This window comes from Pyrus communis, chromosome 14 (assembly GCF_963583255.1).
Source record: "Pyrus communis chromosome 14, drPyrComm1.1, whole genome shotgun sequence".
NCBI lineage: Eukaryota > Viridiplantae > Streptophyta > Magnoliopsida > Rosales > Rosaceae > Pyrus > Pyrus communis.
The window spans coordinates 24,108,000-24,220,100 of record NC_084816.1 but is presented as its reverse complement, the minus strand read 5'-3'; the positions used below and the strand labels follow the sequence as shown (position 1 = coordinate 24,220,100).

Genomic DNA, 112,101 nt, shown 5'->3' with positions numbered 1-112,101 from the left:
CCTTGCCCCTTTATGCCTTGGGCAATACACATGCTACAATGCCCGGAACCGCTAGTAATTATCGTTCAGCCATACAACAATGAATTTGTTCTCGGGCCTTGTCACACTATGGCCATGCTCGAAGTCAGAAGATAAGACACAACATTAAGTTGTCGGGTGGTGCTATCTACACACCAATTTTTACTTTCTACATACCCTTTCAATTTCCAAAATTAACAAAGGTGTGCGAGCAATAAAAAAGAGTGTGAATAACATTGCCTAAGTTGTAAGTCATTGAATCTCTCCAAGCACGGGATGGGGATCATTTTCCCTCCCTTTTTTCCTCCCTTCCCTTCCCTCCTCTCCTCTCTCCTCCTCTTACAAATTGTTTTTCTTGTTTCTCTCTCTATTTTTTTTTCTCTCTCTACAAAAATAAAATCTTGAGCATTTAAACAGGAGCAGCAGGAAAGGAAAGGAAGAAAAAAAAAAGAGAGTGGAGAGAATCTTTGTTCCCACGCGCGGCTACCTCCGCCTTTTGCTTTCCTTCCCCTCCTTCCTTACTGTAAAGTTTACCCGAACATATTTCAAGCCATGTCATAATTAACATTAGAGTAATACTGTAAAACCCAGGTTATAGAACTTGAGCTGGTTTACCACTTTAAGCAAAAGTAGCAAATAATGATGGGTCATATCACCTTCTATGTTGGTTTCTTTTCAAATTTGTTTCATTGTATTGAAGAGAATCCAACACTGAAGGTAACTTGATTCTTTCTGACACATTATCCTAAACATCTGTGCGTTCTTACTTTAACTTAGATTAAAATGATTATTAACCCGAGCTACATTATGATCCACCCACCCACATGTTGGATCCCTACATTGCAATGCTTTGCTTTCGCATGTGTTTAAAATAAAGAACTGAGATTCTCTTCAAATTACTGTGTTTGGAACCGGTAGACTCATAAATCGGACCATTCGTGTAAAGCTTTACGACCTCATTTATCTGTCCCACTGTCCTACTTCACACAAATCATGGGCCCATATCTCTTTCTTCCCTCCTTGATCAAAATTTTTTAATCCGTTGGCTTGGAACTTGGAGATCCAGAGAGGATCTCGATTCCAAAATAAGCTTGCTTAGATTTTGTTTATAATTCTTTTTTACTGTAAATAATTACTGCCACACACTTCTACTCATCACCTGCACTAATGAATACTGATTCAAACTCCTTTTCACCCTCGTGGGTAACCACAGAAGGACTCAGACATCCTTTTACCAATGCTGTCCTTGCTTTATTTTATTTTTCCAAATTTTTTTTTTCCCATCTGATTTAAAATATATTTCTTTGAATTACATGGTTCACAAATTTCGAAAAATAGACTAAAAAAAATGAATGAGTCCTAACGCAATAGCTTATTACCAAATGATGAAATTTGATTTGATGAGGCAGCTCTGTAGACTGCAGTGTGACACTGTCCAGCTTCAGAATTCTGCAAAAGTATAATTTTTTGAGTAAATATATATTTTTTAATATATTCATATATATATATATATATTTTTTTTTTTTTGTAATTGAGTAAGAGTAGTGATAACGTTTGTAATAAAACAAAACGTTGTGACTTACGAGCTTAATGAAGTTTGGGTTTAATTTTGATAAATAGTTTCTGTTACCCTTCATTATATATAAAATTTTCACTCCAGTGAAGGAAAATCCTTCATTTTATCATTTTACCATTTTACCTACAAGTGGCATTTTGATAAAGTTTTGGCTTTCATCGACGATATATTTCTAAATGTATGCAAGAATTTCGCCGGTCGTATGCAAGAATCTCACTATTCCTTTCACTTGGTCACCCATAACTTGATACATTGTTTGTGCCCAATAAGAAAAACAAATTAAAGCAAGAACTTGGCTGGAATCAATAAGTGCACCCAGCAGAGCAGGGCACTCCAGTTTCTTCTCTTTGCCCTGCCAGCTTACTCTGTAACAGTGTTGAAGCAACATATGGATTGGACCACCTGCCAACTGTTCACAAAGAAAAAGAAGTTAACCTACTCGATTATTTTTTTTACACGAGTATGTTGTTATCGTAGCGTTTCATATTAATAAAATAAAAATATGTGTAAATTTTTATTCTGTAATGAGGAGTTTTTGACATGAAATACTACAGCAAGAGTGTACCTGTGCCGTAAGTTTGCACATTGCCCCAATATTAAAATGTTGTTCATCACCAACCGATCCTCCAGCAAACAAAAAAGAAAAAGAATTGATGAGGTTATCATTGCCACCTGATCGACTCAATCCCACGCCATCATGAGTCCAACATTGTCACACTGAGAGCACTGAGTACCACAAATGTACAACCAAATTTAATACAAGCATGTGTTGCCGAGGTAATTATGTTAAAACGAGTCATTAAGAGTAGATATTGTAGGAATCCTTAGAGATATTGTAGGAGTTCTTTATTAGGAAAGAATTAGGGTTATTGTGTTATAGCTTTCCTTGTAAAACATGACTATGATGTTGCCAATTTGGGATTTTTCATCATGTCTCCTCATGTGGGATCCAATTAGTCGGTAACATGTGAATGATCCACATATCGGCAACGATGTGGAGCCAGGGCCAAATGACCCAACATCATTGTGCGGGGTCAAGGGGACCCACACATCACGTGACAGTACAGTATGGGTGCACTCCCTTGCTCTAATACCATGTCGAATTATCAGAGAGACGGGTGAAAGGCCACTTCCAACAACACCGATATTGTCTCCAACTTAGTAATTACCACCTGCACAATCCGTCAGGTGTGGGGTTTTATCACAAAAGGCATCGGTATTAGTTGGGGTGGGGCTAATCAAATACAGGGCTGGCAAATCAAGTGACAGGTACAAAGCAAGGTTAGTGACGAAGGGTTATACTCAAACGTATAGTGTGGATTACCAAGAAACCTTTTCACCAGTAGCTAGGATGAATACGGTATGTATTTTAATCTCTGTAGCTGCAAACATGGATTGGCCATTAAAACAATTTGATGTGAAGAATGCTTTCCTTCATGATGGAATCTAGAATAAGTATATATGGTTTTTCCTCCCGGATATGATGCGAATAGGAAGACTGGGGTGTGTAGATTGCATAAGTCTTTATATGGGCTTAAGCAATCACCTCGTGTGTGGTTCGACAGTTTCACTCAGGCAATAAAGAAAAATGGGTATCATCAGAGTCATTCAGACCATACATTATTTATGAAGCGTAGACTAAACAGAGTAACTACACTATTTATCTATGTAGATGACATGATTATTACAGGGGATGACTTAGATGAGATAATTAGATTGCGGGAGAATCTTGCATCAGAGTTTGAGATGAAAAACTTGGGAGATTTGAAGTACTTACTTGGAGTTGAGGTTGCCCACTCTTCCAAATGTATTTTCTTATCTCAACGGGAATATTTATTGGATTTGTTAAAAGAGACTGGTATGTTAGGGTGTAAACCTGTGAACACCCCCAATTGCTTGATATGATTTCTATCACCTGAAAAAGTAGGGATAAAAACACTTCAAAATACTTGCAATAGTACAAAGTTACGGTAGTAGAGTAGCTCAAGTAAGGTCGTTCTCCATAAGGATTGATTGAATAATTTGTACTTAAACTTATTCTTAATTAACTATTCAAACACAAAGTTTCAAAAAGGTTGATTTTATAACCTAGAATATTAAAAACGAATTTTAAATTAAAACAATTATAGAAACCAATTTGAAAGGGAACAATCTTAGAAAATAATGATAAAAGGACACTGGGGTTCCACCGTCACCTTAACAATCCTATGTAGTTTTACCAATTACTTATGAATTACACATGCAACTTTGAAAGTTAGGTTTTCCTAATGCATATTCTACTTGTGGCATTCAAGTTATAACGTCTATCAAACGTGCAATCCGTCTATGGCATTTAGATCAAATATAAACATGCATGACTCATTACACTTTGTAAAAATCTATTGAAAAACCATGCAACCTCTAAGACGTGGCATTCGCCATGGGTGAAATTACAACTATCAATCACAAAAGAAGCAATATTCAATTCTCCGGTGGTATTCCGACCGAATTACATCGATTATTTATCTAAACATCCTAATGGTCACAAATCATTAAGACACAAAGACAGTTTAAACACAGTGATTAATAATTCAAATTAAAGTAATAATTCAAAGTATGCATGTATAATATCATAAGCAATTAAATAAATACTACATATTCATACTAAGGCTTAAGGCATCACCCTATAAAACGAAAATTAGTCACGAATAACCATTAAACAAAAGGAATTTTATTGAAATAGAAAAATGATAGAAAACACCTTGAAATACAAATCGTCAAAGCCTAGCTAAGTTCTCCAAATTGATGTGTTTTTCACCCTAATGGCTAAATAACCTTATTTATACCACTAGAAAATAAAATCCTTCCTAGAAAAGGTCTTCTAAAAACTAGAAAACATAATAGAATAAGATAACTAGGAAACAAAAGGTTTCCTATTTAACTGAAATTCTGACTTCTCAAAAAATCAGACTTTTGACTGACCAAATCAACTCCGATTTGGTCCCAAAAGTCTCTTTTGAAAGCTTAAGTCGTCCAATCTTCCTTAAAATATGCCCATCTTGACCTCCAAAATACTCAAAACATCCAAAAACGTCAATCTGGGAAAGCTGCGTGTTGGGCCTTCTTTTCTTCGCCATGGTCAAACGGTTTGATAGAAAAATATGGAATTTTGACAAAATCATCACGAAGATCCTCCAATTGGAATCACTCCAAAATTCATCCATTTGATCATTTTTTGCTCAAGAGGAAGTTTAATGTCCTAAATTGAAAATGCATAATAAAGTATCAAAATTCTATCAAAATAACCAATAAACTATAACTAAGATTAGGGTAAAATATATGGTATAATATGACCTCATCACACCCCTATTGTAGAAAAACATCATCTGGGTGTTTATCTGTGTTCTAATATGAATAGGTCACTGGCGTATGCTTTAGGGCAAACTGTTAGCATTTCGAAGCTTGTGTGAGAGCCGATTAAGAGGCTATACTAGATGTATTGCCTCCATTTCTTAGACTTGACTAACCTATGTGCAAACTGACATTCATGCAATTTTTCTCTTATCTCGCAAGATTGATTAATTGTTGAGAGTATGAATCCTATATCGAGAAAGAATGGACATTGCATGTGCTTATAAGTAATTAGGCTACTCCCCATATTGCCAATTGGTTTTATGGTGGAACCAAATTTCTTTTTGGAATTAGAGCAGGTTGTCCCTCGTGTAAAGCCCAACGGCTACACGTGCTCCGCGTCACCCAATTTGTGTTTCCACGTCCTAGGTTTGAAAATTCGTCACATGTGAGGGGATGTGTTAAGAGTATGAATCCTGCATCCGGCAAAGAAGGGACCTTGCATGTACTTATAAGTAATTGAGCTACTTCTTATATTGCCAATTGATTTACGGTGGAATCCCAACTTTCTTCACTAATCTATGTGCAAGTGCCGTTCACACAACCTTTCCCCTCATCTTCTCTTAAGATTTTCACTAACTGCTGCTCCTTGCTACACCTTGGGTATAGGTCACCCCAATCCATACCTGAATTGGTAAGTTTGATGTACAATGTTTCAGTATCACATAATAATTTCTTGTAATTGAACCGTACAAGACCTCCAGATGTCGAAATCGTAGTGGCTGAAAGTATGTAACACGGGTATACATCCCTTATGGAATATATGATGGAAATGCATGTTTGGTTCTAGAAGACTATGGAATATAGTTTAAGTGGATGCATTGTGGTTCTAATTATATCAGGTAAACCCACTCATCCTTTAAATTTCTACTTTAATTAGCTTTACACATAATTAGCGACTTAATTTAAGCAAAAGTTTCAAGCGAGTAGCTTTCACTAGCCATGATTACAACCCCCAAAAGCACTGCAGCCCTCGCAGAAATCCTGCAAAATTCCTCACAAACATTAACCATGTAAAAGCAACTCACTCGCTCACTCCCTCACACTACCTTTCACCGAAAAGTGCTTTTGCAGCTGCAATTCCTTGACTTTTAGATTAAAAACCTCATCATAGACATCATTAAAGTAATTAAATTGTTTCAAAGTCCCCTCTGTTCTTGCACGGTTTCATGTGACTTTCTCCTCACTTTAGCAGCATTTTTCTTTTTCTCTCTTTCCTCAAACCATTTCTCAGACAAATGTTGCAATGTGCAACTGGAAACTGAGAAATCTGAGATGGGGTTTTAGTGGAAAGTGCTTATGTTGCTGAAAGTTTGAGGCTTTTGAACTTTTTGTAGTGGGATTTGGAGGTGCAGTATTTTGAGTGGGAATTTATGAACATAAGGTGTTTGAAAAATTGAGAAATCTGAGACGGGTTTTTAGTAAAAGTGCTTATATTGTTGAAAGTTTGAGGCTTTTGAAAATTTTGTAGTGGGATTGGAGCTGCAGGATTTTGATCATAAGGTGTTTTGAGGAAAGATGGGGGCCGTCACCATTGGTGAACTGAAGCCTAGCATTTCCGGGAAGCGGTCGTTTCGTCCGAGTTCTAGCATAAGGCATGCCACTGAATGGTAATGTTCCCCCTCATCTTCTGTTTTCTTTATATTCGGGCGATATCTAATCTTATGTAAAATAGTAAAATGCGAGAGCGGAAAATGAACTTGGGCACACATTGCAATAGCTAACTTTATTACACCCAGTTCTACGTTCCTCCATCTCTTTTATTGATTACCTACATTTAATTTTAGCCTTATTTTCTCTAGTTTTGAGTCACATGGTAGTCTCTACTTACTAGTAACTCTATGTTGCATGGTAATACAACCCGAAACATGAAAGGACACAAAAATAGAGTTCATTTTTTTTCATCTTTTTTGGGATTTGAGTGTCAAAACAGAGCCTAGGTTTTTCAAACAGTCTATGAGCTTCTGAGCGCCCCCCTTCTGAAATTAAGATAATAACATTTCATGGTCACACAATAAATCCTGTGAGCTTCTTCCCGACAGTACGGAATCGAAACAACAATAGCACGAGGACCACCTGGCTGATTGCTGTCCTCCAGATGCAGCCATATTTCACTGTCAACATTCTTGAAATGCCAACTGCCAACCCAAGTTAATGTTTTGAGGGTCAATTATTTGTGTGTATTTACCCTCTGTAGGCCCTGAACACATGTACGGACCAGTTGTACAAAATTACAAATTGTTCCTTGTTTGTGACAGACCCTTCCTTGTTTTTGTTTGTGACAGACCCTTCCTTGTTTGTGACAGACCCTTCCCCTGACTGTTACACCATTATATGGTATTATTAGTCCACTCAACAAGCTTAGCTAATCAGCTTTCTTATCCTTTACCATAATCTAACATTACTCTTCGTGTGCAAACTCCAATCCGCCACTCATTTCGCAATTATTGAGCCATCCGCTTGTAGCGAACCATTAATATCTAGGGAGAATCACACTGTCCATATGTTTCGATTGAACTTGAACGTGTGTGTTGTGTACTTCCATGGAAAACAAATAGAAGAAGTTCCTGCAGGGTTTTTGATATGTTGGTACCTATGAGAATGTATGCATTTGGTTCTTGATTGTAGCCTAGATACTGATTTTCTTGCCTTGCTTAGTTTCCATTTTTCAATGAATTTATTCTTTTACGCAGGCCAATATCTGATGTTTCTAGCGATCTTACTGTGGAAATAGGAGCATCAAGCTTTGCACTTCACAAGGTGAGTGAAACCGGTTCAGAACTAGTCTATTGTTCAATTTGTTGCGGTTACAAGATAGTTATTCATTAGCTTGCGATAAAATAACTTTCTGTCACGATTAAACGAAGACTTGTCGAAATAATGATGTCACGATGACTTTGTTGCAGTTCCCCCTAGTCTCTAAGAGTGGAAGGATTCGGAAATTGTTGCTTGAAGCAAAAGATGCAAAAGTTTCGCGCATAATTCTCAATTCTGTTCCGGGTGGACCAGAGGGATTTGAGCTAGCTGCAAAGTTCTGTTACGGAGTTCATGTTGAAATTACAGAGACCAATGTTGCCATGCTTCGTTGCGTAGCGCACTTCCTGGAAATGACGGAAGAGTATGCTGAGAAAAATATGGAAACGAGAACCGAAGCTTGTCTGAAGGAGACGGTGCTTCCAAACATATCAAAGTCGATATCAGTTCTTCATCGCTGTGAAACCCTCTTGCCTGCAGCAGAAGAAACCAACCTTGTAAGCAGGCTTATCAACGCAATTGCAAACAATGCATGCAAAGAGCAGCTCACCTCTGGCTTATTGAAACTTGACCACAACTTCACTGCAAAAGGAGCTCCAAATGTGGAACCTGAAACGCCCGCAGACTGGTGGGGAAAAGCGCTCACAGTTCTTAGCCTCGACTTCTTCCAACGCGTTCTATCCGCGGTGAAAACCAAGGGTCTTAAACAGGATATGATCAGCAAAATTTTAATTAACTATGCTCATAATTCTCTTCAAGTACTTGTCGTCCGAGATAACCAATTGGTGAAAGGAAGCCTCTTGGATTTAGAATTGCAAAAGAAACAAAGGATCATTGTTGAAGCTATAGTTAGTTTGCTTCCAACACAATCAAGGAAGAGTCCAGTTCCAATGGCGTTTCTTTCGAGCTTGTTGAAAACTGCGATTGCAGCATCGGCGTCTACTTCTTGCAGATCCGATTTAGAAAGGCGGATTGGTCTGCAGCTGGATCAGGCAATTCTCGAAGACATCCTGATTCCGGCAAATTCACATGGAAACAACCACAGCACAATCTATGATACAGATGCTGTATTGAGGATCTTTTCGATATTTTTGAACTTGGATGAAGATGATGATGATGAAGATAATCACTTGAGGGACGAAAGCGAAATGGTTTATGATTTCGACAGCCCTGGATCTCCTAAACAAAGTTCAATCCTGAAGGTATCAAAGTTGCTAGACAATTATCTTGCAGAAGTAGCACTCGACTCGAACTTGATGCCGTCAAAGTTCATAGCACTAGCAGAGCTACTTCCGGACCATGCTCGAATATTAAGTGATGGACTCTACCGAGCTGTGGATATCTTCCTCAAAGTGAGTAATATATATCTCGCTCTCGCTTCTCTCTGTCACTGTGTGCAAGTCCTAAGCAAATCTGAACTTTTTCTTACAATGACAGAAGATTTCGCACTCTTGTTTTCTTCTTCTGTAATCCTCCTTTTGTTTTTGTTCCTCAATGCTCTTAATACTTAGTCAATCCAATGGCAAGGAGAGATGCGTGCAGGGGACAAAAAGGGAGAGCGGAAATCATTTCCCTTTAAATTTTGTGAATGCACTTTTCTTTTCAAGATGTTGATCAATACCAATCTGCATTGTGTTTCTGTCTATAGGTGCATCCTAACCTCAAGGACTCTGAACGCTACCGCCTCTGCAAAACCATCGACTGCCAGAAACTATCCCAAGAAGCCTGCAGTCACGCAGCGCAGAACGAAAGGCTACCAGTACAGATGGCAGTTCAAGTGCTCTACTTTGAGCAAATCAGGCTCAGAAATGCAATGAACGGTGGCCACAACCAGTTCTTCTTCGGGGCAATAAACGGTACACAATTCCCTCAGCGATCAGGCAGTGGTGCAGGCAGTGGAGCCATTTCGCCAAGGGACAACTACGCGTCAGTCAGAAGAGAGAACCGAGAGCTGAAGCTTGAAGTTGCGAGAATGAGAATGAGGCTGACAGACTTGGAAAAAGATCATGTTTCTATGAAACAAGAGCTTGTGAAGTCACATCCTGCAAACAAGCTGTTCAAATCATTCACCAAAAAGTTGGGGAAGCTCAATGCATTGTTCAAGATCAATAGTATCAAGCCTTTAGGGGGGAAGGCGCATTCGGAGTCAAGATTTCCGTTCCAGAAGCGAAGGCGCCATTCGGTTTCATGACAAACCAGGAGTGTGAATATGTACACAAGTGTTACGAGAGTGTATAGTATATATAATTGTTGTATTAGTATCATTATAAGTTAGTGTGGTGCCTTTTTCTAAATTCTAATCTAAGTTTGATAGTTTTTTGAGTGTACTTTGAGATTCTATTTGTTATATGTATGTATAACTTGTATTCATGAAATCACAGCTCCCTTGAACGTTTGGTGAAATCTTTTCCGTTCATGTTATAATATGTGAATTAGTAACATCACGTGATTATGTGACAGCTATACCTAAAAACTTTCTACGTTTGAGACAAACGATAAAATTATGTCATGTTCGATGTCAAAGATCTAAATGCGGTAGGCACACACCAAACCAAAATTTGGCCTTAACTAGTGAGTTTGGTTTGGGGAGGGGGGGGGGTGGTATTTCTAAAGGATTTCGTTTCAACTAGATTAAGAGCAATGAGCTCAATAACGAATGAAACTTGTTTTTTACCAAGATCCATCACGATATGTGTCAACGTGATCGCCATAAAAACAACATGTGCCAATGTTATCAGTATATTTTTAACAACCTCAATGTGATGTATATGACATTCTGTAGAGAATTTTAATTGGGGCTTAGTGGCTTACTCATCAACTCAAACGTAACACTTATGCTTAAAGACTTATTTATAAATGAAATACTGATCGGGATACTAACCAATCGACTCTGTGGCCCAATGGATAAGGCGCTGGTCTACGAAACCAGAGATTCTGGGTTCGATCCCCAGCAGAGTCGATTCTTTTATTTTTCAATTTCCCTTTTTTTTGTCATTAGTTGCCGCTTCGCGCCTTTTCAAGGGAAGCTTGAAAACGACGACGTTTCAGCATCTCGAGCAGAAGATCTCTCTGCGTGCAACCGTTTTAGAACAAAAGAGAGACGGCGGCCGATCATCGATCGAGAGATATGAGCAGGTCGTTGTTGCCCCTCTCCAGAATCTTCAGGTACCTCCTCGTAAAACCCTAATTGAAAATTTAAAATATTTTTTTTTTTCATTTGTTTCTTCGTTTCAGTTTTAGGGTTTTCAAATGATTCCGTGAAGATTGCTGATAATTAGTAATTGATGATTTGGGTTTTCTGTAGTTCGATTTGTGTGTTATTAGCCCTAATTTTTCTTAAAAGTTTAAAGCTTTGAGTTTAAACTTGTCTGTTTGCTTTCGGTTCATCTATTTCCCAAATTGATTAAATTGATTTAGGGCACATGGGTATTGGCATTAGCCATAGTTGTTTGGTAAAATTAATTTACTTTCTGCTGTAAAATTCTCAGTGAGAGTTGCAAGCTGGGATCTTTATATGAATGATAAAAGAAAGAAATTTGCAGTATTTGAAATGGTAGCATGTTTTGTAGGGTGGGTGAACTGATTAATCAAAGATTAACCCGCTGGCCCGCCCCTGATCATGCCGTGTTCCCAAGTTGAAATTGCTTGCTGCCCTGTGGAAAGGAGGCCATTTCCCCCTTTTGTCTCCCTTTGAAAGCACATGGGGGAATTTGAAGGGTTTCGTTAAAACCTCCAGGATTGTTTTTAATTGTAGGTTTTTTGTATGTTGGGGTCATGAATTAAACGAAAACTGTGTTCTATGCCATTTGTAATAGTAGGGGCTGAATTTTATGTGTCTCTCTGATGCCCTGTGTATCGAATTCTTGCTATTAACTAGTTCTGATGGCCCTAAAAGTTATGTATCTGAGAGAAGGGAGTGATGTTTCTGCTGAATGTCAGTTGTGTGCTTGATGTCTTTCTTTCTATATTTATTATATTTTGCAAGTTTTTTCTTAGTATATTATGTTAATTTTCATTTGCATTTAATCGGGATTATATCATGTTTTGTGTTGCATAGGAAGCTAGAGCGAGAGATGGAAACTGTGGTGAAAGTACTGCAGCCTGGACCTTTAGGAATCATAGAGCATAAATTCTCTGCTGAAGAGATACGCAAGGCAAATGCTACAGTTCAGAGGGCGGTGGAAAACTGGAGACGGAATGCAATCCTAGAGCAGATGAGTCCATTCTTAAAAGTTTATATTCAGAAGTGAAGGATCTGCTCAAACCATTTTCCATGGGTAATCGAACAATCAAACTTTTTTTAATACATAAACTTCTCTCTTCCTCAACAGAGCTTTTTACCAAATTTGAAGAAAGGCTCTCTTAGTTTCTTCACCCTCTCACTCTTTGTGAGAAGTGAGAACAAATGAGCAGCGCATGTATTTCTTTCCTAGTTTTGTTTGTTATGTTATTTCATGAAGATAGAAATGCTTTATTTGGTTTAGTTTAAATAATTACCCGTTAGTGAAGTATCCGTATATCCCATCTTTCACAGATGTAAAATTATGGATTCACTGCGTAATGTTGACATTGATAAGGTAATAAGAGTCTGCATTTGTATATGTCGGTTGTAGTTATGATCCATTTAAAGTTCATTGTATTTTTTCTTACTGTCTTCATGGTATTTTACGGAAATCAATTTCTATCCATATATTGTGAACAAGAAGGAAATTGAGAGATGTGCTACAGCTTGTGGGCGAATGTCAACTTTAGTGGATGGTTTTTTCAGAACCAGAATAAAGTAAAGCAAAATGCAAGACCTATTCGTGGCATCCTAACCACGAATTAGAGAACTTAAGGTCCCATTTTCTTGTTCAATGGATCTCCTTTGAGCATGAGGTAAGTTCAGCATCAGTAAGTTTTCATATTTTTGTGGTCGTAAATCTCGGTTGACGCTATATGCTGAGCAGTTGTAGAACTATCGCAGTTAAGTATATGAGTGCTCTCTGCTTTTATTAAACATGCATACAATATAGTTAAGGGAGATTACAGGAACTAAAAACATACAAGTTCATCCTCTTCGACAAGAGGAAATCAAGGGTAGTACTAGTACAAGATAAAGAAGGTGAAAAAAGCTTAGCTTTATAGAGTATATATCGACCTCGTACTGACTCCCGTTCATGATACCAACCGAAACAAGAAATGCTACGAGGGAATAGAAGAAATGTTATTTGAGCTTTGTTAAGTAGTGTAGGTCTGGATTTTATAGTATAATATATGTTGTAAATATATGAGGATGTCATTCAGGTTCTATTCCAAACCCAAATAGCATTGGACCTTATGAGCATTGGGACAAGCTGGTTTCTGACTTGGAGGCTCATGACCTTGTCAGCTCCGCCGACAAACTGTTGCCCTATGAAAACGGCTGGCACACTTGGTTCGCACCTCAGCTCCTGAACTAGTGTCCTTTCAATAGCCTGCCCATTTGTCATTTCATCTAGCTCATACACAGTTGGGTTTGCCCCGTAGCTCGATATGAGTGTCTTGATGGTGTGGCTCATGCAACAAGTGCTCTTGCTGAAGATCACCACCGGCTTTTCGGCCACCATGCTTGTTATCGTGTCCATTGCGAGTCAGAGCCCGAAACAAACGATTAAAAGAGTAGGGAAATGTGGGGGTTGTGAAGACTGAAGTGAACTAGTAGAGCTTGCTAGCTTCTTGCTGTGAGGAACTTAAAACACTCGAGTGGTCTATTTTATAGTGCATTGCATTGCTTTGCACATGGGGCAGATAGAATAATTAGTTGATAAAGACCCCCTTTTGCCTTTCTTCAAGCCCAGTGTTGTCCTTTGGAAATGTCCTTGTGGAATAACAACTTGCAAAAGAAGTGTACGACAGAGGCATATTCATGGCCTAATCATCAGTGTAACGTAAAGACAATTTGGTAGTGTTTTTGAAATGGCTAAAAGCATTTTAGATAGCGAAAAATATTTTTGGCCGCTTTTTGCAAAGAAAATTATGAGTGCTACGAACAAACTCAGAATTAGCTAGGCCGCAGATTCTTCTAGAAATAGTTACTGTATTGTATCCTTGTAAATTGAACTGAATACATGTATTGTATCTTTATACATTGAACTGTATTAATCTACCTACTTAAATTAGGTCTCTTGTATTGTAACCTTTGATATCAATCAAAAGCATTCAGTCGATTATCTCAAGTCTTATTATTTCTTTACAGTTGCACTTGTTTTCATTTGGAAAGAAGAGTGGGTGGTATTTTTGTCTCAAAGACACTGAGACTCGGTTGAAACAATTTATTGTAGGCATTTCTAAAAAAATTTGTAGAAAAATAGTTAAAATTATCTTTAGTAGCAATCTACAAGGGCTTAATGTGCTTTCTAACAGCCAAAAGTGATTCTCGCTACGTTTGCAGATTAATTTAGAAGTTATTCTAGGTCATAGAAGCATTTTTTATAGATTCTTTGTCAATAGCTATTTCGTAAGTATTTTCAAGTGTTTTTTTATCGAGAAAGCACATGAATTTCTCAAACAGATTTGTTATAAAAACGCTTCTAACAAAAACACTACTAACATAAACACTTATAAGCATAAGCGATTTTTGAAGAAGACATCCCCAAGGGCTCTACTATGATTGAATAAAGATAGGGTTTCATTGGAGGATGTCACTGTAGATCCAAAGGGCATTGGCATATTCACACTCACCAGTAGGTGAATATAGTGGAATTTATGGTAATAAAGCTTTTGGACATGTATTGAAAGAGTAGTGTTATTTACACACTTTTTTTTTTACTTTTTACACTCTTATTAATTTTTCTTCATTGATCTTCTTCAAATCATTCGATCTAACAACCGAAAAAAAACGATTTGTGAGAAGTAAAAATAAATGTGTAGATAGCACAACCCATATCGAAATAAAGGACACCATCTTTCTACTCTATCTGTTTTGGAGCATCTGCCATATATTCTGCTGAGGTGGAGACAGCTGAAGTGGGTTTATCCGAAGGGGCAAAAGATTCCCATCCATTTCAGTTGAAGCACCAAAAGCGATTTTGTGAGGGACAAAATATGCTTAATATAAAGGCTAATCTTCCTTTTTAATAAATCCACGTGATTACCGTACAAGAAGGAGAAGATACCATAACATGTGTTTTTTTTTTTTTAAAAATTAATTTAAGAGCTTTCTCAAAAAAAAAAAAAAAAAAAAAAAAAAAAAAAGTCCGATGTAAAACATGAGCTATATATATTTAGGAATCCAATATTATGTTTATGCTTGCTATTTTCTTGACAACCAATATGTTTACAAAGAAAACTCATCGCTATAATGGATAATTAGATGTTCAGAAAGATAAAAAGTTTAAACGATACGCTGCAATGGGAGAATATTGGAACCTCATAGCTCATTTTGCTATTTATGCACACACATTTTGACAACTAAATGACCAAATATGGTTGTTGTTAGTGTAGCTATTGCCAAAAGCGTGATAAAAAGTCAAAAAACGTGCCTAAAAGTAATAAATTGTAACAATACTATAACACTTTGCGACTGTTGTCACGCTTTTAGCAATAGTTACTCCAGCAACAACCACACTTTCTCCGTAGTTATTGTCCATTTTTCTTGTAGTGAGCATTGTTGTCAAACAAGGATCTTTAACCCCAATAATCAAATTCGAGTCATGATCTCGTCGATAAAGAATCATAACTTAAGGATGTAATATAAGCTACCCGTTAAGAATTTTGTAACGTACCTTTTGCAGAGTAGTCCAATCAAAAGAAACTAAATCAAGATTTGAATAAAGAACTTTCACGTGGGTAGGTAGCAAACACTAACGTCAAAAAAAGAAACAAAACCTTCACGTACGATCGGTTCTTATTGCAAATGCCACTTATTAGTAAGTACAAATATATATATATATATATATATATATATAAGCCAGTCGCATTCGTAGGTATATATAGCTTTTCCGGATGATCATAGAACTGATTTTGTCTGATTTTTATTCTGAGATTAGGGTTTCAAGAGCATAATGTTCATGCAACTGATCAGCAGGCCATCCGGATAATATTTTTTAAAAAGTTAGATTTCTCTGGAGCTACGATATACATTTTATTAACAAAATCAGGATGATATTGATAATATATGAACCTGATACCTGAGTTTATTAATTTAAAGTGACTATAAGTAATCAAATCATATATATTCTCACTTTAAATCTCGTAAATATCCTTTTGATTTCATCCTTGAATATTGTAATTTTTTTCGATAAAATTAAATCTAATGACAACTTTTGTATACACTTATAGGTTTATGTTGCATGCCCATCGATCTACATTGATTTATAACTTATTAGAAAAAGTTCCCGCAAATTTTCTTAAATTTTTAGAAAGCTTTTGCATGCAAGATGTTGAAGCATATGAATCACATTAGAAATCTAATGAAGCTCAGTAATGATTTCGTAACCAATTGGATTGCATATAATTAAGTTAAAACAACACAAATGTTGATCAATGGTGGGCTGCATTTTTGCTCACGACTCTCAAGTGGTGGTATTACTCACCATCATATTAATCACCGTTAGATGAGTTTAAGTTTTGAGATTTGAGATTTGTGTCTATATCCACTGCACAGATTTCGAAATTTAAACTAATCTAATAGTGATAAATAAGGTGGTGAACAAAAATATTCCCTTAATAGTGGACAACTACGTAGGCCAATTCCGATTTTTTTTTTCTTTTGTTGCACAAACTATATTATCTACATTAAGAGGGTAGGAAAGTTGGTTAAGCCTCACAATGGGTTAACAATAATGTGATTCAAATTCGTTTTTGGCGAAAATCAAAATTAAGATCTCTCACTTACAAATGAAGATAAATACTATTATACGATAGTACTAAGTGGCAAACCAATTCAAAAATTTGACAGAGGAAAATAACTATATAAGCACCTAGCTCAATAGTTTGCATTAATTTTTCAAATTCATGATACGTGGTTTTGTTATTTCAATAGTCTGCATGCATAAGAATAATTGGTGGGACGTCACTTTTGATTTTTACTTTTTTCTGGATAAGTGGGGAATGTATTTTTGTGGATAACATATGCGTAACAAGAATATATAAAAGATCTTTGCAATGCAAGGACGGTCCGTGGCATCACAAAACGTTATTATCGAGTTTGCTTGTTTTGGTTTAAAAATATCTACCAGATAGAAATCTGCGTACGTTAGTTTGCAGCACAGCTAAAACCCTAGACAAAATGAAGTTTATCGACGTCAGAAAATTCCCAATATGGTATTTTTTGTACGTGTAAAGCTCTGATAAGTTGTTCTTTTATTCTTTTCCTTGTCATCACGTGGTTTCCTATTCCATGTTTTCTTGTCATTTTTGCAGGACATATGTGAGCATCCAGCTGGGACCTCTCATGCAACACGTGATTATTCATCGTATGATGTCATTGGATCATCAACTCCGCGGGAGAGATTTGCATGGAATGGATACACTGGTGCCGTAGTGCTTCGAGTAAAAAGCCAATGTTAGAGCATCCCCAATGAGGGGTTCTATATGGCCCTACGGGGTTGGAAAAGTGATGGATATAGTCCATTTTAGAGCTTCGAGGAATCTTTGGGGCTCTATAAAAGAATCTCTCACAATGAGGGGCTATATACCTTTAGGGCTCTATATAGGGCTATATATTTATATATGTAGTAATTTGATTACACATTAAATTTATTTTAGTCTTAATTTTTCTTAAATTGATTTTTAGACATGTTATCTTAATTTTTTTTAATGAAGTTTTGAACCTAAAAAAAATCCAATTCTGACAAAGTTAGATTTCATCACTTATGTATCATCGGATTAGGTTGTTTTATCTCAATCTCATCCGTTAGTTTATTCTATGAAATCAGATAAGATAAGATTTCACTTCATGACAACCACTGCATTAAATTATCTTATCTCAATCTCATCCGTTGGTTTATATGATTGGCACATTCGTCGAAATCATATAAGATAAGATTTCATATTCCACTAATCGTTAGATCAGATTTCGCATCTCAAGCTAACTCGTTGGATCGTCATCTCGAATCTCATTCACTTTTTATAAATGATATCACACTAATATCATAATACATAAGCTTCCAATCCCTTTACTCTCAAAAACCTTCCAACTGCCAAATTATAATGGCCCAACCATGGAATGATAACTCCTCGTCAGATGAGGATAATGCTACTTTTGCAATGGTAGGGGCTATGTATCAACACTTCCAGAGACGTTTAGAGGCTGCGCAAGTGCAAAATGAGCCGAAACACGGTGACACCTTGTCACGCCGACAAAGAGTTAATCGAGATCGGGAACAGAGTCATGTTCAACTTATGCATGATTACTTCTCTAACCCTCCATTGTATCCACCACACTTCTTCTGAGCCAGGTTCCACATTAGGCGTGAGTTGTTTGACAAGATCATGGAGGGAGTCGTCAATTTCAACAATTATTTCACTTAAAGATGTGACGCAATCGGAAAGCGTGGATTCTCATCATATGTCAAGATAACAGCAGCATTCCGAATGCTTGCATACGAAGCAGTGGCCGACTCAATTGACGAATATTTAAGGGTATGAGAGACAACAACTTTAGAGTCTTGCAAGAAGTTCTGTCATGCCATCAACGCCGTCTATGGACCAGAATATCTTTGTAAACTGACGAAGGGTGACTTGCTGGTATTCTTGGGAGCCTAGATTGCATGCACTGGTATCGAAACAATTGTCCTCGAATCGATTGCATCATATGATACATGGATCTGGCATGCATTCTTTGGACCCCTAGGTTGGTGTAACGATATGTTTATGAAAGACTTGCTCCACTTGTTCGATATTCCCTTAATGGTATCGAACACAAACAAGGATATTATCTTGTAGTTGGTATATATCCAAAATTGGCGACTATTGTCCAAACAACAACAGATCATCAAACAAGGGATAAAAAATTATTCTGGAGTATGCATAAGGCATATCGAAAGGATGTCGAAAGAGCTTTCGGTATACTACAAGTAAGGTTTGGAGTTGTTAAGAACCTAAGCCGACAATGGTATCAAGAAGATATTGCTAGAGATGTAGCCTTTTTGAGTTGAATTAAAAATAACAACAAAAAAAAAAAGGTTTGGGCTACCTTTTTGATATGGGTCCCATTAATTTTTTAGGCTAGATATAGCTTAATATTTTGCTATCCAAGAAATGAAGTTGCTAGCCCTTGTTGTGGATGTAGTCCTATTTTCTGGCCCATTGGGGATGAAATTTCTCACTAGGGCTTCAAATATGGTAGTCTCATGGAGGATAGAGCCCCCATTGGGGATGCTCTTATGGAAGAAAAACATATACATAGCCAGTGGCGGATGCAGGATTCCAACCTCGGGCGGTCCTAGTATAAAAGATTTAAAGATTCTGTAGACAAAAATAGTGTGTAACGGTTAAAAAAATTTCTCTATTTTTTAAATGAACACTTCGTTGAGCACTTTGTGTGTATATGGGCAGCCTTGTTTTATCTTGTAAAGATTAAAAGCCTTACTACAGTATTTAGTGTCAATTTTCTTGAGAACTAGTAAATTGAAAAGTTTTTTATTTTTTTATTTTTTTTAATTTTTTTTTAATTTTTTAAGAATACTAGTAAATTAAAAGGTTTTATTTCTTATAAGATATTAATAATTATGAGGTGAAGGCTATTAATTTAAAAGGTTACAATTATGTTTAGCTTTCAATATATTGCAGGTGGATCCACAGAGAGACCTGGGAGGTCCCAGAACCCTTCGGCGACCCTAAATCACTGCTAGAAATTTTTCGGGGACCCCTCGTGCAGCGCAAGTTGCAGGTACGGCATCTTCTTGTTGAAGAAGATGACCGGAGAAGAAAGAAAATAATTGGCCCAAAACGACAGTGTTTTGCCCAATTGTTTTAAATTGTTTTTTAAATCCACCCAAAGTGTTTGTCCATTATTTTAAATCCCACCCCGAACCCACATCATTCACCACTGTCCCACCCTTCCCCCGTTTCCCGCTTTTCTGCTTCCCCCAATGCCCAACTTTAACATATTCATCTAATTTCCAATCCCCAACTCCTCAAATTTCAAAACCCTAAAATTCTAAATCTCACACTTAATCCCATATTATAATTTTATTACTCTAATATCATACATCCCCAAATCTCTAGGCCACCATATTTGGTTCACAATTCAAGTAAGTTTTTTGGTATTCTAATCTAATCTCAATTAAATTATATTAGATATTGATGAAGATTTTTAGTCTATTATTGATATGATTGTTGATATGTTTTATGTTTATACTCATTTGATCATTAGAATTTAGATGGAATTTTTGTTTATTGGGTAATTGGTATATGTTTTGTATTTTTTGTTAAATGTGTTGTTTAGAAATAAGAAATATGGAATTTTTGTTTATTGGTTAATTGGTATATGTTTTGTATTTTTTGTTAAATATGTAGTTTAGAAATAAGAAATATGGCAAAAAAGTTCAAGCCAAAGCCAATAGGACCATCTATTTGTTCAGGTAGTTCAAGCTCAAGACAAAAGGACCATATTTTCAATGTTATTTTTGTCTATAAATTTTTTGACCTTTATTAATAGGACCCCCGAGTTTAAAATCCTGGATTCGCCACTGATTGTAAGGATATAAAAAAGGGCCAAACGGCAAAATGAGATAAAAAAATATTTAGAGAGAAGATAGTGGGTTCAACTAGAAAAGGAGATAAGAAGGGGGGTAAAAAATAAAAAAAATAAAAAAAAATAAAAAATAAAAAAAAGGAAGAAGCAAAACGGCACCGTTTCCATAAAAGACAGACATACGGACAATCGATCTTCTTCATTCACTTTACCCAGCCGGTTCTACAACTACATATTCAAACTATGGTGAAGAAAACCCAGTTCAGCTGTGGATCTTATATCTACTGGGATACTAATTTTTATTTTTCACAATGATTTATACCACCCAGTCCTTCATAGAGCTCCATCTAAAGTTTAGGGTGGTCCTCCATGGTACTTCACAAGCGTTTCTCCCGATCTTCGGAGGGTCCTAGGACCACCCCAGTCCCTATATAGATCCATCCCTATACATAGCATCGCATTATTGCTTTGAAACGCTACAATATGTTGTTGTGCACTCATTCGACCATTCCATCAAATCCTTCTCAAGCTCTTCTAAATAATGAGATTGTCATAATTATAGGGGCATTTCAAATAAATACGAAATACACATGACATACAGTTTAACTTTCTCCAATGATAATACGTGAGTGACAATGTTTATAATACTGCCACAATAACATCTTCATTGTATAAAACCCTTCTATTATAGCTAATATACAAATTTTATCACATGGTACATGCAAGTAGGTTAAAATCTTCAGAGCTCAACAGAATCTAATTTCTCAAACGTACCAGCAAGTTGGACCATATAACTCTCTCACTGCCATTATTTATCACGTTATTATATGTGCAGTTTTGTCTTGAGACCAAAGGGCCGGTGGCTCACTGGTAAAGGAAACGTAAGAAGAGTTGTAATCCAAATCATCAATTAACAAGTGTACCCAGATTTTCCCCTTAATTAGCTAGATTTATATTTGATAAGAAGGTTTCAGTACGTAATCTATAGTTCAGAAAACAAAATCCAAGGGCCTCTTAATTAATGTATCCTTCTCGAACTTAATTAAGGTTGAGATAAAAAGTGGGTGGGTTGCTTGTAATGTTGTAAGTGGTTTGCTCTGGTAGATAGGGAGTTATTCTTCAACCCAATGCATTCTGTATCAAATACAATACATAAGTAATCTCCAACAAAAATGAAAATTAGGGAAAGAAAGAGCTAGAAGTATATGCAATTACAGTATTCATAAACGTCGTGACAGAAGTTCTCAATTTGGTACTCATATACCTAGATCAAAGTACAAAAAGATCGAAGCGGCCCCTTCGTAGGGCCGGTGGTTTAGAATTTAGGGTTCAGTACGTATCTGAATACTAAATCTACACACACACACACACTACTTTTCGTTCCAAATCCAAATAGCTTTGGCTCTCATGAGGAGAGGGACAAGCTTATTCTGTACATGGAGACCCATGACTGTATTATTACCGCCGACGAACTGCTGCCCTATGAACACAGCAGGTACACTTGGCCGACAACCGAGCTGCAGCAGTGCTCTTTCGATCTGCTGCCCGTTCGGCATTTGATCCAGCTCGTAAATTGTAGGGTTTGCTCCAAAACCACGTAGGAATGACTTCGTAGAGTGACTCATGCAACAAGAACTCTTGCTGAAGATCACCAATGGCTTCTCATCCACCAATCTCGCTACTGTGTCCATTGCTAGATATTAATTGCTTAGTGTATGTGTTAAAATTGTAGAAATTTTTTGTTGATGAGTAACTTGAGGTGCATTATAGGTCTATTTATACTGGTTACTTATTCAATGTGCATGGTAGGATTTGCAATATTTTAGTTTGATCCACAGAATAAAAGCTTAAAGTTAGCAAGGGATGGTAGGATAAATTGATATTGTAATCTGATTCCCAAATTACCCTTATGCATGCATGGTCAGTTACTTGACGGTAACCCTAGCTAGGATCACTGGTTCTGTGTAGGACATGATTGACCAATGGGAGCGTGAATTCCAGGTCGAAAAAAAATTAAGGGACACTATGTATGCTTTATAACGAAGTTGAGTTACTCTTTATGTTGTTGATTAATTTTATTGCATAACCCCAACTGCTTTTATTTGGCATGCTTACATATATGAATGATATTGGTATATATCTGTTCATGCATGTGCCAGACTAGCATTCTGGATAAGGACGTTGAGGCGAAACTTGTAATTTCAAATTTTAGTATACATATGTGTTCTTGTATGTATCGCGATATGAAGGATATGGAACAAACAAGTGGCATAACATATATATTGCATGAAAATTGTGGCAGCGTTAAATTTCTGAGTTACCCTTATCATACAAGAAAACAATATATATAGACATGAATTATCATCTTTTGCATGTACTTATTACTAAATTAATAATAAAGGATCTTTTGATATAGACGCCTCAATTTTGAATTTTTTAGATCAAACATTTATGTCTTTTAGTGATTTGATTAAACTTTTTTTTGTCATAATTTTGGTGCTATATGCACAATGTATTGTAACAAATTTGCTATAATATAGCCTTTTGATTACACTCTCCTTTGTTAGAGATAATTGTCAAAAAAAAAAAAAAAGGTTAAATTCAAAATTATTTTCACAATAATGCTACAATTTAGCAATAATTATCTACGATTTAAGATATTTTCTTTCCAAAATAGTTTAAAATATTTTTAAATCCCCCAAAATCAAACGTAAGTTTTTCTTTTAGTACGTCAAGAGAAAATAGGATTGTGAATAGTATAAACGTACCAATACACAATGTGTACAAAATAAAACGTACCAAAATAAAAATAATGTACCAATATTAACAATATGTATCAAATCAAACGTAACAAAATTGCAAATAAACGTACCAATTAATGATTTTGTAAGTTCAAACGTACCCACAGATAATATATACGTAATGTATTGTATCTAATAATAATTCGTCAACAACTATACTTAAAAAAAGAGCAAAAAAAAAATTGAAAAAAATTACAAGGAGCTTTTATATTGATTACCAACTATTTGAAAAAGAAAAAAGCCATTTGGAAAAAGAAATAATATTAAATGTTTGCATAAAAAAAATGTGATCAAAAAAACATATTTGGAAGAAGAGAAAATATAGTTTAATTAATAATAGCTCCACTAAGTAAGTTAAAATGCATCAATCAGATAAAATGATAAATTCAAAAATTATTTTAATTTTAAAAAATAGAGGTGACTATTGGTCAAAGTACTTTAATCAAATTTTAAAAAGGCACACATGTTTAATCTAAATGATACAGAAAAACTCTAGGGGATTCTAATTTTCCCTAATAATTAAGTGAGCAGATTTGACAATCCGCTCTATCTTTTGCACTCAAATTTAAATCTCTGTATAATTTTAATGAATTTAGTGTAAATATTCACGTATCAACAATTAATAATTAAGTGAATGAAAATCATAAGATTAGGGTATTTTGGTATTTATCCGTTATTGCCTATAGCTGATCTTATTCGGAAGAATCTAGGTAAGTGGAGAAATAAGTTGGGTTTATCTAATGAGTAGGATAACAAGATTCGCGTCCCATTCAACTGATGAAGAGAACCGAAAAGCTTGTACATAAAGTCAATAGAAGGAAAATTTTGGATATATGAGATTTTGATTAAAGATGATCAACTAGCAGGGTTGGATCTGAGATTTTAGAAATCCTGTGCGAAACATAAATTGAAACTTCAGAATTATCTCGCTTGAAAGTACCAAAAGAAGTAATTCGTCATAAATAAATGTGAAAAAAAAAAAATATATATATATATATATATATATATATATATATATATATATATAAAATTCACTCAAAATCGATCGTGAAAAGTAGGATTATCACTTGCTGTGACACCACCCGCACTCCCTCAGAACCAGCCCTGTCAACTCGTTAGTTAGTCTGCCCCATGGGGCCTTCGCAGCATGAAAATATAAGGAAGAAAGGAAGAGAAAGAAGAATTAATTGCAAACCAATAAATAAATCTTATTTCATTTCATATCCAACTTGCTAGCCTATCAAAGATTTAAATGGTTTATTTCTTTTGGAAATTGGCTGAATAATGAAAATACAAATTTTAATTGCTATTTTTTTTTTTTTTTTTTTTTTTGAGATTTTGTTAGTATGTTATTAATATTTAATCAATAATGTCATTAAGTTGTTGTTATTTGATTTTATCAATTTAACAATTAAAATTTTTAAAATCCTTATTTCTGTCAATTTCTTTTACTCTTTACAACAAAAACATGTATTTAATAGAATTCAAGTTTGTCAAATCCATGTATTTGAGATTTTTTTTCTCCCTTACCTACCTTAAAGCTGACTTAGATGCTCATGTTGGATCCAATGCAGAAGAACTTGGTATGGATTTTGATCTCGATCAGGTCAATTGTGCAACATTCGCTTAATCAACTCACAGTAGTTCTATTGATGTCAGTGTTGGACCGAGAACGACTGCTGAACCAAGTTAATCGCCAAAATCTACCCCTCCAAATGGAATATTGGTAGGAATGCTCGTTCAAATGGAATCTCATGCCGATTATGTAAATGTGATTTCAATCTCCTTGGGACCGTTTGATTAGCACGCATGAGTTTCCAAATGAGATTGCTTTCTCAAAAGCTCTCTCACTATATGTGGATTATTTTTGCAAGTAGTTGCACCGATTTGGTACGGTTGACAAAACCCTAAAAAGGATTTGGTGTATATTCCCCACATCACGAAAATGATCTCAGCTCATACTGTCATCAAATGTGGAAATGTAAGTGGGCAGACAATATTCTTTAGCCCTTGGTTAAGTCATGATATAAACATAGATATTTCGAGTTTTTATACAATAAAAGGAGTGAATGCATTGCATGGGGATGTCTATAATTTAACAAGAGTAATGCTAGGCAAATTAATTTTTTAGACCAAAATTGCAAACTATATAACGTATTACCAATATGAAATAAATACATTAATCAACTTAAGTAATAATTCAATCGTTAATAACCATGTCCTAAAATTTATAAAATTTAATTTAAAAAGTTAATCTTCCCATTACTCATTTAATAAATGCGGGCGCCGGTGGTATAGCATCCCCGAAGGATTAAAGAAATATTAAAGAGTGCTACTTGTTTACAGTAGTATTCTGCCTTTGCAAATTGTAACTCGATCTACTTTCTTTAAAGAGGATATTTACTAATCCAAAAAGGAATGATCTTTCCATATAAGGCTTCTCGCATCAAGGTTTGGACTTTTAAGGAGTTTTTTTTTTTTTTTTTTCTTTCTCTTTTTGGAGGGGGGTGTTGGGGGTAGTGGTGTTGGGGTGTTTTAACTTTGCATATACTATATCTAGATAGGGAGATAATTTCTTTGACATTATTTTTCTCGTTCTGCACATTTTTATTCATTTATGTCTATTAAATTTTTTATTTATTTAAAGGTTAGAAATAAAGAAAACATGCATGGAAGGGAAAATAATGTGTGAAAATTATTTCCTAAGAAATATTGTGTGTTTTCTTCTTTCCCTATTAGCTTATAATAGGAGGAAGGAGATTTTGAGCTTGATGTGGCTGTACTTGCAAGCAAATTTATTGGTATAAAGAAACAAATGTTGGAATTGCTTCTTAAGAGATAAAAGGGTTTTATGACGAAAGATTACACTTCCAACTACTTTGGACAAAAAAACTTAAAAACATAAATGGATCGTAGAATTGCTTTCTGGAGAAGCACTTGCTATGTGTTCATTCAAGATGCACTTTCAAGAGCTTTCTAGAAAGCACTTAGATTTTTTAATGAAGAGTTCTACATACAGTAGGTTATTACTTAATAGAGGTGTACTTAAAAAATTTACTTCTTAACTTAGTTATACTTAATGAAAGTTCTATGAATACAAAGTGCTACATTTATAGCAGAGCATTTTAATTTTCAAGAGGTAACAATAGGACAAAAGAAACACCTAGTCTCAAATAGCAAGTGCATGTATATAGTGGCTTGGAAGATAGGTAAATGAGTCACGTTAAAGGTCTTTGTTGACAATTCATTTTGATTCCTTTATGAGTGGTTTTAGGAGATTAGGGTCCCCCCTTATATTCTCCCTCCATTTGCGAAGATCGGTTGTCGACGTCTCTGTAGGGATATCCAGATCGTAAGACATTACTACCTTCGCGTTACTGGAGTATAGTTTCGTCATTTCCAGAGAGTGGGCGAACAACCACCCTTTCCCCTTTGCACAATATTCGTGATGTAGCTCCCAAATCAAAGTGTGAATGTAGAATAGGGATGGGTAAAGGTAATGGCGGGTGGGTAACCGTGGTTATTTACCCATAACCGTTTATGTTCATACCTGCACAACTGTTTACTCGTTGGGTAATTACATAAACGGTTATATTCATACCCATATTTGTTTATAAACGGTTAACCATACACATAACCGTGTATCCATTTAACCATAACTGTTTTCCCATTTAACCATAACCATTTACCAGTTTTTTAACCCGTTTATCCTTTTTTAGCCATGTACCCCTTTTTCACATGTCTACATGTTTTTTTTTGTTTTTAACAACTTGAAAATTACAACAGAAAATTTTGTCATAATTTTCGTTTTCTGACAATTAAATACCGTTATAGGTACATTTTAGCATGCATTTCCCTATTTTAATCATTTAAGTCCTCATACAATTCCAATAATTGAAATAATAGTTTACGAACAATATTTTTTTTACTACACCCAAGCAAGTCTTTAATTATAATCCATACGACTACAAAGTAAAGCTTCTAAAAATAAAAAGTCGTCATTATCTTGAATACTAGATGATTCCAAGCTCCAAAATATTCCAAAACTAAACACTTTCAAACACTAATGTTTTAGCACGTTCAATCACAAAGTCTCATCGAATCGTTGTCACCAAAAGAGGCCTACAAAAGAAACGTATAAATTGAATTAGTATCCCATTTAGGAACACCGACACCAATTAGCATGAATCCAATAGAGGTAAGTGGTCGCAGAAGATTTACATTGTACACTTAGTTATCGAAAAAAATAAAAAATAAAAAAAAATAAAAAAAAAAAGGCAAACAAAAGTGACCCTTAGTCCTTCTCCTCTCTAATATATATATCTTAGCACCTGCAAAGGGAAGGTCTTGATCGTCAACGTCGCATCGCAGTGGTACACAATATCTTTCTTGATCGGCAACGTTGCATCGCAATGGTACGCAATATCTTCTATTTTCTTTCTAAGATCTTAGCACCTACAAAGGAAAGGTCTTGATGATTGTCAATGTCGCATCGTAATGGTACACAATATCTTCTATTTTCTTTCCGAGTGTACAATATATATATTAAATGGGTAAATAGATACCCGTCATAACCACGGATAATACCCATAACCGATGGATACTCGTCATAACCGTGGGTAATACCCATAACCGCCCATTTAAATTTCACGGATAAACGGTTATACCCATAACCGTTTGTTCGTCTAAACGGTTACCCATAACCGTAACCGTGAACTTTAAATGAACGGGTAACCACGATTATCCAAACCCATGGATATTTTGCTCATCCCATTATAGAAACACCTAGTCTCAAATAGCAAGTGCATGTATATAGTGGCTTGGAAGATAGGTAAAGGAGTCATGTTAAAGGTCTTTGTTGACAATTAATTTTGATTTATTACTAACGTGGAGGCAAGTTTATTAAAACGAGACCTAAATAATAACGTTAATTTTTTTTTTTAAGGAAAATTGTAATTTTATTAAAATGTAGAGTTTATTTCTATTTACGATTGGCTCAAGCTTACATGAAGGCTATTTCTACATAATAGAGGTAAGTGGTCGCAGAATCCAATAGACTTGACACTTTAGGAAGGCTATTTCTATATAATGAAGGCTATTTCTATATAATAGAGGTAAACTTGACACTTTAGGAACACCGACACCAATTAGCATGAATCCAATAGAGGTAAGTGGTCGCAGAAGATTTACATTGTACACTCAATTATCAGAAAAGAAAAAAAAAGAAAAAAAAAAAAGGGGCAAACAAAAGCGGTCCTTAGTCCTTCTCCTCTCTAATATATATATCTTAGCACCTGCGAAGGGAAGGTCTTGATCGTCAACGTCGCATCGCAATGGTGCACAATATCTTCTATTTTCTTCCTGAGATCTTAGCACCTACAAAGGAAAGGTCCTGATGATTGTCAATGTCGCATCACAATGGTACACAATATCTTCTATTTTCTTTCCGAGTGTACAATATATATATATATATATATATATATATATATATATATATATATATATATTAAATGGGTAAATAGATACCCGTTATAACCACGGATAATACTCATAACCGATGGATACTTGTTATAACCTTGGGTAATACCCATAACCACCCATTTAAATTTCACGGATAAACGGTTACACCCATAACCGTTTGTTCGTCTAAACAGTTACCTATAACCATAATCATGAACTTTAAATAGACGGGTAACCACGGTTACTCAAACCCATGAGTATTTTGCCCATCCCATTGTAGAAACACCTAGTCTCAAATAGCAAGTGCATGTATATGGTGGCTTGGAAGATACGCAAATGAGTCATGTTAAAGGTCTTTGTTGACAATTAATTTTGATTTATTACTAACGTGGAGGCAAGTTTATTAAATCGAGACCTAAATAATAACGTTATTTTTTTTATTTTTTTTTAAGGAAAATTGTAACTTTATTAAAATGTGGAGTTTATTTCAATGTACGAGAGTTTATTTCTATTTACGATTGGCTCAAGCTTACATGAAGGCTATTTCTATGTAGAGTATCACTAGAGATGATTTCCTGTGGTTATAATAAAAAGTGCTTACAAAAGAGGTCTTTCAATCTTTTCCACGTACTGAAGAGAAGAAGCGACTGAATGTTAATAGCGCACAAACAAAACTATTCAATAATAAATCTAGATCAGGACATCCCAATCGATCTCACGAACAAAACTAACTGGACAAGAAGGAGCAAAACGTGCTTTTTCACACCACAAATTACAAACCAGATCAGCAAGCCAAGGGTGTGTGTCCGGGTTCTCGGCTATTTGATCATATTCGAACCACGGAATTATAGTGCTCACCAAGCCCAAATGCATGCTTATGGTATGACAACATAATACTCGAATCGGAAGAACCTGTACCGCTATCGGATTTGTACTCCTTCCCCATCTCCACATCAGGGAAGGATCCTGAGTATATCTTGATAGGCTTTTTAAGGCAGTGCGTTAAAGCACCGAGCTCTAGCTGTCCTCCCCATGCTGCAGTTGACTCCACTTCTTTACAGTAGTTCTCAAACCTCTCTGCAAGTGACTCGTCAGAATCTCCATCTGCTGGATTCTCCGACAAGAAAAAAGGGAGAAAATCAGATGCATGCTTCCTCATATAAGCAGCTACCATTTCTCGAAGCTGTTGGTACGTGTAAGGTGATGAACCTCCGGAAAGGTGGGTCAGCTGATCCTGGATAGCTCGGTAGAGGCAATGGCCATCAGGCTTTATTTCATTAATGGTCAAGCCAAAGGGTTCGAGCTTTTTCTCTAGTTTTTCACCCTCAATCATTCGATCACTTACTAAGTTGCTCTGCTCTTCTTGAATTCTTTGCTCCCTGGCTGCATCTTGCTGAGCCCTCTTCTCTCGCCTCTTCGAACTCTTGCTGGGTTTTGCCTGCTCAGGTTCACTGGTGACAGAAACACCAGCTATGGCCTTCACTAAAGTGTCAAGTTTACTTTTCTCATTCCCATTACTAGCACTATAGCCTAACAAAACAAGTTCTGCAGCATGTTTTTCTTTAAGATTAGCAGAAAGCCGAGTAATCTCTTCCTCCACCTGCTTTTTCTTAGCTTTTTGTTCAGCCTTGCTCCCTTTGGCAGCTGCCTTTTTCATTTCAGTTTCCTTGTCCTGAAGTTTTGATATCTCTTTCCTGTATAAACAAACATGTCGTCAACGGGGGAATGACATGAATGATTTATGGGAAAGTTAACAAAGTAGGCTAACAGTTTTAAGGCACCAGCCTCAATGAAACTACAACAAATCCACATTCTTATTCTCAACCACTTCTGGGAGAGCATGAAAACGCTTTATGCATGTCATGATCGAAACAAATACCACCGCACCAATTCAAATATCTTGAAGACAAGTGTGCATATTAGACGACCACAAGTGTGTTTGATTACAAATGTACCGTATAGGTTTAAGAACTAATCTCACTTGCTTTACCAATGGAACCGCCAGCCAAATACAACATCATAAGAAAATCTAAAACAGAAGAACCGATAACGCAGACTTGATGAGAAAATCACCTGTGCCTAGAAAGCATTTCGTCACGAGTTTCCTGTGTATTCTCAGAAGCTTTGTCTGACATTGTATCAGATACTTCTTGTGCATCCTCCATTGAAACAACCCTGAAATCAACTTCAACAAATTATAAAATCATCCATCACGAAAATCGCAATGTTTGAATCTTTACCAAATCCCAGCCTGACCCAACATCTAAAATCAAAGCAGAAACTAAGAAATAATTCAATACAACACCAAATCAAATCACAAAAAATAACACCAAATTATACAAGGATCTTCATTAAAGTCCAATGAATAATTTTACCGTAAACAAAAGTACAACATAATAATCCCAATTGAGATAATCCAATATTAAGATTTGAAATTCAGCATTCTTTGAAGAAAAAAAAACCCAACATTCAGACTCTGTTTTTTGTTTCAGATAATTTGAATCAACAGTTTGGATGCTTGAATATTATGCTAGGACTATGAACTTCAAATTCCCAATTTAATTCAGCTGATGGGTAGAACGAAATCAACCTGCCTGAGAGTCCTCCTTTGCCGTCGACGGCGATCGCAAGCTAAGCCCTCTGAAGCTTGTCACGGCAAAAGCCCTAACCCTTCATTTCACTCTACTATCCGCAAAAGCCCTAATTGAGGAGAGCCACGGATAATTGGGGATTGCTTATTCAAAGAGAATAAGCTCTCTACAAGCTATTGGGCCTAATACACCTCTCCATATACGAGCAAATGGGCTTTACTACTTGCTTTTATAAATTTTGAATCCGATCACCGGCCCAACCCAACCAACCTAAATCCAAAACCTTCCAGCATGGGAGGATCCGTACTTAAACAAGTCCCCGTGTTCCTCGAATGGATCTATTAGTTGTTGAGAGGGTTGCTCAAAAACAGTATATAATGTGTACCCAATAAAACTTACAAGTAAACAAGATAAAAAGATGGCAACCAAGGTTGTTGTTTCCATTATTATTCTTGGGTTCAATAGATAGATCACGTTATTCGTCCGACTATACTTAAAAATAGTAATATTCATATTTTATCAAACAGTTGGTGGGTATAATCGTCTGCAGAGCCATGTTGCATGGTTGTTGATAGATGCAGACAACTCTTGAGCGACATACATCAAGAAAGTATGTCCATATATGTCGACATCAACGCAGACAAAGGCACTACCGAGATTTTTTCATACACCTTATGTGCACGAATCGATTACTACCTTAGACGACCAACAAGTCGTCTAAGGCACTCCTCAATAATTTTTCAGACCAAACTGACCACGCTAGCCCTTAATGAATCCTTCACTAGGGACCAGTCGGACATTCGCGTGTTCACCACGAACTCAAGAATTTCTCCACCAACGTCAGCCCCATCGAATCCTAAATTTAAAGGAGATAGATTCTTTGCCCTTCCACTTCCCGTGCCCTCCTGTTTGTGTGGTTACGGTTAAGTCATGTCAATATTCATATTAATATTCATTTTTGTCTTATTATCTCTATAAAAAAAAATATTGATATGGCTTAACCGTGACTATACAAAATAGGAGGATATGAAAAATGGGAGCGCAGAGAATATTCTTTTAAATTTAAATGCCTTTGTCAGTGGTGCCATCATGCATGTTGATCGATGAGGACAATGCTGAATTGCTAATGTCATGCATCATGAAGCATGACCATGCATGTGGTTTTTTTTTTTTATCTTTATTCTTGGATGCATATGGAGGAGATACGTGTCATATTCGCAGATTTTAATATCAGGGTTCTTTCCAACGCAGAACAATCATGAAGATGCATCTATTCCCAACGTAATATGTTAGAAATTGAGATTCTCTATAGAACTTTGTATTTGAAATCCATGGATTCAAAAATTTAGATGTGACTTCTATTAATTCATTCTACTGATTTACTTTACACAAAATCAAAATTTTAAATTGTCCAAATCTTTCTTTTTTAAACGGTGCAAATTTCCTAATCAATCAACTTCAAATACGGAAATCTGGCGAGGATCTCAACTCATATTTCAACCCTCAAATGAAAGATTTTTTCAATTGGCATTGGAATGAGACTTGCAGTGCTAAGGCAGTTGACTTACTAACACGTAACAGAGGAATAATATCTGTCAAAACAAAATCGAGGTTTAGAGTTCAGTTTCACTTCTTTTTAGGAACTGTTATTAGCATTTTAAAATTTTTATTTTACATTTCTCACAAGTATATATATATATTTAATTATAGAAAGTTTGGAATATCAAATGAGATTTTTAGAATATTAATAACAATTTTCTTTTTTTATTATTTTATTATTGAACGTGATAAATACATGCGTACATGCATTATTGAATATAAACGAATAAAACTTGAAGATTAACAAATAGGGAAATGCTTGCATATCAGTACAACAAGTATAAATCCTAAACCTAAATCATAATTTTTGAAGGTCGGTCATGTAAGTTAGTCTCTCAGTCGACAACTCCCTAGCCCTAAATATTCCTTGAATTTCATGAAGGGACCATTCGAACAAAGTGGAATTCTATTGGATAAACTCTTTTATTCCACATCAGCCACGTACATGGACACTACGATAATCACAAAAGAACCGAAACTGATGCATGCATGCAATCGAGCGATATGGGAAAGGGGGTGAAGGAGTTGGATATTCATTTTTATCAATGTGAAATTTATTTTCAACACGCTTTTTTACATATTCTGTAACTATAAAGAAGTTAGATATCTACTATAAAACCAATTGACAATATAAAAAGTAACCAAACTTATAAGCATATGCAAGATCATCTCATATATGTGAGATTCATTTTCAACATAGTCGAACACATTACTTTGGTAATTATTGATTAACAAAAAAATTTAAGTTAATCACTGTAGTTAGAATTCTCTTATATCCATCAGTATCGTTTTACCTCTCTATATATTCTACAGGAAGAAAATCAAGAATTGGATTTCTTAAAATCAAGAGTTGGGTTCCTTTGCCAATAAAGATTAAAAATAGTAAATTTCATTTTTGTTTACTATGATAGTGATGTTATTGTTATGCATGCCATATTGGCATATTGCTACGTTGGTTGAAGAATTTAGCAGCATATACAGTGTCAAGGTGTCCAGGAAAATATATCAAATATGTAAAATTATCTAGTTATATATGGCCCAAATTCCTATCTAGTGATCTCTGACTTTGCAAAATAATTGCAAAAAAGATGGGTTCCCTACTTGTTGAATATGTTGTGTTTAATATTGGAATAGGATCCTATGCGGATTTTATTTGTGGTGATTCGAAAGATCAATCAATTATATCTGTTTATTGTACATTATGCGGTTAAAATTTATTTTAAATTTTTTATTTAAAATTGAATATAAATATTACATAACAAAAACTGACCGTACGATATACAATAAACGGATCCGAACATGATTGATTGATTCTGTACAAAAAGGATCAGAGAGGATCCTCGTCTGTGTTCAATGCTGAATTGCTAATGTCATGCATCATGAATCATGATCATGCATGTGGCTTTTTTTATATTTTATCTTTATTCTTGTATGCATATGGAGGAGATACGTGTCATATTCGCAGACTTTAATATCAGAGTTCTTTCGAATGCAGAACAAGCATGGGGATGCATCGATTCCCAACGTAATATTTGAGAAATTGAAATCCTCTTTAAATCTTTGTGTTTGAAGTTGATGGATTCAAAAATTTGGACGTGATTTTTATTAGCTTATTCTACTCGCTTACTTCATACAAAAATTAATTCTTGAAAACTGTCCAAATTTCTTTTTTTTGAATGTTCATATTTTCAAATCCGTCGTCTTCAAACACAGAGATCTGGTGAGGATCTCAACTCATATTTCAACCCTCAAATGAAAGATTTTTTCTGTTGGCATTAGGATGAGACTGCAGTGCTAGGGCAGTTGACTTAATAACACATAACAGAGGAGTAATAATCTATCAAAACAAAATCGAGGTTCGGAGTTTAGTTTTACTTTTTTTTTTTTAGGAAACTATAATCAGCACTTCAAAATTTTCATTCTACACTTCTCATAAGTGTATTTTTCCTTTTAATTATAGAAAGTTTGGAGTGCCAAATGAGATTTTTGAAATGCTAATAACAATTTTTTTTTAATATTATTTGTATTATTGGACGTGATAAATGACATGTGTACATACATTATTGAATATAAACGGATAAAAATTGAACATTATCAAATAGGGAAATGCTTGCATATCACTACAACAGTTATAAATCCTAAACATAAATCATAATTTTTGAAAGTCGGTCATGTAAGTTAGTTACTCAGTCGACAACTCCCCAGCCCTAAATATTCCTTGAATTTCATGAAGGGACCATTCGAACAAAGTGGAATTCTATTGGATAAACTCCTTTCTTCCACATCAGCCATGTACATGGACACTACCATAATCACAAAAGAACCGAAACAGATGCATGCATGCAGTCGAGCGATATGGGAAAGGGGGTGAAGGAGTTGGATATTCATTCTTATTAATGTGAGACTTTGTAATTACGAAGAAGTTAGGTATCCACCATAAAATCAATTGACAATATGGAAAGTAGCCTAACTTATAAGCACATGTAAGGTCATCTCATTTATGTGAGAGTTATTTTCAACATAGTCGAACACATTACTTTGGTAATTACTGATTAGCAAAAAAAAATTAAGTTAATCATTGTAGTTAGAATTCTCTTATATCCATCAGTATCGTTTTACGTCTCTATATATTCTATAGGAAGAATATCAAGAATTGGGTTCCTTAGTCAATAAAGGATTAAAAATGATGGATTTGATATTCATTTATTATGATAGTAGTGTTATCGTTATGCATGCCATATTGGCATATTGCCATGTTGGCTGAAGAATTTAGCCGCATATACAGTGTCAAGGTGTCTGGGAAAATATATCAAATATGTAAAATTCTCTAGTTATATATGGCCTAAATTTCGGATCAGGATCCTTTCCTAATCTAAGGATGAGGATCCTCATGACCAAGAGATGTGGACCGTTGGATAAAAATCCAACGGTTATAATTATTATAACTTTAAAGGGACCCCTCTATTTGTAGCCGTTGGATAAAAATTCAAACGGTCCACATCCCTTTGTCATGAGGATCCTCATCCTTAGATTAGGAGAGGATCCTAGTCCCTAAATTCCTATCTAGTGATCTCTGACTTTGCAAAAAAGATGGGTTCCCGACTTGGTGAATATGTTGTGTTTAATGGAATAAGATCCTCTCCGGATTCTCTTTGTGAGGATCCGGATGATCAATCAATCGTGTCCGTTTATTATACATCGTGTAATTTGAAATTATTTTGAATTTTTTTTAAAATTGAATATAAATAGTACTTAACGAAAACTGACCGCACAATGCACAATATACAGATATGATTGATTGATTTTCGAATTCCCAAAAGAATCCAGAAAAATCCTCATCCATGTTTAATTATGATAAAGTTCATGCTTGTTGTCCCCCTTTTCTCTAAAGAGTTAATTTCTACTATATATAAATACATTATATTATTATTAATATTACAGTACTGTATCTTGATGCACTGATGCTATCAACCAGGACCGAATGTGTGTTGGTGGGTTAATATATGTATATAACATACATACATACATATATATATATGGTTCTTATTGCAAGTTTTTTAGACCCTATTCATCGTACGGACATTATAGGAGTTCTAAATTATAATTACTGTGTGATTATATATATATATATATATATATATTATACAATATAATTTTTTATAGCATATTGTAGGGTCGGTTGAAGAATATAAGAATTTCGGGTTGCAAAGTTGACAAATTGGGTCTAATGAGCTGATGCTTTTGTGATAAAATTCCTATATTTGCGTGCATTGCAGTAAGAAGTAAGATGAAGAAAAATATTAGTATGATTAGAAGTGAATTGCTACTTCATCTTTCTAAAATCTTAACAAGTCACCATGCAAATCATCAAAGGGGGCATTTTCTTATCCAATCCAAATATCTTAAAGGTGCTTTCTCCCTCTTATCCATTTTCTGGTCAACTGTTTCTAGATTAAACAATCCTCCCCCACATTCATATAAATACCCAGGCAGATGAACCCAAAGTCCACCATCCCCAAGCCTCACAAATCTTACTTAGCTTTCTTCTTTAGGGCTATCATCATTTCCAGTAGCTCACCTGCATTACTTGTTCTCTAAGGAGACCAATTATTAGTACTAATGGAGACTGTGAGACAGTTGGCTTCAGAGAAGGCTGCTGTGATCTTCACAAAGAGCTCATGCTGCATATGCCACAGCGTGAAGACGCTTTTCTACGAGCTTGGTGCAAGCCCCGCTATTCATGAGCTCGACCGATACGCCAATGGTAGGGACATGGAGTGGGCATTGAGGAACCTCGGCTGCAATCCTGCTCTCCCTGCTGTGTTCATAGGTGGAAAATATGTTGGCTCCTCAAAAGATATCATATCCTACCATGTCGATGGATCTCTAAAACAAATGCTCAAAGATGCAAAGGCCATCTGGTTCTAGCTAGCTAGTAGCTTAATTATATTATCACACAAAAAGATTAATCTATGACCTGTTAATTAGTCTAGTAGTATACGCAGAAAAGAATCCCAATACCATTGCTTAAAGAAAATGAGTATTGAGGTTTAAGTTTCCCTTTTTCTTTTACTTTGTATGTAACTTCCCGGGCTACGTTCTATATATATGAAATGAAGTCAGATCTGAAAAGGATCCCGGAGAGTTCTGAAAATTTCGCCTTCTCCACATCTCTTCTACAGTTTTTATTTTCATTTTTATTTTGTTACAGAGGAGAAAATGGATCGAACCCTGTACTTTTTTTTATATACTAATAATTATTGATCAATGTTATCATCACGTATGTTGATTGATGAGGACAATGCTGAATTGCTAATGGCGTGCATCATCGTGATCATGAATTGATGGCTTTATTCTTGTATTGGGTGGTATTAATATATGAAGACATGTGCCTTATTCTAAAATTTCCAGCATATAGAAGATCATGCTGAACAATCACGAAGATGCATATATATATTCCCAATGGTCAGCCCTGTTGAAATAAAATTCTGCTTTCGTTTGGAATTTTTGGGATGACTTTTGCAGGGCTAGAGAGGTTATTCCTTTTTATTTTATTTTTTAATAATTTTTATAAACAAAATGATGATTACACTAAATTGATTTGAAGTAGAGAGATTCAAACTTAAATGTAATACGTAGAACACATTGTTTGAGTTAACTATACTAAACTTAAATATACGTCGAACGCTCATTAACAATTAACATACGAATAATAGTTTTTCATAATAAAATATCAAGTTTCTGATACTATAGAACGTGATAAATAGCATGTATGCACATGCGTTATTGAATGAACTTGCAAATAATGTATCTTCAACGTAAAAATTTCCTAATCAGAATATTCAATCTCTTAATCTTCATTTGAAAATCATCCATACAAAAAAGCATTCGAATCGATAATCGTTTAATCATTCAAATGTATCAAATAAGTCAATAGTGTAGGTACCAAGTAGTATATTCATGATGAACCGTTGATTTATTTGATACATTTTAATGACTAAACGATCATCGAGTCGAACGAATGATCTTCAAATGAAGATTTAAGATTGAACGATTCCGATTATGAATTTTTACGGTAAAGATACTTTTATTTGCAAGTGGGAAATGAGTTCATCACCGAAAGAAAAAATGCAAGCATTATCCTGACTGAGTTATAGATATAAACGAATATATTACAACACCACCGCATATCAGTTAGTATAAACCAAAAATATATAGATCATAATCTTTGAAGATCAGTCCTATACATAGATTAGTTATTCAGTCGACAATATTGTAAGTCCCAAAACCATATGAACAACGTGGAATTCAATTGGATAAACTCTATCTCTCCCCGCATCAGCCACGTACATCACACTAGCTACCATATTCACAAAGAACAGAACACAGAACATGCGATGCAATCCGAACAATTAGCAAATTGATGCATACAGTGAAACAATATCGGAACAAGGGGAGTCGAACATAACTCAGATGCAGGTTATCCACTTGAGTTATAGACTATTGTTTTTAATCCCTATCCTTCATAGGAAAAAAAATCATAATTGAGTACTTACTTACCAATAAGGGAATAAAAATATGGATCTCTATGAATGCCAATGCCTACTTTTATTTAAGTATAACATAATGTACAATGTCAAGGCACGCATCCAATAAATACTATATAAATTTTCCTGCTTGACTGAAGAAAGTTGAGTTCTATCATAAAACCAATTGGTAATGTGGCGGAGTAGTTTTTTAATTATAAGTCTATCCAAGGCTCATCTTCCCATTAATGTGAGATTCATTCTTAACATGTACTTTATGAGTGAATATAATGTATTTGATTATTGATAAAGTTCATTCTTGTTGTTCCCCTCTTCCCTAAAGAGTTCATGTTTATTATATAAAAGCTAATATTAACATATATTGGTATATCTTGATGCTATCAACGAGGACCGAAAGTGTGTTTGTGGGTTAATAACTTTAATATTTATACATATGTCTGTGGTTCTTACTTAAAGTGTCAAACCCTATCCATCGTATGGCATTCCAGGAGATCTAAATTATGATTTATTGTGTGATAAAATATATGCTACATGCAATTTGTTTATAGAATATAGTAGTTTGGTTGAAGAATACAAAAATCTCATGTCAGAATTGATAATATTAAATATATATTTTGACATCCAGAAATTCTGTGAAAAACAGAACTGATGATAATATCGGTATGATTATAATGGAGTCACCATCATGCAAATCATCACAAAGGGGCATTTTTCTTATCCAATCCAAATATCTTAAAGCTGCTTTCTCTTTCTTGTCCATTTTTCTGGTTCTTAAATTGTTTCTCCTTTCCTCTAGATTAAACAAATCCTCCCCCACATCCTTTATAAATAGCCAGGCCTATGAACCTCAAAGTCTACCCCCAAGCTCCGCAGATCTTAACTATCTATCTGCTTTAGGGTTTTCATCATATCTAGTAACTCAGCTGCATTACTTGTTCTCTAAGAAACCTGCTTTTGTTTTTAGTAATGGAGAATGTGAGAGAGTTGGCTTCAGAGAAGGCTGCTGTGATCTTCACAAAGAGCTCCTGCTGTATATGCCACAGCGTGAAGACGCTTTTCTACGAGCTCGGTGCAAGTCCGGCGATTCACGAGCTCGACCGATGCGCCAATGGGAGGGACATGGAGTGTGCATTGAGAAACCTCGGATGCAATCCTGCTCTTCCTGCTGTGTTCATAGGTGGGAAATATGTCGGCTCGTCGAAAGATATCATATCCTACCATGTGGATGGATCTCTAAAGAAAATGCTGAAAGATGCACAAGCAATCTGGTTCTAGATAGCTAGTAGCTACATATTATCACACTGGAAGCTTAAGCTTGCTATGCTATAATGTTTTGTTAATTAGATCCAGTAAAAAGAATCGCAATACCATGCTTAAAGAAAATGAGTATTGAGGTTTAATTTTCTTTCTTCTATTCTCGATGTAATTTAACTTTCCTGGCTACATTCTATATGTATATATGAATTGAAGTCAGATCATATGAAAAGTATCCTGGAGAGTTCTGAAAGTGTTCTCTATATAAGCATCTTCTACTAATTATTATTATAGGTAATTGCGTACTGCTTTATATTTCCCTATCTGCCAAATCAGCAATGGATCGAACTGCGACCATTGACTTATATAAAATTTGAAAGAGAACCACTTTTTGCACTACAAAATATATAGTCATAATGCACCCTTCTTGCCTTAATTTTCTTCTTTAAGAAGACGTATTGCAGTATGATTATTTCTGTTTTGGAATGTCAATAGCAGTTTTAATTGGTAAATGCTTGTTATTTCAAATTTTATTGTTGACTTGGGCGGCAAGTGATATGTACCCGACATCATTGCATAAAACCAAAAATAACAAAAATCTTGTAGAAGTGAGAATGCCACTTAGGTTGGGAATGAAAAGTTGGGTTGTCCAATAAAACTATAAACTGCAGAGCGTTTTCATCTATTTGTGACTGTTCAAGAAAGATTGTTCCATGCAAAGCTATATATATTGCAATATAGAATAAGGTCTAACAAAGTAGATCACTTTTTATTATCATCAAGATTTCTGAATATATATTTGAACAATAATATTGTTAGGATAATGCTAGAGAGACTAAATTTGTTGACAAAATTTTGTAAATTAAATGACTTGGAAGTTGATGATTGAATTATGACTTAAGCGTTGATAAATATGCTTATTCCTATGGGTGACACATCATTTAGTTTGCAACATTTATCTACAACTTTAGTCTCTCTAGCATTACCCATATTGTTAATTTCCCAATATCAATTAACTTATCCACTAGCTTAGGGCGTATATATCCATTTCCCACTATATATGTGTGTGTGTGTGTGTGTGTATGTATATATGATGCAGATATAGTTTTCATTATTATTTTAATTCGTTGTATATGAGTCACTAATATGGAATAACCATAAGATAAGAATCCAAGCCTTTGCATGTATATATATAGGAAACACTACATATATTTGTCTATAAAAAGCAAAAGATGAAAGGGTTGGTTCTCAGCATTCTGGCGCTGCCATAGACTAGAGTATCAATATCTATTGGCTTTAACAACTGCCAACTGAATTTCGGTACGCCATGTGCTTGACGCTTTTACGCAAGATGCATCCATACAACCGAGGATGTATATGTCCTCTTGTATCGACAGCTCTCATCTCAGTTACACAGCAAAATCTCTCGAGACGCTAAAGGATCTAAGAAAGACAATGATAATTAGATACCCTAAGCTTTCTTTGCCTTGTATTCCTCCAAATCCAATAGAACAAAAAGTTATCCACTGTGGCCTTCAGAATAAGCAATTAATTTACTCGATGATATATAATCTGACCTCACATTATATTCTAACGCTTTCCTCCAAGAAGAAGAATTAATCCTCTTCATCTATACTAAGGGGGGATGTTTCTTAAAACGTGTGGAGCATGGCAAGTTTGGAAAATCAGTAGCATCAGAACGTGTATGAATAATGTATCAGCTCACACGTCCCCGCCACGCCCCTACGTGCGAAAAGGAATCGGGCAAGTTGGTGGGCGCAACAGAAGAGAATCACACAGCACCGAAAGCCATAGATCTCATTCCCCATAAATCTGCACAGGGATTCAAGGGAACGTGATTGAGAGAATCTGGTATAAAGACCAGCTGCCTTATAGAAAATTTCTCTACTTTTGTTAATTGTGTCCTGAGACAGTACGTAGTGAGTATTTATTTGGGTTAAATCTTCACAACCTGAAAAGAAATGGTGCATAGGCCATCCACGTGTGTCATATATAAATTTAACCACTCAATTATAAATAGTAAACTAATTAATTCATTTCATTCGTGTGCAAGGGACATATAGGACATATGCACTACTTTCGCCAATTGACCTAACGCACAACTCTTCATTTTACTCGAATCAGTCGCTAATCATGTATTGCATGCAGGAAAAGCATCTGCAACTTGTTCAATCTAACAGAACATGCTAGTCTTTATCATAAAAAAGTAGATTTTTTATTAGGGCATCCAAGTAAAGACCATCTTCTTTTGAATATTTTTGTTGTTGAAAGGAAGCAAGCAGTCCACACCCAATGCTGCTTCTATAAATAGTCCAGCCTGAGAGCTCAAATTAATATTCAAACAACCTTAAGCCTTCAACCCTTCTCTCTCTAGCTACCCTATATATCTAATTCTCTTCTAATTCCAAAACCCAATCCAACCATTGGATCGAGTTCAATCTGAATTCGATCCGATGGTTTTGATCAAATCTTAAGTTAACAAGTATTCTCAGGTAAAACTTTGCCATATTTGGTTTACTTTTCCATTCAAGGAAAAAGTTTACCATATTGGGAAGATATTCCTGATCAAACGAGTTTTCCAAGATGGACAAAGTAATGAGGTTGGCATCAGAGAATGGTGTGGTGATTTTTAGCAAGAGCTCATGTTGCCTGTGTTATGCAGTCAACATTCTATTCCAAGAAATTGGGGTGAGTCCTGTGGTTCATGAGATTGACCAAGATCCCGAGGGCAGGGAAATGGAGAAGGCTCTTACGAGGATGGGGTGTACCGCGCCTGTGCCCGCGGTGTTCATAGGTGGAAATCTCATTGGATCGACCAACGAAGTCATGTCCCTCCACCTAAAAGGCCAGCTGATCCCAAAGCTGAAGCCTTACCAGTAGCAGACTATGTCTTAATTAGTTAACTACTCAAATATAATGTTGAAAATAAAAATAAAGTGGCTCAAATTAGTACTGTAGTGAGCTTTGTATTAAAAAAAAGTCTATGTAGTGCTCTTGTTTTTCATCCTTTAAATACTTATGTAGTGTTTCATGTGTATTGTATTCTGTAAGATTTGATCAGCTGTAGCTTGTAACCTAAACCATGTTTCCTATTTTTAATGAAGTAGCTTTTCTATGTCTTGATGCACCATTATTTGAGTATCCTCTTCTCCGTACATTAGAGCAATTTATAGAATATATAAGTTCATGTTAATTTTTTTATATGCTTAGAATATTACAGTAATGCAGATTGCAGAAATAAAATACAAAGAAAGAATGAAAAGCTCTCTTTCTACAACTTAAAACCAAAATTTAAGTGAATTACCTCTAACTAAGTTTATTGAACATGAGGAAGAAATATTCTTGGGTAAATTACATTTTACCCCCTCAGGTTTTGGTGCAATTGTAACATCATACAACATCTTTAAAACATTTCAATCTCATACTTTTATTAGTGTTTTCATTTCAATTTCATACATCCGTTACAAAATTTGTTAAGTTAATAGTTAAGTGATGATGTGGCAAATATGAGGTCCTCATTTATGCTGATGTGGCTACCAAACATATGTCACGTGGTATAAATAATTAATAAAAAATTAAAATCTAATTTGAATATTAACATATTAAAATAATTAATTAAAAAAAAATCACAAATCTTCATCTTCCCCACCCAAGCCACCCCTTCTCCCACCACCACCCATTTGCCCACCCGAGCCACCCTTCTCCCATCACCACCCCCATCCCTCATCACTTCCGCACTTCCTTGTCTAACCAAAAATCCCAAATTCCTAATTTCCACATCTAATTTGATTCGAATTCCCTATTTGCGATTAAACCCTAGATCCCAAATCCAAGTAATTTAATTGGATGATGGGTCTCAGAGAAACCTCCAGGCCCTAGTCGTCTTTAGAGATGCTCGGAGCTCAAGTCGAGCTCCTCCTCGATCTCCAAAACGCTGTTGTCCATAGGTGCAGTGTCAGGGTTGATGGCCAGGTCAGGCTTGAAGGGGGCGGGTTCGAAGATTAGGCGCCAAGAGCTCGAGTCGAGCTCATCCTCGGATTGTGTGGCAGCGAAGTTGCTGAACTCATCCCAGTCGAGCGAGTCATTTAGAGTTGAGTTAGTGGCGGCAGTGAGTCGTCTAATGAGGTGGGGACATATAGGTGGTTGTTTTATGTGAGAACAACGACGAAGGGACGGGCAGAGAATGAGTGAGAGTTGCTGGTCGACATAGGAGACTGGGAGTGAAATGCTCCAATTGGAAGAAGAAATTGAGGCAAGGGCTTAAGGCGGTGATAAAGGTGGAGGAAAATTGAAAGGTCTCTGGGTTGCTCGGTGTTAGATCCCACATCGCTCAGGGGAATGGATCCTCTATGCTTATATGTATATGCCCACCTCCATATAGCACGAGGCCTTTTGGGAGCTCACTAGCTTCGAATTCCATTGAAACTCCGAAGTTAAGCGAGATTGGGCTGGAGCAATCCCAAGATGGGTGACCCATTGGGAATTTGCTTGTGAGTTCCCAAAAACAAAACCGTGAAGGCGTGGTCGGGGCCCAAAGCGGACAATATCGTGCTAGGGTGGAGTCGAGCTGGGGATGTGGTGGAGGTCGGGTTGAGATATGACAATTTGGTATCAGAGCCAATCCCTGACCGGAAGTGTGCCGACGAGGATGTCGGGCCCCTAAGGGGAGGTGGATTGTTAGATCCCACATCGCCCAGGGGAGTGGATCCCCTATGCCTTATATGTACATACCTACCTCCATATAGCACGAGGCCTTTTGGGAGCTCATTGGCTTCGAATTCCATTGGAACTTCGAAGTTATGTGAGATTGGGCTGGAGCAATCTCAGGATGGGTGACCCATTGGGAAGTTGCTCGTGAGTTCCCATAAACAAAACCGTGAGGGCGTGGTAGGGGCTCAAAGCGGACAATATCGTGCTACGGCGGAGTCGAGCCTGGGATGTGGTGGAGCTCGGGTTGGGATGTGACACTTGGGGCTTTGCAGATGAGTTGATAGTGGTGGTTCTGTAGGGAGAAGCTTGGTGTGGAAATAATGGGGGAAGGGGTGGTGATAGGGGATGGTGGTGGTGTTGGAGGGAGAAGCTTGGTGCAAAAGTTATGGGAAAAAGGGTGGTGATAGAGGCTGGTGGTGATGCTGGAAGGAAAAGCTTGGTGCGGAAGTGATGGGGGAAGAGGGTGATGATGAGGGACGGGGTTGGTGACGAGTGAAGGGGTGGCTCGGGTGGCAAGATGAAGAATTTGTATTTTTTTTAAAATTTTTAATTAATTATTTTAATATGTTAATATTCAAATTAGATTTTAATTTTTTATTAATTGTTTATGCCACATGGCACATGTTTGGCAGCCTCGTCAGCATAAATGAGGACCTTATATTTGCCACGTCATCACTTAACAGATTTTCTAACGGATATATGAAATTGAAATGAAAATAATAATAAATGTATGAGATTGAAATGTTTTAAAAATGTTATATGAGGTTGCAATTGCACCAAAACCTGAGGGGGTAAAATGTAATTTACCCAATATTCTTTCTTCTTCTACTACTTCTGCCTTTTTGTTCCTCCAGTCAACCTACATGTAGAATATCCTATGAACAAATTAAAGTACAAAGCCTTGAAAATTCTCTAAAAATATCTAAAAGGCAACCCAAGCCAAACAACGCTCCCTACTTTGAGAGGATGGGGGGATGTCTATCGTACGTAGCCTTATTCTTACTTTACAAATAGGATATTTCCAGCACTTGAACCCGTGACCTTTCGGTCACAAAGGAGCAACCTTTCCTTTGAGCCAAGGCTCACCCTCTCTCTCTCTCTTTGAAAATATCTACAGGACATTAATTAACTCGCTTTCAAACGGTAAAGTTGTGATTTTCAATTACCTTTTCAATTTTGTTACAAGTAAAATGTGATTCATTTTTCTGAACATGTGATAAATAAACAGAGATACACACTTTTTTTTTTTTAGAAACAGATACACACATTGTTTAAACATTATAAGGACAGATCGATGCTTGTAACTGAAAAATCGATACAATGCAGATGCATTAAGCTTGCTGAACATCGCCTAAAGTTCAGAACTTGTAGAGGGAGACAAATTAATAAAATCTGACTACTGCAATCCAATCTTGCCTTCCCTCATAGTCATATGGGAAGGGTATAAAGAAAAGAAGAAGAGGTCTATTTTTCTAAGCATAGATTCTTCAACTTTATGACAGACAAAGAAAGGTATTACATTCTCGCCTTACCACTTCGTTTCGTTTTCTTTACTTTTATTCTCTTCCTGCTCCTCTCCCTCCAACGATATACTTGTGTTTGGCAGTCAGTGTCAAACTTATCATTCTTGTCATGGAAATTACAATTTCCATTATTATTAGTGCGGGAGCAAATAGCATTCGCATCTCCGATATATATTCCTTTTCGGATTCACCGTATCAGACATATCCTTCTCGTAGAGAAAATATGACAATTAGTAGTACAACTTACACTTATAAGTTATAACTAATACTATCCAACACTCATTCGGCTGGTAGCTTGGATGGTGCAGAGGAAATTACGAAGAATATGATGGTATTTTTTATAGTCGAACGATGAATAATTAAGATATTTGGGAGCATCTAGCCCAAGACTAATTGATGGATGGAGAGGTCTAAGGAATCAGATGATAAAGAGCGTGTGTGACATGATAGTATGCTCTGGTATACCATATTAGAATGTGAGCATGCGACTCAGAACCAGTTGAAATTGGATGGAGCTAGAGATCAAATGTTATTAAAACTATTATGCAAGGTTTTGATTTCCTGACATAATATACTAGGGTTTAGAGTTTTTGTTAGTGTTTATAGGATTCACATGCACTATGGCATATCTGCGGTGGGGATGAGGCTTAATGTGTATATATTCTAAATACAAAGACAGCTGCAAGCACCTAATTTTTCAAGTGAAATGGTCCCCCTCTCAGTGTCATTTAGCAAGTTAGACTCCAGTTGCAATGGTCCTATAGCCCTACACATCTCTAATAATTTAAACTCCTAGGATCATTGCACATGAAGAAATTGAACAAAAAATCGTACCGGAATTAAGTAGTCTGAAGATTCCCCAATGGAGTGAGACAAGCACACCAGTTTAGTTGAGGGAAAAGGAGAAAATCATTTAAGTGAGTGCCGAGTGGTGAGCTGCGCCAGATAATCACTGTAGAACAAAGATTCATTGTTGGCTTTTGATGATCAATCACCGTCAATCTTAATCTGGAAATTCAAAAGAAAACAGTGTTGTCGTTTTTAATTGGAAGCAAGGGGAAATTAGGGCAGGCATGCACTTGCCTCACCTGGACTTTGGTGATGTAACTATATCTAGGGTTTGCACCCATGGCCTGCAGAATCCAATTCAAAACTGGTTGCGTTTATGGTTCATTAGGGTATCGAATCAGTTGCGTTTACTAAATTAGGGTTTTATAAGCGCGAACAAGAAGTGTACACACAAAACTAGGAAACTATCAAACTTGGGCGACTTGCATTTTACATGGAAGGGTTTGCACGTACGTGAACCAATCCAATAATACAATGTCACATGTAACATAACACATGTCCTTATATTATTGGAAAGGGTCACCACGGTGACGGTGAACTCGTTCTATATAAGTCTTCCTAACGACTTGCACACGGGGTCAAGCCAATATTTATATTTAGTATCCTATCAAAGTAGGCTATTTATGTATCACGTTCAACGATCACATACGTTCTCACACGTAAAAATTGATGCCATGCATGAGAAAGGACGTGTTAAGAGTATTCGATGTTGGAGAGAGGGAAATCTTGCTACTTAAAAAACATTTAGATATCTCTCCATCCATCTCCAATTAGTTTTGGTTGAAGAAATATTTCTTACCAGTCTGGTAGAAGGGTTTGATTGAAGAAATATTTCTTCAACCAAACCTTTTAGGCAGTGCTTGGTATTTGTTGAATTTTAAGCATGTGTGACACTTTTTTTTGTCTATCTCAAGTAGTATTCTTTGCCAAAGTTTTGCCTACATCACCACTGTTTTCTTCCAACTTGCCGTTTTCTCTATGGAAGTCTATGTATTTTAATTTTGCACTAGTTTTTGTAAGCCATTTGTTTAGCATCTTGTGTTTAATCAGACAGCGTGTCTTTTAATTAATACTCAACTTTAGTTTATGATATTCATGTTTGAGTTTGGGATGAGTTTTTCTATTCCACTACTTTTATCTAAGCATCTTTTTCAACAACAAAAAAATACTCCCACCTGTCTCAACAATAAAATTAACATAATAACGATTTTGATAATGAATTTATACCCATAATGATTAGGGGTGGGTTCAAAAAACCGAAAATCGAAAAAAACCGAAAACCGAACCGGACCGAGACCGAAAAAAACCGAACCGCAAAAAAACCGAACCGAAATTGTCAAACCGAACCGAACCGAATCTGACCAGTTCAGTTTCGGTTTTTGAGGCTCGGAAACCGAACCGAACCGATATATATATATATATATAATTTTTTTGAATATTTATAAATAGTTTAGTCATACAATCATAACAAAACAGAACCTGTTGCCAAGTTGGTTTCAGTGCCTCCAGGATTTGTGAGATTATTTTTAATTTTTTAATCTTTTTAACAAAACCCTTAACTGTAACCCTAACCCTCCTCCTCCTTATTTTTCATTCCGCCTGGCCTCTTAATATGAATGTGAACTTTCATATTTCCTTTTTTTTTTTTTTAATAATTTTGGATGGAGAAAAAAAAAAAAAAAAAAAAACCGAAAAAAACCGAAACCGAACCGAGAAAAACCGAACCGAAAAAAAACCGAACCGAAAAAAACCGAAAAAAAATTGAACCGAACCGAAATTTCGGTTCGGTTTCGGTTTTGAGAAAAAACCGAACCGATTAGAACCGAACCTAGCCCTAATAATGATTGGTAAAATCGTATTGGTGCGGTCCATATGAGCTACCCTGAGCACTACCCCACACGAGCGTGGCCCGGCAAAATTATTCTGAAGTAACTAACAGTAACGAACTCGTATATTAGACCGCTTCTCAAACCTCCACCTGACCAATCACAACACGACACGTCACTATCCGTAACACCAAATGAGGGGTATATTAGTCATTCGAGGCGGTCACAAATAAGCCTCCTCTCTGCAGATGACTGCTAGAAATCGTCACAGTTTCTTTCTTTTCATTCCAGAATCGATTCGCTTACCGCCTGTTTGGTTGCCGAGAAAATGAAGGATTTCGACGGAAAATGTGAGATTTCTTGGATCTTTAATTTACTGTTATTGCAACAATCTTGATCCTACGAATGTGAAAAATCTAATCTCACGCTTGATAAGTTCCACAATCACTGAAATTGAGATTTCTGTTTTTACGGCTCAAGATTTTGCATTTTTTTTAAAATTTTATATAATTTGATACGCAATTGATCAAGCAGATTTACATGCTAGGATTTATGTGGTAAAAGATCGTGGCACGGATCGCACATCTTGTGAATTTTATATATTTTTTTTAATTTTTTGGTAGTCGGATTCCATTTCGGAACTTGCAATTCGATTTTTATGAATATTTATGAGATGAATAGATTCGGCATTATCTCATAGTGTGCAGAGATATCGATTCCATCGAGTACTTGAAGCACTTGGGTCATATGAGGTTCTTACTTGGTTGGATTGGTCCCCAAGCCCTTGATTCGGATGTGCAGATTTTTCCAGTTCTTTCAAAGAATCAATCTTCATTTGCTGAATTCGCAGATGTAAGAATCGAGTTTTCTCCGCGAAATTTTGTATTTTCGCTTAGACTTGTGAGCATTGTTGAGTCTTGAATTGAAAATATAGACTGTGCGGATCATTGAAACACAATGCCAAGTATGTATAGGTCATAAATAGTCCCAATTAAGGAATTGGGGAGTCTGAATTTTCGTGTACACTACACATGCTTTGAGCCTTGAGTTGAAAAGATAAACTTGTTTAGATCGTTGAAGTACAATGTTGAGTGGATGTCATGAAAACAGTCCTCGGAAAAGGAATTGTTGGGAGTCTGAATTTTCGTTTACACTATGCATTCTTCAGTCTTGAGTTAGGAAGATTGACTGTTCGGATCGTTGAAAAGCCATGGTGAGTGCTTATTGCTTAATGTATAAACAATCCTGAAGAAGGAATAGGAGGAGTCTGAATTTTTGTTTGCACCAAGTAGTCTTGAATGTTGTTTGTTAAAGATTATGGGGAGCTGTCTTTCATGTGTAGTCTAGTCTTGAATATTATTTTCGAGAAACGAGATTTGATATCACAAATTTGGGGGTTTCTTATGCCCTGTTTATTTTTTCAGGTGGGTTGCGCGAGTCTGAAATTTTCGAGTAGAGGAGGTTGTCTGTTTGGGATTTCGAGTTTGGGGAAGAAGAAAGGACAAGGGGAACATATGCTATGGGGCGAAGAGGGGAGCATATAGCACTCAAGTTCCGGATTTACGACGGGACAGATATAGGACACAACAGTTATGCACCATCTATGACAGTATCATCTCTTAAGAAAAGGCTACTTGCTGAGTGGCCTCAAGGTAATTTGATTATTCTTTGCTCGATGAATTGGAATTTGATGAACTGATCATGTGATAAATAGATACATTTATACAAAATTTAGCTGCACTTAATGTATGTATACATGTTTCGATCACTGCAGCAAAAACAGTGACGCCGAAGTCGGTAGACGAAGTGAAAATCATACATGGTGGCAGAGTTTTAGAGAATAGCAAGACACTTGCTGATTCCAGAATAACCGCGGGTAATGAGACCGGTGAGGCTGTGATCATGCATGCCGTAGTACAGCCTCTTTTACCCAAAAACAAAAAGACAGGTTAACTTGTTTAAATCCTCGTTTTAATCAAGCTGTTTCGCCACAAATGCAGATTGACATTTTTGTTTGTTCAAAAAATCTTGAAATCTTCGAACAACGATCTTGTTTTGTTAGTTATGAAATGTTCATGGAGGATGTTCAGTGCCTAATGTCTATATGGGATGAGTTTTGTGCAGGTAAAAACCAGAAAGATATGCAAAAGATGAACTCATGCTCTTGCACCCTCCTTTAATCTGGGTAGCAGGCTCTCTGCAGCTTCGGTTGCAGCGGACGGATCGCGTTTGATTTCACAATTTTTTTTGTAATTTTTTCTTTCATGTTTGATGTAAGTGCAGTGTAAAATTTTCATTCAAGTATGTAGTCATGCAGTTAAAGTCGCCTTTGTTGTTTTAGTGCTCTTTTGTCAGCACGTCATATGTGTTACTGTTTCACGTGTCATAATGCAGCTAATTTTTTACATTTTATAATTTGAGCACCACCCGGCGTCGTTTCAAGTACAACTAAAAGGTTCTCGTGTATGAGATTGACCCTAATACCATGTTTACTTACTCAAATTGAGCAATTTCAAGGGTATTGAAAAATTAGTTTTGGGCAATCCATAATCCGTAATCCAAAATACTTGAAAAGAGTGTACAACAACATACAAAGTGAAAATAAAAGTGTAGAGAAATTCTTTGTATGTCTCTTATCTGACCTTTATTTATGGTAAACATAACGACCGTTACCTCATGTTTCCAATTTTTTCCTGTACAAGCAGTGTTATACTTTAAACTAATTTAGAGCACGAAAATGAAATCCAACCTCGGATTCCAAGAAACTGTATCCGCTCTAGCCAACGTGGATCTTTTAGCGGTTAAAAAATAGTTTTGGGCCTGCATGAATTAGGAATGGGTCCAAGGCCCAATCATTTAGGCGTCGTCGTCTTCTCCTTCAGACTTGATTGACAAAGTCCGTAGAGACAGCTACCTTGTCTCCTCAAACACTCTTTACCTCCAATCCATTCAACAACTCCGGCATTCTCCTGCCGCAGCAACCACCCATGGAGGAAGACTCTTCGGCTGCGCCGCCCACTCTTACCCGCCAAGATTTCGGAAAGATGGAATACGGGTAATATTAATAATATCACAAAACGCATCCTCCTTTTTCGGTTTCGTGTTTTCGCGGGTTTTATCTCACCAACCGCTGAATCTGTTAATGTTCGTTCTTGTTTCTGATAGATGCGATCATTATCGGAGACGATGCAAGATTCGTGCCCCTTGCTGCGACCAGATTTTCCACTGCCGCCACTGCCACAACGAAGCCGCGGTAATATATATGTGTGTGTGTGTGTGTGTGTGTGTGTTCATATGTAATTTGGGATTTTTTTAACTTTTGTATTTGATTTTGTATGTTTTATGGTAATTAGAGCTCCCTAAGCAACCCGAAAGAGCGCCATGAGCTTGTCAGGCACGATGTCAAGCAGGTATGCCCTTTGCCCCCGCATATATTTGTCCATGCTTTCAGTGTTGTGTTTAATCATAGTGTTGATTAGTGTAGGTTTTGATGGAAATTATTAATTGGGTTTTGCAATTCATGTTGTAGGTTGTATGCTCAGTCTGCAACACCGAGCAACAGGTTCGATTTTCGCTATTGTATCGTGTATTTGAATGGTTTTGGACCTTTCAAGTGAGCTTTATTTTGCTTTCATTGTAATCTGTTTCCAGGTTGCTCAGCTTTGTTCTAACTGCGGTGTCTACATGGGGGAATACTATTGCGACATCTGCAAGTTCTTCGATGACGATGTAGGATAATTAGCTTCATTGAATTAGATAGAAGTGTCTGAAATTGGATTTCCACTCTTTAGGTTTCAAAAGTTTTAGCATTTAATTTCAGATATACTGTTTCGCCAATAATGCAGACTCACAAGGGACAATTTCATTGCAATGAGTGCGGAATTTGTAGGTTAGGCAACTGGTCATCTACCTTTTGTTGATTTCTGTTTTTCTAATCTTGCCCTTATTTCAAACCGAACCATTGCTTTCGTTGGATTTTTGATTATCAGAGTTGGTGGTAGCGAGAATTTCTTCCATTGTCAGAAGTGTGGTATGCACTTACCTTGTTTTTCTGTTTTTGTTATTTGGTTTTGTAAATTTAATATTTTCATTGCCTGTTATTTTTGTTTCAATCATGCTTGTCCGAGCTTGCACCTCCATGCTTATCAACAAAGAGGTTTTTTCACGTCTTAACTTGGAGAGAGGAAAAATTCCTCGATTACAGGGTACTCCCAAGAAAATATTTGTTGAAGATGGAGTGGGGCCTATATAACTCAGAGAATTAGAGCTTGTGGCTAGAAAGTTGAAACCACGGTAGTGAGGGGTTCAAATACCTCATTTCCTATAATTGGCCAAAAAATGAACAACCCTTCCTTTCAGAAGTAGGAAAATCACGGTTGAGATAGCAGATCCGTAGCAAGGGGCAAGGGGTGCAACATGAGGTTTGATTTGCATTTTCTGATCATTTTGCATGAAAACAGGTTCTTGCTATGCAGTGGCTCTGCGTGATAACCACTTATGTGTAGAAGACTCAATGAAGAATCACTGCCCTGTTTGCTATGAGGTCTGTGATTAATTTAGTAGTTCAATAAAATAAATTAAAATAACACTGCTGTTGTTCTAACAACTTTCTTGCTATCCTGACAGTATCTTTTTGACTCGGTTAAAGTCACAAATATTATGAAGTGTGGACACACAATGCATTCAGATTGCTTCATTGAGATGCAAAACCAAAATCAGTTAACTACATTTTATTCTGAGATAGTTTACTCTGTAAATTTGATGATTTAAACTCAAATAGTAGTTGTTTGCTCATAATATGTTTTGGATTTATCTTCCAGATATCGCTGTCCCATTTGCTCCAAGGCAGTGCTTGACATGGGTAATACGTGGAACTTGTTGGATGCAGAAGTATGTATTCTGTTCCCGCTGATTCCGCTTTAATCCTTGTAGTCTACTTTACTTTTGTGTTTATTAGTTAACATAGAATTGATTTTGGTGTTTGCCACTCATGTTTAAAATTTCATGAGCTGTTTTAGGGTGATTCTGTGTTTTTTTCCATTAGAAGCAGGTAATGTCCCCCATAAGGGAGTCCTCCACTGGAACTGTGCCCTGCCCCTGCTTCTAGACACCCTAAACATTAGGAATTTCCAAGTGGAGTTGTTCCCTACCCTGCTTTGTTTCTGCCCCCTTCGTGCCTCTAGTATTTTTATTTTTGTTTCTAATTAGGCTCCGGATTTGCACCTTTTAGTTTCTCATGGATTACCCCAAGTTTTATAGTAGAACTTAGGTATTCCTATGCTCGGCATGCATTTCCCTGGCGGTTTCTTTGGATATTTAGAAAGCAAAACCATCCATGAAAGTTGCTATAGTCACTTTGATAGTGATAATTGTTTTCAAATAATCAAAAGTATGGCTTTGCATAACTTGTGCCTCCATCACCTTATAAGCCTCTGTTTAATTCTTCCCCCTCCCTTCCCAAGTTAGGGCGATACCGTTCTAGATTTCTTTTATTGGTTATCAGGTGCTCTCAATCTTGTTTTGTTGTTTTTTGTTAGCGCAGTTGTCACAGACCATGATATCTAGTACATAAAACTATCTGGTTTTAGTGGCTTTTGATATATACATTTCTGCCTGCCGCCTGCTATCTTACACACCGTCATTGTGATTCTGAAGTTCTTTTCTTTTCTTTTGGGTGATAGATTGAAGCCACTGCCATGCCTGAGGAATACCAATATGAGGTAGTTGCTTTAACACGTTTTTGGTCCATCTTTCAGTTAACTTAGCCATAGTTTACAGACCTTGTGCATCTACAGGCCTTGTAATTGGCTTTCATTGATGAGGTCTTTGATCATTGCATGCTTTTACACAAATCGTTTTTCGGTCTAGAAGAAATGAATTTTTAGATGCAATATTTTATCAGCATAGTCCGACACATACAGAAATTGTCAACTTACAATTGCTTTTCTATTTATTATGTGATTCTTTTTCCTCACCTAAGTGTAAGCGTATCTATATACTATACCATTTCGGGAAAAAATGGAATGTAAAAAGTTGCACTTGTAATGCTTTTTGCCAGGTATCAATTCTTTGCAACGACTGCAACACAACTAGCAAAGCCCCCTTTCACATATTTGGACACAAGTGCGGCAACTGCAATTCATACAACACCAGAGTAATAGATAGACCTACAAATCATCAATGACATTCCGTTGATTAGAAGGGTTAATGAATATGCGAAGGCGATGCAGTGCAGATTAGACTCTTTTGGCTATGCTTTCATCGGTTTGGACCAGAATTGTCCTATCGTGCCTCTGCCGCGTGTACACCAAGTGCGTGAAAGAATCTACAGCTGCTGTAATTGACTATGTTCCGTTGGTTCATCCAATTAATATCAAATCATTGAGTAATCGAAGCGATAGGAGAACTTGAATAGCCTGAATTGAGTTATGTTTTCGTGAAATCTCTGTGGTAATTGCCAGTGAGCAATTTGTCATGCCTGCCTCATGATTATAAGACGCTATTTCTTACTTATGATTGTAAGACGCTGTAATGGTAGTTTTTCAAATCGAACAACATAAATTGTAACATTTCTCTTTAGTTGACTGCATGAATGGATTGGTAAAGGTAAACACTACGCAGCGGTGTGGCTGTCAGACCTCTCTCTTAACAGCTAGGCCCTGATTCACAGCCCTAAGTGAAGGGACAATGGCGGACTTTGCCCTGTGAAGTAGTTTCTTTTCTTGCATTCCGAGTAGTTTCAGCTGCTGCTTTGCACTTGACTGAAGGCACCGAAGGTGATGTTGCCATGGTGTTTATGTGTTGGAAGTGGAATGCGGGCATTCAGCCAAGCCAAACCAATCCCTTTCTGCTTGCTTTCCGTCTGTCTACAAGCGTAATGAAAATGTTCAAGTAAAATAACCATCAAATGCGAATTGATGTTGAGATGGCACAAGTACTTCTATTATCAGATCAGGCAGAAACCAGAACTTGGAGATCAACCAAGGATTGACTTCGGGAGACTGCGTGACTTGATTTTTTTCTTCCGCCGGCGACAGTGGTGGATCCAGGAAATAATATTAGGGGGGTTGGTAAGAATAGCGCACGCATCCGGCAAATTTTTTTTTACCAAAAATAGCATGCAATCGTCATTTCATTGAGTTTTGGTAAGCCTAAAGTTATTTGAAAAGGCATATTGCACACCTGTTAATGTATGCAAGGGGCAGCACCTAAGATATCCATGGACATTCATCGAGTCTTGGTAGGCCTGAAGTCGGTTGGAGGGCATGTATGAAGCCAACTCTAATCTTCAAAAAGGCAGCACTCAAAGTATCCATGAACATTCATCAAAGTTCGAAAGGTCAGCATCCAAGATATCCATGAATATTCATCTAAGTTCGACGGGTTGTCGACAAGCGTGACAAGAGCCTTGAAAAAAGAACGGACCATAGGATATAGGGGCGGAGTCTTTTACAAGATTGAGGGTTGAGAACTTGGGCCACAAGGTACTGAAAATTGACATCTCTCCTCTCACATGAATTTTGGTGCACAAATTGGAATTGGTCACCCAAGAAAATGAATTTGGACCAACTTTAGTGGTGAGACAAAGCAGTGAATAGAGGTGATTGACGTGGTGGATTGTCTGTGTGCATCTTCAACTTTATGATGTGTTGACCCGTTCGTAGACAACAAGGCTGTTGATGAATTGATGAAGTAGACCCCATTGATGAGGCTTGTGATCATATCTTCAATTCATGATATCATTGATTACATCACTAACTTGTAGTTTGAGAGAACTATCTTGAGGGCATATTTATTTTTTACTAAAAATGTGTTTAGGTAATAAAAAAATAAACGAGTTTTAACGAAACATTTTTTATATTATTTATTTTTAACGAAAAATTATATTTTTACATTTCTCTGACACTATTCACTACACATTTATTTGTCATTTTTCATTAAAACTAAAGTTTTTTAACTTTTCATTAGTTTTCCTTAAAAAAAAAACTATTATGACAACGTTCGCAGAGTGCATATTGATTATAAAAAGAATGGTGTTATTCACATTTATTTTGTTTACTTCATATGCATGCTTTGTTAATTGCACTATGAATCTCTGTAGTTTATTCGAACGTTCACTTTTGCCTTTGTAGTTTGTTCTATTGTAATTTCATTTTGTTAATACCGTCATTCTATTTCGTCAAATAAGCCAAAACTTCTTCCAATTTGAGTTTTCAAATGATAAAATGTGCAAAACTAAGAAAAAACAACTTTGACGAATTGAACTGAAAGCAACAAAACTATAAGACTAAGGAGTAACGTTAAGAAGACTAAATTTTATAAATTAAATAACATAAAAGTTGATTAAATTATACATAATTTAATTTGTAAATTGATTTTATAAATTTAGACTAAGGATTACTCAAAACGGATATATGACAAAGCAAAGATTCTGAATGAAAGTAAAAATTGGAGTAAACTACTTGGACTAGAACTCAAACTTCAGAAAGAGATATCACTCATTACTTTATGATTTTGTTCAATTTTTTATTAGTTCTTTTGGAGCTCTTTCAAAAATAAAGACCGTCGACCTGAAGATCTTCTCTGAATTCACATTATGAGATCTTAGAGATTTTTACATTTTAATTGTTTATCGTCTATCGTACGATCAATTTTCTTCCGATACTATTTATGTTTAATTTAAATAAAAAATTAAATAATTTCTAATCACACGATAAACGATAAATAACCAAAATATGAAAATTCTTAAAAACCCCACAAAACGAATCCGGATGAATCCAATTCCATCGACATGGAAGGTCAGCCGCCATATGAAACATCGAAGCTCGAAGGTCCCAAAACTTGAACCTTCTTCTGATTTTTTATTTATTTTATTCCCTTTTATTCACAGTCCACACAAATAGGAGAGACGTCACCCCCAACTGTTTAACCTTTACCTTCATCCTCTGCTGTCAAGTATCAACTAGCAACTTCCAAATCCCACCTTTTCTCTGAGCAAAAAACAGTCATAATTACTGCAACTGCTAAACCCAAAGGTTAAAAATCTCACTTTCCTTGAGAACTACTTTTGAATCCGTGTTTTTAAAATGATTCAAAAGTGCTTTTAGTGCTTCTCACAATAACCAAAAGTTACGTACTTTTTATAAAAAAACACCAGATGTGTTTTCAAAATTTAAATTATTTTACGTAAAAATACTTTAAATCATTTTAAAAGAACTTTACATTCAAAGAAAAAGCAGCTACAGATCAATGAACCTTAAATAATGTGATATTCACATGTCTCATTTTACTTTTCATATATTCTTCTAATTTTCGACCGTCGGATCAAATAAATTAAAGAAAATCAATAAATAAAAATTAACAAGAATTGTGTAAAAAGTAAAATAGAATGTGTGAATACCTCACTCCTTGTTTAATATTCCTTCTTCTTCACCAAGTAACGAAAATATTTCCAAACTTTGGATAAAAAAAGGGATAAGAAAATTCAAATAAAAAGGAAGGACACAAAAAGCAGAGAGATTTATACAAAAATCTGAAAACTCAGAAAAGTTTGAAGGTCCAGAGAGATTTGTACAGACACCTGAAAATCCAGAACCCAGAAAAATTTGGAGAGGGAGAAATGAATGGTGGTACGAGAAATGAAGAACCTGGAGCGACCCGGAAGCGCGTCTGTGATTACTGTGGGACTTCAATGGCGCTGCTGTACTGCAGAGCGGACTCCGCCAAGCTCTGCTTCTCCTGCGACCGCGAGGTCCACTCGGCCAATCAGCTTTTCACGAAGCACACTCGCTCGCTGCTCTGCGACGCATGTGATAAATCCCCTGCCTCCATTTTTTGCACGACGGAGGGCTCTGTTCTGTGCCAGAACTGTGACTGGGAAAGCCACAACATTTCGTCGTCCACGGCGGCGACGGCCGTGCACGATAGGAGGCCGCTGGAGGGGTTTTCTGGGTGTCCTTGTTTGAGTGAGTTGCTTGCGGTTGTTGGGTTTGAGAATATGGATAAAAAAACTCTGCTTTTGAGTGATGAGGGCGGCGGCGGCCGAGGCGGCGGAGGTGGTGGTGGGTTTTTGGGATGTGGGGTTGATGGCTTTTCGGATTTGGAAGATGGGTTTTCAGACTTTCTGGTTTGGGATACTCCCTCTGTTGTTAGTCTTGATGATTTGATCGTTAGCAATCCGGCTTACAAATTTCAGGCCATGGGAGTTCCTCCTCTGCCCAAGGTCTGTATTTTAACCTCCTTTTTTCCTTTGTTTACCTTTTCGGGAGTACTGTATTCTAAGTTACTCTAATCTACGGAAGCCGCCTCGCAAGGGGCGAGCACACTCTTTAACTAACTGGCCTAACACACATCTGCGTATTTTTAACAACTTTTACTATTTCTTTCATACATTTTCAGTAGAAGCAAAGTTCAATGATGTTCTTCTCTCCCCTTCCCAAAAGAAATAATTTTCAAGTAATATTTCTAGATTACTTGTTTTTTTCTTTTTCTTTTTTTTTTTTCCTCTCAAGATTTCGGGTAAATATTCAGTTTTTGTTTTACAAAAATATACCGAAATTTTGAATTTATAGAGTCCAAAGTATGGAACTTGGATTTATCTATCCTTTACTGCAATTTTTGGCACGGTTAAGAATATTGTTGTTGTATCAGAATCGCAATGCTGCTTGTGGCCAACACAAGGAAGAGATAATTCATCAGCTTCGTGTGCTTGTCAAGTCGGAACCCAACCTGTTTAGCGAAGATGTGGATGTTAAATCCCGAAAGGGATTCCAATCCCTCGCGTCCGAACCAAATACGCAACCAGCAAGTTTCTTCACAGGTTTTGGACATGATGCAGAGCCAACTGCATTTCCTGCGCTGGAGGTGTGAGTCTATTTTGTAGTACTTTTAGTTTTAAGTTGAAAAATGGTTAACCGTGTTCCTTTCATGTAGGCACATGAATCGCAGTATAATGGTTTCAAGGCTGAAAATCATGATTCGTGCCTGAAAACATCAATGAGGAGCTACATTCAGGATTGCTTTGTAGTTCCTGACAAACATTCGTACAACGATGGCACTGGAAGTCGTGCTAATGAGGGTCATGGAGGGCAAAAGAACTCTGAAGCCTCTTCAGGTTTTCCGAAAGTTGTTCCACATGAGATAAGTTGTCAAAACAGAGAGACCGCTCTCTCGCGGTACAAGGAGAAGAAGAAAACAAGGAGGTATTACATCCCCATTTCTACACAAGTATCTTTTCTGAGTTAGAAATTGATTAGAGGTTTGCGAAAATCGTTTTGAGCCAATGACATTCTGAGGTTCTATGAGTTTACTGTTTCGGATTCTAGAGTTGATTAAAAGCTTTTCATAAAGTTAGGAATTTGTTTTATTGCAGTAAGGAAGACTAAGATTTTACGTCTTTTATGTGCTCAATTCATGTTGACAACTAGAAGTTTGAAACTAATAGGCATCGACACTGTAAAATCCAGTTAGAGTATAATATTGTTGTATCAGAAAGAAAGAGAATTTGGAACGAACACGATGTTTAGGAGAACTCAGAAACATCATCGTGTTGGACATTTCAAATATATGTTTAGTAACGGAGGCCTTTTCTTTTTATATTCGAAGACTTGTTGAATCTTTTGTGGGGGATCATCTGATATTTCGACTGATTGAAGGAAAAGTTCGGAATTAGGGAAAGTTATGAATTCCTTTCGTCAATGGTTGGCTGTGTCTGCCCATCTAGTGGTTGTTGTGATGTAACTATAACCTTAATTATTTACGCACCTCCATTTCTGCTTGATCTGTCATCGTCTTTGGACCTTGTCAATTGACGTATATGTTGCTTGGAAACAAAAACCAGGTATGAGAAACAAATCAGATACGAATCACGGAAGGTTCGAGCAGAAAGTAGGACGAGAATTAAAGGACGTTTCGCGAAGATGGATTGCTGATAGAATGGCAAGAAAATATGACACTAGACCAGACTTTTGTTGCCTCCCATTCACACATCACCTTCTTCTTCAACAGCTTTGACAATCAGATGAAAAGAGTTTTTACTGAGATCAATCCGGACAAGAAGTTAGAACATTTTGCTAGGGTCAACAAAACACTGGTATGCAGTTCCTGAGAAAATTAAGATGCTATTAAAGTTAGATTACGGCTATTTATTGTTAATCTTGTATGTAGCTTTTGAAGCTGTAGTTCGGACCCTTTGCTTGCTTATTTCTGAAAGATGAACCATCTTGTACTTGTATTAGGCTTCTCCCTTTGTAGTGATCAAAAGGGATAATAGAAATGTACAAAGCATCTTATGTAACTTCGAAGACATAGGTTATTCTAGTTGGTCATGACAGTGCGCCGAGCCTTACGCATTTGTTCTGTAAATTATCGATACATCGGTTTCAAAAAACGGAAGAATAAATTCCAGAATTACATAAATCCAAAGTTGAAGTGTCATCATTGACCAAACACAACTTGCAAACCTAAGCAAAGATAAGAGAGGCACAATAAGATGCGGTGGTGGGTGTCTGGTTCTGAAATGTCCCACGTTTACTAGATTACGAGACCCATGTTTATGATGTTGTGCTGAAAGAGATATTTTCAATCGACATTATAACAACAAAGCATTTTTTTACTAAGTGGTCACCATTTAATAGGAAAAAACTTTGTTGTTGTTGTAATGTCAATTGAAAAGATCTCTTTCAGCACAACATCATAAACATGGTTCTTGTAATCTAGTAAACGTGGGACATTTCAGAACCAGACACCCACCACTGCGTCTTATTCATGTGGGACTTTTCAGTCGACATTGAGGGGCAAAATTGTAAGTTCAAAAAATGATGTTGTGAGTATAACTCATAGCTTTCTATTCACGTAGATTTCTCAGCTGGTAGGCTCCTATGGTTGAAAATTGGGCATTTGAAGTGGTTTACCCGCAAATCTTATGCCCGCCAAGTTGACGTGGTAGTTTATCCCGAAGAACGGGTTTGTTTGAATAATTCACATCACGTGACGTTTCTTAACTAATAAGGCATTATCATGTTCAAGTTTTTTTTCCACATTAATGTATATTAGAATGCTACGTGACAGTAAACTTCTTTCATGTAAGTTGTTTTCTGTCCCTAGGGTACTTCACCAAATTTCTTGTAGAAAGGCCTTGTTTTTTGGGGACCGTCATCCCCAAAACGCAAGAAAGTAGAAGGTGGAGCGCCGATATATTGTCCAAACGATGGAAGGCAGTATGAAAAATAACAGATGATCTCTCCACGGCCATGTAATTGGGTTATTATGGAATCCGGACCCCAAGCTGCACCCATCATTCCTGCCATACGATTGCCTGGATTTTATCGTATAGTTCGAAACCTAGACAGTCGGTTGCCAACCCAAAAGTTATGCCACTAACAGCTTCTGAACCAAAAGTGAAGGTTTCATGGCCTGCAATTCCGCTTACGGATAGTATTGTTCTATGAATTTAACAGGACTGCGGCAGTTGAGGATAGGCCGGAAAACGGTGGACTGAATATTTGGAAAATGGGTTGAACCTGGTGGAAGCAGTGGCCACTTTTATTGTAACCTTCGCGTTGTGTCCATATGCAATCGCTGCCGGTGTCAAAGCCTAAGAAGTATGGTATGTATTTTCGGGTTCTAGTTGGGAAGTTGCCTATGCCTGCCTCAACAAAGAACGTGCCAATCACGCTATGACCCTCAAATTCGGCCTTGGGGCGAAGAAGGTTTGAACTTATGGTGCTATTAGTTTTGATATGTCTTTTCAAAGAACAAATGGTTGAAAGGTAATACGCGCGAGATTTGGTTCGATGAACCAGTAGCATTTTGCTCTCCAAAGTTCACATATTGAACTACACGTGATTTGATTTTCTCTACTTGACGAGATATGTACATAATCCCTTCCGAATTCAATCACACTCCTGACTCACCAAAAGCCACACGCAACACCCCCCACCCCCCCCCCCCCCTCTCTCTCTCTCTCCCCCAAATTCACCCATGTTCATGGGATTCTGGCTATGAATGGATAAGCTTATAAAATTGCTATGAATGGATGAAACTTAACTTATTCTTTTTTATTGAAATCATGTTTAATTTCCATAAGAATATAAAGTAACATGCATGATGGTGTCGTGAGACTCTTGACTCCTCATGAATTATTATTGCAAAGTTCTAAGCCAAAATGCAGTTTCTTGTTTTGGATGTCGTAAATGACATGCATATTTCCCTGCTGGTAGGCTCCAATCAAAGAACTTCCGTCTGGGCCCGGTAACATTACCAGGCAAAAAAATTTGTTTACCCCGGCATCCCCCAGTACAAACAAGTTGCGAGCCGGAACTTCAAGAGACGCACCGTCACTAAACACGAAGCTGATGCTCGGAAGCTGTCGATAACCTACAGAGGGAGGTCTTGAAAAGCACACATCAAGGCTAAACATAGGCGGAACTGGGTGATAACCTGATACAATAAGATCCAGTTGGGTTTTCTTGTCACACAAGCATTGTAATTAATTGTAGATTAGCCTTTCTTACTCTCCAAAGGACGAGTCCTAATTCTTGAAACCCAATACTTTGTGATGTACATATATAAAGGGGTTAACCTTACAAATAAAAACCATACAGTTTAACATTTTTATATAACCTTTTTGACGAAATAGGTTCGTTAAGCCTTGTTCCAGCACGTTGAAAGCGGTGCCAACGAGTACTGATCAATCTGCCCCGGAATCTATGATGGTCCCGGTGTTGTGTCCCCTACGAACAAAGACTTCTCTAGGTATTATGCCTACTAAGTTGACGTAGTAGTGACTTTCCCCACGGTACTCCACCAAACTTGTTGTAGACATGCCTTGTCTTCGGGGAATGTCATCCCCGAAACGCAAGAAAGTAGAAGGTGGAGCGCCGATATCTTGCCCAAATGCCGGCATGCAGTAAGAAAAACTACCGCTGATTACCCTTTTTTCATGTAACTGGCCTATTATAGAAGATGAACCCCAAGCTGCACCCATTATTCCCGCGAGACGATTTCCTGGGATTCTGTCGTAACGACCGAAACCAATACAGTCGGTTGCACACCCAAAAACTATATCACGAACAGTCGGTTGCACACCCAAAAACTATATCACGAACAGCTACTGAACCAAAAGTGAAGGTTTCACGTCCCGCAATTCCACTCACGGATGAATTGTCAAGGTATTCTTCTCTGAACTTGATAGAAGTGCGGCCTCTGTGGACAGGCCGGAAAGTTCAGCACAGGGCCTGATTGCCCCAGGGAGGAAGTCGAGCGTTGGCTGGCGAGGGAGCCCAGGCAGGCCCGAGTGCCTGAGGTGAGTTTGAGGTCAGCGCTTGTTTTAATTTTTTTTTTTCTGTCAGGCGCGTTGTATTCAAGCGCGCGTGAGCGCATGTCAGGGGACAGAAAGTCAGAAAAGGGGTCCGCGGTACACTAATTTTTTGTTACCGTTGGAGAGCCACGTGGCTTCCCCACGTTCGTTGGATTTCAACAGCTACAAATTGTGGACTGTTGGATTTCCAACGGTAATAAAAAATAAAAAAAATCTTATTTAATATCAGCTGTTGGATCTGAGATCAACGGTCCACGTTATTCAACTTTAAAAATTTTAAAAAAAATCAGAAATGTTACCGTTGTGCCATATGGCACAATTTGGAGTGTTGGAATTCAAATTTGTTTAAATCCAACGGTATAGATTAATTAGGTGAATAAAAAAAATTTAAAAATGTAAAAAATTATTAAAAATCCGAAAAAAAAAATTGATTTTACTTTTCTATACTAATATTTTATTGTTATTGTCTTTTCGAATAATGACACATAGCGCAACGAAAACGATAAAAAATCTTATCCGAAATTACAAATAAAATTATTTTGTATTATTTTATAAATAAATAAAATAACCAATTATCAGGGCTATTCAGTGTAAGGGTAGAGATGCAAAATACGGTTACTATTTATTAAGAGCAGTTACTATTCACTGGGTGGATAGTCCTAGGGGGCCTCCACCACGCTGGAACTGCTCTTAGGAAAGATGGGTTGAACCTGGTGGAAGCAGTGGCCGGTTCTATTGCAACCTTCGCACTGTGTCCATATGGTGTCGCTGCCTGTGTCAAATCCTAAGAAGTATGGCACGTATTTTGGGGTTCTAGTTGGGAAGTTGCCAATGCCTACCTCAACGAGGAACGTGGCCATCACACCGTGAAGCTCAAATTCAGCCTTCGGGCGAAGAAGGTTAGGACTTATGGTACTATTTGTGCTGATACCTCTTTTCAAAGAACGAATGGTAGAAAGGTATTGCGCGCGAGGTTTGGTTCAACGAACAAGTAGTTCAATGGTTTGAGCATGGGTAAGGTTGCCGGGGTAGAAGGGTGAGTCGGGGGAGTCACGGTGGATCAGCCTCATGGTGAAGCCATTGGGTTTATTCCCAAGTACAAGAGTAATAGTTGTACTCAAGAGAAACAAGGTTGCACATAAAATGAAGAGAAGGCTTATTGGTTTGGCCATATGGTCAATGGCTTCTATTTTTTGGGTGGTTGTTGTTGTGGCTTAATTTCAGTGAGAGATGCCAATATTTATACATATAGCAAAATGCTCAAAAATCTTTGAAGGTTAAAAGTTAAATCACTAAATTATCATCCTGGATATCTTCTTTGTTTTCCCCCCCCCCCCCCCCTTCTTTCTCTCTTTCTTTAAAGTTCAAATCAGGATTTAGTTTTATTAATATCAGAATCAAAGGATTAATTTCTTTATCAAATAAATTTAAGTTTTAAACGAAGAAAGATCTCACTTTAACTAAGGTGACTTTGTATGAAAAGTTATAATATAACAGAGACCTACTATATATATTGTTAATAAAACTCAAATAAGAAAAAGCAAATCGACTGATTATGTTTAAATGAAATTTAGGGGTTTTTGAATTTTAATTCTTGAAAAAAGACTGAAATTTTGACAAAAAAAATTGATGTTTTTTTTTTCTTTTAAAAGGGGGGACAACTGGTGGCAAGTCACGGTTATCCACCTCCTTCGGGAGCCCCGAAGAGATTATGGGGAATTTCACCTTATTCGTTGCCACAATCAAGCAAACTCATCAACTCGAAACATATCGAACCCGGGACCTCCCACATTTTTTTGTTTATAGGGGAGCCACAGTCCTCGCTCTTACCACTGGGCCACTTGCTGTGGTTAAAAAGAAAAATATTGGTGTTGGATTACATATTAATTTTAGTCATTTGATGTGTACTTAATCAAATTCATATTCAATTCAAAGCCAAAAAATCAAATTCACATTATATTTTTGTTTTAATATTTAATGTTATATTGAATGCCTCCCCATTAATTTTTAATTTATTATATTTTAGTTCATTAAATTTATTTAACTGCCTCTAGTTATTTTCTTGTAAATGCCTAAATTGGAAAACATTAGAAAAAAAAAATTGTGACACATTGTAATAAACTAGTGTTCCTAAACTAGAAAATATTGTACCAATTCAAAATTATAATGAATTAGTGTACGTAAACGTCCATATCCTAATAGATTTTACTAAACTAGTGTAACGAAATGTCAATACCTAAATATATTGCAAGAAATTAGTGACACACAAGAAAATATGCAAAAACATAAGTGTAACGAAAAGTCCATACCAAAATATTTTCTTATATAAGATACTTATACCATAAGTCGGTGATGCAAAATGTTAAAAAATAAAAGCTAATTCAATTGAGTATTAAGATTTACAGTATTTTTCATTTAAAATTTAATTCATGGAAACCATAAAATTAGGGTTATTTTATTAACACCCCACATCTTTATGAATACACCCCACATCTAAAATGTGTCTCTAAAATTCCAGCTTTGTCCTCCATTTTTTCTGAAGCCACCCCATTCCCATAAACAAATTATGGCAAAAAAGCTAGCTCGACGGCAACGGGCCACCCATATAGGAGGTATCCTTCATCGATATCAGCACAACGAAAAATCCCCCACATTGCGGAAGTTGATAGCAAAGAACCAACGGGCTGGTGATTGGATACATACATACATACATACATACATACATACATATGGAGAGTGAGCATGGCGAGTGGATGGGATTTTTTGCCCAGACACTGTGGTGGTTAGCAGCCGGCATAAGGGGGTGGATGAGGTTTATTTGGACTTCAAAACTTAATTCATCAGGGTAAAAACGAAAATTTAACTAAAAAAATAAAATTATGGGACGTATTCATAAAATTGTGGGGTGTTAATAAAATTATCCTAAAATTATATTAAAAAAAAGAGACATTTAATGCATATGCTGACATTAAATAGAGTCTAAGGACTAAAATCAATTTTTAATCTTGTATAAGACATTTTTCTGAACTTCCTCTTATTTATGGATTAAAATGTAGTTTTCTATAAAATTGATTTAATGAAAATGAGAGAAATGAGGGCAATGTTAGATAGACCAATTTTTTAGACCACACTTTCCACCATCTGATAGCATGTTAATCAACAATTAAGTAATAATCAAATCATCAACAACCACGTCAGGTGGTTTACAAAATTATGTCTCTCCAAATATTTACCCATTTCAATATAAACCCATTGACTGTGTCTCCCAACTCAACCAACTTCTAATTATGCCCTTGAGTTGATGAGTTCATGTTACCCCTAATTTGATTTAAGATGATTTATGCCCTATTTAATCGAGGGTTTGCAATGTGTATGGACGCAAGAAAATCACAGATGTTGAAAAAATAAAAAAAGAGGATGAATTTTACGAAGTTTATCATGAGGCGAAAGTACCTTGAAAGGTTTCTGTTAAAGTTCAGTTTGCAAACTTAACTAAGAAAAAACTTGAGGGAGAATAAGACGCAGTTGTGGGTGTCTGGTGCTGCACCGTCCCTCGTTTAGTAGAGTAGATGATCCATGCTTATCTAAGTATGAGATGAGGTGACAATGAGATGGGAGATCGGAATTTTTTATTTTTTTTTCGCTGAAAATGAAGGGAACATGACATTACGAAGAGCATTAACATCTAGCACAACTGAAAAATCTAATTCAGTTTCCCTTTCTTAGTAATGGATTTTGTAAAGATTTGCAAAACAAATTAAAAAAATGAAAACTAATGAAAATGACTTGAACGATAAGGACAAAATAAAGGGTAAAGTGAATAGTACCATAATTGAATTTTAAGTGTAAAAATATAATTTTTCGTTAAAGTAAACATTACCAGGAGTTTTTCGTTAAAATTTTTATTAAAAAACCGGTGGGCTGATGAGTCATGTAATGAGCCTTTAAAATGGACTTGAGTCCAAAAGCGTTATTTGATTCGTTTAAAGAAAATCATGGATTGGATTTCTATTTGGATCCAAGTTCAGAATAGCACAAGATTCATGGGATACGAATTCATCGCGCCTCCTCCTTTTTGGTTATTATCTTTCTCGCATCTCTGTCATTGTCATATCTCTGTCTCTCTCTCTCTCTCTCTCGCGCGCGCGCGTGCAACTATGGGGATGACAAGGAAAGAAGGAGATCTAGGAAAACAAAGAAAGGAAAAGGCAAAGAAAGGAAAGTAAGTTTTCCAGCAGCAGAGGGAAAATGAGCTGCTGCGGTCATATGTGGTGTCTCATTGTGGTTGCTAGGCCTAACAATTCCTAATACGATCCAATAACCGGACACAACACGACACGAAATTAACGGGTGTTCAGGTCGACACGATAACGAATCAGGTCGTTATCGGGTAACCCGATAAACACTTGTTAAGATAACGGGTTGATTCGGGTATACCACAAAATGTTATGTTATACTTAATGAAAGTATGAATAAACTCTTAAGTGTTAGTGAATCTATTGTTTTGATGTGATACGCATTCTACTGAACTAATTTCAACGATCCAACCGTCAAACTTGTTTGTATATGTTTCGAGATCGCATCAGCAAAAAATCACAAAAAACAAACATTCAGAGATCAAGTAACAGGACAAAAATTTTCGACGGTTATCAACGAAAAATCACGATTTAATGGTTATTTTAACTCCGATTTTGATGATTTTTTACAGCTACACTCCTTTGCCCTATATGAATACAATGAATGAACTCGATCTTCAATTTAAAATATTTACACTAGTGGATACCACAAAATCTTATGTTATACTTAATGAAAGTATGAATAAACTCTTAAGTGTTAGTGAATCTATTGTTTTGATGGGATACGCATTCTACGAAACTAATTTCAACGATCCAACCGTCAAACTTGTTTGTATATGCTTCAAGATCACATACGCCAAAAATCGCAAAAAACAAACATTCAGAGATCAAGTAATGGGACAAAACTTTTCGATGGTTATCAACGAAAAATCACGATTTAACGGTTATTTTAACCCCGATTTTGATGATTTTTTATAGCTACACTCTTTGACCCTATACGAATACAATGAATGAACTCGATCTTCAATTTAAAATATTCACACTAGTGGATACTACAAAATCTTATGTCATGATGATCGATGAAAATTAAGGATTTTGTAAAAGGAATCACAAGCAAGCTTTGAGTTCCATTGGTAAGGTTTAAATTTTTGAGAAACGCTTCACAACCTTGAAAACAAAAACTCTCTCATTTTGCACATCCTTGCACATTTAATTTTTTGTAATAGACTAGTAGTGTATGAATGTTTGTTTATTAGGCCCCTATTTTTTAGTGTAGATGTAGTACTTAAACGAAAAATGTGTTTTGATGTTTTGAAGTAATATTTATGTGGTAATGTGTGGTATGTGCAAATTTAAGGGAAAAAAAATATTTTTCTTAACGTGTCGTAACGGGTCGGGTCACTTTACCCGTTGGGTAAAGTGACCCGACATGTTAAGGACCCGTTAAGATAACAGATGTTACATGAAAACGACACGAACACGACAGATACGACCCGTTTGCCAGGCCTAGTGGTTGTTTTCGGCTGGGTTGGGCAAGGACTTTTGTGGCTCTTCTATTTTCGAAAATCTCCCAAATTATTTTATTTAAAATTTAAACATGTTGGGGATATTTTTAGGAATACAAGTGGGTGGAAAGGGAGTGATTGTTTTTTTAAACATTTTGACGTGAGTAAGAAAATAAGACTTTGGGGTAAGCATTGTAGAACTATGTAGGTTTTGTTTTTTTGTTTTTTGTTTTTTTTTTTTGTTTTTAACAAACGATATTATCTACACTAAGGGCGGGAATGTGCTTAGTCTCACAATGAGTTAACAATAATGTGGTTCAAATTAAATTTGTCTTTGACGAGAATCAAACCTAGTATATCTCACTTACAAGTGAAGAGTAATACCACTAGACCATAGTACTAAATGGCTAAATAGTTTTATTTTATTTTTTATTTTTATTAATACAATGGTAGCGTAGTAATCTGTCTTAGCTATTACTGAGTACCAAAAGTTTTTTTATATTTAATTTTATACTTGAAAGAAAATGAAACGTAAATATACAACATATTTCTATATGGCATGCTTCTCACATGTATTTCATGAAAAATTGTCTCATTTAATAATCAATCAACAATAATTAATTAATATGAGTGAACAATTATCCTTAGTAAATGTCATACTCATTTAAAAATAACTAAAAGATAATAACTTAATTATCTCATGCAATCAAAGACTTTGCAAATGACCATTTACCATAATGGTAGAAAAGTGTTGGTCCCCTTCATTACGGCGTAAGTTCAAATCTCGTTGACTCCTAATCTAACATCTAAAGTCTAACTTAAGCATTGGAAAGCTTTTGGTTCACACCACACCAATGTGACAAGGTCTTAACGATCTTTTCTTTCTTGTGTGCAAGAACACCTACATCATTCTGCATTTGTGTCGAATTCGTTAATATGGAAATTTAAGCAAGGAAAAAAAATCTTAATATTTAAAAGTCTATTATTTTCTCCACAAAAGGAGTTTTATTTTAGAATATGTTAACATGGAAGTTTTTATTTTGAATTGTGCTAAATCAGATATATGGTTATATCCGAATTTCACACAAATGAAGTATGCGTAGAATGACGCCGTTCCCCTAATGATAAGTCTATCATTTTCTCAGTAAAGGTATTTTTTTTGTTTGTTGAGAATATGCTAATATGGGAGTTTTTTTAATTTATTTTTTTATTGTGCTAATAAGGAAGTTTAATCAAAGGAAAAAAAAAATCCTAATATCATTAATTTATTGATTATGGCTCATACATCATAATCATATACTATGAGCAGCAAGCAGCCCTATTTTTCTTTTTGTAAAATAATTAATGTTCTCTTACAATCCGCATGGAATTAATAGTCTACACAAAAAATTCATATAGTAATATTTTAGACATCCGAAAAATTTTAAACGTGTAAAATCAAATATAATTAATGAATTTACTAATGTGGAGTTAATGCGTTTTATTAGAATAAAAAACTTACGGTTTTTTTTGTGGAGAAAATTAAGTTCAGTGGCTAAAGCCATATTTGTATTAATAATTTTTTTTAACAAGGTATTTCTATACTTATTTATATTGGTTTTGACTGCTAATATAGGAGGCTTTTTTTTTTCTCTCTTTTTTGAGAATATGCTAATATATATGGAATTTTAAGAAAAGGAAACAAATCCAAATATTCTTAATTATTAATTACGGCCATATATCCGTATACTATAAAGCAGTAAGCACCATTCCAGCCAACCCAAGCCATTTTGAATTTGGAAAAAGAAAAAGGCATTGAACCCTTCCAGCAGAAAATAATGACTGCAGTTGATCATGTTGTTTACAAACTATCAAACATTAGTTTGCTCTTGCTGCTGTCACTACTGTGGGGTGGTACCATTGTTGTAGCCAAACCAAACAATGGTTTCAGCACCCAACTCATACACATCTTTTCACCACAATCGCCTCTTTACCCCGGGAACATTTCCTACACAGAAGAAAATCAACTACTCTTACAACAAACGAATGCGCGAAAGCGGTACATAGATGCTACCATTGCAGCAGCCCTCTTCAGCAATAATATGTCACAAACTACGAAGAACCCTCTTGATGAATTGCCTCGTCTTAAACTCGAATTTTACCCTTATGGCATGTACATTGTACAACTTGGGCTTGGCACTTTCGATGCTAAGTTCCCGGCCAGCACATTTAAAACATACTACTTGTACACAGACACCGGGAGCCAACTCATTTGGACTCTGTGTGAGGACTGCCTAAAGCAAAAGCCTCAACCGAAATGCTTTCAAACCAGGGATCCCCCCTTCCCTAACAGCCAGTCCAAAACCTATATGCCTCTTCCTTGTGGTGGTCACCGCCTTTGCAAGCCAGGCAAATGCAAAGGGGGTATCTGCTCCATGGACTCTACGTACCAGGACGGCAGCGGTGTCCGTACTACTCTCGGCAGTATGGATTTTGACATTAAATTTAAGTTTTGATAATATTATCCAAATCTTTGCAATATTTATTAGTTACATACAAAATAGAGCTAGATGGACACCACCATAATTTTTTTTTTATGTGGATTCTTTAGAGTGTTTGTCAGTTTTGTATGCTTAAATAACTTTTTTTTTCTTATTTGAAAAGTTCATGCTCACCACATAACTTTACTGGACCAAATACTCATTGGCTAACAAAATTTTAAATTAATTATCTCATGATATCGATATTTATTTTAGTTATGGTCTGTATATCTAATATTTTGTTCATATCTGAAACTTTAATGGTATTATAACATTGTTTTTAAACCTTTTGTATGTTTGCTTACATCAATATTTAGTACGTGCGCTGGCTAGCACAACTAACGCGGCACATAACATGAAAGTTGTTCACTAATGAAAATGTCATTCCGTATAATTTCTCATTTCATTGCAGGTGAAGCTTTCAGTCTTTTGACAACCAGCGGGCGTGCACAGGCTATTGGTAACATAGTGTTGGGTTGTGCTTATGACGCGACGGCGGACATCTTTGGCGCGGGTGAGGACTATAAGGTATCCGGAATGTTGGGTTTGGGATATGATCCTATTTCCTTTCCAAACCAAATATCCCATCTTATTGATGGAGCATTCTCATTCTGCCTAACACGCCGGAGAGATGTTCAAACATATCTCCGATTTGGTTCCGACATCCCACAACCACTTGGTGGCGTACGCGTCACGCCATTAGTTCTTTCTGATCTCGTACCCTATTACCATGTCAACTTGAAGGCAATAAGTGTGGATGGACACAAGCTTCTAATTAATCCGACTGTTTTTGAGATCCGGAAGCGGGGGACAGAAGGAGGATGTATTATAGACAATGGAAGTTCTTTTACTCTTCTCATCAACCCTGCTTACCAGGCATTGGTTATGTATCTGCAGATGCATTTTCTGAGATACCCTAGCTTTAACAAGGTTCTTCCCCCTATTTATCCCAAGTTTGAGCTTTGCTACAACTGGTCGCCGCCTCCGCGCGAGGCTAACGAGGCCCTCCCTACTATTACCTTTCACTTTGATGGTCCTAACCATCCGAACATTGACGTCGCACCCGAAAGCGGTTTCATATTGATGCACGACCGGTCGTCTAACAGAGATGCTTTATGCCTGGCGTTCGTTCCAGATGATGTTCGTACTATTTTCGGATCGTGGCAACTAAGCGATTACAGATACATATTTGACCTTAAAAGGAGCCTACTCAAGTTTGCTCCAGAGGATTGTGCTAAGAATTCTTGAGCAGCTCAAAGCTTAGACGATGCTGAAAATAAATTGCCTCAAGTTCTCTTATGATGATTTGGTCATGTAATCTTCTTCCTTTGATATATAGGACTTGGATCCTTTCATTTTCTCTCTCATTTCATTTAATCAGTATCCAAATATTTGAGTTTTTATTTCGTTTTCTGAAAGATCGCTCTTGAATTACAACCTTTTTGCTCTCGTTTTCTCCTTATGCATTCTTCTGTTTGTTCAACCCAAAGGCTATAAAAACGGGAAGAAAGCATGCAGGGGAAGTGCATAATCTCTTCCTTAAAGACTGTAAAATGGAATACTGTAGTACATTGAGCAATGTGCAATCTATTTTTGGAAAATGTATTGGGTCGAAAGTACAGAGTTGTAAAATGAGGCCCTTAACTCAAGTGAGGTCCAAGGTAGACCTTGGTTTCCTTGCATGGTACCAATCCGCTCCTAGTTCCTAATCCCATCCAATCCACGCCACCAAACATGGCGTATTCTAATCCCATCCAATCCTTGATTCTCATGATAGAAAAAGAGTAAATTGTAGCAATAGTCTTTCAAATTTAATCAAATTGGGCCAATGGTCCCTCAACTAAAAATTCATTACCATTGGTCCCTTAACTCATCAAAATGTGTAGCTATGATATTTTTTGTCAATTTTGTTATAATTTTGTCAAAATAAGTTACGTTGGAAGGACCATTGCTACAATTGAGGTCCCTCAACTCATCAAAACGTGTATCTATGGTCATTTTCATGAACTTCGTTAGAATTTTGTCAAAATAAGTTGTGTTGAAATGACTATTGCTACAATTAGATTAAAGTTGAGGGACCATTGCTCTAGTTAAGTTAAAGTTAAGGGACCATTTCTCCAGTTGGATTAAAATTGAGAGACCAATGGTAATGGTCTTTTAGTTGAGGAACTATAGATGCACGTTTTGATGAGTTAACAAACCAATAATAATGGATTTTTAGTTGAATGACCATTACTCTAATTGAGTTAAAGTTAAACGACTATTGCTACAATTTTCTCACAGAAAAACGGTGAATGATTTCCCTTCTCTTCTCTGAACCTGCGATCCAAACTCCCACAAAAACGAAACGAGAGGAGACCATCATATTTTAGTTCAAAGGAAAAAGAAGTTTTAAGCCATAATTTAACCCGAAAGATTTCGAAAAATACGAGAAAAAAAAATAGAATGAAAGAAAAAGTAAAAAGTTTTCATCTAAGTACACAATTACAAACTACTTGGAGTCCAAGCATTACGACTGTGGATTGCAACCTACTTGCCGATCATTCGCAAGCAATCTTGGTGTCAAAGCTGCTAAGGCAAATGGCAAATGCCTGAAAGGCTGAGATTGGATACTGATAATCCATGGTGAATACATCCTTACCCACTTTACCAAACTGAAGAATCACATTTTCATGCTCCTGGCCCGCAACTCCATTCTCCGGAGAAGAAACCAGCTGAAAATTTTTTACTGAGGCAACTGTTACTCGTCCGTTGAAGTTGAGACACCAGCACTGGAGCTGTTCGTGCCACCTAGGCGCCTTGTTTCTCAATGCCAGCATGCCTTCATTCTCACCAGACTCTAGTGGAGATGGGAAATTCTCTGTCCGGGTTGATGTTGATCTGAAAAAAGGGACGGATGGAAAACTATCCAGGTTGCTATGCAGAAATTCAGTCTGTGTGGGTGCCACGCCTCCTGGCTCAACAGCACGGGCAGGGATGGAATCCATTACACAATGCATTCTCCTCGGACCTCTGATATTGACAGTATTTACATAAAATGTTTAAAAAAAAAAAAAAAAAACCCTAGAGAAAGGAAAGTTACGATCATAAAGCTTTAGGTAAATTGTCTTCAACGTTAGTTTCATTTAAAGGCAAGACCAGGAAGTTTCAAAAAGAAGTTTCTCATACCTGGCACCCATGACGTTCAACTCATAAGCAATGTGGGCCACAGGATAGTTGCCAGCAGGAACTCTGGGAGAGACTTTATTCACAAGCCTGGTTGAACGACATTTAGTGACTTTGGCTCCACTATTAGTAGGTTGCGCATCATAGATTGTGAATTTAGTGCCCAGAAAATTTGATCTGTTTGAGGAAAATGGGCCAATCAACTTAGGGCTAAAAGATGATCAAGATTTAGTCATGTTAAAGGGCTGATGAACATACCTGAGTTTTCCAACAAAGGCACTGTTCCCTTTCGACACATCCTCGGCATTCAAAGAGATGATGTAGTCTGTGCAGGTTGGGCGTCTACACTTTTTTGCCGCAAGAAGGAACTTCCCATCATCAGTTGAGGCTGGCAAGTACAAAAGCTAAAACAATTACATTTACATCTGGAAAGAAAACTTGATCTTAAAATCTAGCAAGGAACTTAATGAAACCCGAAATCAAAACCTTATCAACCTTTACCATGAGCATTATAGACAACCCAATAAAAGAAAAACTTGGCAAGCACAACCACACAGGACAAAACATTCAGTAATTACCTTGACTTAAACCCAGAAAAAGATAATATGTCTGGTTGCTACGACTCCGCTTTATATAACACTGCAGGAGGGAGTTCCTTGGACCAGGCTGCAAAATAGTAAACAAAGACTTCAACTGATATTTCAATGGAGAAGGGGTAGATATGATAACAACATGATTGTCTAGTAATAAGAAATTAATCTAAGAAGCTTTATGAAAACTTTTAATGAGAATATATGTCAAATTTTAAAAAATCACATCAATCACAAGAATGTTAACTTTCAAATCAGTCCAAAATGTTACAAAATTTGAACGTGTCGAGTAATAAGAAATTAATCAAAGAAGCTTTACGAAAACTTTTAATGAGAATGTATGTCAAATTTTAAAAAAGCACATCAATCACAAGAATGTTATGGTCTTTGGAAAACTTTCAAATCAGTCCAAAATGATACGAAACATTAACACTTGAGCCAGTCAGTTGCCGCCTACCCTATACATTAAAACTTTTCATTTGGTCCTTCAAAATTATTAAGATCACAAAACATGAGCATCATAACCATTACTAAGTGAAACACTCATACCAGTATACACAGTGTCCATCATAATTCATGAATATGCATGTCAAAATTTGCCAGCTAGCATTGTTACATACGATATAAGCATATTTTCCTAACTCTGAAAATCAATTCTAAGTTATACCAAGAAACGTATTAACGAAAAATAAATACATTATAAAGCACAATTGGGAAATACATGAACAAGAATCTTTATTAGGAAGGATGCGGGCCGATCTCACAAACCTGCTTCAAAGAGATCGGGAATGTCAGCTTGCCCGAAACTTCTGGGGATTTCACAATCTCCTTCATGATTTCTCTCCAATTCCTGCAAACACCAGCACAACACACCACATTTTTCCTTGGAGGCCATGTATCATCAGACGCCTCTATTCTCATCAACACATCTCTCAAAAGCTCCGGAGGCATGTTCGCCCAACAACTCTGCTTCAATGCATCAACACGAAATGAGGTATCCTGAACGACCCGCTGAGACCTCGATCTCATTCCAAATTTAACATCAAAGCTTTTCCTAGAAATGCTCCCCAACTCACCTTTCATATCTTGAATCATACTCTTAAAAGACATCGCTGCTTCCCTAACCCTTGCCTTCGCAAAACTCAAAACCACAAAACTTCCTATGAATCCTCCAACCTCTCCAGGTTAGCCCACATTCATCTCAAAAAACCAGAACTTCACCCCGAAATGTAAGATACTTAGCCCTAAGAAACAAAACCCAGAAACCTAAACCACCAAAGTTCGATGCTTTCAATCAAAACAGCCAACCATTAACAATTCACTATAAAATTTCTTCCCTCAAATGTGAATCCAATAAACACCATCCTATAGATCATTGACAAATCCATTAACTGAAACATACCCAGTACAGATCAAACCGCCGAATAGAATCAAAATCTGATATTTTCCCACAGATCTCTCTTTCCAACAGTTGCAAAATTACCCTACGAGAAACTAAAAGTCTAACATTTCTGATAACCCATTAAAGCTTCACACTTCTACAGAGATTGAGCCAAACAAACCTCGGAAACCAGCTTACAGGACCAGATTTTGAGTCAGAGACTGATACCCATCTGCGAAAAATGATGTGAATTTGGGCGCGGAGGATTTACATGGCTTTGGTGATCAGTGTTTTTGCGCCTGCCTGGGTGCTGCGGTCGCTGAGAGAACACTGTGATGGCAGATGATGGGTTCTGTTACCAATACACTCCCTCCTTATCCATATACTTCTAGTTCCTATTGTCCGAATTCGAGTTTGGTTCCGGGTTTGGATTGTTCTGGTGGATTGGATTAATGGGTTTTGGTTTTTCTAGTTTAGCCCAACCCAACAATGGATTGATAAGATTAAACATGGCATTTGAACAAATTTGACATGATTTGGAAGAGTGGTCCCCCCCGCCCGTTTGGGGGGGGGGGGGGGGGTTGGGATGGAACACTTTTGCATTAACGGTTGGATTAATTTATTGATTTGGAGTGGGTTTTAAATGATTAGATTTGTTTCGACCGTTGAAAGTTTCTGAGCGCTTGATAGCGCGAAAGTACTATCGTAACAATGAATAGATATTGACATAATTTTACTGTTTTGTTTTTGGAAATTTGACAATTGCGAGGTTCTAAGTTTTGTAATAACAATAAGTAGATATTACGAAATTAACTATTTTCGTTATGTGAATTGGACTATTGAAAGGTTTTGAGCGCTTATTAGCGCGCATATATTGTCGCACGGTAAGTAAATAATAACATGTTTACTATATTATGTGAATTGTTGAAAGGTTATGAGCATTTAATGTCACACAAGTATTGCGGAAATAGTGACTAGATATTGGCAGATTTACTATTTTGGATATATGATTCGACCGTTGAAAAGTTATGATTGCTTAAATTGCACACAAGTATTATTTATGACATGAACCAGTTCATTCTAGAATTTTTGGAAGAGATTTTTCAGTGTAATCGGAATACGGGATGATACATTATGTGTCACTATACAAATGGTAGGATATGTGTGTTAAAAAGTTAATAACTTAAAAAAATAAAAAATTTCACCACTTATATAAAAACACGTGATGTACCACCCGTGTTCAAGTTACAATGAAAAATTAACATCTCTGTACCTTTGTCCGGCTCTCATAGGATAATTCGTGATAAAGGTAATTGAACCTTTTTCTCTCCAGATGTGAGTGAATAGGTATGTATCCAGACGTAGGCACGTAGTCCTTCCAAATGCTTATTTCTTGTCAGGACAAATGCACCTATTTTTCAACATGGGGTACTGTCATTGGTGGATAGTTTTCATAAATTGGTAGGTCAGCGACCAAAAATCACCGTGATTGTAGAAAGTTTAATTCTCGACTTGGCTTGATACGTTCGATCCTGATATTCTTTCAAATACCAAGGTAGACACATGTTGACCGAGACCTGAAGATGACAAAACCATATTAAAATACATGAGAACAATAAATAAATAAGACTTATAAATTTAAATATAATGAATATGCATTTAAGGAACGTGTTCATAGCATACAACTAATCTAGAACACTAAAAATTGAATGAACAAAGGAGCGGGTCCTACCCCAAGAGGACTCGAAGATGCCGATACGGAAGTGCCTTGACGCCGAGATTGTACACCTCAATTCTAAATCCTGAGGATGTGTAAAACAAATATGAGTGGACCAAGTTGATATATATATATATATATATATATATATATTAAAACAGTTATTCAACATATGAACCTCCAAAGTTTTATGAAAACTAATAGCATAATATGTAATAGGTTTTCTGAAAATCCTAGTATGCCATAAAACCTTTCATGAAACATATGTCGTATATAGTGTGCTAGCTAGTGATATCATTATCAGTATCTCTCGACCCAAAGCCATCAATATACACCTCCTGCCAGCCATATATCTCCCTCAGCCAAACATCTCCCTCGTCCGTAGGCAGAACCATGACCACTAGATACGCACAAAATCATTGAACATAGTCTTTCCAAACATAGATACATATATCTCAAAAACATCTTCATAGTATAAAGTCATCCATCATCTATACTATAAAGAAGTGTGTAAAAGCATGTTCATAAACAGTATAAAGTCATCCATCATTTATACTACAAAGAACATGAGTTCAATAAAATATGGTATTCCAAAATATTCTCAGTAAGCGTAATATCTCATAAAACGTAATCATTAAATCATGCTTTTCATAACACACCCTGACCCGGAATATCCATTAGGACCCCAAAGGCGTGATGGCCGACACCAGAGAGGTGACGAAGCCATAAAGTGTGATAATATATAAAGTGTGAATACATTAAAATCTTAAAATGCCTAAGTACCTGAGTGCGCGGTGAGCGGGTCTGGACCCATTTCACGCGTGATACAGAGCATAGGTGTAGTACAGTAAGGTAAGATAGTGATTATACCATCAAAAGAAGCCACCTGTACTGGGAAGTGCCACAGATCCTCGTCGATACGGAAACTCTGCTGCTAGTACCTGGAAGGGTGCATAAATAGAAAATGTGAGTGAGTGATCGAAACAAGGATTTTCAAAATCATTTCCATTATCAAAGGTAGTAACCCCTCACCGAAAGGTTTGTATAGTTTCCAACAAATCATACTACGTAAAAGTATGAAATCAAAAGAATACTAATAGTAAACCCGAAAGTATACCACTATCCAGCATCTCATTGGCAATACAAAAAATCACGTGCTTAATAAACCATATTAGCATGCGAGTCAGAATCACCTATGGTGACCTGTACAACTGTGCACATATCACATCACATATCTCATCATGTATAGCTAGTATATAAATCGGAGTCACCTATAGTGACCTATACGACTTATTCATATCTCATCATCATTGCTAGCACATATAAGTCGAAGTCACCTATAATGACCTGTATGACTTATTCATATCTCATCCAATCTCTCAACAATCATTGCTAGCACATATAGCTCCTCAATCAATTCCTGCACACGAGTCGGAACCACCTAAAGTGGTATGTACAACAGGCTGAGTGTAAATAAATACGCTCAAATGCTGCGATCACGTGAAGGCTATGCGAAGTATCGCATGTCACCTACGAGTCGGAACCATCTAACGTGGTATGTACGACAGGCTGGCACTTACCTTGGATCCAAGGTAAGCGTGTGGTACGGGAGGTGAACGATCACGTGAAGGCTAGGCCCTGGCCACGGGCTGGAGCATTAACACCGAGGTGCAGGTTTATGAGCTCTAACATATCTCAATACAATTGTACTCACTACCATCATTATCATCAAATTGTACTTACCTGAATCTTACCTGAGCGTCTGCAACGTCATTTGGCACTTCAAAGCATTCACAATAATTAGGTTCAGGTAATAAACATATGAGTATGCCATGATGTAAATATGAAATTCAACCATATTATAAACATTTCCAGATATATAGACATATATACAAATGACATGAAATGCATAACTGTAACACCCCACTCCCAAACTATTTATTTTCAAGAATAATCATCAATGATAAGTCCAAATAGATACTAATTAAATTAACTATCACTACTTACCTTTCCTTACCTCAATTTCTTGATTCTTCACATCTTAACTTATGACCAACATTTAACTACCAAAACCTAAGGTTAAATTTCCCATTTTTCACCAATCTCCCTCACACTGCTCAATTCCACAAGCAAGGCTATTATCTCAAATATTTAGTCTCGTTTATTGTATGGCTACATCTAACGTCTCGTTAGACTGCCTACGTACCCTAAATAGGGATCAAGTCATTCGTAGTTCACACTAGTCCTCCAAAGCTTTAACAAAAATTATATGAAATTCAATTTGTAAACGTTTGTGGAATTATCAGTCATATATATACGATAAAAGGAAAAGACCCACTCACTGGTATGTGGAAGGGTCGCAGCCCCCTAGCCTCGAGTGATTGCACTCGTCCTCGAGATAGGTCTCACCTATATGCGAAACAACTATAAAAACGTTAATTTAAAGCACATAAACGAAACTAAGTAATAACTTCTCAAATATTGCTCAAATGGGGTGTTTGAATATACCACCGTGATCTACTCAACCTCACGAACATCCCCATATTTTTAGAATAATTTTTCGACCACCCACGCGCCGCCACGTGCAGGCCAAGGAACGGCCAGACGCACCAGCCATACACGGCCAAACCCTAACTGGGCCTAACGGCCATTAGTAATATTCCGTTAAAACCTTAACAAAAGTTAACGACCTTTACCTAACGCCGTTAGAATATTCCGTCAACTCTGAAGAAATATTCTCCTCCTTCTCTGGTAAGCCTCGCCGGTCGCCGTAGTCCGCCACCGTCTACAACTCGAATTCTTGCCGGTTTCTGGAAAAACTTTAAAACTTCATATCTTCTTCATTTCTCAACCAAATTCCACGAAATTTGTACCAAAATGAAGCTTACAACGAGTAGAACAAAACCTTACAACTTTTGTGACCCAAAACCCCTGAAAACTCGTCAGAATATCCTTCGATATTCCAGTCACCTCTGCAACTCGCCAACCCGAGCTTTCCGACGTCCAAAATCTTCCAAAATTATTCCTCGAGCATCGTGAAGATGTTCTAAAGCTTCCTATATGGTTAGAATCTTCCAAAAACTTCACAATTACGTGTACATGAACAGTACCTCAAATCGGAGGTTATGGTTCTCGGGTTTTCCGACAGCTTCACGTTCTAAAAATGGTATAGCTCAACTCCTGAGCTTGAAATGAGTCCAAAAACACTAACAATGACCACGATCCGTGAGTGGAGAGGTTAGTTTCGAAGTTGTTCGTACAATTGTACGGAAATGGAGGAAAATCCGAGAGTGAGGAAAGAGAGGAGGGTCCAGGGGTTTGTTTTGGTGTATGTGGGTGTGTGTATGTCCTGATGGCAGCCAACCCAAAACAAAAGAAAACAAATCACCCAAGACACCAACTAACGTCCAAGGGCAAAATCGTCATTCCACGCCATCAAAGATAACTTTTGGGACGGGCTATCACATTTCATGTATGCATTTCTACTATTAAAATATGGATTTTAAAAGGGGTCCACTCACAGATACTTCGCTGCCGAAAAGCTATGCAAACTAGCGAAGATGGAAACGCCACAAATAATTGCCCCTAAGCACATAAACAATTAATAAAACTCTATTAAAATGATTGAATTTGAGAAAACATACCTCAAAAACGGATCCAGGACGTTGAATTACCCTAAGAAGGATCCTAGGTAAATTTCGAAAAAGTCAACACAAAGAATATTCTTGATTATATTCCATAAATATTCCCCAACGGACAGAATATTCGGACATCGAGATGGTCACATGTCATGGCTGATGGTCTAATGTTTCAAGTACGATTGCTACTTGTGTTTTTGATGGATGGCTTGTGAAGATTGATGATGAAAACTCAAGAGACTTGATCAATTTTTACAAAGGGGTCTATTTTCTTCTTAAGTAGGGATAAAACATAGCAGATTAATTTGGATATTATATCTGTCTCATTTGAAGAATCTGCTTAAGGAAAGGTTATTGTTACGAGGGTGCATGGACGAGGAATCTGCATTTCTGGTGAATGATGATCAGCTTAAGAAGGAAAGTCGACATCCATTGACGTTGAATCTGCAATTGTATTTGGATCACGTTGGGGTTTGGTTTGAAATGCCGGGGAAGCAGGCAAAGAAGGCAGCCTGCATATTTGGAAAGGAAGCTAGAAAATTTTCAAAAGAAAAGTCAGCAAGTGGAGAAGAAAAGGATGTCTACGAGTAGGAGTACCATTTGCATTGATCGTAGTTTTGGGAGCCTTTGCTTGATAGCCCTTGTTGTCCCCGCAGCGGAAGCTGTCCATATCGGGTCGAGGCACAAATGCAGACTGCAAAGATCAACCAAGTAAACAAAGCTCTAAAATTGGAACTCATTGCTAATGACGATTATCGTGTGGTTTGTATGGTTGGCAAACTGACCAAGTTGAAGAAGTTGTCACCTTTAATAATCTCATGGGTGCATATAGCAGAAAAATAGAGATTTTTTTAGTGCATCGATATTTTTTACACTAAAGGGATGAGGAGTTCGGCTAAGTCACATAATGGGTAGCCTAATTTGATATCGAATTCGCTATCCATGCGATTCAAACCTAAAACCTCTCACTTTCAAGTAAAAATAAATATCATCAGACCATAGTACTGAGCGATGAAAATTAGAGATTTAACTTTGTTGGAAAGCCGCTGGTAGAAGTGAAGGTATATGTGAGAATGGAGCCAAATGTCGGATTCTGTACGTCCTATGACCATTGAGCGCATATGGGAGACAGAGGAATATGAGAGGCATGGCCGCAGCCGTTGAAGTTCCAGATGATTGGTAACTTCACTTACATGAGAGGGATAAATGTAAGAATGCCAAGTGGCATCTCCGTCTTGGATATCAACTTGTACGCCTGTCCTCCTCTCGTTTGTCAATCTCACTCGACTTGGGAACGAGAGTTTTACCTTTTGGATAATGTTAAAGAAATTAAAATTTACAAATTAAATGATGTGTTATAAAAAATAAAAAAATAGGCACGTTAATAAATAATTAAGTAACAATTCAATCATCAACAATCATATCATTTCACTGTGCATGAAATACGGTCCAGTACCTCAAGCGTAATGATATAATTTATTGGAGTTTTTTTTCCTTAAGTTTCCAATCAATTGTATTATTACATTTGGTATATCAAACCGTAATCCGTCACATTGAAAAATTTGTCCTCGAAACAAATGAAAATGACGATTAAGATAAAAAAGAAAAATGTAGCTAGCATTTCTCATTTTAATTAATTAATTAATTTGTTTCCTTTTCCTTAATCGTCTACAAAAACAAGGTCAGAGTTTAGTAGTTATTATAAGCAACAACGTCTAAACCTTCAAAGCCGGCCGTTGTTGTTAATTGCCCAATTGGCGGGGAATATTATACTTTCCTCGTCGCGTAGACTGCACAACACGGTCAGATCCCGGTCCCACTTCAATCCAACGGCCGTATATCTCCCGCCGTATATAACCCAACAGTACCCTTCAACGTTGCCTATAAATACTCCTCTCTCCTTTCATTCGCGGTCTTTCAAGTTTCTCCTCTTCTCTCTCTAAAAACTCGTTATTAACTCCTTCGCAGTCAGCCTTTCTCTAGAACTCTTTGATTTCTTCTGTCTCTGAAACTCCGCCTGCTCCGATTGTACTCCGACTCGAATTCTCTCTCCTTCTGCTGTGGATTGCGATCACAGGTGAGCGATGTTATTTTTCTGACTTCTGTTTGGTTTCCGAGAAAGTGGAAGAAAATTTGAAAAGAGTTTTCTAACTTAGAAAGAAAACGAAACTTTCTTTTAATTTCTTAAAGCCTTAAGCTTTACTTGAAAATCGGAAACCTGAAAATCAAATTTAGTGTATTTGTTCTATGTGTTTGAATTTCATCAAATTTTTGTTAACGTTTGGTTAAAATCTTCATTAGTGTATACGATCGAATGCTTGGTTTTTTTTTTTTTTTTTTTGTGGGACGGTGAAGTTTGGTAGGGTTTCGTGGCCGATGGAGGTCTCTACCTTGGTGAGATTGGGGGTGAGATCGGCCACCAGTGAAGCTTCCGTAGATTCGATCACTTTGTTCGTGGTGCTCCTATGTTTATGCATTGTGATTGGTCATCTTCTGGAGAAGGCTCGATGGATGACCGAATCAGTAACAGCGCTTCTCATTGTAAGTTTCCTCAGATTTTTATGCTTTAGAACTGGTTTAGGAATTCGATTGCTTCTCTAAATTGAAAAGTCAAAGGTGCTTCTAACCACATTTGTTAACTAATATATAAGTACTTCTGGAAAAGCGCTTAGATATTTAATAAAAGTCTGAGTATGTTTCTAGTCTAGCAGAAGCACTTATGGGCAGAATTGGATATTACCTAATTGTTCTGAAATTTGTGGATGACTGTTATTGGGGTTTGATTGCAGGGTCTTTGTACTGGAATTGTTATTCTACTAACTACCAAAGGGAAAAGCTCACACATCTTAGTATTTAATGAAGATCTCTTCTTTATATATCTTCTGCCACCTATTATATTTAACGCGGGGTAAGCCATGTATTTCGTATCAATTTCATATCTCTTCCTTCTCATTGTGATTTGTGTGCGTGCGCGCGTGTTTGTGCGTGTGCTCCTTGGGCAATATATTCAAAAGGTGGGAAGGTTCATCATGATCAAGTCAGAGTCGTTTAAGTAACATTTTGTTTGGCATTTAACATGTCTCTAATGGTATGGATACAAAGGTTAAGTTGTTTTATACTTGCATCATTCCTCATTGTGTTTATATTGAGGTGTCTTAAATTAGGTTTTTATCTGTACTTTTTCCTCACAGCTTGTTTGTGATTGTTTTTCTGTGACCAGAGTTTATACTTATCTTTCCTGGTCTCATTCTTTTCCCACACCAGATTTCAGGTGAAAAAGAAGCGGTTTTTCCAGAACTTCATGACAATCACGTCATTGGGTGCTGTCGGCAGTTTAGTATCATTCGTAATAATATGGCTAGGTTAGATATCCTAACATGCCATGGTAAGGCTGATATTACAAGAGAAACTAATGAAAACTACGGTTTTTAATGTTTGCAACTTCACGATCTTGATGCAGGTTCAATGCATTTGTTTGAAAAATTGGACGTTGGTTTCCTTGAGATGGGGGATTATCTAGGTAATCTCTTCGTTACTTTCTTATTTTAGTCTACATAACATTCAATTGAGTTTGCCCTAATATTTGTTTTGTATTTGAAAAATACATCGTTTTGTTTGCCTTTTATGTGCTCTTAGTTTTTGTTTCACTTCTGTAGCACTCGGAGCAATCTTCTCGGCTACAGATTCAGTTTGCACCCTGCAAGTGCTTAATCAAGATGAGACACCTTTACTCTACAGTCTAGTTTTTGGAGAAGGTGTTGTAAATGATGCCACATCTGTGGTACTTTTCAACGCAATTCAGAAATTTGATCTCTCTCACATCAACTCAACCATTGCCTTGAAGTTTAGCGGCAATTTCTTATTTCTGTTGTTGACAAGCATGGTGCTTGGTGCAGCGGTGACTCTCTCTCTCTCTCTCTCTCTCCCCCCCTCCTTCCCTCCGTCTCCCTCTCTCTCTCTCCCCCTGTGTGTGTGTGTGTGTTTGTTTGAAGAGCGTGCATGTAAATTTTCTCCGTTTCATGAAATGTAACCTAAATTAATTTTCATGCATGATATCAACTTGCAGGTTGGATTGCTTAGCGCATATATCATAAAGAAGTTGTACCTCGGCAGGTAGTGCTGATGACCATTTCTTATAATAATACCCTATTTTTCAATGATCATGTCACTGTTTCTCTGGTAATATTTTTTAGAATTTGTCCAGGCACTCGACTGATCGTGAAGTTGCACTTATGATTCTAATGGCTTATTTGTCATATATGGCGGCAGAAGTAAGATTTCGATAACCTCTTGGACTGAAAGCTCCATCTAGTTTAGCTTCATATAGTTTAGCTCCAGATATTTATTTCTTGTTCAATTCTGACCAATTTTGTTCATCTTCCAGCTATTCAATCTAAGTGGTATTCTTACCGTTTTCTTTTGCGGGCTTGTCATGTCACACTATACCTGGCATAATGTAACTGAAAGTTCAAGAGTTACAACCAAGTAAGCCAACTTGGCCAATAGTTTGCGTAGCAACGAAACTTATTTGCTTTTTCTCATACAAATGCACACAGATGTAAATGTATATAAAAATACAGAACTTGGACAAAGATGTCTTGTGTCTGTTTCTCACATGCTATTTCCGCAAGTGCAGGCATGCTTTTGCAGCGTTCTCGTTTGTTTCGGAGATCTTCATCTTTCTATATGTTGGTATGGATGCCTTGGACATTGAGAAGTGGAAATTCGTAAAGGAGAGGTAACACCTGTACAAGCACATCATATAATTTGTAAAACGTATAACTCATTATGACAGGCATGAATTTTTCACTTTCGTTCAAATGGAGCTTATTTTCCTTGTTCGTTTACACTTTACAGCCCTGGGACATCAATTGGAGTCAGTTCGATATTACTTGGCCTGGTTCTTGTTGGAAGAGCGGCTTTTGTATTTCCTCTATGTTTCTTATCAAATTTAACCAGGAGATCTCAGATCGACAAAATCGGGTTTAAGCAACAGGTTAGCTATTTTCCAAATCTGTTACTTCAAACTTTTCGGCCTCTTGAATTTCTTAGTGATTGACTCGTTGACATAACTCAAACAGGTGACAGTATGGTGGGCAGGACTCATGCGTGGTGCTGTATCCGTGGCTCTTGCTTATAATTGGGTAAGAATAGGATCAAATTTAATGTGTTTCCTGGTTTTCTTTTACTGCCAGCCAATATTGTATTTGGTTTATACAGATTGCGTGCAATTACGAGCACTCGTTATTCATCTACAGTTGTGTTTTAATGTAAGGAAGTTTGTATTATGCTGTGTTTCTTCAGTTTGCAATGTCAACGCATACTGAACAGCGTGGAATTGCAATCATGATCACTAGTACGATAACCGTAGTTCTCTTCACTAATGTGGTAAAATACTAAATCGCTGGTTAACTTTTTTCAGTTCATATGATCAACTATTTTCTCATGAGTCCATTCTTTAATTCCAAATCGGTCTTTGGCCATTGTAGGTGTGCGGATTATTGACTAAGCCTCTCGTAAGGTTCTTGTTGCCGCAACAGAAACACTTAGATAGCGTGATGGTGTCCTCTGAGTCGGAGATGTCTCTGGCTATGCCACTCCTCGCTAATGAGGAAGATCCAAAGTCAAATATGTCTAGCGATAACATTCCCCGTCCATCCAGCCTGCGCATGCTCTTGACGACACCAACTCGTTCTGTCCATTACTATTGGAGAATGTTTGATGATGGTTACATGCGTCCTGTCTTTGGGGGTAGAGGATTCGTTCCTTATGCTGCCAGTTCACCGACTGAAAATATGCATCAACCGCTACTCAGTGAGCAGAAAATTGTAGAGTTGTAACTTCAGGATTGATTGTTCGTTAAGTTTCTTCGGTGTAAATAGTCAAAATTATAATTTATAGGCAGTTCTTCCTGAGCCTCATCAGTCTAAGAAACTCGTTTGGATGTACTTTTAAAAATGTCTAAAAGCGCTTTTAGAGAAAATGTTTTTGGGTTCCAAAAGCACTTTAAGTGCTTTCTGCAAGAAGCACCAGTTCCAGGAAGCATTTTAAGTGTTTTTTTATGATTTACTTGCATTTTTACTAAGGATTGGTTCCAAAAACATTTTTACCAAAAGCGTTTTCAGTTATTTTAAAAGCACATTCAAACGATTATTGGTCTTGTAGTATTGTATATGGAACTTATGAAAGAGATAGGATCAATTGTACTGTACCTTGGTGTACAAGATAGTGTTTTCAGTTAATACAACGAGGATGACAAAAAACCAAAGCCTCGTCGGAAACAGACATAAAGTAGACAAAAGTCAAACCCCGAGTGAAATAATATAAAGAATTACACAAGACCACGCAAAACAAGATTAAGATAGTGAGTAAAATCTTACTTTATTTGAAATAACAATATGACAGCTGACTCCAATTTCACAACAGAACTTTAACTTGTACTCATCACTCTGAAATAAACTCGATTTGATGCTCTCTGTTTCTCTCTTCACCTGATTGACACTCTCAGATCTCTATCTCCTTACGTGGTGACGAGAAGAGGCTTGGAGGCAGTATCATCGCTAGGCTTATCGGGAGTGTCATCCTTAGGCTTAGTGGGAGTATCATTGAAGCAACCGCAGCAGCACAAGATCCTGCAATAACACCGACAGCAACACACTTCAGATTTGATTTTATAACTTCTTATGCTCTACAAAGAAGAATGATAATTACCAAGAACTCCAAGTAGCACTACTGTCAACTCCTGCACCGCCGCTAGATTCTCCTGCGACATTGACATGTGCTCTTCCGCCTCCTCCAGGTCCTCCTCCTCTGCCTACAGGCCCTCCTCCCCCACCGCCACCTCCACCACCACCACCACCTCCACCTCCACCACCACCACCTCCACTGCCTCCACCGCCTCCACCCCCTCCTCCACCACCGCCTTCTCCGCTGCCGCCAGGTGCCATCACTAACCCTTTAAACAAGTGAGAGTAGCAAATGCCAAGCCAAAAAGAAGACAACTTAATTTCAATCGGACTTTGGAGATGTTGCTCTGAGTTTGATCCCAATAAGAATATATAGAAATCTCAATAAGTTGAGTTTGATTACTCCCACTTAGTCAATTAGTCCCACTTGTTTTAAGGTCTTTTTATATTTCATTCTATATCATAACTAATTGATTTGTTGAAAGACTTGCATGTGGCATGCGTTCTGTACTTCCAAAATTTCTTTATCCTTTCATTTATCAATAGGAGGTTCCGAGAAGAATTCGAACTAGAACTTTTCATACTGAAAAGAAAATTAGCATATATCGTGTTTGTCTGTCTTCCAATTTAACACAGTTGAAATCTCATTTTGGCGACACTGGTTTTAAGCAATAGGTAGCTGCTGTTTGTTACTCTCAAGCTTCAAGTTCTCCCATTTAGTTTAGTACCTAGCTGCAATATATGATTCTCACTACTATAATTTTGGCTAAAAGACACCTTTTTCATTGGTATCTATTATAAAGAGTGGACATTCACATTGGTGGCAAACCTTAATTGCCACCAAACAGCCACTAAATAAGAGTACATGTCCTATGTAGAAGCGTCTATTGTTACAAGCACCACCAATATTGCATTGGTGTGTATATGAATAGTACAACATTTTTATATTTTATAGTTATTTCTAAAATTCAAAATATCTCATTCTCCCTCTTATCAGTGGCTAGATTTGAAACTAACATTGGTGCCATTCATACTCATACGCACACCAATCCTATGTGTCGATCTATAATAGGATCAGTGGCTTTGAAGATATACGCACCAAAGTGGGTGTTAATTACAACATACAACTATCCAAATGGTTATATTTTGAATTGTATTACATGCATTTTAGTAATAGCTCTGTACTATATTAAAACACATGTTCTTAATATAAAATTCACGTGAAATTTAAATTTGCAAAAGGATTCACATTTTCAACCAACCACACTTTATATACAATAGATTTATAAATAACAAGGTTTGTGCTACATAAGAAAGCATATTACATTCAACGATATTGTCCAACACAACCAAGTACCCAAGGGTGATGATGGTGCATTTTATCCCACCTATGTGGCTATGCACATCCAATGCACATCAATCTGATAACTAACAAAATCCACCCAATTGGTTATATGCCTTCCCTATGGCATTTCTAGTATATACATCAAGTAAAATTCACATAAAGAATCATAGTTAACTTTTCACTTACTGATGCCAGTAACATTCATCATGCATGGATTATACCCAATCTCATCATCCATGCCAATATTCTGCACCACAACAAAACCTTCCAAATCAGTTCATAGTTCAATTCTAATGAGACAAACTTGAATCACATCAACTCCATTTGGTTCTATCATGTCTCCATCAACATTCTTCAACACGAACATAATTTCAGCCCTCATTTCACGCTTCATGGTCTCCACTTTCAAGTCCAGCCATCTCTTGTGTGCCACCATTGAATCAATATGTTTTTTCCTCAATTGTGCAAGCACCTCTCTCACTTGCCTCCATCCTAAGTCTCTCAATTTCAATATTAGCAGCTTTTCTTAGCATCTTATATGATGCTCAAAGTGCTTCAACCTCTCTAGAAATTCCCTTTTTCTCAGTTATGATACCTGGCACATCAGACCACACAACACATGTCCCAAACCCTCTGACACGGTTGCTTCTCTCAGGCCCCAATACATCAGCATACACAATATGGCGAACCTCATCAGTTACGATCTCATTCCTATCCTCATACAATTTCAGCTTTCTATTGAAATCACCCTGCAATTATCTGACAAGATTAATTACTAATGTATATGCACTCTATATAAATTTGTAATTCTATTAAATCAACGATATTCCAACCATGTTTCACAATAATACTAGTAATATGAGTGAATGTTCTGTTCTTTGAGCTATAGTGCATACCAATAAACTCATATGCATGGGAACTCTTTCATTACTCCACTGTATTAACTAATGCAAGCTTCCGGTGGCTTATGCTCTTTGTTTCATTGACATTAAATAGCAATTAATCTAAACCACTATCATTCAGAATCCACAAACCTTTTATATATCTCACCTACATATAAATAGTAGCAACTGGTAGTTGATGGCATACTTACAATTATTTCAATTGACCGAGCATCCACCGGTTCCCCACTCTTCCGAGTATGTGTTAGCATAAAGAATGTAATGCAATTCGGTTTGCTTCCATTAACTTGTTCCTGTAAACATAAAATGTCAAACAACTAATTTACACATTATTTCATATCTTAACATCAACATTCACCTTCATTCCATTTGCACTAACATGTATTTAAGTTAACATAACACAAAACAACTGGAAGAGCCTTACATATTCGTGTCTGATTTACGCGAAAGTCTTGGTTCCAGTCGTGTGATTTATTTTTAGCGCATTTCTTTTGTTTCTAGATGATGTAGCACGCTTCTGCATATGTCAAGTTTATCATTCATTAGTTAGGCTATGTTGAAGGAAATTAATCCTAATTTCCAATACATATAATCCAAACATTTATAAACCTTCATTATATCATAACTAAATCAAGCATATATGGTGTATAAAAAAGGAAGAAATTTGTTGATTGTGTGTTGTACCTGAGCATCTACAGTATTCCATAGCTGCACTAACAATTTCCATTGGCCTTGGTTGACATGGCGATCATGACAATGGAACCTCTCCTCTAATGGTGAGTGCAGAAATGAAGTATAGTATGCCTTATTAAGACTTGCCTTGTAATGCACGATCCATGTTTGAAGCCTTGTAGAAATTCCTCCAATCAACTATATTAATTGGAAAATATGATGATTCTTGAGATAGCATTCCTAAGAACCTAGAAAATCTTGCAATAGTATGAGAAGGTTCTACCGGATGCCCTTTGTCATTAAATTTCATCAGCTCCTTTGTACCATTGGGTGCTCATCGTGGCCTATTTATTCCCCTAGGACCCTGTGCTCTACGGGTCATAAGATGACGTTCATCCACGACCCCTTCGACATTATTTGGAACCATTAAATGATCTATGTGGTCATGTTCCATTAGGTTGAATGTCGGTGGTTGAGTTTTGATGCCATCGTCAAGCGACATTGATGCAAGTGAGTTATTGTTCCTGAACCACACTAGCTTGGTCAACTACCTTTCATGTAAACACAAGACAAGTGCGTTAAATTAACATATGTAAACAAAAGCATTTCTATTTAATTCTACAATTAATTTTCTGGTAAGAAGAGAAATGTAGTAGATACCTCCTGCAATTGCTTCAATGAAACCTCTCTGCCCTCAAATATTTTCTTGTTTGAGTTGATAGCTTGATGCAATTAAACAAGATAAGTGTATAAAGTGATAGCTATAAAGACATACACGTTTAATTTTTGAAATCCAATCTTTAAATTTTTGTAGAAAGTTAAGGCGAGCGGGAAGACCTCCCGCCTAGTAATCCCGCTCAACCATTAATTAAATGATATACCCTTATGGAGGTAAGCCCCTAGCCACAAAAAATAGCCAGGTGTTTCTATTACCAAATAAAAAAATTGGCTAGCGGTTAATAATTTGGCAGTCTATAATTCGGCAGATTTGGAATTCATGGTTGATGAGATTGGCATATACATTGTGTGGTCAAAGTTCAATGATTTTGTAAGGAGACTCCCATTAGAGACTATTAATTGCTGAAACCCGAATTAAATTTTTTGACAATAAGTGGGTGTGAACTTAAAAGTGCCCTGCCCTCTATTATAATTTCAATTATAAATATCAAATGAAGAGTTTTTGTGACTTACACTAGTTTTGAAAAACTCTCTAAATCACAGTATCACACCTAATCACCAATGGCCCCTTTATTCCCAAACGCTCGCAGACAGTTGTTTCGTAACACAAGTGAACCCCTTGTTCCTATGGTTGATCATGAAGTTATTGGTCCTATGATTCCTGCCCCAACCAATAAAATTGCAACCCTGGTTGCCACCCAGGAAAATGTTGTCCCTGTACTCACTGCCAATCATGAACATCAACAATTAGCGTAGTAATTAATGGGTTGTTCTTAAAAATTAGTTCTAATAAATGAGACACAATTGCACAAGCATGTTCTGATGTACAAATTATACTTGGAACACGCATACATGGACAAAGATCGTCATGTGATCGTGTTTTGTTTTCACACTGCAGCGACAACTGTTGGTAAATCTGTAAATATATACAAATTAATACATGAAACTTGGATAAAGACGTAGCGCGACTGTTAATTAATTTCTCATTTGTTAATTTCAGACATTTTCATCTCCTGTTTGTTGGTATGGATGTCTGGAGATTGAAAAAGTTGGAAACTTGTAAGCAAAAGGTATGTATTTACAGTCGACTTGTTAGAGGGGACCTCGTTCCACTGTTCATGGACTGTTAAGGGTTAAGCTTTAGGCCGCACAGTATATGTTTACACAATCCTATTTCTATCCGCTCAATAAAACTAGATATATATATATATATATATATATATATATATATATATATTTATAACTTGGGGACCTTGGGGTCAATTCAATTCAACATTACTTGGCCAGGTTCTTTTTGGGTTCTGTACCGGCAACATTAATTGGTTTTAAACAGATTGGTTACGTGGAGGACAGCACCACCGGACGTTGAAGATCCTCCTCTCCTGCGCCTCCTCGTCCTGCGACTGCGCGCTTAATGTATGGCCTATTGGTAATGGCGTTTGATCTTTTGCTGATTATTTGGCTCTTGAACTCATTGACATAACTCAAATAGCTATGTGTTCTAAAAATCCCCGTCTTGCACCACCTAGGCGCTAGGGGGCTGGCCATCGCTCCAATTAATGTCTAGGCGTTTGGAAATTAAGAAATGGCGTCTAGACTTGCTGAGGCGCCCGCCTAGACCGTCTAGGCACCCACCTATCCCGCTCAGACTTGCTTAGGCACCAACCTAGGTTGTGACTCACTTAGACAGAAAATAGATAACTATCATTTTGCATTTTATTTTATTTTCAATAAATTGTAAAAGACTTGTTAAATACTTAAATGAACACACTTTATATGCTTGTTCCCATGTTTTCACTATGTTTCAATACTTCATAATATATATGTTAATTGATTTTGTAGTTTATGATGGAATTGTATATATTTTAAGTATAAACAGACACTTATTTACACGAAATATAATAGATATTCTTAAATCAGCCTAGGTGCCTGCCTAGCCGCCTGGGCGTTAGGCCCCAACTACCACCCGACTAGCGCCTAGCGTCTTTTATAACATTGACTATGTGTTAATTGTGATGAGGAATGGTGATGAGTTGTGGTCGTGGTAGGATGATCTGGGCACTGTCCCATGGGATTTAGGCAAGATGATACCTCGCTAACGACGTTAGCGAGATCCAAATTCCGGTAGCATTCCGGCCCACCTCGCTAACGAGAGCTAGTTTTGTGATGACTATTGGAAAATGTTTTATGATGGTTTCATGAGTCCTGCCAGCCATAGAATAATATTTATGACTTGTAGGCACTAGGCACTGCTAGCTCCCTCTGAACCCCATTGATCAGAAGAGGCAAAATGCTTTGTAAAATGACACTTCTAACAGCGTTTGATGGACAACTTAAACGTTCTTCTCAGCACTTGAAATTTCAATAAAAATCATGTGCTTGTAGCAAAACGTTATGAGCAGAGTGCTTTCTACATGAGCATCTCTAACAAGTCGTTGAACTCCTTTCTATCTCACAATTCCTTTGACATAAAGGTTGGCAGATTTTGTAGTATGCTTGTAGTTGGATTTTTTTTTCTTAATATAAAACACTCATGTAAATAGAATGATTTGAATCCGTTATTTTATTGGAAAAAGAAATTGGAAAAAATGCAAACGGACTTCTGAATTTGATGAGAAAAAGAACGATATTCTTTCTCAAGAGGATTACTCAGTCAGTACATCATCAATTTGGAAGAGATAAAAGAACAAGATTATTCAAAGGAATAGTTTTAACAAAATGATTCAGAATTCACACTCTGTACCCTGGTCAATGAATAAAGTAACACACTTCTAAAAATAAACAGTGTAGTGGTAAAACAAATTGGCATCACAAGATTCAGTAGGGAGGAGGTCCTCCGGGAGGACCATATCCACCATGAGGACCGCCGCCGAAGCATTCATGCAGCAAACCGCAGCAGCACAAGAAGTAGAAGCTGCAATATTCCAGTTTCCCCAGCAATAACAAGAAGTAAACACTTCAGATTTCAATTCATTACCTTCGAATATTTAAGGGAAGCGATTTTAACACTCCTCTTTTATCTAAACTCCAAAACTGAATATTTAGAACTTTTTTGTGCATTCGCAAGTAGAGTTCAGTATGCTAGTTGAGAAGTATTAAAATCGCTGAAACGACAAACTTTGCAAGCAGTGTCAAAATAACACATCATATAAACATCAGAATGGCGCATAAGAATAATGATCAGAAACAAAAATGCTATAAGGGTGTGTTCAGAAATCGTAATTACCAAGAAGATATCATGCTGCATAATCCATCAGCAAACCCTCCAAAAAAGCCAGGTCCTCCTCCCATGAAACCAGGACCCCAAGGACCTCCCATGCCAAAGCCCCAGCCACCAGGTCCTCCAGGCCAGGGTCCCCATCCACCAGGTCCCCCAGGCCCTGGCCCCCATCCGCCAGGTCCCCCAGGCCCTGGCCCCCATCCGCCAGGTCCAGGGCCGCCCCATCCACCAGGTCCCCCAGGTCCAGGGCCGCCCCATCCACCAGGTCCTCCAGGTCCAGGGCCTCCCCATCCACCACCGCCTGGGCCTCCCCAGCCACCACCTCCAGGACCACCACCGCCCGGTCCTCCCCCACCAGGTCCTCCAGGATCCATCACTAGCCCTCTATCTCACAATTTAACAGCCGCAGCCACCACCCAGTCGAGACAACAATAGTAAGACTGCCTAGATGTAGCTGATCCGAATAGAGAACAGAATATCAAAGCTAACTAAACAAGTTTTCAGTTGACTGTATGTAAACAAAATCAACGTGGGAAGTGGGAAATGGGAACAGATGCAGGCAGGCAGTCTGAGAGATTACTTACCGTAGAAGTCAAAGCATATTCGAAGTTCATGTACAGACTCTTCTAATAACTATTACCACCAAGCCTGCAAGTCAAACCAGACAATCTGTCTACCTACTATTCTAACTTGCATCACTGATCTGCTTACAATTTACAATTAGGTCATGAAGTCAATAATATTAAAAATTCCCCTATAGAACCAGTTGTAATTTCCCAATTTGATCAAAGTTCAGCTAAACAAATGACCAATCTGCATGACAGGTCCATGAACTAGAGTCGGTGACATAGATTCGATACAAGTCTCATAGGGATCATAATCTAGATGTCCTCCACCAATCCCCGGATAAAAAGAACCATTTGTGAAATAACTCCGATGAGAAGAAAAAACAAAGGCGTTAGGAGACCCTCCTAGCCCAACCCTAGACACTCTAAGATCCTTTTTCAAACTTGCTCCAATTTCGAGTCAAGAGATAGATAAGAATTAGTGGTATCCGATCGTTGTCACATTGTGTTGCCAATAAATATGTTACTGACAACAATGAAAAGGGTGAATTCACATCATGCAGGTTTGCAAGCTCTAATGAAACTAGCAATAAATTAGAATCCATCCAGTGAAGCCTAAGCATAATGAAATAAACACATTGATCTCCTTGCAATAAATTTTAACTTTTACACACTTTTAGTAGCAAACCGTAAACAACTCTTTTTAACAACTGATATTTTTGGCCACGAAGAATTAGTGGGATTGGATCACTCCCCGACTTTGAGATCAGTTCTTGATGAGTTGAAAATTTTAAGTGTGACAGCCACTTGGTGTTACCCATCCACGCATTAGTTACAAGAATGAAAAGGGCGAACTTGCATCTAATCCAAGTCCAAGTGTTACAACAATGAAAAGGGTGAACTCGCATTGTGTGCGAATCGGACGCTCCAATGAAGCTGAACGAATAGGAACACCAGTTCTGAAAAACCTCTCGCATATCATCTCCCCTGTAACCCAAACACCAAACCCTAACTAAAGCTCCTCTAACCACCGGCCTCTTGTTACGGCTCGGTGTAGGAGGTGTAAAACTTTAGAACTCTCAGGTTTCCAGCTCAGAACGTGCATACCCATCAACTGATGGGTTGCGTGTATTTATAATAATTTTGAGATTACATCAGGAGTTTATCAACCCTATTTAGACGGCAATATTTGAATTTGAATAATACAACATCTGTGAAATCAAACTTTCAAACATTTAAAAATAATCTAAAACTATCAGAGTTATCCTTGGATAAGGACTGCATTCCTGAATAACAGACTTTAGAGTTTAAACATGAGCTGGATTCTTGATAACTCTGACTTGGTCTAACAGGAGGCAGCCCCCCTTCTTTCCCCCCTCCCTGCGGCTCCCCCTTTCCCATCTCTCTTCTCACTATTTTGTGAGCAACCCTCCATGCTTGAATGGAGTTCCATTCTCAAAACCATCTCTATGTTGTCTTTTGGGGATAGATTCATGGGTTTGAGTCATGCTTGGGTTGTGGTGGGTCAAAATCATCTCCATGTTGACGTTCTAGTTGCTAAGTCGCTTCCTTGCTTCATATTCGAGTCCAATCCACCCTCCAAGGGCTACATCTGTTGCGAATCTAGCTTGATTCGTTGATGGTTCCACACACATGGCCATATGTGATCGAATCGCCTTCATTGACCAAATATGTGAGAAATACACCCTGATTGAGTCGTGACTAGTGCATATCCGGTGGCGTTGCAAATGCTTGGGACCAGCGTGCCCTGCTACTTTGTTGTGGAGATAAGTCGACGGTGATTTCCTTCTCGGCTTAGTTGTTTTTTGTGTATGCTTGTGCCGCCTAGCAGTTTGTGTGGTCTCACTACTTAGCAATGGCTTATGTATTCTGCAGTTTTGGATCTGCTACTACTGATCTATTATGACAATCTATGTCGATGATTATTGCTTTTTTTTATGTTCTTTGTGGTTGCCACATAGAGGATTAATCAATTTGAGTCCACTCTCGACTCTGCAAAGTTGTTTTAAGATAAAAACTCGGTAATATACGTTGTATACTGAAACATTATGGATTTTAAATTCTTCAATCAGAAGAAAAAAGTTGAATTATTTTCTGTTGCTTTCTTGCAATTTCTCGGAAATCATAGTCCCTTAAGATTTATAAAACGGAGTTTGAAAGAAAGATGGGGCCTCAGATTAGCATATTGGCACATTCCCCATCCCAACGAACGACCCATATATGGGGAGGAAATATGAATCCACACACACACTGCGCATATACGTCGCCGTTGGTTATGGCCTTTATGCTTCTCATCATCAGCAGCGATCTAGTGTTTGATCCAAAAATCTACTTCTGAAACCCTAATCGAACAAAATCGACGACTTTTCATCGTCACTAAATTGGAGGCAAAAATAAAAGATTGGATATTTACGAAATTCACAGTACCCGCAGAAATCGAAAACAGTTGGTAATCATAGAAGTTTGTTACATTTTGCCAGCCGGCACTTGATCATGTGGCTAGTTATGGGTAGTGTCATTCACACGACCACTTTTGATCTCTAACACGTCTCTGAACTTTTATACATAACGTTATATTAACTGAATATAAAAAATCAACGACAGAAAATAACAAAAATGTTTGATAGATAAAAATAAGTGAGTGAATAGCATTATCTGCTAGTTATATAAATAGGGCAGTAGCCTCCACTTTCTGCATCTAAGTCAAGGTTGAATCAGATCTTATCAACAGTGAGCGAACTTCGATTAGGGTTTTAATTACTCTAACACCGCCCTGGCAGAAGCTCTGGTGGTATATATCTGAGGACTGTCACTTTTTGTGCTTCCACTGTTACTCCTAAGCCGATCTCTTAGTATTAGAAAGTAATTAGCAGTGACTAAAGTTAGAATTTCATGTGTGAGGTGAATCGTAAACCCATTTCTCTCTTTGATTTTTCTGTGCGACGTGCAGAATAATTTTTTTGCTTAATTGTTGTGCTGCTGTACAATCATATTTATGCATTCTGGTGGAGCTTGATCCTCATCGATCTCTTTTTCATCTAACATTTAATGATTTACCCCACTGCTATTATAGTCCGTAAAAAAAAATACCAGTAATGAAAATTATCATTTGTACGCCCCAAAAGTTTAATCCCGAGACTGACTAACATTATAAATTGAATTTTGTACTACCAATTAAATTCCTTTTATTTTATAGCCGCATAAGTTATACTTCCCGCGCACTAGAACGGAATCAAGTCACTCATAGTTAACCATATTAAAACGTCCCTAATTCTTTTGAATTTGAGAAAGGAAAATGTTATTGGCACTCTAAATATCTCATTTTACGCTCATCTCCTCACAAATGTATTTTTCTTTCCTAATATATAAAGTTTGGAGTTTAAAATGAGATTTTTGCTAATAACAATTCCCTTGAGAAATAATAATAATATAATCAACTAAGTTATGTTGGCAATAACAACTAAAACAAAGGGTTCACAACATATTAAATGCAGAAAAAGCCCCAAAGAATCAAAATTTAAGAAAGGGAAGAAAACCCACATAATTATTCAGCTGCATGACGAAGCTAGAGAAATTGTTGTGCTTGAAATACTTGGGCAGGATGTCCCTCCAGAACTCGGGAACGTTCCAGACGATCGAAGAAGCTGTTGTTACTTGTTGCCGTTGCTCCAGGAGACGACGGCGCAGGTGGAGGGGTCATCCACCAATCGTAGTCTTGTTCAGAAACGGCGGCTGCCGAGTATTGGCTGAGTTGATCACCGACGCCGCGTCTTCGACTCCCTCCATAATCAGAGACCGTTTGTGGAGAGAGGAAAAAGAAGAAAGAACTCCCTCACTCACCGTTTTTATAGCAGGAGGTAGATTGTCTGCCCTCCTATTGGGTGACCTTCTCATTCCTTCTTATTTTGTGCGATCACGGTTAAGTCATGTCAATATTTTATATTGATTTTTTAATAAAGATGTTAAGACAAAAAACAATAGGAATATAAAATGTTAACGTGGCTTAACCATAACGTCACAAATAGGAGAAGATGGGAAGGGCAGACAATCTGCCTGCTTTCCAGCACTCTCCTTTTCATTTTTATCTTTTTCCCCAAATTTGTCCTTTCTAGAATGGAAAGAGATCATTTCCGGATCTCTTCCTCCAAAGTTCAGGAATCAAGTAATTCAGACCTTTAAAATTTGATTCAACGGCTAAAAAAAAAAAAGTTAGTAAAAACTTGGGTAAATTACATTTTACCCCCTCAAGTTTGGGATCAATTTCAATTCTTTACAATATCTTTAAAACATTTCAATTTTATACATTTACTTATCATTTTATTTCAATTTCATATATCCGTTAGAAAATCTGTTAAGTAAACCGTGAAATGATGATGTGTCAAATACGGAATCCACATTTGTGCTGACATGGTTGCCAAATTTGTGCCATGTGGCAAAAAATAACTTTTTTATGCATTTAAAATATTATAATAATTTACCCTATTAATAGATATTAAAAATTAAAAAAAATTAAAAAGAACCATCTTCTTTCCCGACCCCTTCCCCTTCCTTGCAACCCAAACACCCCATCCCCCATCCCACCCAAAAACCCAGCTGTTCACCTCCCCTCCCATCCAAAAAAACCCACCACAAACTTCTTTGACGCCACCTCCACCATCTTCTCCCTCAACAGAGCTCCGCCGCATCCTTTGACCAAATTGAGATTTGGGTTGACCTCATCGGCCCCGTCAACCCAACTGTCAAGCTTGGTCCTCCGTGCACTTGGTAGTCAAGACTCCAACAATGTCCTTCAATTCACGGGATTTGAGGAGCTCGCCAAGCTTGGAGACCACGAAAGCTGCGGTGGAGCCAATGCCGAGGCCGAGGACCATTCCTGATTTGACGTACTCAACGGCCTTGTCGGCGGCGAGCTTCTTGAGGCATTATGGGGGAAGATGAGGGATAGGGAGGAGGAAGCCATTAGAGAAGCGGAGGGAGAAGTGGGTCGGGGGTTGCAGAGAGGTGAGAGGAAGGAAGGGAATCTGGGTGTGGGTTTGGGTTTTGTTTTTTTTTTTTTTTTTTTTTTAAATAAATAGGGTTAATTATTATAATATTTTTAATGTATAAAAAATTATTTTTTTGGCCACATGGCACAAATTTGGTAGCCATGTCAGCTCTTAACAAACCAATGGATGAAAAATATAACGGATATATTATCTTGAAATAAAATAGTACGTGAGTTTAGAAAGTGAAATGTTAACCGAACTTCCTATTCCCTTCATGTAAAAATATATTGATGTACTAAGAAAAATAAAGTTTTAGAAACTATACAAAGTTAATTAAGATCCCCACGTATGAAATGGGCTATAGGGCCAAGATATGTGAGGGTTGTGGAGATGGGCCTTTGCCCATATGGCACATTAAGAAGAAGAACAAACCCAAAAAATGTCACAAACTGGTCCCCAAAATTTGGCAAATTAAAAGCTTTGGTATCAAGTATGCTTTGGAAAGAGAAAGGAGAAGTGGTCCACTCCACTTTTATAGTTGGATCATTAAGTTAAGCTTTTTAGTTAAAATGGTTACTCGATTCAGTTTCTGACAGGGAATTCAATAGAACTGTTTCTTGAGCTCGTTTACCATAAATTATTTTGATTATTCCGTGAAAAACCAACAAGAATTGACAGATTTTTTACGAAATGACTAAAATGATTTACGGTGGACAAATTTAGTGACACTTCGAGGACCAAAGTGAAGAGTTATGTCATTTTCAAGACTATTTTAGCTATAAAAAGAAAACCCTTAAATTAATGCTAAAGGGACATTGGTAGCTTAATCAATTCAACTAGATCAATCAGTTCATCAATTGATTAGGTTTAATTTGAAGATTCAAGATTTAGGACCACGACAGCTGACAAGTTATCTTCAACCAAAAAGTGCAATTGGCCCATGACATAAACTTCTCAAAACCTACGGATGGAATTGATAACTCAAAAGTCATGACAACATCTTTGGTGTGAGGTTTCACCTACTGGAACCTAAAATTACTCAAATAAAAGAAATATAATAACTTCCATGCACCCATTGTATGAAAATATTACCTCACATTTATGACCATGCACTATCAACGTGATGCTGCCTTTTTTGTACAGTATAATTAGTTGGATACTGTTTGGCTTATTACATGTAAGAAATTATTTCTTTTACTTGATGATGTGCTATATTTGATTGTACTTATGTCAAAGGCAACCGCATTTATATATTATTCGTACTGATCTGGAGACCGTATAGTCATCTACATGAATTAAAACAAATTGAAGGTTCATCACAAAGATGTTATCTGTTACCATAGTTGTCAATTTGTTTGGCACATATGAAAAGCTAAACGATCCCCCAATCGAATGAGTTTTTTTTAGAAATGATCTTTCAATAACGATAAAAAGAATCAAAGTTCCGAATATGACATTTGTAGAGTAAGATAATATGCAGCAGAGAAAGTTATAGGAAGGCTGAGATTGAAAACATCTCTTTACATATACATTTAACAAATTAATTACAGTACATATATTTTTATGCATGATTGATTGTGCATGTCAACTAAAAACATCCAAAGATTATTTACCATAGGATTAGATTTTGTGCATCTCGTCTCCTTACTAATTGAGACATGTTTGTAACTGGGGAGCCATTTTTGTATATCATCTTTTAATTTTTGTATATGTTTTCCTTAGATATGACCATTAGTTTTTCTCTGACTAGTTTAATTAAATAGTTGAAAAATGAATACGTAAGAGGAGAAAAATGAAGGCAACAGAGCGGAGCTACTTACATACAGACTAGAGGTTGTCATGACCGTTTCTTCCAGATTTTTTAAATCAGTTACTGTAATCGTTTCCATATAAATGCTTCTGCAGAAACTCAAAATCATCTTTTTTTTTTTTTTTACTAATGATTGACGTTTTTGTATGGTTATTACCAAGTAAAGTTGGGAGACTTGTTAGATAGGCTTATCCATTGTGTTATTGAAGGCTTATCATTCTATACTTGAATTCTCGCACGAACCCCTGAATTATGTAGGGGAAAACACTCAACAGCCCATGCCATGCAACTAAGGTATGCTTAGTTACCAGTAAATTCAGTCTTTACAATGGACGGGTGAAAAATGTCAGTTATGTGTATGTGTCAGACAATGATTTTGTATGTAATGCACTATATATCACTTATTTGTTAATTATAATTTAACATATGTTCACAATTTTCTTGCATAACCACAAATACGAAACAACACTTTGAAAATGAAAAGAAAACTAATAAACTCAACTATTAATGCACTTAATTAGTAACAATTTGATTCTTGAATTCTTTATTCCTAACACTATCAATTATCATGGGAGTTACATAAATAACATACAAAAAACTCATTTAAAACTCTAATGGACTTATACAGACGTGCCAGAATCGTAATTAACATATCAAAGTCACATTTTACAATATGAAATTGACAAATAGATCATCTTTGTGAGAAGTGGGTTGGTCGGGTTGGACTTCAACCAATTAGCCAACTCATTAGGCTCAAATTGGCGTTATTGAAACTCATTTCCACCCAAGAAAATGAACAAACCCACCTACCCAAACCATTCTAAGGCAGGTTGGGTTGAGTGTGTTCCGCAGGTTGGGATTTACTTTCTTTCTTATTCCTAAAGTGTTTATCAGTGACAAATAAAATACATGTCATATTGGGTTAAAACATGTAAATTTAATGTTGTAGAATCAGTGTTTGTTATTGAATATTTAAATTTCATTGTTTAACTAAAGTATAAATGAACAGGTGTGTTTAATAATTATTAGATTTTATGTATATGTCTATGTAGTCTATGTAGTCTACGTGTAACGTGCATGCATGCTTAAGGATTATTGATATTCGAGTTGATTTCAATCGAGTTAATAATACTTTAAGGTAATTTTACTCAAAAATTAAATTTACAAGTTTTTTTGGCTCATTAAATTTTGAAGTTTACAATACCAAATCTAACCAGTTTTGGTTGGATCAGTCATTCAACCCACTACTGTGCCCACCCTAATCTTTGTTTATGAGAATTTCAAACCCACATTTTAATCGTGTTTACTTATATCAACGTACGAAATTAGGTAAATGATACCCACTGCGCCACGTGTCAACACGCATGGCAAAGGCTGAAAATTTTGGTAAAATTCAAGCTCTTTTTCTTTTCAAAAGCCTTACCTCAGGCTACGTATGTAACTGTGAAAAAAGCAATACAAAAGAAAGAAAAAGATAAAGAAAATTATTATTAGCACTTCAAAATTTTCATTTTACATTTCTTATAAGTGTATTTTTTTTTTTCTAATTATGGAAAGTTTGGAGTGTCAAATGAGATTTTTAGAATGCTAATAATAATTCCCCAAGATAAAAACACGTTTCCCTCAGAAATGATAATGATAAGATCATAAGGGAGGTGGATTGTCTGCCCTCTCATTTCCATACTCTCCCCAAGCCCTCCTGTGATGTGTGGTCACGGTTAAGTCACGTTAACATTTTATATTAATTTTTTTTATAGAAATAATAAAACAAAAAGTAATAGGAATATAAAATGTTGACATGGCTTAACCGTGACCACACAAATAAGAGGGCGTGGGAAGAGTATGGAAATGGGAGGGCAGACAATCCACCTCTGATCATAAGAGCAAAAAACCAGTTAACCATGTAGATTAAGAAGAGAAAAAGCATGCCCATAAGATGTCGCCACCTATGTACTAATTAGGCTTCACAATTTATTGCATGGCTTATTAACTTGACACGAAACAACATAAAGATATAACAAGTTATGGTAAACCCGTTAACAAATTAGGTTATAGTCACCGGTAAGAACCTATTGAGACAGTTGGTATAACACAACACGATACGGTAAGATAATGTGTATGACACGAATACGAAAAATATGACCCATTTGCTAAGTCTACCCACTAGGCCCATCAATTTATTGGACGACCTAATAACCTAACACGAAATGACACGAATCTAACATATTTTGTGTTAACTAGTTAACATATAGGGTTGTTACTGGGTCACCCATTAAAAATTCGTTTAGATAATAGATTTAACACGATACCATCCGTTAAAATTAAGAATATGACACGAACAAGACAAACACGACCCATTTGTCAAGTCTTTACTGCTAAATACACAAAGAAAAGCAAAGAGGGGAGGATTGGTTGGTGCGTGCTTCCTTATTAGTTTAGTTCATCACGTGCCTCATGTCAAGCGTCCATTAAAGAGATAATTGACTTTTGAACGCCACACCAACATTTAGAGGACAAATAACGCTACTAAGACTATTTCTTACTAAACAAAAATTAGTAACTTGCATCAAATGAATTAACTATAACGTAACGTATGTAAATCCTTACCGTATAAAAGAGGATCTCTCGTTGCATATAAACTCAAAAGCGGTCACTTTTGCAAAAGCTTCCTTGTGAGTTCGTTCTTCTCCTGCGTCAAAACCATGCACAGACAGTAGAAAGATAAAAAAGTTCACGCCGAGAGAGAGAGAGAGAGAGAGAGTCACTGAAGTTTTGATTGGACGTTGCAGGTCGGGCACACTAGGGCAGGCAGACTTTTGCCACCCTCTACTCTCTAATCTCAGAGACTGCTCTTAGTTTTGTTGTCATAGGGCCCCCCACAATTTTTAGGCTTCTGGGGTTTGGCTGCTTCTGTGTTGTGTTGTGCCCTAACTAGGGTTTCGCTTTTCGGGTTACCTTACTTACAATTGTAGGTTATATTACCACCAATGGGATTCATGGGGTCAGAGCGACCACACTATATTTGGCACATTTTGTACGTAATTTGAGGAAAATATTTTCCTTTGATAATGCACTAAATGGTGGAAGCTTATGAACTGCTTTCAAATTTGATTGGAAGACTAGGAAGGCACTACTTCCAACTAATTTGAATGGCCATATTTGCATTTAGGGTAGTTAGGAAGCTTTATCCTCTAGTTATATCATGGTAGCTTCAAATTTTTTTTTTTTTTTAAACAAACAATATGATTTACTCTAAAGGGAAGGGGTAATTAAATGAGTAATTAAACTTTACAAAGCTTCATAATCATGGGAAAGTCGTGAATCCGGAAGTGAGGAGAGGACTAGGGGAGAGTAGAAATTTGTCTGAGTTCGACTATCATTTCTTTTTAAAACATTTTTTAGGTATTTGAGATAATAATGCGCAACTTACATAATTTATAATTGTATATATGCTAATAGATGGAAAAAAAAAGTTAAAATTTAAAATAATTTCAATATTCATTCACTAAGTAAACATGTAATTACCTTATATGCTTCTCCTAAGTGTGGATTGTCGTAACACAAGTGGTTTGTTATTTAAAAAATAAATAAAAATCAACCATTTATATTATGATATTTAATATACCGAACTGTATTTTTTTTCTTTTTTTAAGTGTGGGAGCCATCTAAATGGACACATCAACCTTTATTCTTTCTCAAAAATGTGGTCAACAAAAGTTTGCTTCATTTTCTATTTGATGGCCAATACCTAGCCACCCCTCTAGGTAGCTAGAAGCTTGAATTTTCAGCCATATAAGATACTGTTAGAGATCAATCATATAACGCATACTGTTGTAGACTTTTGGGACTTAATTGCGGGGACAAGTAATTACACATGAAATATTAGAGAGAGAGAGAGAGAGAGGGAGAGCTTTTGCTTTAGCTAATTAAAACTCCTCTCTAGCTACTAATTAGAAATGCTAATACACAAAGGTGGTTAATTAACAAATCGAACTTGGGGTTTCCATCACGTGCAGGGCATGTATATGATATGAATCAGTATCAATTGATGGGCAAAACAAGTCATGGAAATCATGGCAGACCAAGCTGGTTCTCCATGAAATGATGTCGTTGGACAGTATTCTTGCATTAATTCCCTACTTGTGTTTCCTAATCTTTCATTAAGGATTGGTCTTGACACATCTCATCATATGCAAGTTAATGATACATTTTTCAAATCATATCCCAACGTTAAAAGTAAAGCGTCAAGGCGTCAAATTCAGGGTTTAGGGGTTAGGATTTTCTATCAACAAAAGTGAAAGATCAAGGCTGTGACATCCCACATCGCACAGGGGAGTGATCCTTAAATGTATATTCACATCTTTACCTAGCACGAGGCCTTTTGGGAGCTCACTGGCTTCGGGTTCCATGGGAACTCCGAAGTTAAGCGAGTAGTGCGCGAGAGCATTCCCAGGATGGGTGACCCATCGGGAAGTTCTCGTGTGAGTTCCCAAAAACAAAACCGTGAGGGCGTGGTCGAGGCCCAAAGCGGACAATATCGTGCTACGGTGGTGGAGCGGGCCCGGGAAGTGGTCCCACCCGGGCCGGGATGTGACAATTGGTATCAGAGCCTAACCCTGGTCGCGTGTGTGCCGACGAGGACGTCGGGCCCCTAAAGGGGGTGGATTGTGACATCCCACATCGCACAGGGGAGTGATCCTTAAATGTATATTCACATCTCTACCTAGCACGAGGCCTTTTGGGAGCTCACTGGCTTCGGGTTCCATGGGAACTCGGAAGTTAAGCGAGTAGTGCGCGAGAGCATTCCTAGGATGGGTGACCCATCGGGAAGTTCTCGTGTGAGTTCCCAAAAACAAAACCGTGAGGGCGTGGTCGGGGCCCAAAGCAGACAATATCGTGCTACGGTGGAGGAGCGGGCCCGGGAAGTGATCCGCCCCGAGCAGGGATCTGACAAAGGCAACCTTCAAATATCTCAGATTCCAAATATTGTAAATGGAGATATAAAAAAAAGAGTTAATATATAGTGTTATTCTTTGATTAGTTTAGTTGAACTTCTTGTGAGAAGTTAAATTATAGGATGTGGGGTTTTTATTTTTAATTTTACTTGTGATGTAGGTTTGGGATCCTCCACGGCCAACACCCTCCCCACATTGTTGCCCCCGACTGAGGGAAAGGAAAAAACAGTAGAATAATACTAGAAGGAGATAAAAATATATGACTTATGTGACAATATTAAAGTTGATAGTGATGTAAGCTAAGGGCCTACATTTATACATTGATAACATGTAACTCTCCCCTTTGATCATGGTGAACTCGATTGAAAATGCTTATTGTCCGGACCCTCGATGTAAATATTGAAAACCTTACTCGACCCTACTTGCTCCAAGAAAATGTACAAGTTTCATATATAGGAACCTAAGCTATACGTACAATACTTTTTTGTCGTGAATATTTGAATAAGATGAACCGCTTTATGAAAATCTATGCTCACAACAACAGAGTTAGAATCAATTACCCGATTGAATAGAATGTGTTTTATTAATATAGGTGATATTTCACTTAATTTTAGACAATATAACATGCATATTATATATCAATCAATAATATAAACTATGTCGTAAAACTTGTTTGATTCACATCAATATTTAATAATGTAACATGCTAGACTATTTAATGCGAGAATAACCTTCTAAACCTATAAGGTATAAACAAATGAATGATCAAGTTTCATAACAAAATCTATACATAAAATTCTCCAACATGACTATCTATATAGGACAAATTGCTATATAAATAAAATGTATATTATCAATATAGACGATTTTTCTCCCGATCTTTGATAATTTAACATGCATGTTATCTATTAGCTAACTTTTAAACTATATTGTAAAACTCGATTGATGCACATTAACAAAAATGTAACATGTGAAACTATGCTTAAACAAATAAACGATGACTTATGTGTAGCTTTATGTGCCAGCATGCATATTTTCGCTCAGCTGTCACAAATTTAGTATACCTTATGTGTACTAAATTTGCATTAAATATTTTTCTCTAATTAATCATCGACATCGGACGTGCAGCTTCATTTATATGGGTTTAAACAAAAATAATACATCAAAACCTTCGTAGGTAAAAATAACAGATAAAATATATTATCAATCAATGGGGCAAAACATTATAACAAAGTCATAAGCTTGAAATATTATAATTGTACATCTGCATCGAAGAAGATGAAGAGTATGATTTTTTTTGAAAATATATTGTTTATATCTCCTAGAATTCGTTCGAGGAAATATTTGAAACGAATAGGTGGTGGAACTTTTATGGGTACCAATAACAAAAGTTACATAAACAACAACAATAGTCCATTGAGTAAGGTCTATTGTGTGAATCTTACAACGTTATTGCGTTTGGTTTTGAGCTAAGTTTTCGTTAGCTCAAAATACTCCTTTTTTTCCTTAAAGTTTCTTTCCAAATCTTCATAGGTTCTCGCCTACCCTTTTTGTCTCGAGTCTCTATCTCATAATCAAATTTTTGAACATGAGCATTTGTAGGTCTTCAGTTCACATGTCTAAACCACCTTAATCGATTTTCCCTCATCTTATATTCAACTGCGGTCACTCTTACATTGTCTTGGATATCCTCGTTCTTAATCTTATCATTTCTTTTATTCTCACACATTCAACAAATCATTCTCATATCTGTTACACTTTTTTTTCTTCAAATGATGGTGCTTGATCACTCAATATTCCGTGACATAAAACATTATTGGCCTTATTATCGTCTAATAAAAATTTTCCTTAAACTTTATAGACAAATGTCTGTCGAAAATTCATTTATTATTATTTACATAGAATACCAATATTATGTGAGCAAAAATATACACAGCTGAGTCGGAAGCCATTCCACCCGAGAAGGAGAGAGATTCCCGGAGAACCATGCGTGGGGTTAATAATTAATCCCTTTAATTTATAACTAATCAATTATTTTTTAATATCTTAATCACGATTTTTCACCAATAAAAAATCAACTTTACGTGCAGGCCAACTCAGCACACCATTAAACTATGGGATTAAAAAATTAATTAACTGATTAAGACCTAAGTTTCTGAGCGAATATACAAATATATATTCTTTTCGTAACGCTTTTTCCCCTTTTTTAATATAATAATATTTAATAAAGACAAGCTCGAACCAAGGGCTGAGATCTTCTCTTGGCAAGGACCAATTCTGGGCCGTCGATTTTAACTCGGAATGAAAAGGGACAGGTCTCGTTGAGTCCATAACGAGGCAGCGGATCGAAATAATACCATCCTTTTCGACTGACAATTGTACCCCTAATTTATGTGGGAACGAAGATTGTTGGCCGTATTCTAGAGAGGGTAACTTCGTACACAGAATTTTGGGAGATCCCCATGTAAAAGTACGTTCGCGGCCCTCTGTGAATCTGTAGGGGCGCTTTGGATTTTTAACCGTTTATCATGTTACTCAGGTAAATTACCATCGGACATCCACTGTTGAAAAGGCCACATGTATGTGTCTTTTCTTAGATGGGGGTAGTTCTCGTATTCGCCACGACAGTTCATTATTTCAGGATTCGAGAAGACTCCTGTAGTCCACCGTTTTGAGGGCATAAAAGGATCACAGAGGCTTTATAGCCTCATCTTGACCATTATCGTTTGATTCATTAATATAAAACTAGAAGATGCGCACACACTTTGTGTGATAACAATTTCATTTTCTTTTTTGTTTTTTTATTAAGGAGTGTGATTAGTTTTTAAAATTTTTAAAAAGAATATGAGACAATGATGATGTAATCTATTAATAAGGGCATATTTTTCTTAATATTATATAATTACCATTTTACCCTCATTAGGTAAATATTATGCATCAAAAGTGAGGAAAAAAAAGAAAAATAGAGATATTATTGTCATTTTCTCAAAAGTTACAAAATTACTATTTTGCCCTCCTTATGTAAACATTGTGTATCAAAAAGTGAGGTCAAAATTGAAAAAAAGTGACAAAAAGTTGACAATGAGGGTTCTCTTAATAATAGTATAAATATGAGCTTAAAATTCATTCTTAACCATTGAGTTACCGTACGGTGGTTCACATCGTATGATCTTTGATTAAGATGCAATGGGCAGTTGTTTATGGTACCTTTGAATAATTTTCTACCCATCATGACCATTCAATAGACCTAGCAGTTTCTAACACGACACGA

At 36.8% G+C, this 112,101-nt stretch overlaps 14 protein-coding genes, 1 long non-coding RNA gene and 1 other non-coding gene across 16 annotated transcripts; 10 read left to right on the top strand and 6 right to left on the bottom strand.

Annotated features, from left to right (window-relative positions):
- The first annotated feature begins 7,367 nt into the window (after positions 1 to 7,367).
- On the top strand, positions 7,368 to 10,135 carry LOC137715551 (BTB/POZ domain-containing protein At1g03010-like). Its single transcript, XM_068454898.1, has 4 exons — positions 7,368 to 7,587; positions 7,678 to 7,744; positions 7,891 to 9,090; positions 9,387 to 10,135. The coding sequence occupies exons 1-4, from the start codon at positions 7,568 to 7,570 to the stop codon at positions 9,927 to 9,929; spliced, it is 1,830 nt and encodes a 609-aa protein (XP_068310999.1). The 5' UTR covers positions 7,368 to 7,567; the 3' UTR covers positions 9,930 to 10,135.
- Positions 10,136 to 10,624: 489 nt separating this feature from the next.
- TRNAR-ACG (transfer RNA arginine (anticodon ACG)) lies at positions 10,625 to 10,697 on the top strand. The gene has a single exon. It is a non-coding gene; the product is annotated as a tRNA-Arg (tRNA).
- A 1,934-nt stretch (positions 10,698 to 12,631) lies between these two features.
- LOC137715817 (monothiol glutaredoxin-S6-like) lies at positions 12,632 to 13,814 on the bottom strand. Its single transcript, XM_068455165.1, has one exon. It carries the CDS (start codon positions 13,342 to 13,344, stop codon positions 13,021 to 13,023), a length of 324 nt encoding a protein of 107 aa, XP_068311266.1. The 5' UTR covers positions 13,345 to 13,814; the 3' UTR covers positions 12,632 to 13,020.
- Positions 13,815 to 21,769: 7,955 nt separating this feature from the next.
- LOC137714229 (monothiol glutaredoxin-S6-like) lies at positions 21,770 to 22,090 on the bottom strand. The gene has a single exon (XM_068453491.1). It carries the CDS (start codon positions 22,088 to 22,090, stop codon positions 21,770 to 21,772), a length of 321 nt encoding a protein of 106 aa, XP_068309592.1.
- Positions 22,091 to 29,228: 7,138 nt separating this feature from the next.
- LOC137715914 (OVARIAN TUMOR DOMAIN-containing deubiquitinating enzyme 5-like) lies at positions 29,229 to 31,374 on the bottom strand. The gene is made up of 3 exons (XM_068455275.1): positions 31,251 to 31,374; positions 30,734 to 30,835; positions 29,229 to 30,354 (listed from the first exon to the last, which is right to left on the bottom strand). The coding sequence occupies exons 2-3, from the start codon at positions 30,823 to 30,825 to the stop codon at positions 29,487 to 29,489; spliced, it is 960 nt and encodes a 319-aa protein (XP_068311376.1). The 5' UTR covers positions 30,826 to 30,835; positions 31,251 to 31,374; the 3' UTR covers positions 29,229 to 29,486.
- Positions 31,375 to 36,665: 5,291 nt separating this feature from the next.
- On the top strand, positions 36,666 to 37,485 carry LOC137714130 (glutaredoxin-C11-like). Its single transcript, XM_068453413.1, has one exon. It carries the CDS (start codon positions 36,970 to 36,972, stop codon positions 37,276 to 37,278), a length of 309 nt encoding a protein of 102 aa, XP_068309514.1. The 5' UTR covers positions 36,666 to 36,969; the 3' UTR covers positions 37,279 to 37,485.
- A 2,378-nt stretch (positions 37,486 to 39,863) lies between these two features.
- On the top strand, positions 39,864 to 40,172 carry LOC137714234 (glutaredoxin-C11-like). The gene has a single exon (XM_068453495.1). It carries the CDS (start codon positions 39,864 to 39,866, stop codon positions 40,170 to 40,172), a length of 309 nt encoding a protein of 102 aa, XP_068309596.1.
- Positions 40,173 to 42,524: 2,352 nt separating this feature from the next.
- LOC137716546 (monothiol glutaredoxin-S9-like) lies at positions 42,525 to 43,288 on the top strand. Its single transcript, XM_068456001.1, has one exon. It carries the CDS (start codon positions 42,756 to 42,758, stop codon positions 43,050 to 43,052), a length of 297 nt encoding a protein of 98 aa, XP_068312102.1. The 5' UTR covers positions 42,525 to 42,755; the 3' UTR covers positions 43,053 to 43,288.
- Positions 43,289 to 49,335: 6,047 nt separating this feature from the next.
- LOC137716600 (membrane-anchored ubiquitin-fold protein 3-like) lies at positions 49,336 to 51,469 on the top strand. Its single transcript, XM_068456046.1, has 5 exons — positions 49,336 to 49,430; positions 49,788 to 49,932; positions 50,505 to 50,732; positions 50,855 to 51,028; positions 51,205 to 51,469. The coding sequence occupies exons 3-5, from the start codon at positions 50,600 to 50,602 to the stop codon at positions 51,258 to 51,260; spliced, it is 363 nt and encodes a 120-aa protein (XP_068312147.1). The 5' UTR covers positions 49,336 to 49,430; positions 49,788 to 49,932; positions 50,505 to 50,599; the 3' UTR covers positions 51,261 to 51,469.
- A 520-nt stretch (positions 51,470 to 51,989) lies between these two features.
- Positions 51,990 to 55,696, top strand: LOC137715420 (E3 ubiquitin-protein ligase MIEL1-like). Its single transcript, XM_068454750.1, has 12 exons — positions 51,990 to 52,135; positions 52,246 to 52,333; positions 52,434 to 52,490; positions 52,610 to 52,642; positions 52,732 to 52,809; positions 52,926 to 52,969; positions 53,070 to 53,110; positions 53,541 to 53,623; positions 53,707 to 53,798; positions 53,901 to 53,970; positions 54,762 to 54,800; positions 55,139 to 55,696. Exons 1-12 carry the CDS (start codon positions 52,068 to 52,070, stop codon positions 55,262 to 55,264), a joined length of 819 nt encoding a protein of 272 aa, XP_068310851.1. The 5' UTR covers positions 51,990 to 52,067; the 3' UTR covers positions 55,265 to 55,696.
- Positions 55,697 to 58,465: 2,769 nt separating this feature from the next.
- On the top strand, positions 58,466 to 61,452 carry LOC137715434 (zinc finger protein CONSTANS-LIKE 13-like). The gene is made up of 4 exons (XM_068454768.1): positions 58,466 to 59,302; positions 59,731 to 59,943; positions 60,013 to 60,281; positions 60,920 to 61,452. Exons 1-4 carry the CDS (start codon positions 58,700 to 58,702, stop codon positions 61,008 to 61,010), a joined length of 1,176 nt encoding a protein of 391 aa, XP_068310869.1. The 5' UTR covers positions 58,466 to 58,699; the 3' UTR covers positions 61,011 to 61,452.
- A 2,317-nt stretch (positions 61,453 to 63,769) lies between these two features.
- On the bottom strand, positions 63,770 to 65,259 carry LOC137714656 (aspartic proteinase nepenthesin-2-like). Its single transcript, XM_068453814.1, has 2 exons — positions 65,110 to 65,259; positions 63,770 to 64,174 (listed from the first exon to the last, which is right to left on the bottom strand). The coding sequence occupies exons 1-2, from the start codon at positions 65,257 to 65,259 to the stop codon at positions 63,770 to 63,772; spliced, it is 555 nt and encodes a 184-aa protein (XP_068309915.1).
- Positions 65,260 to 71,797: 6,538 nt separating this feature from the next.
- Positions 71,798 to 73,747, top strand: LOC137714655 (aspartic proteinase CDR1-like). Its single transcript, XM_068453812.1, has 2 exons — positions 71,798 to 72,443; positions 72,912 to 73,747. Exons 1-2 carry the CDS (start codon positions 71,798 to 71,800, stop codon positions 73,745 to 73,747), a joined length of 1,482 nt encoding a protein of 493 aa, XP_068309913.1.
- A 1,133-nt stretch (positions 73,748 to 74,880) lies between these two features.
- Positions 74,881 to 77,985, bottom strand: LOC137715252 (tubby-like F-box protein 3). Its single transcript, XM_068454507.1, has 5 exons — positions 77,023 to 77,985; positions 76,243 to 76,330; positions 75,923 to 76,052; positions 75,668 to 75,841; positions 74,881 to 75,511 (listed from the first exon to the last, which is right to left on the bottom strand). Exons 1-5 carry the CDS (start codon positions 77,362 to 77,364, stop codon positions 75,040 to 75,042), a joined length of 1,206 nt encoding a protein of 401 aa, XP_068310608.1. The 5' UTR covers positions 77,365 to 77,985; the 3' UTR covers positions 74,881 to 75,039.
- A 6,939-nt stretch (positions 77,986 to 84,924) lies between these two features.
- Positions 84,925 to 89,164, top strand: LOC137715921 (sodium/hydrogen exchanger 1-like). Its single transcript, XM_068455285.1, has 14 exons — positions 84,925 to 85,067; positions 85,346 to 85,531; positions 85,780 to 85,898; positions 86,255 to 86,352; positions 86,451 to 86,510; positions 86,647 to 86,888; positions 87,057 to 87,103; positions 87,195 to 87,261; positions 87,375 to 87,475; positions 87,627 to 87,728; positions 87,848 to 87,986; positions 88,072 to 88,134; positions 88,295 to 88,378; positions 88,480 to 89,164. The coding sequence occupies exons 2-14, from the start codon at positions 85,367 to 85,369 to the stop codon at positions 88,828 to 88,830; spliced, it is 1,638 nt and encodes a 545-aa protein (XP_068311386.1). The 5' UTR covers positions 84,925 to 85,067; positions 85,346 to 85,366; the 3' UTR covers positions 88,831 to 89,164.
- A 6,698-nt stretch (positions 89,165 to 95,862) lies between these two features.
- On the bottom strand, positions 95,863 to 96,657 carry LOC137716437 (uncharacterized). Its single transcript, XR_011065675.1, has 2 exons — positions 96,500 to 96,657; positions 95,863 to 96,187 (listed from the first exon to the last, which is right to left on the bottom strand). It is a non-coding gene; the product is annotated as an uncharacterized lncRNA (long non-coding RNA).
- Positions 96,658 to 112,101: the final 15,444 nt, after the last annotated feature.

Coding starts and splice junctions, on each gene's coding strand:
- LOC137715551 (XM_068454898.1), top strand. CDS start 7,568: ATGTTGGTACCTATGAGAAT. Junction 7,588..7,677: donor ATGTTGGTACCTATGAGAAT/GTATGCATTTGG, acceptor TCTTTTACGCAG/GCCAATATCTGATGTTTCTA. Junction 9,091..9,386: donor CTGTGGATATCTTCCTCAAA/GTGAGTAATATA, acceptor TTCTGTCTATAG/GTGCATCCTAACCTCAAGGA.
- LOC137715817 (XM_068455165.1), bottom strand. CDS start 13,344: ATGGACACGATAACAAGCATGGTGGCCGAAAAGCCGGTGGTGATCTTC.
- LOC137714229 (XM_068453491.1), bottom strand. CDS start 22,090: ATGGACACAGTAGCGAGATTGGTGGATGAGAAGCCATTGGTGATCTTC.
- LOC137715914 (XM_068455275.1), bottom strand. CDS start 30,825: ATGGAGGATGCACAAGAAGTATCTGATACAATGTCAGACAAAGCTTCT. Junction 30,355..30,733: donor GAAATGCTTTCTAGGCACAG/GTGATTTTCTCA, acceptor TTGTTTATACAG/GAAAGAGATATCAAAACTTC.
- LOC137714130 (XM_068453413.1), top strand. CDS start 36,970: ATGGAGACTGTGAGACAGTTGGCTTCAGAGAAGGCTGCTGTGATCTTC.
- LOC137714234 (XM_068453495.1), top strand. CDS start 39,864: ATGGAGAATGTGAGAGAGTTGGCTTCAGAGAAGGCTGCTGTGATCTTC.
- LOC137716546 (XM_068456001.1), top strand. CDS start 42,756: ATGGACAAAGTAATGAGGTTGGCATCAGAGAATGGTGTGGTGATTTTT.
- LOC137716600 (XM_068456046.1), top strand. CDS start 50,600: ATGGGGCGAAGAGGGGAGCATATAGCACTCAAGTTCCGGATTTACGAC. Junction 50,733..50,854: donor ACTTGCTGAGTGGCCTCAAG/GTAATTTGATTA, acceptor CGATCACTGCAG/CAAAAACAGTGACGCCGAAG. Junction 51,029..51,204: donor ACCCAAAAACAAAAAGACAG/GTTAACTTGTTT, acceptor AGTTTTGTGCAG/GTAAAAACCAGAAAGATATG.
- LOC137715420 (XM_068454750.1), top strand. CDS start 52,068: ATGGAGGAAGACTCTTCGGCTGCGCCGCCCACTCTTACCCGCCAAGAT. Junction 52,334..52,433: donor ACTGCCACAACGAAGCCGCG/GTAATATATATG, acceptor TATGGTAATTAG/AGCTCCCTAAGCAACCCGAA. Junction 54,801..55,138: donor CTGAGGAATACCAATATGAG/GTAGTTGCTTTA, acceptor GCTTTTTGCCAG/GTATCAATTCTTTGCAACGA.
- LOC137715434 (XM_068454768.1), top strand. CDS start 58,700: ATGAATGGTGGTACGAGAAATGAAGAACCTGGAGCGACCCGGAAGCGC. Junction 59,303..59,730: donor GAGTTCCTCCTCTGCCCAAG/GTCTGTATTTTA, acceptor TTGTTGTATCAG/AATCGCAATGCTGCTTGTGG. Junction 59,944..60,012: donor CTGCATTTCCTGCGCTGGAG/GTGTGAGTCTAT, acceptor CCTTTCATGTAG/GCACATGAATCGCAGTATAA.
- LOC137714656 (XM_068453814.1), bottom strand. CDS start 65,259: ATGGCCACGTTCCTCGTTGAGGTAGGCATTGGCAACTTCCCAACTAGA. Junction 64,175..65,109: donor CCGGCCACTGCTTCCACCAG/GTTCAACCCATC, acceptor TTCGTGATATAG/TTTTTGGGTGTGCAACCGAC.
- LOC137714655 (XM_068453812.1), top strand. CDS start 71,798: ATGACTGCAGTTGATCATGTTGTTTACAAACTATCAAACATTAGTTTG. Junction 72,444..72,911: donor TGTCCGTACTACTCTCGGCA/GTATGGATTTTG, acceptor ATTTCATTGCAG/GTGAAGCTTTCAGTCTTTTG.
- LOC137715252 (XM_068454507.1), bottom strand. CDS start 77,364: ATGTCTTTTAAGAGTATGATTCAAGATATGAAAGGTGAGTTGGGGAGC. Junction 76,053..76,242: donor TTTTCTGGGTTTAAGTCAAG/GTAATTACTGAA, acceptor TGTACTTGCCAG/CCTCAACTGATGATGGGAAG. Junction 75,512..75,667: donor TTGAACGTCATGGGTGCCAG/GTATGAGAAACT, acceptor TGTCAATATCAG/AGGTCCGAGGAGAATGCATT.
- LOC137715921 (XM_068455285.1), top strand. CDS start 85,367: ATGGAGGTCTCTACCTTGGTGAGATTGGGGGTGAGATCGGCCACCAGT. Junction 85,532..85,779: donor CAGTAACAGCGCTTCTCATT/GTAAGTTTCCTC, acceptor GTTTGATTGCAG/GGTCTTTGTACTGGAATTGT. Junction 87,476..87,626: donor AGTTCAAGAGTTACAACCAA/GTAAGCCAACTT, acceptor CCGCAAGTGCAG/GCATGCTTTTGCAGCGTTCT.